Source organism: Biomphalaria glabrata, chromosome 15 (assembly GCF_947242115.1).
Source record: "Biomphalaria glabrata chromosome 15, xgBioGlab47.1, whole genome shotgun sequence".
Taxonomy (NCBI): domain Eukaryota; kingdom Metazoa; phylum Mollusca; class Gastropoda; family Planorbidae; genus Biomphalaria; species Biomphalaria glabrata.
The window spans coordinates 25,152,048-25,269,846 of NC_074725.1; the positions used below are offsets into that span (position 1 = coordinate 25,152,048).

General features: G+C 35.1%; 2 protein-coding genes across 5 annotated transcripts; one reads left to right on the forward strand and one right to left on the reverse strand.

Annotated features, from left to right (window-relative positions):
• Nucleotides 1-7,597: 7,597 nt before the first annotated feature.
• On the forward strand, nt 7,598-95,965 carry LOC106079985 (cilium assembly protein DZIP1L-like). 4 transcript variants are annotated; one of them, XM_056013167.1, is made up of 24 exons: nt 7,598-7,699; nt 12,672-12,920; nt 16,433-16,504; nt 21,053-21,118; nt 23,469-23,606; nt 45,475-45,711; nt 52,214-52,279; nt 53,268-53,385; nt 55,401-55,510; nt 57,501-57,608; nt 57,712-57,810; nt 58,918-58,986; nt 60,007-60,163; nt 60,680-60,743; nt 66,527-66,653; nt 77,431-77,532; nt 80,379-80,490; nt 83,151-83,168; nt 85,676-85,868; nt 87,377-87,619; nt 88,444-88,516; nt 90,655-90,726; nt 90,999-91,069; nt 93,167-95,965. In XM_056013167.1, the coding sequence occupies exons 2-24, from the start codon at nt 12,687-12,689 to the stop codon at nt 93,354-93,356; spliced, it is 2,739 nt and encodes a 912-aa protein (XP_055869142.1). In that variant the 5' UTR covers nt 7,598-7,699; nt 12,672-12,686; the 3' UTR covers nt 93,357-95,965. The 4 variants fall into 4 exon arrangements, with proteins under 4 accessions (XP_055869142.1, XP_055869144.1, XP_055869145.1 ...); XM_056013169.1 differs by lacking the exon at nt 77,431-77,532 and adding an exon at nt 78,063-78,140; XM_056013168.1 differs by having other exon boundaries at nt 7,673-7,812.
• Nucleotides 95,966-97,842: 1,877 nt separating this feature from the next.
• Nucleotides 97,843-98,760, reverse strand: LOC129923062 (general transcription factor II-I repeat domain-containing protein 2-like). The gene has a single exon (XM_056012014.1). It carries the CDS (start codon nt 98,758-98,760, stop codon nt 97,843-97,845), a length of 918 nt encoding a protein of 305 aa, XP_055867989.1.
• Nucleotides 98,761-117,799: the final 19,039 nt, after the last annotated feature.

Sequence of the window (117,799 nt, forward strand, 5' to 3'; positions counted from 1 at the left end):
AATTGGTGGCTTGAGCTGTCCGTAAACATGCAGAGACAGGCTGACACTGGTGACACACGCTCTTTCTATAAGTCGCTTCGTTGTGCCTATGGCCCAACTTACCAGACTACAGATCATCCGATGGTTCTACACTATTTACCAGCAAGATGGACATACTAAATCGCTGGACATAACACTACAGTATGCTGTTTGGTGATAAAAGGCACGTATCGGAGGAATCGCTGGCAAATGTCCCTCAGAAAACTATCAGAGAGGAGCTCGACGACCGACAGACATCTGAAGAAATTGAGACAGCAATATCTAAACTCAAAAAAAAACAACACAAGGCACCTGGCTCTGGTGGACTTCCCGCTGAAATATTTAAAATGGGTGGTGTCGCCCTGACCGAGAGGCTAAAAGACTTGTTCACTCTATGCTGGGAGAAGTGCGTGGTCCCACCTGAACTTCGAGATTCCGTAATCATATCCCTATACCAAAAGGGTGACAAGTCTAACTGCTCCAACTATTGAGGCATTACACTTTTGTCAGTAGCAGGAAAGATCTTTGCTCGAGTGTTGCTCGACCGACTAAACCAGTCTTTAGTGGACGAGATCTTATCTGAAAGCCAACGTGGTTTCAGAGCCGGCAGAGGTATATCTGAAATGATATTTGTTCTGGTACAACTACAAGAAAAATGCAAAGAGCAGAACCTAAACCTGGACGCTGCCTTTGTGGACCTTACCAAGGCTTTCGACACGGTCAGTCGCGATGGTTTGTGGAGGATTTTGGCTAGGCTGGCATGCCAACCTACGTTCCTATCCATTCTCAAGCAGTTTCACGTGGGACAAAGAGGCCAGATCAGACACAATGGTGCCCTTTCTGATTACTTCCCAATAGATGTCTATAGATCTCTATAAGTGACTCCTAAAAAATCCGTCTTAGCCATCTTTGTTGAGCCACATTTAGTCTTTTTCAATTTCGGCAGATGACTATCCACTGCACTTTATAAATGGAGTCCAGCCACTGGTAGAAATTTTTGTAACCTCTCTTGGCTACGCTCTTGGAATTAGGTGACTGTAGTTTGCTTTAGATTTTATATCGAAAATGGAGGTTTTATCGTCAAAATCATCTGTTGTGGGGTTTTAAACTAAAATATCTCTGGAGTTGTTTTTTTTAACCCTATTTAGCTGCGCTCACAGAATTTGGTGAGTGTAGTTTTCTTTAGAATAATATTGAAGAGGGGGCTTTCAACCTCATTAAACTCAAAAACATCTGGAGTGGTTTTAAACTAAAAAAAGCCATCTGGAAGAGAGGGTTTAAACTCAAAACTCCTCTTTAGCTTGGCTAAGCTCAAAGAATTTTATTGTGTAATTTACATATTTTTTTTATATTGAAGAGGTATTTTTTTAGCATCAAACCCCGATGAAGGGGGGTTTAAACTCAAAACCCTCTTTGACTACGCTCATAGCATTTTGAGTGTGTAATTTGCTTTTTTTTTTTAAAGAAGAGGTACTTTTTCGCTTCAAACCCTGCTGAAGAGGGGTTTAAACGTAAAACCCCTTTGGTTTCTCTCAAAGATTTTTTAGTGTGTAATTTTGCTTTTTTTTTAATATTGATGAAATATTTTTTTAGCTTCAAAACCCACTGGAGGGGGGTTAAATTTAAAACCCCTTTGGTTATGCTCATATCATTTTGAGTGTGTAATTTGCTTTTTTTTTTTTTATAGAAGAGGTATTTTTTCGCTTCAAACTCCACTGAAAAGGGATTTAAACTTAAAACCCTTTTTTGGCTACTCTCAAAGATTTTTGAGTGTGTAATTTACACACACCACTATTAAATTACCACCTGAACAAAATAAACTCCACTCAACTCCCCCTTTGCAGACACTGCGCCCACCCCTTTGAAACCGTAAACCATATCCTCTTTGAATGACCCTCCCTAATCCACCTTAGGCAGACCCCACTTCCACTACAGCCCAACATAACCAACACCCTGTACGGCAGTGCTGAACAACTGAAGAAATGCACACTAATTTTTTTCCTTGGCACAGTCTGCAAAAGAGCTCATAGCTCAGCAGCAATAAAGCTGGCTAAAAGAAGAAGAAGAAGAGTGTGTAATTTGCTTTTTTTATATTGATGAGGTATTTTTTTTAGCTTCAAACCCCACTGGGGGAGGGGGGGGGCAAATTTAAAACCCCTTTGTCTACCAGTGGCTGGGCTCCATTAATAAAGTGCAATGAAATTGAAAAGCACTAAATGTGGCTCTACAAAGATGGCTAAGACGGATTTTAAAAGACAGTTATAGAGATCGGGTCTAAACCAAGGAAATCCTATGCCGAAATGGGAGTCGATCCCTTAGTAATGTTGTGACAGAGCATCGCATGAGGTTTGCAGACATGTTCTCCGACAAAATGAATTACGCATAAGAGTAGCGATGACATCCTAGTACAACTTGGCACCACACTTTCATAGAGGTCCCCAGAGCAGGTGGGAAGAGGCTTCAGATATTGCCAGCGACAGAATTTTGTGGAAACAGCTTGCCAGCTAATGCGCCGAACGGCGCGAGAGGGTCTAAGTCAGTAAGAATAGCACATTACGTTTATGAAATAAAACTTTTTAATAGCTAAATAATGCACTGTAGGTACTTCGGAATATGCATTTAGTTGGCTTTCAATACCAGAAATAGTGCTTGGCGGCGGGGTTCCGCCCCGCGCTGGGGGAGCTCTCAGCGCTCCCCCAGACCCCTTGCTGGCAAGGACGAGGAGTCTACAATTTTTTCACTAACTCCAGGAAGAATTTAACCTATTCTAAGGCACAATAAACGTCTTCCAAAGGAATGAAGGGCCAGAATGTAATAGAGATTAATTATGTACACACACACATTTATCCATGCAAACATATAAATATATATAGGCCTATATAATTTTTTTCGGGGGGGGAGGGGAGAAAAAAATCCCCCCCCCCGAAAAAAATCCTGGCTACGCCCATGATACACTGGCGGACCCACTCGGCCGACCCGGACGGACGGACGAACTTTAGTATAGGATTCACACAATTTGTATACGAATTTATTACTTATGTTAAAAATATATACTAATTATTTATATTTCAACCTATTTTTAGATTATTTCGCCCCCCCCCTCTAGTATGTTGGCCGATTTGGTGGGGTCGGGAGGGGGCGATGGTATCAATCCCGCCCCCCCCCCCCTGTACAGGGGGGGGGCGGTCCAATTTATTGGTAGAAATCACAGCCTGCTAACAAAATCAATTAAATATCTTTATCCTTTTAACTTGTTATTGATATTTTAACCGATCTTTATATTATGTCGTTTTCTGTTTGCCGATTGTTGGGGGGAGGGGACGAATACCTCTTCTGCCCTTCCCACCTAAACCCTTTGAGTGGGGGGGGGGCGGTCCGTTTTTATTGAGAAATCATAGTTTGTGAACAAAATTAGTTGAATTAATATATAAATTTTATATTATGTCGCTCCCTTTCTGGTATTTTGGCCGATTCGGTGGGGTGAGGGGGGAGGCGATTGCAAGTACTGCCCTCCCCACTCTAGCCCTCTGAGTGCTGGGGGGGGGCGGTCCTATTTTTGTGGAGAATCATAGTTTGTGAATAAAATTAGTTGAATATCTATATAATATAAACTACGTATTGATATGTGACCCATTGTAACTATGTCGTACCACACTCTAATCTCAAATTATATCATTAGAAAATTTAAATGAAAAAGGGTTGTACCAGGTGGGAGGGGCGATACATGCAATCGCATTTCCCCCATCGGACAAATCAATACTTTTTCTTTTTGTATTATAGTTAAGAAATTACAAAATTTAAAAAAATCTGTCTCTAATATAATTTATATATACTATAAATTAAATTCTTATATCGAGTCGCCCCATACCTATTCTTTAATGCCAAATGCAATCTTTAGCAGAAATTAGTAAAGGAGCGAGGATTAATCGTTTTCACTCTACCGCCATTCCCATTTCCAGACAGAGTTTTTGTAATTTCACATGAAGTTATCATAAGTATTTTAAGAAAGACTTTGCATTGGAAAAGTTAGAATTCAAACGAAATTTTTCAGTATAAGAGTCATGATTGAGATGAGTTCTAGACTCAAATAACGTTTTCATAGTCGCCTTTTCCCAACCTTTACTCAATCTGATATTTTTCTAGCTAAATAAATTTGGGACTATAACTCACAATTTATGCTAGAGTTTTCTTGAATACTATTTATCGAATAAGTTTTTTTTCGGCGGCGATTCTCAAAGCAAAAATCTAAATACGTGGGGTATCCTATCTTTTCAAGGAACAAATCGGTTTTATTTGCAATGTATTATGGGTCTATAAATTCAAATTAGAATATTTTTCAAGTACAACATTATTCGAAAGGTCGTTTTTTAATAGTATGAATAATGAGCTTCAGGTCAGGGGAATGCGTTTCTGCAGTGAAGAATGCACGAAAACGCTTTTGGCGTCAAGGCTTCGCCCCGAACTTCTTTTATGGGTAATGAGTTGTAGATGTCAGGAGAATGCGTTTCTGCAATGAAGAATGCAAGAAAACGCTTTTGGCGTAGGGGCTTCGTCCCGAACTCCATTTATGAATAATGAGCTGTACTTGTCAGGAGAATGCGTTTCTGCAGTGAAAAAAGCAAGAAAACGCTTTTGGCGTCGGGGCTTCGCCCCGAACTACATTGTGAAGAATGAGCTGTACTTGTCAGGAGAATGCGTATCTGCAGTCAAAAAAGCAAGAAAACGCTTATGGCGTCGGGGCAAACTCCATTGATGAATAATGAGCTGTATTTGTTAGGAGAATGCGTTTCTGCAGTGAAAAAAGCAAGAAAACGCTTATGGCGTCGGGGCTTCGCCCCGAACTTCACCAGAGAACCTTATAGCGCTGCCCCAGTTGTTTTGGTTTTCGCCGAAGGTTGAGAAATGCTGCTTTTTTTATTCTCATATTTATATATATATATATATATATATATGCGTGTGCGTGTGTGTGTGCGTGTGTGTGTGCATGCACGTTTATGCGTAGGATTAGGGTTTACTGGGCGTTAGGGTTAGGGTTTGGAAAAAAATCGCCCCCCCCCACTCCAAAGTTCTGGATCCGCTAGTGCCATGATATATATATATATATATATATATATATATATATATATATATATATATATATATATATATATATATATATATATACGAGTGCCGCGTCATCGGCAAACAGCAGCTCCCTTATCAAGATACGACGCCTTTTCGTTTTGGCTTTAAGACGTGCCAGGTTAAAGAGCCTTCCATCGGATCTGCTATGGATGTATATTCCGTCTTCCAGGGATTTAAAAGCACTGGATAGTACGACTGAGAAGAAGATGCCAAATAGTGTAGGGGCCAGTACACATCCTTGTTTTACACCGCTCTTAATGGAGAATGGCCTGGAGGAAGAACTTTCAAACTGAACGGTGCCCTGCATGTTTTCGTGAAAGGCTGACACTAGTTTTCTTAACTTATTTGGGCAGCCGATTCTCTCTAGTACAGCAAACAGACCGCTTCTGCTAACAAGGTCAAAGGCCTCTTGGTCAAATCAATAAAAGCTATGAAGAGGGGCTGCTTTTGTTCTCTGCTCTTCTCCTGTAGCTGCCACAGAGAGAAAATCATATCTGTTGTAGATCTACCTGCCCTAAAGCCACACTGCGACTCTGGATAAACACGATCATCCAGGATCTGTAATCGCTTTAGTAGTACTCTAGCAAAAGCCTTTCCGACTATGCTAAGCAGTGAGATACCTCTGTAATTGTTACAATCAGAGCGGTCACCTTTATTTTTATAAATTGTAACAATGTTGGAGTCTTTCAATTCCTGGGGGACCATTCCTTGTTCCCAGCACAAGCTTAGCAGTTCATGGAGTGGTTTGATTAGGGCATGTTTTCCAGCCTGAATTACTTCAGCAGGAATGCCATCTCCTCCGGGTGTTTTCCCATAAGCATGTCAATGGCAATGCTCAGCTCCTTTACTGAGGGCGTTTCGTCTAATTCCGTCAAAACTGGAAGTGATGGGAAGTTGGAAACAGCGGCACTCGTATCTCACTCACAAGGAGGTCTACAGAAGCTAGTGAACGCCTTAGCAGCTGCTTGTCAAGAATTTAGCCTTACTATAAGTCTCTCCAAGACCGAAATCCTGGCACAAGACGTCGCAGAAATACCTATAATACAAATTGGGAACCACACCCTTTCAGTGGTGCAGGAATTTACCTACTTGGGTTCAACAATTGTCAGTAACCTAGACTTAGACATCGAGCTGACAAAAAGGATAGGAAAAGCTACCACAGCATTGGCAAAACTCTCCAAGCGCGTCTGGGAAAATGGTAAATTGACCACAGCGACCAAAATCCTAGTCTACAACGCCTGTGTTGTGAGCACTCTCCTTTATGGCAGTGAAAGCTGGTCAACATACATGTACCAAGAGCACAGATTGAATAGTTTCCTCTTGCGCTGCCTGAGACGCATAATGGGCATCTCTTGGAGGGACCATGTCTCCAATCAGGAAGTTTTGAGATTGGCCAATATGAACAGCATGTATGCTCTCCTGACACAAAGAAGATTACGCTGGCTCGGACATGTCACCCGCATGCCAGATGGTAGAATCCCGAAAGATATCTTATATGCTGAGCTTGTGGAAGGAGTCAGACCCAAGGGCCGCCCAAGACTAACATATAGAGATGTCTGCAAGCGAGACATGAGAGCCTCAGGCATCAGTGAAAGTATGTGGGAAAACATAGCCAAAGACCGGAGTGCATGGAGACAGACTGTGCGTGCTGGGACAACCCTTGCTGAGAACAAAAGAATTGAAGCGGCTTTAATCAAGAGGGAAAAAAAGAAAGCTGCCCTGTCTGCTAGCCCTAAATCAGAGGCATACACATGTACGAATTGTGGCAAAGTCTGCCGTTCTAGAATTGGCTTGATTAGCCACACCAGATTCTGCCCCGTCTCAAGATTAAGCCAAAACCAGTGACTCACTTGGGCGCATCCATATATATATATATAGAGCGGGGGTCGGGAAAAAATCCCATCCCCGAATTTTTTTTTGGCTACGCCCATGGATATATAACTAACTAATGTTAACAGCCTAACATTTCTGCAAACTGGATCTCTACCCCCCCCTTTTTTTTTTCGAAAATTAAGGGTCGGTGGTGGTGCAGAATTGATGCAATTTTCCCACATACAAAAGCCGCGGGATAGGCCCAAAGAAAATCGGGAAGTTTTACCAGAAATCTACTGTCGAGGACAGAAACAGGCAGCAAAAAAGAGAATCTAAATCCACCACGGAAAATGGTTATTATGTCTTCACTAGATGTGATGTACGTCGTAACCTTGGTATGCGTTACAACTGCATTGAAGAAAAGCCTTATTATTATGATTAAAAAGGGGCCGCAGTTCTCTTATTAGGCTTATATTTAAGAACCGCCCGTCTAAATTCTAGATCTAGAATTGAATATAGATCTAGAACCTATATTATATTGAAATAATTTTATTTAATAAAATTTGAAAATAAAACTGATAAGACTATTGATTAAATTAATGCTATCCATACAAGAATGTAAAAAACAAACCCAGGATCTAGATCTAGAATATATCTAGAATCTAGATATCTAGTTCTATCGTGAGAATTGTAAGCTCAGGCATTCAAGATGGCAGCCGTTTAGGTTGACAACGGAGTCAGAAAGGTTCAGATTCTACTAGAATGTCTAGATCTATATTAACTAGACTTATAAATCTATATATGAGTCTATAAACTCTATATATGAGATCTACTTAATATGTTATTATGTTATAGTCTGTATGTATAGCCAGTATAAGTATAGGATTAGGAGTATGACTAAAACTATACATATAGACATAGACTTAACTAATATTAAACTATACTATAATTTTTATAAGTAGTATGTGAATGTGTATATTATAAGTAGTATATAATATATATATATATATATATATATAATAAGTTATTTCACCTCCCTATTAGCCCTATTGACTATTGGACCCTATATAGAGTCTAACTATAAATACACTACACTGTGACTAGTGTGACTGTACTGTAGTTACTAGATCTAGTAGCCTAGCCTGCCTATATACTATAATATAGGATTATAGGTATAGGATAGGCCATACATACTAGTTAGTAATACTACATTTATTATATAATAATCGAGGCGCGGTGGCCGAGCGGTAAAGCGCTTGACTTCCGAACCGGGGACCGGGGTTCGAATCCTGGTGAAGACTGGGATTTTTAATTTCGGGATCTTCGGGCGCCTCTGAGTCCACCCAGCTCTAATGGGTACCTGACATTAGTTAGGGAAAAGTAAAGGCGGTTGGTCGTTGTGCTGGCCACATGACACCCTCGTTAACCGTAGGCCACAGAAACAGATGACCTTTACATCATCTGCCCTATAGACCACAAGGTCTGAAAGGGGAACTTTACTTTACTTTACTATTATATAATAGGCCGAAATTTCAAAGTTTGACTTTGACAGCGCATTATTTGAATTTGATAATCATAATGGTTTGACATAGAAAGAAAATGAAGTGTATCAAAATCTTCTTTAGTTTAAAAAGCCAGTTTAACCCTTACCAGTCATTTTTATTTTTTGAGGAGTTTGCAGCCAGGTCTGAATTAAATTCTAGCTGATTCATAGTATTTTACAAGAAATTAGAAAAATAAAATAAAACAGACATCCAGTTGGTGTTTTTTAAAAATATTTTATTTATAACAACGAAAAATGTTCCAAACATGATGTCTGAATGTTTAGTTTTGAAAATTTATTTGTGTATGGTACATTTTGAAGCACTCCCGATGGTGCACTCCAGGGTGACGTAACTGACCAACTGAGAGTAAGTTTCACACTAGAATACTGTCTACACCCACTGCCTGGTGTTTTTCTGTTACTGCAAACAATGCAGTCTTTAGTCTTTCTGTTTTGAAAGTTAGTTATGAAATATTGGAATTTTTTTTAGTCTCTGGTCAGACCCCCCCCCCTGCGCACCGCCTTTGATGCTGTGAAAAACGATCTTGGTCAAGCTATTTTATTTATTTTTTAGAATAATTTCACGATTATCATTTACTTTTTACTTTATAAAATAGTAATTTAAAATTTAGGAATCAGGAAGTGGAACAAAAAGTTTGATATTTAACTTAAATTCGAGCCAAATTATTATGGCCCACTGGGTGAGACATTCGACCAGAACAGGAAAAAAAATGTCCCACCCAGTGGGACATTTGACCGGAAAGGGTTAAGGAAAATAAGGATGACTACTTTAGTAGAACTTATATTTGTACCCCTAATCTATATTATAATTTGTTATTATATTTAAGGTCAATGAGGCCATTCATGTGTTTTCATTTGTAATCATTTAATTCAAACAAATTTGACACACAATGACACATTATTTGATTCCAGACACCATAATTTCAGACAGTCTATATATATTTGGCATCAATAAACTCAGATTTTAATTCTATATTGATATTAAGTAAATTTTAAGATCCCCAGGCATAGCCCCTCACATAAAATCATTAGAAGATTAAGATGTTTTCAAATTATGCATGAAATACCCAAAAAAAAAAAATATGAACACACTTATTCTAACAAAATTAGGTCACTGGGATAGTGACTTCTACACAGACTTTTACTAACTTTTAGACTTAAATTTTATGTTTGCATGATTAGATGTGTGTTGAATGTTTCTATTTTTGTTTATTCTTTTAATAAATTTCTAATACAGATGATCTTTTGTAGTATAGTACAGGCTAGGATGGACATTTTTGCCTAAATAGCTGAATCCTCTATATTCTCTTTATATAAATCTAGATCTATCTAGAATCTAGTAGGTCTAGATCTAGGCATTTAACTTCATTCAATGTATCAAGCTCACTCCCAACATTTGCCCATTTATTATCTATAAAAAAAAACAACAACAAACAAACAAATATTTTTATAATATAAGATCATTAACATTGATGTCCAAAACTGGCTGTATGGAATCAAACAACTTGGCTTATGAATCAAATAAATCAGCTCCAAAAACAGAATAAATATAGCTGGCTCATTAGCATAGACTTAGGCAACCACAAAATATAGTCTTAACCCTAGGAAGAGGTTAAGTCATCCTGGTAACATAGGAAAAAACAACCTGACTTACAAATTTGAAAATCTTTTTCTTACATTAAAAGACAGCTAAATTGAAGTAAATTGGGTCAGAATTATTGGAAAATGGACAAGCATATTTTATTATACAGCTTGTTAGTTTCATATTAACTATCAAAATAAAGATGTAATGACCACAAAAAACAGCGAGTGTTCAAATTCATGTAATGTCTGTCTGTGTTACTGGTTTACCATGAATAAGATAAGTGGAATTAATTAGTTTTAGTTTTTTTTGTTACTCTTAATAACTGACATTTTTCTGGGTGGAAATTTCTGTAATTCATCTAATTCTCTTTGTAAAATTTCTGTATCTTGTGTTGTTTTTATTGTACTATATATTATGCAATCGTCTGCAAATAATCTGACTTTTGTTCCTGAACTAATGCAATTTGGTAAATCATTTATATATAAATGTAAATTAAAAATAGTAGTGGACCTAAGATTGTTCCTTGAGGTACACCTGATTACCTAATTACATTGATGATGTGTGGTCCAAACTGCTCAAGGGTCACTGGCTCCTATTTTTTCCTCAGAGTTAATTATCCCCCCCCCCCCCCCTCGAAAATTCTGTAGCTATGTTGCCAGTGCAGCTATAACTACAGAATATTGTGTTATTCATTTTCACCTATTTTCTTCAGTAAATTGGCCAAGCTCACTTGCTCTAAACTGGCTTAGAATGGTCTATATCTCAGAGCAAAAAATATATGGTTTTCCATTGTGACCTTTCCATTTTTCTTTTGTGGATCCTAACAGTTCTTGCAAGGTACTGGGTGTTTTGGTTTTCTCATAATATTTCATACTGTCAGAATTCACCATAACTGGAGGGCATTCACCTATATGTCTTTTGGAGAGGCACTTGACAACTCCACATGAGCCATTGTGACTATACTCTTTACATATTAATCTTATCTTATATAATACAGACGTTACTTCAAAAAAGAAGATGATTACGTCCTACGCGTCATGCATTTAGTCATGCATATTAACCAATGACTTAAATTCTGCCAAGTCACTGGTTTTCCTGGCTAGCTCAGGCAACCCATTCCATGCTCTAATAGCACTAGGGAAGAAGGAGTATTTGTACAAATTTGTCCTAGCATATGGGACGAGGAATGTGCCTTTATCTTTGTGTCTTTCAGAGTATTTTATTAAATTTTGTTTTTGTATTTGAAGATTATGGTTCAGTGTTTTATGTATGATTGCTACTTTACTTTTGAGCCTTCTGTCCTGAAGGCTTTCAAAATTTAGTGATTTTACTAAAGGTGTTACTCTAGTCAAATGTGAATATTCGTTTGTTATGAATCTCACTGCTCTATTTTGTGTCTGTTCCAGTTTCTTAATGTTTTCTTGAGTTGAGGGGTCCCAAACGGAGGATGCATATTCTATTATTGGCCTAACCAAGGTTAAATAACATTTTAGTTTTATGTTCTTATTTGATTTATAGAAATTTCTTTTAATAAATCCTAATGCTTTGATTTTTTTTGTAGTTTCATCAATATGTGGATTCCATGACAGTTTTTCATTTATTATAACACCTAGGTATTTTGCATTTTTAGTCTGTGTTACTGGTAAATTGGGTCAGAATTATTGGAAAATGGTCAATCTGTGTCTGTGTTACTGGTTTGCCATGAATAAGATAAGTGGAATTAATTTTAGTTTTTTTGTTACTCTTAACAACTGACATTTTTCTGGGTGGAAAGACATGCTCCAATTTGATTCCCATTTCTGTAATTCATCTAATTCTCTTTGTAAAATATCTGTGTCTTGTGTTGTTTTTATTGTTCTATATATTATGCAATCGTCTGCAAATAATCTGACTTTTGTTCCTGAAGTAATGCAATTTGGTAAATCATTTATGTAAATTAAAAATAGTAGTGGACCCAAGACTGTTCCTTGAGGTACACCTGAGTTTACTGTTATCGGTGTTGATTTAGAACCATTTATTATTACAGTTTGTTCTTCCCTATCAGAAAATCTTAAATCCACTGATGCAGTGGACCATTAATGCCGAAATATTTTAATTTTTTAAGCAAACTATGGTGGTGAACTTTGTCAAAAGCCTTAGAAAAATCTAGTAAGATAGCATCTATTTGTTCACTATTATTAATTTTTAAAAAAGCTCATCTACATATTAAAATGCTGTCTTAAAAAAGATGTGGACAGTCAATCTCTATACTTTTAGACCATCTTATTATATTATATATATACAATGAAAACAGTTGATTTCTGAATCACTCAGCTAACATATCTAAAAATATAAACAGAATTAGCAGTAAATTCCACTTATCGATCAAATGTTTTATAGCAAATGTGTATGCTTATTATCTTCATCAATTTATTAATTTAGATGTTTACAATAAGTTGAGTTTGAAGAACTCTTTCTTGCTAGTCAGTCATAGTTATTGCAAGCTATGCTCATTAAGTGAAAAAAATACATGCTATTTTTTTATCACTATATCATACCCATTAATTTTTTGTTGTTGTGTAAATATAGGTAACTATCCTTAAGATGACTACTCAATTTATGTCCCCTACAACATACACGGCAGGAACTCCATTTACAGGGTATAATGGATATCTAAATAACAGGAATGGAGGATTCTCTTTTCGCAAAAGAGTTGAAAGAGTGGACTGGAGAAAGATAGCTTCTGTAGACATTGACAACATTTCCAGGACTTTGGACTTCAACACCCTTCAAGATAATATCATGAATATAACATTTTGTAATCTTGAAGCTGAAATGGTGAATTTTTTAATTTTATTTTTCAAAGCTACCTTTATGAAATATTCTTTATGTTAAATTTTTAGAAATGTTTTTACATAACCATGTTGTCAAGCTTCTATGAAGTGGTCCATAATGGAGGAAATATGTTAATGAAATTGCTTTTTAGTTGTCATGTTTTTAACAAGTAGTTTTTGCACTAGTTTATCTAAGCATTTTTTAAGCCTATAGAGTAAAAGAAATTTATCTGCAAAAAGTAGAGTTATCTAATACAGATTAATGTCTTGACAGATAGTAAGTGAAATCAGATAAACCTCACTATTCAGCTCCAAAGTAACAGTAACAATTTAAATCAAATACATTACAAACACTGTACAGTTGACAATAACATTACACTGACTGTCCAAAAACCTAGCCTTGCTCCGAACTGACTTCACACACCGTGCAGGTTCTGACTTCGTCTCATACTTGTCACATTGCGAGGTAACGTGAAGTGTCTTGACTCTAACACTCTTGCTCTTATATAGGGTCCCTACAGGCCTTCTAGAATTGGATGGAACTTTGCTTGACTACTGGTCACATCCGCTGTGACTTGCGTGCGTAATATTTATGACACAGGTCCTTGCCGAACTGGCGTGTACTGTCACTTGTCACGGTTGACTGCTTGTCTTGTGCTGGCCTGGGACGATTTGCGTTGGCTAAAAAATACACACAGCACAACCCCCATCTGTGTCACCACCAGGTTTATAACAATATGTTTTTAAAAAAAATTAATTTGAGTTTTAATCAATTTTCAAACAATATTATAAGACTTCAAAAAAGCTATGGATTTTTCTAAGAGGCCACTAAAACATATCCTGCTTTGCTGTTTTTTGTTTTTAATATTGTTTTAATAGAGTAGATGTTTATAATAGTTCATGAACATAATTGTTCATTAATATTCTTAAATTATTTTTGGATATTGCTATATTTTTGTGAAGCCGACTTGGTTTCATAACCTAATCTGAAAATGCAGTCAATCAAAGTAGAACATACTTTTTATCTAGTGGCAATTTACTAAAACTCTTAATAATATTTCATTACATACCAGTGAGTTTTCATAACAACACTTTTATTAATGTTTTTTGTTTAAAAAAAGGTTAAATTATTCTATTTGAATGTCATCTTTAAAGTTTTTTTCAATTAACATTTACATATCAATATTTTAACATAAAATAAACTATAATCTAAATGGCGCATTACCTAGTTTGTTTATCAAATCTTAAACGTTTATGCGTGCAAGATCTAAGGACACTAGATACCCTCCGATTACAGCAAAAGAGTAAGAATTTTAAAATAGAAAATGGGATTCTCAAACTCAATTTCTAACGTTGTTTCTGTTCTTATATAATTTGTCTATAGTTAGTTTGCCAACTTTAATTTTGAAGAATTTTTAGATTTGTTTTGTTTCAGTGCACCTTTAGTTTCTTTTTTTCCCCTTTATACCCAGTGCCCCATTACCGCCCCCTTTTGTGCTCAGCACCCCCCTACTGCCCCTTCGGCTCCCAGCGCCCCCCAAAATATAGAAAACGCCCAAGTTCTAATGAGACCATAGACCAGCGCAAATGACATACAATTACAAAAGGAAGAATTACCTTAGCACATAAAAATAAAATATTTAGTGAATAAAATGTAAAAGGAAGGGATCACAATAGTGGAGAGAGTAGTTTTGCCAAAGTTGAACCAAAGGTCCTAGACTCTTGACCAATCTTAAAAACCTCTTACTGAGCTCAGGAATGAGAAATATGTTCCTTTTCAAATCCTCATTTTATATATAGGAAAGTAGAAATGTGGTTGTTGGTTGTTTGTAATTCCTAACATCTGATATTCCTGCTGAAAATATTCAAACTTTCATTTTTCGGTTCGTGATGTTTTGGCAAAGCCATTTTAGCACGACCTATTTGGCGTGAGCCATTTTGGTGCAAGGTGTTTTGACTATAATTTAAGAAACATGTAGCTTTTATATTAAAGTTTATTTAACTTCTTTATATTATTGTTTATATAGTATGAATTCTACCCTCCAACCACCAGAATGTTTTTTGATAAAGTTTTTGATTATTTTATGTATATTTTATATATGTTATAGTTTGTTTGCTGATTTGATGGGATTTGGGGCAGTTGCATCAATCTTGCCCCTTCGAGCCTAGCCCTTCGAGGTGGAGGGGGTCCAATTTTTTTGTAGAAATCACAGTTTGTTAACAGATTTAGTTACATTTCTATGTAATATAAAATATCAGTATGATATAAGCTACTTAATAATATTTTAATCAATATTTATATCATGTCCCCCCCTACTTTTCTAGTACATTGGTCATTTCATTGGGGTGGCAAAGGGGGGGGGGGCAGTGGCACTACATCTACTACTCTCCCCATCCAAAACCTTTGAGTGGGGGGGGGGGGCAGTCCAATTTTTATGAAGAAATCATAGTTTATGAATGTAATTAGTTGAATATCTACACAGTGTAAGCTACTTATTGATATTTGAACCCATTTCTTTATTATGTAGCACCACATTCTAATCTCAAATTAAATCATTAATAAATCATTAATAAATGGGACCTTGTGAGGGGTGATAGATGCAATCCTCTGCCCTTTCCCCCTGGACAGACCAATACTTTTTCAGATTTCTACCTGGTACCTGGTACCTGGTATATTGACATGCTACCCCCGGCCCCATATATTATACGTAAGGTGGACAAAACACACATTCATCAGTTTTCCATGCTTTTTTTTTTTAATTAGAGGTATTATAAATTAAACAAATCATTTTCGTTTGCACTTAAAATTGCATCAATTTTTCTATTGTTAGGTTTTTATTAGGACACTATTAAAACTCATGTTATAGTGTTCATGATTTGACAATAATTACAAAACAAACTTATGTACCAAAAATATCTTTTGTTCTATACATGAAAAATATGTTAGACACAAACACACATACAAAACATAGATTGTATCATTCTTTTTTAAAGAAAAAATAGTGACCAAAGTATTTCACGCCAAAAACAACCATCGTGGCTAAACAGTCATGTCAAAATGGCAGCACTAAAATGTCCTGCTTGGTTCCTTTTTACCAGCCTGTTTATCAGACATGAAACCTGCCTCCAAATGTGTGAAAACACCTTTATAATCTTGTTTTATTCTTATTCTTAGTTGGGAAGCCAATTATTAGAAAACATTATCTGACAGTTTTTCTTTTAGTGTTTCATCATTGAAGAATCTATATTAGTGTATATTTATCAAGAATGATCTTCATAAGCTTAAGTATTGATGTTACATGGTTATTTATGAACTTTTGCATGTGGTGAAAAACAACAACTTAATACTAAAAACTTAGAAATTTATATCCCATCATTTCCAAGTAATTTAGGAAATAATTAATTCTTTGCTTAATTTAAAGTATATTTTCTTGATATACATTATTATTATAATATATTTAAGACAATCTGTTAGATGTTGGCAAACATTGGACATTTCAAAATCATTTTCTACAGGATATAAGATCAGTGGATCCCAATTTTGTGAAGGTGTTCAAGCTATCACAGTTGACTATTGAATACCTTTTGGTAAAGCCTTTTAAATGATTTTTCAACCAATATAAGATTACTTAAAACATTTATTGCTGTATTATTGAATTTATAGATTTACATTTTTTTTAAAATTCCTTTTTTTATTTTACATCTAATTATACAATTATTGCCAACATTGTTTTTTTCTTATAGAAAGCATATATGTAATCCTGCAGCAGGTACTACCCCATGGCTCTGCCCTATTATACATCATTTTCATGGCCTACGTCATGGGCTTTTGTTTCATTAGAGCTAACTCTTACTAGATTGTGAGTTAATTGTGAAAATTTCTGAAATATCTTGACATTATGCTTGGTAGAAAATTGACAATACTTTTGAAAATTCAACAAGTGAATGCCCAAGGCTCCCAGGTGGAGATGTGTCTTAGAGCTGTTATGTCTACAATATATCCAATATTAGAAAACCAATTGCTTTGTCTCTCACAATACTAAAATAGAGACAAAAATAATCCTCTCCATAACAAAATAAAAAAAAAAATAACTTCTCTACCCTCTTCTTCACTCACAAAAAATCACCAGCTGACCCACTACAAATTTCAGTCCATTCAAACCCCCTCTCAAAACAACATTTACTTTTCAACCTCCCACTTAAATGCCCCCTCCTCCTCCAAAGATAACAGGAGACACAGACTGACCACAACTCATTCCTGACACCAGGCTTTGCTCACTGTACTTAGGGCAAGGGGCTGACTGATTGCAAATAGTTATCATGCCCATGCAAGCCAACAAAAGATGGTTCAGACTAAAATTTATTTTCGGCACCTCAGAACAATAGTGTGATCCAGAAAAAGTGTGCAATAATTCTTTTCTCCACCATTGGAAAGAGATCGTACTAGCCTACAAGCTGTTTATATGTATATTAGTGTTGCATGGTGGTATGCTTAAGGTGCATTATTTAGCAGGTTGAATAAAACAAGGAAAACAAACCTTGAATTGTTATTCTAAACACATTAGATACATTAAAATACAGGCAAAAAAAAACAGGAACGCTTTTAGAAAAAATTAATTAATTAGTATTGTATATTGTCATCGACTATGAATAATTATGCACAATTTCAACTTGATCCAAGAATGGAAAATAGAAGAAATAACTTGTCAAAAAGTAATAATGAGAGTAAATCCATATATATATGTAAATATACATTTTCCCTGCCTATACATACACATCTCATTAAGTAGCAGTTATTCCCCTTATTTTGATATCAAACAAAATAATTAATAATAAATAAATTAGCTAATCAACTAAATGTTAAATTTTTTAATTCGATTCTTGTGTTGTCAGGTAAAAGAAATAATTGTGCAAAATTTGAGCTTAATCAGAGATTGGGTGTGGGAGAAATAATGTGTACAAATTTTTTACCCGGCAGACAGACAGAGTGAGTTGATATAAGTTTTGTAAAAAATATATGTTAAAATACTAATAATGAATTCACCTGAAATATATTTGTAGTAACTAGTAGCATTACTTAATTGAACAGAATGAATCCATTCAGCTTTGACGCTAATCTCATGTCTGGGTGCCTAGTGCCTTTTAGTGACATCACAAAATTTTTATGACTTAACTAGTCGACCGGCGGTTTAGCATACTCTGCTATTTTGCAGGACCGGTCTTAGGCCATTGCAACCTATGCAATGATCTGCACTTTCATGGGACCTGCGCTAATTCAATGTGTATAAATTAAACCATTTTTAGCGGCCCCCGAAAGGGGAAAAGACGCTATTCGTTTTGTGCGAAATGTCTTTCCGTCCGTTCCGTTTAGATCTCGTAAACTAGAAAAGATATTGAAAATCCGACATCACAATATTTTAAACCATTCTAAGTTCTGTTGCAACAGCTACTTTTTTTTTTCTGAAAGCGAAAAATCTAATTGTTAAAATCAGTTATGCAAGCAGTTTTTTAAAGGGAAAAAGCTAATTAGTATGCATTATAAGTTAGACCTAAATTAAAACGAATAGTAATCTTGTAAACTTCATTTTCGTGAACTTTTTTTTTATTGCGATTTTTTTTTTTTTTTTTTTTTTTTTTTTGAGCATTCGTATTAGAGATCGACCCTTTTCAAAACAATTACATCAATTATAAGACTTCAGTTAGGCCAGGAGAGGCACAGTAGCTGAGCGGTAAAGCGCTTGGCTTCCGAACCGGAGGCCCCTGGTTTGAATCCTGGTGAAGACTGGGATTTTCAACTTCGGAATCCTTAGGCGCCTCTGAGTCCACCCAGCTCCAATGGGTAACTGATATTAGTTGGGGAAAAGTAAAGGTGCTTGGTCGTTGTGCTGGCTACATGACACCCTCGTTAACCATAGGCCACAAAAACAGATGAACTTTACATCATCTGCCCTATAGACCACAAAGTCTGAAAGGGGAACTAGTTAGGCCAGGTTCACATCTAAATTTACATTCACTTGCACCTATCCTTTGATCTGCGGGACCGTTGGGGCACTACACAAGATCTGTCAACCTTCTTTCTCCATTCTTATCTCTCATTTGTCTTTGATATAATTTCATTTGGATGTTCTTTCTGAAAATATTGAAGCCTGCCTGGGTGGACCACTTTGGGGCCGATTTTAAGTTTATGTTTCCACACAAACTGTCTTTGTAATCTTGTATAACTTAAAACAGATTTTCCGAGCCCTCCTGTCAATTTACCAGGAGCTCCTGGAACTCTCCCGAAATTGCAAAATCTACGAAAAAATTCCTTAAAATATACACAAAAAAAAAATATAGAAAAAAAAAGTCATTTTGGGTTCAATGCGGAAAACGCCAATCTTATGCGCGATAAATAAAAACGGCATTATGCATTAGAAGTAATTGTGTAATCAGGTGAAAGAAGCTTCTCGCGCCTCAAACTAATGAAGAATTACTTGAGGTCAACAATTCTCAAAGATAGATTGCAACATTTGGTAATTCTTGCTATTGAGCGGGATCTATGTAGGAAACAGAATTGTTATGATATACTGTATGACTTTGCTACACGCAAGGCTCGTAAAGTAATTCTGTAAGTAGTAAAGAATGAATAAAATGCAAATACAAATTTATTTTCTAATACAAACTCTTAAATGTCACTTATTATCCGCTTCCCTACCCAAACTTGGCCCTGCGAAATCCGTTTCGCATTGGGCCCTACAATGGTTAAGTCCGGCCCTTCTATTTACATATATATATATATACATAGTAGATTACTTAGATTAGTACCTAGTCCAAACCTCCCTCAGGACAAAGGGGATGGGAATGGGCAGGGTTTGATAAATTTAAATGACATTCAAGCGTGCAGTGAGTCATCCGTAGTGTGAATGCTACTCTTGTTTTTTTTCGTGGACTATCCACAGAAATAAGAGAGTGATCTTTCCTTTACTTCTTGTCTAAACTCTTGAGGGAAGAAGAGAATTATATATATAGATCATAACTGTACTAGTCATTACTTAAACACATAAATAAATTTTCATACATTCACCCTTCTTAGCAATGCTAAAAACACCAGTTCTAGTTGCAGTTATTATTTTAAGTAATGTTTGAGGTTAAACAACTAGGCTGTAGTCCTGGCTTGTAATAATTAGTAAGGCAGTGGAGAGGAAGCCCAAAACTAATTTGAAGTCTTTTATGCACTTTTAAACAAATTTTAGGTGAGCAGCAGAGCTCTACTCTACCAGAGTACCAACTAGAAGGATAGGTTTTTTCCACTATGCTCCTAATTTTTTGATGAAAGCATATTCACTTTAAAATCCTTCCCATCCGTTTCCATATTTTCCATATGGATGAATAATTAAAAAAAAATAAATTTAATACCCAGATCAACTGTTGGGAACCCATGCCCTTGATGCATGTAGCTTTAATGTTTTGAGTAGATATGGCTTAAATGCTATAAGGTTCCTACTTAGTTTAGGGATGCACCATAGATGATGGACTTTGAACCCAACAGTGATAGTGACAGCATATAACCATACATAGTGTAAATTCTTTTAGCTTATAGAGTTGGCATATAGCTTCTACGGCAACAACATCATTATGTGACAGAGTATGGACTGTGTCCCATTCTGTATTAACTGTTGAAGCTTTGTGGACTTAGTCATTTCCAGTTTATTTGTAACTTATTCATTTATGTGTCAGATTGGCAACAGACTTTGAAATACACTCGTACAATTATGTGCATGCATCTGGCTTCAAGGTCTAAAGATAGTAATACATAAATCACACAACAAGAAACAAACCACTGATTACCATGTATAGAAAAGAAACTGATGCAACAATAGTGGTGATGTTCACTGACTACTGCTCTATCCTTTAACCCATCAGTGACTCTAGGGAGATCTTTATTGCTAGAATAGGGCTACCTGACAGCAAATAACATCTACTTGTTATTTGGAGCTGTTTTTATTCAGTGGACCCCTTTGCATTGAGAGAAGAGCTTATGGGTAATATGTCAATGCGAGCCTTGTTGAGCTCACAAAGAGTATTTCTTGCCTCAGTCAAAGCTCATTCATTCTTACTTTTTATAGTTTAAAGTCATTATATTTTTTTTTTTTAAAGCACAGTCAAGAGTATTTAGCTGGACTTTGTGCAACACTGGAAGCAAAATGCCAAGAATCAGACCAGGTACATTTTCATTCAATTGTATTGATAATTATTATAGATATATCAATATGAATACTAGGATAGAAATAGTAAAAGATATAAGGTTTTATATATAAAAAACATATTTCTATAAACCCAATTATTATTTTTATTGACTTGGTGAAATCTTTGAAATTGTTAATATCCAAATTTTCAAAATTTATTGATTTCAGCTTTCTTTCTCTTACTACTTAAGTTCTGTTAACATCTTGAGTTTTGTCTCTTACAAATTTAGCACATTCAGTCCTGAATAATCAGGAGCTTGTAAACAACAACAAAAATGTGTGATTAGAAAGCTTATAAAGCTTATATCAACTCTGTCTGTCTGATAAAAGTTTGGACACATTATTTCCAGCACACCCAATCTCAGATCAAGCTGAAATTTTGCACAATTATTTCTGGAGTAATATATTCTTTGAAGTATTTCCAGTACTAAAACAAGTTTAATAAATACTGGTTTCTCTCACCACACTATAAAGCAGTGGTCTTCAACCTTTTTTGGCCTACTGCCCCTTTTCGTATTTTTTCTTTAAAATGAATGTAGTCATGTGATTTAGAGTGGTCAAGCGACGTTCTGTCCGATTCTAGAAGGACCCTATATAAAGTGTGGAGGTGTCACAGTCAAGACGGTTCACTACAGCCCGGTTCACTGCAGTCCAGTTGACTACAGCACAGTTCAGTGAGGTTCAGCGATGTGTTTCTGTACGGCGCACTACGGCGGTTCAGCGCGGAGTACTGTCAAGTACAGTCAAGACGAACGACGTCTTGGTCTGCGATCGAGTCCGACACAACAAGCCTAGTGTGTGAAGTCAGTCCTGAACAGTTGAACCCAGCGCAAGCCCGAAACGAGACTGAGAGGCCAGTGCAAGAGTTGATAGGGAGAAATATTTGTACAGCCTGTGTTACATGTTGCCAATTGTACAGTATTGGCTGTAATTTATCGAACATTAAACTGTTATGTTACTTTGGAGCCCTGAGTTGTCAAGTTCTTTAAGTTGGTGGTATATGGTGCAGTTTGCAGAGAGCCAGGATAGGGAGATTGGTTACAATATTAAAATAAATTTAAATATATATATAAATATATAAACCTAAAAACAGTAGTCCTTAATATTCAATAATTTAAAAAGGGACTATTCTTAGGATTCTAAAGAAAATCATGACAAAGGGATTAATATTTGTGTGTAATCACTGCAAATTATTTGACATAATTTTTGTATAATGATAATAATGGCAATGTCTTCGATTCTGAAGAATAAGTCTGAGTGCAGTGTTTCACATAATTACGCAAACCCAGTTGCAACCTGCATATTTTCCCTAATTTTGTGCCAACAATGCCCTTGTCCGCTGAGGTCTTTTTAAGTTCTCTTTCTGTCTTATGCACTTGTCTTCAATAATGGCTTTTCTTTGAGTCTCAAATGTTTGTCTGGCAGCTTTTGTAAGAGCTCTCCAACTATTTCTCTCAGAGGCCATCCATGCCAGTGAGGACGAAATGGCGCTTGAGTGGATCTTTATAGCGCTTACAGGGGGGGGGGGGGGTTACCTCTGTAACGCCGTCCTCCTCTAAGCTCACAAAAGAAGATCGCCTTTGGTATGCGGTCGTCTCCCATGCGGGATAAGTGTTATTGATAGCAGAAAAATTAATAAATAAATGACATTTTGTTCAAATTTGCTTTCTCATGCTTTTTTAAAGTGTTTTTCTTAGAAGGAGATCCACTCTGATGCAACCCTAATAGACATTAACAGAATGATAGCATAACATTTTGAAAAAAATCAGCTGTTATGAAGTGAGAAAGATGGATACAATCATGTTGGCGAAGACAAAATAGAATGTCTACTTCAAATGAGAAATGTTCTGACATAAGAAATTTGAAAAATTGCATTTTGAAATGTCTTCTTTATAAATTTTTAAGTCAATATGTTGCAGACACTTTGCAAAAATGGTATACATTGCAAGAGGTCTTACTTAGAAGATGAAACAATGTCTTTTACTTGAAATATATTTTTTTAAACATTGCCATTTTGATTAGTTAATATTCAAAGCTGGATTTATAGCTAGGATAAAAATTCAACATTTATTCATCCCTTTTAATGTAAATAGACCTTGTTTTTAATGATTTAATGTATGGAATTTAGCTCTTGTAAAGGAGAGTAATCCTTGAAGGATTACGGGCACAACATGGCCTAAATTGTGCCAAAAACTAAAAACTCAAACTTAACTTGAAAAATTTTATTCCAGATAAAAATATTTTCACTTACTAAATATATTTCAGTTAGTAGTTATATTTAGATTACACACCCTAAAGTATAATTGTAATTTTTTTTACTCTGGCAGAAAGTTGCAATGGCCAAAAAGGATATTGATGACCTGCAGAAAGAATTAGCTGAAGTTAAAAAGGAAAGTCATAGAAGAAAAAAACTATTGATAGCTCAGCAGCAACTAATGTATGCTGGCAATGAAAGCTACAATAAGGTAAAACAAATCTTTATAGAAAAATTATCTTGCTGGACAATGGAAGGTTTGATAAACAAAAAATGAACCATCTCTTTGACCTCTAAGATCTTGAAGTAGAGTTCACCAATTTATGTAACTAAGAAGAACAAGGTTACAAAGACAGTTTTTGTGGAAACACAAACTCAAAATCGGCCCCTGAAATGGTCCACCTAGTGCAGGTATGCAACCTTTTTCTTTCAAGGCCGCATAAAAAAAAATTGGGGAATGGGGGGCCGCATGTACTTACAAAATAGAAAAATCACTAGCTAACTGTGTATAATGTCTTTTAATTCACATTTATACTGTATTATGCATTTACATTTCATTTTTTTACACTAGCAATAGAGGAATTGCAACAAGAGTTAACAATATCTAAAACTCATTTTACGAATATTTTTATTTTATTTTATTTTATCTTTGTCTTTTTACATCAAAACAATTCACCACAAATCTACAGTTAGTTGTACTTAATGTAAAGTAATTAACTGTTTACACTCTGCAAAACGTTTTGAAACTGTTGAACTAGCTTACTAGTTGTTATCATTTTGATGTTGATTGCATCCACCTGTTCTTACACTTGTTTATTTTCAAACAAGAAAAAATGCTGTTTCACAGATGTATGTGCACCCAAATATTGTGAAAGTTTAGCAGTAAAGTTTTTTTAAAGTGTGGAAATACAGCTTCGGGTATCCAAAAAGCCCCTGTGGAAGAAATGACTGACCCTAACTTCTCTTACAGGTCATAATTTGCTTTGAGGTATGTCTTCTGGAGCTGAATTAGCTTCTGCATTAAATGCTAAGCTGAGGGGATTGAAAACTGGATCCAAATTTTTGACGTTTTTGACATTCCAAAATCAAGGAACCCAAAATAAGTCTTATATATTTTAGCCATTTCACGAGAAATAGTGTCACCGGTTTGATTTTATATGTTATGAATGTGGCTGTGGTTATCAATGTAGGCGTGGTGGTGACATTGGGTTCTTGTTACAGATCTCAGAATAATGAAATGACGCTGGGTGTAGCAGACACAATAAGTTTAATATAACACCACATAGTGAATACACCATACAATTCGACCCAGGAATGGTCAGTATTAATCCAACAGTAATATACGAATATCACAACTTAGTACTTATTCTATAACCAACTACTTTAAACATCTAACTCTACTGCTTATATCTTAAGTGACTCAATACAAGTGCTTGCTACAAGATCTCTATGTGGACTGACTGCCTTTAACTCTCTGGTTCACCTAAGGTCAAAAGTGTTCACCTTAGTGCAACATGGGTTGTGAATAAGATTCACAATATGGAATTAACATATACAATACAGAATTAGGGTTTCTACTCTATGGCACCAACTTTGAGGTGGTGACATTACCTATCACCCCCCTTTTGAAAAAAATTTTGAAGAAATTTTTTTCAGCTTGACGACATAATTATCATAAGTAGGATCAATTGGAATTCTTGGGGTCTATGAAATGTACAATTGCTGAGTTCAAATATAACTACAAACTTGCAATAAAATATATATAATATGACAGTGTTACACAAAATATTTGCTGAATCAAAAAAAATTCATGCAAGGGCGAAATTCTCTAATTCATCATATTCTTGTAAGGCAATTCAAATAATTCTCTGAGTCAAATACTTAACATCCCAAATAATTCTTTACATCTGGTTCTAATATATACATCAATGTTCAAATGTGTTCAATATTTACAAGTCTTTTCATAATAATATGTGCAAAGTGTGACAAAAATTTCAATGACAATCTCCTATGTCACAATGTGAAAAATTAATACAAGTTTTTTATTCACAATATCTATTTATAAAAAAATCTTTGACACTATAGAAATGTTAGAAGTCTGGTTTTTTTTTTTTTTAACACCAATAGTACAATATGTACAAATCATGTAGAAAATGTTACAAGTAAGTCTCAATATGTAAGTGATAAGTATAGAAAAATTCAAAATATGTGTCAAAATTCAAGATCAAATTGATTAATGATCATTGTTACAAATTCAATGTATCTGTTTACTTCAATATGAGGTTTGATATCTCCATAAAAAATTGTTGTGCATTAATATTACACAAGTAAATATGTGTAATTCAAGTATCAAAATATTGGATCAAAAGTATGAACATCAAATCAAAATAAATAAATATCCTTCATAGTGTTTTTACATGCATCTTATGTTTCAATTAAGTATTTCTCCATATGCCAGTTCAAATAATTTGTAGCTAGTAATGGCAAAAGTTTAATGTTACATTGTTTATCAAATAATTATTGTGTACAAAGTTCAAAAAACTCTTTTGTCAAAAGAAATTCAACTGAGAAAATGTGTCAGTTGTGATACAATCTTTGAGTTTACATTAATTTGTTCAAGCATATATATACAAGCATAACATCATAATGGTTTAGTTGTATTTATTTTAATCTGTTGTGAAAAAAAAAATGCAAGTCCAATTTAAAAAATACTATCAAGTGTCTCTTTCAGTACTTGAAATATCAAAAAGTTTGTATAACAATCTTCTTGTTTACATCAATGATTGTTACAAAAAATATAGTCCATACGAATAGTTTGACAAAAATGTTTTCAAAAAAATACAAGTGTATGTCAATATTTGATTACACTAATTGACATTAAATAAATAAGTTACATTATGAATCAATCTCCTTTTTTCAATAGTATTGAAAAATGTGACTAAGTTATATAATTGTGATAAATGACATAGTAAAAAAATTCCAATCTTGTTTACAATAGCTGTAGAAAAAAAAATTTGTCACAGTTGTTCTCAATACAATGAGAAAAATAATGTTTACATTGTATGGAAAAAAAATTAAGCTAGGTACTGAATAAGTTGGAAAAAATTCAATGTTTGTTTACATTGTTGAGTACAAAAATGTTATTCTTGTTGACAAAAGAATGTGAAAAAAAAATTGTTGGTTACAATGTAGTAATCAAATTCCAAAGTTTGTTTACAAATAGAGTTTTTTTTTAAAAAAATGAAGTCTTAGTTCTAGTTCAATGTTTACAAATAGTACTCAATGTTTACAAAATAATGCTCAATATTTACAAAATAATGCTCAATGTTTACAGAATAATGCTCAATGTTTACCAGATGCGATGTATTAAGTCAACAACACTGATGTTAATTGTGAGTCCCTTAATTGGTGTTCCGTATATTTTATGTAATAACTCTTTGTAATGGCCAAAGTTTTTTATTTGTACCCACATTGACTCTCCAAGTTCTGGATGTTTCCAAACTTTTTTATATCCAAAATCACAAGTTATATCTTGTACTATTTGAAAAATTTCTTTCTGAAAATCAGAATCAGACAGGTCATAAAACCATATTGTTTTATGTATTACTGGCTTTTGATGCACTTTAACTTTTGGATAAGATCCAATAATTACTGGACTGATAATATTTTCAAGTACTACAACTTTTATTTTCCCTTTTATAAATGGTGATTTGATTTCAGCAATGGCAGTTTTACATTCTATCTTTCTAGAGTTTGGTAAGGTTACAATGGCTATATCATTCAAATAATCTTCTTTTTCTACTAAATTGGGCTCTACAAAAGTGATTGTGGATTCTTCATCAACTATGCATACAACATCCTGATAATTGACTTCTAGATCATATACTTCTATCTGTTTGCTGTTTTTAAATGTCAAGGCTAATATTTCTTCTGTTATTATTACTTTAGGTGAGCTAGTGTTAATGTCATTTTGTATTTCTTGTTTTTCAGCTTTATCTTTATCATCTATTTGTATTTCATCTGTTTGTATTTCACTATCATTTGTTTGTGTGTTAATTGTTTGGCAATCTTTATTTAGTTTAGATGCTTCTGTTAGCAAATGAGTTTGACATTCTACATCTATTTTATTTGTAATTGACTGATTATCTTTAGTTCCTTCATGTATACTGACATTGTTGTACTCATGTGAATTAGTAGTTGATGCTAACTCAATGTTTTCTTGATTTACACTATTGGCCCATTTTACTAAGGCTTCTTCTGATAGTTCAACTATATTCTCTATGTTCCCTATAATTAGTTCTTCAGCTGGGTTGTTCATTACTATGGCTTTGTATTGACCAGTGAACCATGGTGATTCAATGAAAACTAATGCTGTTTCACATACTTCCCATAAGTCTTTATTTGCATAAGTCAGTGTGACCTTGTCTTCAAGTATCTGTTCAGGTTTTACTAGTGATTTCTTCACAATGATTGAGGTGCAGCCGCTGTCACGTAATGCATATACCTTAATGCCATCCACATAGGCAGGATACACTTTTAATTTGGCTACCTTTGTCTGTATATATGCTACTGTTTCATATTCTATTGGTCTTTCAGTTGCTACAGCTGCCATGTTTTGTCTGGTATGATTGTTATTGTGGTAAGTATGTTGTCTATCTTGAAATTGATCTCTTCTAGACATTCTGTTGTTTTGCCATCTTCTGTTTGTTTGATGTGATCTACTGTTAGTTGGACTGTAGCTTTGCCATGTTCTTCTGTTATATTGTTGTTGATAGGATCTATTATAGTTAGGACTGAAGCTCTGGAAGGTTCTGTTATCTCTTCCATATTTATGGTTTCTATTTACATATTGCTGTTTTTCTGATGCCATTCTCTTTCTGCACTCTGCTTTGGTGTGACCCAATATGCCACAGAAAAAACATTGTATGCTCTTGGCATATTTAAATTTATTTGTAGTTCTTGGATGGTTTTCTGTCACTGTTGCAGCTACATTGTACAATTCCCTTTTGTCAATGGTGATGTTTGGGTGGGAGTCCTTGTATGTTGTTAAGTTTGATATCAATTCAGCTTCATTTTTTATTTTTCTCTCCTTCAGGAATGAGAATGCTGCATCTGTAACATTTATTAACACATTCTCAATGAGAAAAAAATCTAAGATCTGTTTGGGGTCATCTAAGTTACAGTTTGCGAGTTGTAGCCACTTTGTCATGTTCTGGCGCATGTCATGTATTGTTCTTTTTAAATCTGTATTCTTTGCTAGTTTTATTTCCCTAAAAAGTTTTCGATAGTGCTCCTCCGTTTTGCCAAAATGTTCAATTAGTCTTTGTTTTACTGTGTTGTAGTCTTTTCTTTGCTCCCTAGTTAGTGTGTCGATGATGTTTAGTGGTTCACCTCTTAGGTTAGCTAGAAGTTGTTGAGCCATTTGTGCACTATTCATATTTGCTGTTTGACAGATGTATTCAAATTGAATAATGAAATTTTCCAATGTGTCTTCTTTTGGGTCAAAGTTCCTAAATTTGCTGTGATACTGATGATGAGATGAAGTTTGACTTGCTGAATTGTCTTTATTTTCTTTTGCTAGTTTTGCCATTTTTTCTTCATGTTCTTTTAATTTTATTTCATGCTGGCGTTCTTTTTCTTTCTCTAAGTTTTCTTGTTCTTTCTCTCTCAGTCTTCTTTCATGTAGCCTTTCTTCCCGTTGCTTGTCTTTTTCTACTCTAATTCTATCTATTTCAATTTTAATGAATGCAGCTCTATCATCTTCTTTTAACTTTAGTTTTTCCACTATCTCTATTAGTTTTTCATACTCAGCCATTTTCAAAGATTCAAATTAGTAATATAGTTAATTAATAGATATGTGTACTAGATATTTGTAAATGAAATATTGTACAATAAATACTTATTATTGCTCAAATAGTAATTACAGGTAATAGTAGATATATATTTTGTGCGAAACAATTGAGGTTATGAGGTATCTTAAGTTATTCTTGGTACTTTGTCTAGTTCATAATGTAATACTTTACTGATCAATTATGTGATTATGTATTTTTAGTATCTCCACTTGCAATGTAAAAGTTTATTGCAACAAGTAATTCACAATTATGTGAGCCTTATTAGTCTGATAAATAGTGATCAATGTATCAATAGTATCAAAATAGTTGAATGTGTTTGAAGAGTATATACAATATAAATCTTGTCAATCTCAAATCAAAATATATCACATAGTGTATCAAGTGTGTAGTGTAGTGTTGATAATAATAAAAAATAGGTTGAAATAAGAAGTAAAATAAATATATATATTAATAAGTAATTAGACAAATATAAATACACTATAGATACTAAACAGTCTGCTTTAAAGAGACATTACAAGATAGTAGAAATAGTAGACAAAAGAATTACAATGAGTAAGTAAGTAACAATGACGCAAAAAGAAATTCAACAAATGTAAACAAGACAATATCAATACAAGAGTTTAACAATATGATAGATACTTGACGAAATACAAACTTAACTAATACAGCTATACGATCAAGTATTTACTTTATCTAAAGAGTCCCTACCAATACCTGGATGCTTACTTGAAAAAAAATATAAATGCTCAGACTCAATAGATAATTAAATTTAGTCCCTAAAGTCAAATGTATATATAAATACAAATGTAAACAATGAAAAAAAATTGTGGTGTAGTTCAAAGAGAACTAATCAATATTCATTAATACTAAAGGGTAATTAAAGTTACTTCCCTTAAATATTCACTTGATGCTTGACTTGTACATAAAGTTCCGGTGATGCTCCACATAAAATATGTCCACGGTACAGTTCGTAAGTAATCCACTTGCTAAATCCGCAGCACAACGGTACAGTTCATAAGTAATTCACTTGCTAAATCCACAGCACAATGGTACAGTTCATAAGTAATCCACTTGTTAAATTCACAGTACAATGTTAAATGATACGGTACTCAAGTTCTTGAACAATAGTAATCCAATAGATACTTCATATGTTTGACAGATAATCCATTAAACAATTCATATAGTTGACAAGTAATCCAATAAATAATTCATGTGCTTGATAGGTAATCCACTGTTTCGTACAGTTGCTGAAACAAATATACATAACTAAAAATGACCTTAGGTAGTGACGACAAGAGAGGTCTAAGAGTAAGAGCGCTCTCTTATTAAATGTGCTGTTAGACAGCGACAATAGGAATGTGTCATTAGAATTATGACGAGCACTCGATGTAGATGATTCTTGAATATGTCAGCTACTTCGACTGACCATATATCAGCTGTCTTCAAACGATGACTTGAATGACTTGTAGTACTAGATTTTCACCCACACCGGTTGTAGTATCACGGTTGTCTAGTTTCACCCACACAGGTTGTAAGATCAGGGTTGTCTAGTTTCATCCACGCAGGTTGTCTCAGCATATCATGTTAAAGTGACTTTGAACAATGCTGTCATAAATGTCGTTTTCGGCCGCTTCTGACACCATAAATGTCACTGGTTTATTTTATATGTTATGAATGTGGCTGTGGTTATCAATGTAGGCTTGGTGGTGACATTGGGTTCTTGTTACAGATCTCAGAATAATGAAATGACGCTGGGTGTAGCAGACACAATAAGTTTAATATAACACCACATAGTGAATACACCATACAATTTGACCCAGGAATGGTCAGTATTAATCCAACAGTAATATACGAATATCACAACTTAGTACTTATTCTATAACCAACTACTTTAAACATCTAACTCTACTGCTTATATCTTAAGTGACTCAATACAAGTGCTTGCTACAAGATCTCTATGTGGACTGACTGCCTTTAACTCTCTGGTTCACCTAAGGTCAAAAGTGTTCACCTTAGTGCAACATGGGTTGTGAATAAGATTCACAATATGGAATTAACATATACAATACAGAATTAGGGTTTCTACTCTATGGCACCAACTTTGAGGAATCAAGGAACCCAAAATAAGTCTTATATATTTTAGCCATTTCACGAGAAATAGTTTCACCTTTCAGCAAAAGAAAATGACAAAACCCGTTTTCCCTTGCTTGCTTTGAGAGATGTGAAAGCTCTGGTTGAAATGATTTAACATGCACATACATTTCAAGTGAAAACAAACCATTGGAACACTTCCGATGTAAAACGAGAAGTCTGTCTTCCTATTTCATTAGAAATATTAGTAACGAAGTCACAGTCCATGTTCTTCAAGGAACATAACAATTTCTTTCTTGAGATTCCATATTCTTCTCAACACCCTGTTCGTGTTAAAACAGCGGATACTAATGTGGTACCAAACATTGAAATTTTTTTGTTTCCAAATCTTTAAGTATTTCCCTGCACTGGTTAAGACCTCTAACTCTGATAAGTTTGATCACTGAGATAATTGGGTCAATACTATGTTTGATATTCAATGCAGTTTAGTTTATGATTGCCATATTGTTCTTTAATTAATTTTTTCTCAGTCAAAACACTGACTCCATCAGTTGTTACACTTGCCGTTTTGTTCCATGCTAACTTAACACATTCAACACAATTCTTCATAATATTAATAAATAAGTTTGTATCTTTGACTAAATTTTTTGAAATAAAAATATTGGGTTACTTTAAACTTTTTAGAATGACTTGTAGGGACAATGTTTCTTTAGCCTCTTCATCAGGAGTGATAAAAGTCACAAGTTTCAATAATTTATATAGATATTTATAAATATTTATTTCTAATATATTATGCATTTGCATAATCCGTGAGTACACCTGATTTTTGTAGGTGTTCGCAGGCCGCATAAAACACTCCGGCAGGCTGTATGTGGCCAGCAGGCCGCATGTGGCCAGCGTCACGTAATTTGCCCACCCCTGACCTAGAGTCTTCACCAGGATTCGAACACGGGACTTCTGGTTCCTAGTGCTTTACCCCTCAGTCACAGCATCTCCTTATATTCATTTAGTCTACATTTATATTTTTTAAACTAATAATTATTAACCTAGCCATACATTCAGAATTAATAACATGTTTCATGTAATAAAGAGAAACTAAAAAAGATTTATTCTTCTAACAAAATTAGATGAATTGGCAGCACGAAAAAAAAAAAAGACTTTCCCCTCGCAAATAAAAATTAATATCTCCATTGTCATTTGTCATACAAACTAGACATAGATCTAGCTAGATTAGCTAGATTAGTAGATCTAGATCTAGTTTTAGATCTAAATTTAGATTCTAGATCTAAGCCTTGATCTAGAAATAGTTCAAATAGATCTAAATTATTCATTCTAAATCTAAGTCTAGATTCTAGATCTAGGTCTAGAGTAGATCTAATTATTCTAATAAAATCTAATTCTATATCTAGATCTTAACTAGATCTATATTTATATCTAGATCTAGAACTAGATATAGAATCTTGATATATCATATAGAGTCTATAGAATCTACTATATCTAGAGTAATCTAGACTTTAGACCAGAACTCGCATGAATTTACATGTTAATCTTTAAATTACTAGACCTAGCCCTAGGGCAATGTTATGATCATGAATAGTACAAAGTACAATAGTAGGCCTTTTGTTATGCTGGGTAATGGTGTAGGCTGTTTGTATCCGAGTCATTTCTTAATGTGATACTATTGTTTACATAATAAAAAATAAATCTGCACCCCTAAGCTGTCAGAAGATAGGCCTAAGTTATTGCCTTAATAATTAAAATTTTGTTCAAATTATCAATACATTTATAATATATATATTATATATTATAAATATATCTAGATCTGGGCTCTATTTAGTCTTATTTAGACTGTCAAGTGTATGCCCCTATAATGAGGATATGTCAAAAGTGCGTGCTATAAAAGTAGTTAGTTATTTTTGAAACTTAATTATAACTAAAACGAAGTTCGGATCAAAATTCTTTTTTAAAAAACTTTTATAATGATCCATTGACAGTTTTACCATTGTGACCTTAGATGCGAAATTTGTGTACCAATGCTCGTATCTATGAATGAAGCTTGATTTATTAATGAAGAAATCCATGACCTTTTAGAAAAAGTTTTTCATTGAAAAGTGATGTAATTTTTAAAAAAATCTGCTTGCATATATAATTTAAAAAATTAGATGGTTCACTTTCGGAAAAGAAAAAATTAGCAGTTGCATCAGAACTTTGAATGATCTTAAATATCATGATGTCCGATTTTCATTTTCTCTTCTAGTTTCTGAGATCTAAACGGGACGGACGGACGGACAGATAGGCCACACAAAACTAATAGCGTCTTTTTCCCTTTCGGGGGACGTTAAAAATTGACAATCTACCATTACATCACGTAATCACTGTTTACTGCCTATACAATGCTGTGGAGGTTCACTGTTCTGGAAAAAAAAAGTAATTCCTCATAATTAAACTGTTTTTTTTACCACCAACCATTCATCTAAATTTAACAAAAAAATTATTTATAAATTATTTTATTCAAATGCGAGATGTAATAATAAATTATGGGTGCATTTTATGAATAAAAACTTATAAAAATGTTTTGTGGTGTCAGCATAGGTGGGTCAGCTAAGAGCCATTTTACATAATAGACTGTTGGATGACTTTTGTGATTTTTTTTTTCTGTCTCCATTGTTTAACGATGTTAGATTCACATTTAAAAACTTAAAATTTTTTTGGGGGAAATTATTACATATATCTTATTTATTTGAGCTGAGACAGAAAATAATAATAATTATATAACGCTTCTATATTGTTATAAACCTGGTGGTGGCACAGATGGGGGTAGTGGTGTGAGTGTAGTCAGCCGACGCAAATCGCCCCAAGCCATCGCTAGATGAGCTGTCAACCGTGAAGAGTTACCATGGTCAGCCGAGACGAGTGTTAACACGACGGTTCGGGAAAGATCGATGTCGGGAACAGAGCTCAGGAGCGTCACGAGAGTAGTAGTCATCTGACCACCCAGAATGGTCCAGCGACGTTCTGCCCGGTTCTATAAGGCCAGCAGGGACCCTATATAAAGAGCGGAGGTCTCACAGTCAAGACGGTTCAGAGCCCGGTTCACTACAGTCCGGTTGACTACAGCACAGTTCAGCAGTGTGGTTCTGTACGGAGCATTACGACGGTTCAGTGCGGAGTACTGTCAAGTACAGTTGAGACGACTGGCGTCTTGATCTTGGTCTGTGATCGAGTCCGACACAACGAGCCTAATGTGTGAAGTCAGTCCTGAACTGTTGAACCCAGTGCAAGCCCGGAACGAGACGGAGAGGCCAGTGCCAGAGTTAATACGGCGGTACAGTTGATACGGAGAGATATTTGTACAGCCTGTGTTACATGTTGCCAATTGTACAGTATTGGCTGTTATTTATGGACATTAAACCTTTACGTTACTTTGGAGCCCTGAGTTGTCAAGTTCTTTAAGTTGGTGGTGTATGGTGCAGTTTGCAGAGAGCCTGGATAGTGAGATTCGTAACAATATATATAATTCTCTTCTTTGCTCAACAATTTTGGATGAGCAAGTAGTAAAGGAAAGATCACTCTCTTATTTCTGTGGATAGTCACCCCATGAAAAAACAAGAGGGGGGGGGGGAGAGAACAAGCGGGTATTCATACATCGCAACGGATGGCTGCACGCTGGACTGTCAAACCCTGCCCGCTACCACCATCCCCTTTGTCCTGCGGGAAGTTTGGACTAAGAAGTAAACTATCTTCAACTCTGAAGGAACATCCGAAACATGTAAAACATTTTACAAACAAACATTTTACAAACACTAAATAGCAGTGCTGAACTTAACCATTGTTACCAAGAAGTCATGGAAAGAGAACAAGTAATCTTCTATGTATATTCACCCGTCACTAAATAGCTGGGACGGACTTAAGCATTGTGGGGCCCTATGCGAAACAGATTTCGCGATGCCAAGTTTGGGTAGGGAAGCGGACAATAAGTGAAATTTATTAGTTTGTATTAGAAAATAAATTCATATTTGCATTTTATTTATTCTTTACTACGTACAGAATTACTTTACGAGCCTTGCGTGTAGCAAAGTCATACAGTATATCTTAAAAATTCTGTTTCCTACATAGATCCCACTCAATAGCAAGAATTACCAAATGTTTCAATCTATCTTTGAGAATTGTTGACCGTAGGTAATTCTTCATTAGTTTGATGCACGAGAAGCTTCTTTCACTAGATTACACAATTACGTATATGCTTAATGCCGTTTTTATTTATCCCACATTGGATTGGTGTTTTCCATATTGAGTGATACCCCAAAATTACAACTTTTGTTTATATATTTCTGTATATTTTAAGGACTTTTTCGTATATTTTGCAATTTCTGGAGATTTCCAGGAGCTCCTGGTAAATCGACAGGGCGCGGGAAATCTGTTTAAAGTTATAAAATGGTTTAATTTAAGAATTTATACACCTTGAATTAGCGCGGGTCCTTTGAAAGTGCGGTTGCATAGGTTGCAGTGGCCTATTAAGTTATGCAATTACAAAAGAAGAAAAGCTGATATTAGTTTTGTGTGGTATGTCTGTCTAGCCTTAACAATGGACCTCATTCACCAATCGTTAATCAAACAACATTTAGCCATGAGATAATATTTATAAAACAATGAAAATTACTTATCACGTGATAGCCTTTATGGATTGCATAATTTGTATAGAAGATATAGAGAACCACGTGGCAAAATGGTGAATGAGGTCCATTAGATGGCTGCCTGGTCGTGCGGTTTGCGCGCTGGACTGTCGTTCAGATTTATCGATGGTCCAGGGTTCAAACCCTGCCCGCTCCCATCCCCCGTCGTCCTGCGGGAGGTTTGGACTAGGAAGTGATTATCTTCAACTCTGAAGGAACATCCGAAACATGTAAAACAAACAAAACAAGATGTTAAAAAAAAAACTAGAAAAGTAACTGGTTACTTTTGTCATCTTAAAGTGAATCGCTTTGTTTCTTAAAATTAAATATGTATACCATTTTTTCACTAAAAATCTCCATTTTTTAAATAATATTTCGAAACTATGTAGTATTTACTATTAATAGGTAACATTGGGTGAGGCTTAGTAAAGAAGGAAAATAGTTATTATATATTTACGTGCGTGTGTGTGTGTATGTGCGTGTGTAATTGATCTTTTTTACAATCCAACCCTTCATTCTTTTGGATGTTTATTGTACCCTAGAATAGGTTTTTCCTGGAATTAGCGGAAAGACTAGACACTGTAGCCACCCCGCCCTTGCCAGCCAGGGGGTCTGGGTGGGGGAGCCCTGTGAGCTTCCCCTACTAGCGGGATGCGCCAAGCATTATTTCTGGTGTTTTAAATGAAAAAAAAGCATATTTTGTTGTTTGCTTTAGATAGAATAATACTGAACCCTCTAGAGGGGGGTTTTAAACTCAAAACGATCTGGAGGGTTTTTTAAACAAAAAAAAAAAACAGCCTCTGGGGGGGGGTAAACTCAAAACACCCCTTGTTTATGCTCATAGAATTTTGTGACTGTAGTTTGCCTTAATTTTATATTGAAGAGGTGGTTTTTAGTTTCAAACGCAGCTTGAGGGAGTTTTTAAACTCAAAACCCCTCTTGGCTACGCTCATGGAATTTGGTGACTGTTGTTTACATTATTTTTTGCAGTATAGAAGATAATCTCAAACCCCCTTTGGTTGTGTTGGGGCAAGGGATAGTCTAACATTAAAATCTCACCTAAAATAAACAAAATGTAAGCAAAAAATCAGTCATAAAATTCCACTGGGGGGGGGGGTTGTCATTTTTTAAAATGGGGGGGGGGGTACTCTCCTCATGATATATATTGTAATGACCATGTTCTGTAGTGACTCTATGGTTGCGCACCAGCGCACGAGGATGGACTAAATGAACGGGGAGAGAGGAAGAGGAAGTGCGAGAAGATTGAGATTGGAACGGTTCTTGTTTTTTTTAGTGATCTATGTTGATTAAACTTTGTATTATCTTTGTTCCCATACCTCGTTGAGTTGCCTCCTTTAAATGTTGTAACATTGGTATCAGAAGTGGGATTATAGGCGACTCAACGAACGGGAGGTAAGTTAGTAATGGCTTCCCCTATTATGAAACAACTAGACCAACTCTTGATTAAAGAACTAAAACAAGAACTTCGGTATCGAGGTCTAAAGCTTGGTGGTAGCAAGGAGACACTTACAGCTCGTCTCCGGCAGGCCCTGATTGAGGAAGAAGAAGACCCGGACAGTTATCAATTCGAAGTAGGGCCAGATATGACTGAACTCCTAGGTAAGATGCAGGAAAAGATGGAACTCCTAGGTAAGATGCAGGAAAAGATGGATACACTTGATATAGGGATTAGAACCATGCAGGACAAAATAGACACACTCGATTCAGGTATCAGGACTGAATTGGTATCGGTTAACCAGAAAATAACCACGATGGAGGTCACGATGAACCAGAGAGTCGATGTGGTAGAAAAAGACATAGAAGAACTGAAAGTTCAAGTTAGAGAAGGGCTCAGCAAGGCGCCGGTGAGTAATACAGGATCAATGTTACCCGAAGGGCTTGTAAAGATGAATACAGGATCAATGTTACCCGAAGGGCTTGTAAAGATGAAACCCCCTGTGTTTGATGGGTCCGTCTCCTGGTCAGTCTACAGAAGACAGTTTGAGGCAGCTGCTAAGGTCAACAAATGGGGCAGCGAGGAGGAAAAAGCGACCGCTCTAGTACTGGCCCTTAGAGGAAAGGCTTCCGAAGTACTCCAATCCATTCCAAACCAGCAGGATTATGCTGCTCTCGTCCAGGCTATGGAGCTTCGATACGGGGACGAGCACTTACAGGAAGTTTATAGAGTCCAGCTGAAGACCAGACAACAGCGGGTCAGTGAAACTCTACAAGAGCTAAAGACGGACATTGAACGACTTGCCCATCTGGCATACCCCACAGCAGCACAGGAGTTCCTCGAAGTAATCGTCACTGATGCCTTCATCGATGCCGTTCGAGATCCAGAGCTAAAAAAGGTTATTAGAGTTAGTGGCAAGCGTAAGGCCAGCGAAGCCCTTGTGTTCGCTCTGTCCTATGAAGCCGCTAAGAACGCATCCATCAACAGTCATCATGGTCGGAGACTGGAAGTTCAGGAAGAAGATTTAACACAAGTACTCAGACGGATGACGGAGGTTCTTGAAGAGTATAAGCCAAGCCGGTCACAGGGAGCTCATCGTGCGACCAGGGTCCGTTGCTGGAACTGTGGTGAATCTGGGCATATACAAAGGATGTGTAGAAGAACACCTAATCAGCAAGAAGCGACTCAGCACAGATCAGAAACGGGTGCATGGCTTGGAGCCAATGGCTATCAGGAAAACTAACAATCGTCGGCTTCAAGGGGCAGAAACCGGCGATCCAGGAAATGGGAGCCCCTGTCAATGTCACTCCAATAGCTGTGCTGGGACAGAGTAGGAGTCTTATGGTAGAAGGAAGGATTGGAATTCGGAAGTATCGGTTTCTCATAGACACTGGTGCTTCACGTTCAGTCATTCGGCCAAATGTCGCAAACAGCCTTACAAATGTGAGCCTTTTCTCCCTGAAAACAGCCAGTGGAGAACTGATGCCCATAAAAGGACTGGCGGACTTAGAGTTTGAGCTTGGGTGTCAGTCATTCGTGCATGAATTTTTGATAGCAAACATAACTGATGATTGCATTTTAGGTCTAGATTTTCTACAGAAATTTGGATTTTCCATTAACATTAGCGGAGGAACTTTGTTGTATGGAAATGTGGAGATTCCTTTGTTAGGTGATAGTGAAGAAGGAAACAATCGAATGATGAAAATACTATTGACAGAGGATACAAATCTGCCTGCACAGTCTGAATCAATTATTTGGGGAAACTTAGAGAACGGACATGAAAAGTTGAGAACGGCGCTAATCGAAGGAACAGAAGACAATTACGACGGAGTGGTTGTAGGGAAAACGCTGGTCATGATCGGTAAAGATCATCAGAGAGTACCTGTCAGAATCATGAACCTTGGTTTGAGGGAGAAGCATCTACGAAAGGATAGTTACATTGCTAAATGCCACACAATTGACCTAATTAAGAATTGCAACATTAACAATGTTTCTTTTACGCCCACTGAATCGGTTAACCCTCAAATTACCAGGCTTTTGACAGAAACCAAGGAGAACCTATCTGAAGAGCAGTATAGCAAAGCCAAAGAGTTGATAATGAAATTTGCAGACATCTTTCCATCTGATGAGTCAGAATGCGGAAGAACAGACATGGTACAACATAGGATTGATACTGGAATAAATAGACCGATTCGGCAGCCACCACGCCGCCTTCCTCTCGCAAAACAACAGGAGGCTACAGACCTGATAGAACAAATGAGACAGCAAGGGGTCATAGAGCCCTCTAATGGCCCTTGGTGTTCACCAATTGTCCTAGTAAAAAAAAAAAGATGGATCCATGCGATTTTGTGTAGACTACAGAGCACTTAATGAAGTCACGCATAAAGATAGCTATCCACTCCCAAGAATAGACGATACCTTGGATACGCTTGCTGGATCACAGATTTTTTCTACTCTTGATCTAAAGAGCGGATACTGGCAGGTGGGAATGCATCCTGAGGATAAAGAGAAAACGGCTTTCTCTGCTGGCAACAGTCTTTGGCAGTTCACTGTGATGCCTTTTGGTCTCTGTAATGCTCCCGCCACTTTTGAAAGATTGATGGAGCGCGTTTTACAGGGACTTCATTGGAACACGTGTCTTGTATACCTGGATGACATTATAGTCACTGGTAGGATGTTTGAAGAGCATCTGGCAAATCTACATGAAGTTTTTGGACGGATCAGGAATGCGGGTATGAAAATCAATCCAAAGAAGTGCTCGTTTTTCAGGAAGAGTGTCAAATATCTTGGCCACATAGTATCAGGGGACGGCATCAGCACTGATCCTGACAAGACTGAGGTAGTAAAACGTTGGCCTACACCATCCAATATTCGAGAACTAAGAAGTTTTTTAGGACTCTGTACGTACTATAGACGGTTTGTGCCAAATTTCTCCAATATATGTGCACCCCTTCATCGATTGACAGAACAAAAGAGGTCATTCAACTGGACACAGGAGTGTCAGGAGTCCTTTGAAATGTTAAAAGACACACTTGTCTCATCCTCCATACTTGCCTATCCGATACCAGGCATGACGTTCATTTTGGATACGGATGCAAGCAATACAGGAATAGGCGCCGTCCTTTCCCAAAAGATTGATGGAACGGAACGAGTCATCGCTTACTTCAGTCGAAGTTTGTCAAAAGCTGAAAGGAACTACTGTGTCACAAGACGTGAACTCCTGGCCGCCGTCGATGCAATAAAACATTTTCATAAGTACCTTTATGGGCAGAAATTTATTTTAAGGACAGATCACGCAGCAATACAATGGCTTCTTTCTTTTAAGTGCCCTGAAGGTCAGGTCGCTAGGTGGATCGAACGTCTGCAAACCTATGAATTTGAAATTCACCATCGAAAAGGACTAATTCACCAGAATGCTGATGCGCTATCTCGACGACCTTGCAAAACAGAATGCAAACATTGTAAGAAAGCTGAGGAAAAGGAAGAGATAATCGATTGTCAACGTTTGGACCTGAATGTTTTAGGACCTTGGTCTGATGAGAATATCCGAGAAGATCAGCTGAAAGATAAGGATCTGGCAATCGTTCTTGTTTGGAAGGAGAAGGGACAACGGCCAGATTGGCAACACATTGCTGAAAAAGGGGCTGCCATGAAGGCGTACTGGGCACAATGGGACTCAATGGTAGTGGAAAACGGTGTTCTTAAGCGAATGTGGGAATCTACTGATGGGACATCAACACGATTACAAATAGTTCTCCCAAAAGTTAGAATCTAAGAAGTACTCCAAGAGTTGCACAATGGTTCCACGGGTGGTCACTTGGGTATTAACAAGACGTTGAACAAAGTGAGACAAAGGTTTTATTGGTGTCGGTACAAGGAAGACGTAGAGGATTGGTGCAGAAGATGTGATCGATGTGCAGCAACCAAAGGCCCGCAACATCGGACAAGGGGACCCCTACAACAGTACAACGTAGGTGTTCCATTCGAAAGAATCGCACTGGATATAGCTGGCCCGTTTCCTGAGACACTAAAAGGCAACAGATATATTCTAGTAATAATGGACTATTTTAGTAAATGGCCTGAGGCTTTCGCGATACCAAACCAAGAAACCACAACAATAGTCGATATTTTAGTGGAACACTGGATTAGCCGCTTTGGTGTACCTATGGAACTACATTCAGATCAAGGACGCAACTTTGAATCCAAGCTATTCCAAGAGATTTGTAAAATCTTAAAAATTGAAAAGACTCGAACAACGCCACTTCGCCCTCAGTCAGACGGGATGGTGGAACGCTTTAATCGCACATTGATACAACACTTGGCTAAGATGACAATAGAACAGCAAAACGATTGGGATGACTACATTCCTCTATTCCTCATGTCTTATAGAGGAGCCGTTCATGCAACCACTGGTTATACGCCAGCCAAATTATTATTCGGTTGGGAACTTCGGCTGCCAGCAGACCTCTTATTCGGCTTGCCAGGAGAAAAACAAACGACAGCTAGCGAATACGTAACAGAACTTAGGGGGAGACTTGAGAGGGTTCATGCACTTGCACGGAGTAGGATAAAAGACAGTAGCGACCTCATGAAGACCAGATATGATAGAAGAGCCAATTCTACGGGGTTTGTAGAGCATGATCTCGTTTGGCTGTACAACCCAAAGAGAAGGAAGGGAAGATCGCCTAAATTACAAAAGGATTGGGAAGGTCCGTATCGGATTGTGAAGAGAATCAACGACGTGGTATACCGTATCCAGAGGGGTCCTCGAACTAAATGCAAGGTGGTACACGTCGATCGGTTGTATCGGTATTGTGGAGAGGAGAGAGGAACAGAGTCAGTTCGGGACGAACAGACATAAGAAGGGGGCAGTGTAATGACCATGTTCTGTAGTGACTCTATGGTTGCGCACCAGCGCACGAGGATGGACTAAATGAACGGGGAGAGAGGAAGAGGAAGTGCGAGAAGATTGAGATTGGAACGGTTCTTGTTTTTTTTAGTGATCTATGTTGATTAAACTTTGTATTATCTTTGTTCCCATACCTCGTTGAGTTGCCTCCTTTAAATGTTGTAACAATATATTCCTTTTATATTCTGATTCCAAATCTGCAGTGAAAGCTTTATGGCAAATAAAGAGAGACATCCTATTGTTACATAAAAGCTTAAAGCCCCCAGTGCAAATAACATCTGACCATAAGAATGTCACCTTCATTTGGGTCCCCTCCCATATGGGTCCCCTCCCCATATGGGTATAGAACAGTGGTTCCCAAACTTTTTTGTCTCGTAGACCCCTTGCCATGTTTTCCAGTTTTCGGTAGACCCACTGAATTTTTTTTGAAACTTCAAATGTGTTTTTCTGGCAGATTCTAGGCCATGTTTATACATTTATGATATTAAAATTAAAATGAAACAAAAAATATAATATGCATGAATGAAGTGACTAATAAAAAAACAACATATTAGTGGAAATATTTGATAATAAAATTTTCAAATTGAGCTTCAATTTAGGTTAAATGTTGTATCTTCTCGATTATATGATGTTTGACAAAGTTAAATTTGGAAAATTAAAAAAAAATCCTTGTTAAAAAAAATTCTTGCTGTCCAATTCATGCTACATTCATTTAATTCTCACAAGAAACACTGAGATTATGACTTCGTTTTGACAAAATTTAGGTTATCACCTTAAAGCAGCAATTTAACCACATTAAATTATGAAACAAGTCTGTTAAATAGACTGTCTGTTTCGCGCTTATTTTTTTTGGTTTTAAACTTGGATCTTTAGCACCCAAGAACTCAAAATAGTCACACCGTTTAAGTCACACATAAGCATTTCGACAATTATCATACTTCAGTGGGATGGAGCCATTGATCAAAAAGTTTTTCTTTATGATTTCTTGATTCATAACGAAACGAAAAACATGATAGTAATAACACACTATATTATCGGGCAAAGTTAACTAGTCCAGCTTTTTTTTTTTTTTTTAGAAGTAAGTCATTTGCAAGCAATTACATAACAACCTTCCAGCGCCTTAACTCATCTTACCATTACACATTTGAACTGTACTGTTGCTTAGAGGAATTTTTATCATGATATCAAATATAGGCAGGGCTTTTTTGTGACAATATGCACCGGTACGGCGTACTGGCACCTTTTTTAAAAAAAAAATTTATTTTTCTCGTATTTTAACGTATATTATTAATTTTTAGTAGTTTAAAGTTAGGCAATCAATTACTGAGTATCGGCACCTAATCACTAAGTACCGGCACCTACTTTTTGTTTTTTACAAAAAAAAAGCACCGGATATAGGATTGTGTATAACCTCTTCAATGGCTGGCAAAGTCTATTTTTTACCTACTGTGTGCAGTTTTCTAGAGTTTGACAAAGTAAAGTATTGTAAAATGTTCACAAATCTTTTGTGATATTCAATCAAACATTTCAAATCTCAATCTATTATATCATGTTGGTGTTGCCTCAAATGATGTTCCAGATTTAATGGTTTCATAGTGACATAACTTTAAACTTTATTGCATAAAAAGCACAAATGCATTAGCTTGTTTCACAAGTACAAAAGGAAGCCAAATTTCTAATAACCAATGGAGTTTCTACAATTCTTTTCAGACTCGGTCATGTACAAGATTAGGTACTTTCTATAAAAAAAAATTAAGCTAATTAAAATAAGATGTTAAAATTGTAAAAATAAAATCATTCGACTTACAGGGCTAAAATTCAGAGGATTAACTAAGGTACACATTTTTAATAGAAAATGAAATTTAAAGTTTAGACATGCTTAAATGAGATCCACTATCATAGACCCCCATTTACAGGTCATAGACCCCCAATTAATTTTTTCACCCCCCGTAGACCCCTTGGAAGTCCTCGTAGACCCCTGGGGGTCTATATAGACCACTTTGGGAATCACTGGTATAGAAGGAAATGATATAGAAGACAGAGGCAAAAAGAGCCTGTCATGATGTAGTGTCAGGAACCCAAATTCTCGTCTTGGACCTGATATAGTGTATAATTTTTTTCTGTCACCTACTGAGAGTGGCAGGATCGATCAAACTGAGGATCACAATAAACTAAAACAAATTGTGGCAGTTTTCAGGCAGCGGTCCACATATCAAGGTCTGAGACGTGGAAGCACGACCATGTCCAGACTTAGGATTGGCCACACCTACATCACACACTTCTTTGTACTGAGAAGAGAAGAGGGTTGTGTTATTCTGTTATAATTGTAACTGTAACCTCACTGTAGAACACATCCTCCTTGACTGCCTCAGATACCAGGATATTAGAAGAAAATATTTTAATTCAAACAATATTAAAACTATTAAAACTGTTTCACATCGTAGATTCTGGGAAAGTACTGGGACTAACTGACTGCTAAAATTTCAAAGAATTGATTTAGGGCAAAGACCATATATATATATATATATATATATATATATATATATATATATATATATACACTCAACAGATTCTCATTAACTTGTTAACAAAAAAAAAATTAATACATGAATTACAGACTTCTTTTAATACTTGTTGGTGTCACAAAATATGTAGGTCACAGCTGGGGCTGTGTAGCCATGGGAAATACTGCATTCCTCATTAGTCTTTGTTCGTCTCCCGTATGAATAGAGGAAAGAATCCTTGAAAAACTAAAGGCACAACATGGCCTAAATCTAAATCCAAATTGTAGTAGGAAGGTAGGATTGTGGTTGTTGATTGTTCTTAGTTAAAAGTTTTTGATATTGATGCTGATAATCTTGTAACCTGTGTTTTTACCTGCATTACTTACCAAACTGTTGTCCCAATGGTTGGTCCATTTGGGTGCCGGCTCTGAGTTTGTTATACCAACTCACTCTGTCTGTCTGATAAAAAAGTTTGTACACATTATTTCTCCCGCATCCAATCTTAGATTAAGCTGAAATTTTGTTTAATTATTTCTTTTATCTGAAAAAACAAGAATCAATAAAAGTATTTTTTTTTTTTTTTTTCTCTGACAGTGTCCATTTTGTGCCAAAGCTTTCCTCAACACCAATTTCCTTCAGTCCCATATCAACAGAAGACATACTAGTTTATATAAGGATGGCTCCACTTCTGTTAGTCCTGACTTGGGAGTGGGCTCAGAAAGTGCAAGGATTCACTTAGAGGCAGAGCTAAGCCAAATCAAAGAGCAGATGTTGAAACAGCAAGTTGAGTTGGAAGAAGAGAAGAAAGCTCTTAAGTCTCTGAAAAACAAAGTGAGTCATTTGAATTGAAATTAATAAAAAAGCAACACTTTTTTTTAGCATTTTCATTGAAATTGCACAATAGGTCATACCAGTCAGGATTATCCACCCCTGCAATATATCACTATGATTTTTTAAAGAATTTTTATGGAATGGTAACACAATTTTGTTATTAGCCTTTTGTTTTGAGCCTGAACAATCTTAATGGTACTTGTTAATTTTGGACAGTCTATATGTAAACTGACATTTTAGTAACATTGCAAACAATAATACAAACTATATAAAAAAAAGGGAATTTTTGACAATTGACAATACTATTTTATTAGTCATTACTTTTTTTTTTGGTCATTACTAGATCTAGTACTGATTGATGCCTTTTTTTGCGTGACACTTGATTAACCATTCGCCTTACTAAGATTTGAGCAAAACATGTTCCTTTGGGTCATGAATGTTAGTTCTACCCAATATTTTTAAAAATATATTTTGCTTATTTCTTGCTGATAATAATAATAAGAAGAATAAAGAAACTCGACCCTGGCAGCGCAGAGAATGAATTCTCGTTTCTAACATAATAATGATAATAATAATAATAACATGGCTCAAAGCAGGTCTTCTCTACCCTGAAACAAAAAGCTTCATTACAGCAATACAATACAGAGTAATTAGGACAAAAAAATACGAGAAGCATATCCTAAAACTCAATATTGTTGACAAATGCCAAAAATATGGAAATGTCATTTGATCACTTAATGGCAGCATGTTCAGCCCTATCAGAATCTGCCTACCTAGGTTGCCATAACCAAGCTGCAAATGTTAATACACCAACACTTGGCTATGACACATAATTTGATCGGTAAGGATACTCCTCCTTATTACAAATACTCACTACAAGAGGTTCTCCAGTCTACTGATCATCTGCTGTACTGGGATAGGCCTATTCTGACTGACAAAACGGTAGATTTCAATCGTCCTGATCTGCTGTTCATTGATAAAAAATATAAAAAACTCTACCATTATTGACATCCCCGTACCACTGTCTCATAAGTTAAGAAAAACTGAAATGGAAAAAACAACGACAATATGGGAACTTAGGCTTGGAGATTCCTTCCTTTTCGTTTTGATGCTCTTGTTTTCCAGTTGTTCATGCCTTTATTCTCTCTTCTTTCCTTGATCTTCTGAAGAGTTCCTGCTGAACTCCACTCCTTGTGGTGTAAGACTTGGGACCCAGTACTTCTTGGCATGTGAAGGTTACTGTTTTTTTCACTTTCTGCCATGTCTGTTCTACTCTTCTAGCAGCTCAACCCAACCCAATAGGCCAACATACAAGAAGAAGAATGATTGGTTAAAATATCAAAAAGAAGCTTTTATCATATAACTAATCATGTAACTAATTCTGTTAACAAACTGTGATTTCTAAAAAAAAAATTGGACCTCTCCCCCCCTCACTCGAAAGTTTAGGGTTGATGCAATTGCAATGTAATGTAAAAATAGGTTAAAATATAAATAATTAGTATATATTATTAACATAAGTAAAGAATTCGTATAGAAATTGTGTGATTTCTTTACTAAAATGCTCCCTGACTGATACCAATATGCAGGCCTCTAAGGCCTGAAAAACTCCCTGTATAAAAGAACTCAAGACAGCTCTTGTAAACCTCAACAACAACAGCAAGGAAACTGGTCTACAAAGGATCCCAACACACAATGAATTAGAAGGCAGTGAAAAAGCAGACATATTGGCCAAAGATGGGAGAATGAATAAATTTAAAAAAAGTCCGTCTCTACCCGGAAGAAATAAAAAAAAAAAATGAGTATAATAAATTAGAAATGGACCAGCTCTCACCCAGATTTAATATTAATAATAATAATTATAGCTTTTATGTAGCGCTTCTTTTATGCTTATAGCATACTCAGAGCACTATGGTCCAATCTCATTTGTGGAACAGTGGGAGGGGGGTATCTGGTAGAAGATTTTCCATGCTCCCTTTAGGCGTTCAGATTTCAAGAAAGGCCCGAACAAGACACTGGTCCCAAAACTCATAGAAAAAATACTATATGGAGAGCTGCAAGATCTGGAAACTACTGCGCAGTTCATGGCAAATATTGGACTACTCGTCCTTCCAACACATACATGATTATAAGAGGGAATAACTTCTTCAATTGAACCGTAAAATCCTGTATGGATTGACTCTTAACACGTCTTAAAATTGGTCAGACTTTTCAATGCAGTCAAGTGCTTTTCCAAAACCTTCAAAAGTATATCATCCCCACTCTCCTACTTTTAAGATCTGACTTCTAGTTGCTCAGGCACCTGCCTATTTTGTGTTTTTTTAAGAAAAGCACTTCGGCCATTCCTCTTTTATTTTCTTTGAGGTCAGCAATAATATCCAAGCGTATGCAGGAGATTCATTTAATGGTATAAAATTAAAACCAATTTACTTTAGATAAAATCCTCAAACATGAATTTATTATAAATAAGCACACATATTAAGTATTAAGTAACAATATAGATCAAAATAATTAATTCAGAGAGATGCAATAAAGCACAATAAATTAAAAGGACCCTGAATTTCACTTTTGCTCCTTTTTGCACTCTGCAACCAAAGAAAACTTTTAGAAATACCTGGATTCTTGTTACTGTGAATTTTCTCTTTTAACTTACCCGGGCTTTTATGAGCTATTTGTAGCTCTTTCATTAGTTAACACTGATTTGGAAATTGAAACTTAGACTTAGACTTTGTTTCTCCCATGCCTTTCAGCGCATTGGGCGACAAGCTGTCTCCATAGAGATCTGTCATTGGCAATGTCTGAAGCTTCCTCCCACCTGATGTCCACAGTTCTGAGGTCCTTTGTCACAACCTCACTAAGTGTTCAACTCCCAGTTCGGCATAGGATTTCCTTGTTTAACACCCGATGTGTGTATTTGACTCCCAAAATCCGTCTCAGCCATTTTTGTTGAGCCACATTTAGTCTTTTCTCAATTTTGACAAATGACTTCCATGTCTCACATGCATATGTTGCAGTTGGAATGACGATTGTGTTGAGAAGGTGTATTTTTGTCTTTTTTGTCTTATGGTAGGCATACTACATCATGGTAGGCATCCCCATCATTTATTATGATGCTGCCAAGGTACGTGAACTTGTCCAGCTCTTCAAGCTTTGACTCGCCAAGTCTGAATAAATCAATCAGTAACAGAGTTTAATACAATAAGGTATATAAAAGGAAAAAAAATTATACCAACCAATATAGGCATGTTATTTAACAGTTTCGTAAAATGTTCAGCAACACAAGCTATTTACAAGACACTTAGGTATCCGGCTCCGGCAGAATATCAAATTTTACTATCCGGTCATATCTGGCTCCAGCCGAATATCAAAAAGTACTATCCGGTGCAAGCTTTGGGACGGATGAAGACTGACATTCCATTGGTACAAAGAACCTAAATCTTTTGGACCAAATAACAGCTGACCATAGGGATGTCACCTTCATCTGGAACCGCTGACAGAGAAGCAAAGAGCCCTAAATCAAGCGGTGGACCTGAGACAAAGTATTGCCTCTGCCACCTATCGAGAGTGGCAGTATCGGTGGGAGACTGACTCACAACAAACTCAGGCAGATTGTGGCGGATGTCAGGTGGCAGCCCACATCTAAGTGTCTGACAAGGCGTGGTAGCACGAACATGTCCAGACTTAGGATTGGGCACACCTACATCACGCATTCCTTTGTGCTGAAGAAAGATGGATCATATCCTCATTGATTGTCCCAGATACCAGGATGTTAGGGAAAAATTTATTTTTTAGAGCGCACAACTTAAAAACACTATTCGACAATGTCGACCCAGGGAAGATACTGGGCTTTGTCCGGGAGGTGGGATTGACTATGAAGATCTGATTTGTGAAATTGTGACCCTATAATATTTACATAAGATTTTTACTAATTATTAAATTTTTACTATATTTACTATTTTAACTGTGAATAGACCTTGTTTTTAATGATTTAACTGTATGGAATTTAGCTCTCTTGTAAAGGAGAGTAATCCTTGAAGGATTATGGGCACGACATGGCCTAAATTGTGCCAATGTGCCAAAAACTCAAAACTTAAACTCAAAACTCACGCTGACTGCAGAGCTAGAGAGGATGATCCTAGCAATGGAATTGAGATGCTACAGATTGATCCTTGGCCGCATCACAAACCAAGAGATTAGAGACAGGGTTACTGCAGCAATAGGACCCCATGATGACCTGCTAACTATAGTGAAAAAATGGAAGCTCAAAATCTATGGGTATTACAAGATCTGCGGGGCTCACAAAGACCTTCCTTCAGGGAACAGTACCAGGAAAAAGAAGAAGAGGCAGACAGAGAAAGCGATGGGAGGACAACATAAAAGAATGGACGGGTCTGCCATTGAAAGAGGTTCTAAACAGGGCAAAGGACAGGGAGGAATGGAGAAAGATGGTCGATGAGTCTTGCTTGGTGCCTCAACGGTCCAACAGGCTAAGGGAAAGGTAAAGGTAAATACTGAACACAAAACCGGACAGCATGGAGACGACTATGCGTGTTTGTATGAATCTCACAGAGAGCAAAGAGGTGCAAACTCTGACGCTTGATTAGTCACACCAGATTCTCCCCCATCTCAAGAAGAAACCAAAACCAGTGACTCAAATGGTCTCATCAATTGCCTTCTGAGACAGAAGGAGCTGTACATATATATATATATATATATATATATGAATTCACTTATTGTAGATGACTTTGAATTCCTTGCTATGCATATATTTGAATTTTTTCTAAGTATCTGCAATCTCTAAATAAATGTTATTTTGTCTATATTGTTTCTCCTACTTCAGCTGGTATTTTAGTAAAGTAAGCAGGAATGCCTCAGAGGAGTGGCTCCTGGCTCCAGACTATCCTAAGGGATAGACCCAAAACCACTAAATCCACCAGATCTAAATGTAGCAACACTAGACATAAACATGGAAGAAGTAACAAAAAAGAAATAAGGAATGCGCTCAAACAAATGAAGACAGGTAAAGCTGCTGGAATTGACAACATACCACCCGAAGTCCTAAAAGAAGGAGGAAGTGAAATAGTTGACCAACTGCACAAACTATTCAACAAAATTTGGTTAACAGAAACACCTCCCGGTGAGTGGAAAAAGGCCTTGCTAATAAAACTACAAAAGAGTGGAGATCTATCACAATGTGAGAAATGGCGAGGCATCACTTTGTTGTCAGTGCCAAGCAAGATTTTCAGCAGAATCCTACTAAACAGAATGAAGGGAGCATGCGATGAACACCTAAGGGAAGAACAGGCCGGATTCAGAAAAGGGAGATCTGGTGCTGACCAAATAGCAACACTCAGAATAATTATAGAACAATGTGTCAAATGGCAAACTCCTCTCTATGCAACATTTGTCGACTTTGAAAAAGCCTTTGATAGTATCGACAGAGAATCTATCTGGACTGTAATGAGACATTACGGGATCCCAAATAAAATAATAACCATAATCACCTGCCAAGTAATGCACTGTGGCAAGCTGTCAGAGGAATTTCCAGTCACAACAGGAGTCAAATAGGAATGTCTTCTTTCACCACTCCTGTTTCTTCTAGTATTGGATTGGGTCACAAAAGAAGCCTACTCTAACTCAGGGAAAGGAATCCAATGGACTCTCACAAAAAAGCTGGAAGATCTGGAATTCGCTGATGACATAGCCTTATTATCACACAATCTACAGGATATGCAAGAAAGGTCACAGCTTTAAACAAAATAGAAAAAGAGTAGGCCTCAAAATGAACCACCAAAAAACAAAAGTACTTAAAGTAAACAACTAACAAATTGGAGACATAGAACTGGATTCTCAGACTATAGACCAAGTAGAAAATTTTATATACCTTGGTAATGTAGTCAGTGTATCAGGTGGAACAGATGAAGACATTAAACGTCGAATAAATCTAGCACGTCAGACATTTACACAGCTAAAACCAACCTGGAAATCTACTCACATCTCAAACAAGACTAAACTAAGAATGTTTAACTCTAATGTCAAGGCTGTCCTACTATATGGTTCTGAAACATGGAGAACAACTGAAGCGACAACAAAAGAAAGTACAGACCTTCATCAACAGATGCCTGAGAAATATCCTAAAAATACACTGGTACGACAAAGTAGAAAACACCAAACTGTGGGAGATGAGTGGGCAGAAAAATATAGAGGTACAGATCTTAGAGAGGATAACAGCAACAGAGCTAGACAGGCCTTAGAGTGGAATCCCCAGGGAACAAGACGTAGAGGAAGACCAAAAAGAACATGGTGACACAGTATACTAGAGAAAGCCGAGAGGACCGGAAAGAGCTGGGAAGCCATCAAAAACTAGCAAGAGACCGTGGAGAGTGGCATGTTTTTGTCGAGGCCTTATGTTCCATGAGGAACCCAAAGGAATGATGATGATGATGAGATGACTTTTTGGGACAATACCATTTCATGATGATTCATTTTTATCTCTTATACACAGGAAGCAGACCATATAGAAGTTCAGCTCAAGCAGAGTGCAGCTGTATCCAGTGAACTCATATGTGAGGTAAATGTTCCATTCACCAAATTGGACAAGCAAAATAAAAAAATAAATACTTTAAAAAAAAACAATGTTTATACTAAATCTATCAATTAGTTTGGATCAGTCATGTAATTAAATTTGTAATCGATATAGACTACCAATAATAAATTTGTGCAATTAGAAATAATTTTTTTACCAATTTTTTTTGTTTAGCACAATTTCATGCTTTTAGCTTTCTCAATACGCTATGATCTTATTACTTGCCTGCACCAGTTGGAAAGGGGTAAAGGAAGAAAAAACGGGGTATCTGGGTGATCGCTTTTAATGAATTTTTTTTAAAAAAAAAAAAAGGGAACGGCCTGAATTTGAACTTTTGGGTTAAAGCCTTCTCAGGGTTCTTAAACCAATGTTGTATCAATTCTACTAGAGAAGAGTCTATGAACATGGAAGATTGTATAGTTAGGTATCTATTGTTTCTATTTCATGTTTGTGTTCAATAAGCATAAGATGACAATCTATAAAGGGGCCTGATTTAGTTTATACCACCACTTCAGTCAATTACAATTTCTTTCCCTTGTTTGAGATACCAAACAACATAATTTATTACCAATAGTAAATTAACTAATTGGTTAATTTTTAATTGATTCTTGTGTAGAAAAGAAATAATTGTGCAAAATTTTAGCTTGATTCCACCCTGATAGGGTGTCTGAGAAATAACGTGTGCAAACTTTTGTTTTCATCTGTCTTTCTGTTTAAGAAAGGATTAGGGTTGCAATACTAAAAATGGTTTGCTAAGATAAGGGTAAATTTAACACTTTGGACAACTATCATTTCAATCATCGATATATATCAGTGGAATTTTGACTTCGCTGACCACATTGCCTCCAGTTAAAATTAACATTGTATGCCTCATTTAATTATTTTCGTAATTGAAATCTATTAAGTTAGACCTTTTTTGTATTCATCAATTACTTATGTCATGTGTTTAATTTGAAAAAAAAAATATTCTTAGCAACAAGAAGAAGGTGAAACTAAAATGAGTCTTGCTCTCATGAAAGAAATCAAAGAGCTGACAGCTAAATACCAGTCTTCTCAGAAAGCTTTACTGGAACTTGAAGCTAGAACAGGAAGTAATTATTTATTAATTCTTAAATTGAACATTTTAAAACTATTGATAATGACAAGTGATAATGTTTTCTGCTCTATAATCTATCTCTATAAAATTATGTCAGGTAAATGCATAAATAATAAATAGTAATTCTTTGCTACTTAACACAACATGCTGTTCTGTTTAAAAAGTTCGTATATGTTGTTTATTTTGATCAGAAATCCCCCACTCCCTTTTTTAAAAATCTTTCATTGGAACAGCCCACATTATAACACACTTCTCCCTAAACCAGATAATTTTTATCTGGTGAATTCTAGTAGCCTTTATTTTTTTGCATATATTGATGGGTTAGCATCTAGAAGAGCAGGCTATGGAATCTACATTGAGTTTCCTGACTCTGACTCAGTGAAAATAGGTGGTTCATGTGGTAGTGTTTATAGTTTCATTGTGCCATGGTAAACTGTGTATCAATATGGACTATGTGATCATGGACACACGCTATAAGCCAACTCTATGTTACCCTGGTAATAATGCAGTGGGTACAGAATAACAGAGGTGTGTCTGGCAACACTAATGAAAACTCATTTGCCAATCAGGGAGGGCTAATACCAACTAGTGAGCAGCATGTAAGTTTTCATCATGCTTTAGCAACAATCCAAATGATAGAAATGGAAAGATGGTGCTGGGACAACTCACAAAAAGCCTGCTGAGTCTGTGATCACATGAGGCTCTCTGACCACACATTCCATGGTGGAGGCAGCCTATGTCTAAACAATTTTTGTATAGCACAGTGTGGGACAGGCCACTTTCTCATTAGTTTTGTTAGTTGATATTTTGGACTTTGATTTATGGTGTCCCACTGCTGGAGGGAAGAGGAAACCATCTCATTCTTTTTGACTGCCACAGACTTGCTGATTTCAATGTTGACATTTCTGTGAAACCACAAATTCTTGACATACATGCATTAGGCACACATGCAGAGTTTCTGTCCAGGGACTTTGCAAATAAGGATTTGAGCCTCTCAGGTTTTAACTCAAATTGACTTTGATAATGATGAATAGCCTTTTAAGAAGAAAACACCTTTGCTTTGCCACTTTTATAAGACAGTCCAAAAAGGGGTACCTCTTTCCACAATTTTGTTTTCCCATTTGTTGTAGCTGATTAGAATAAAATATCTTTACTTTATTTCTTCCAAGGGAACGGTCTGATACCCAGATACCCTTTTTGAACAATTTAGTCTTCCCCCCTTTAGGTACATGCACTTTGACATTTCTTTTGCTTATTATCAGTATTTGATCTAAATTCTAGTTTCAAATCTTTATGTATATTATACACACTCCTTCTTAGCTTCCATGCTCATCTTAAACACATAACACAACCACTGCACCTAAAATAGCAACAAAAAAAACACACACACATAGATAGGCTACATACACACTCTTGGGAGGTGCAGTGGCTGAATGGTTAAGCACTTGGTTTCCAAATTAATAAAAGAAAATGGAGAAATGAAAAAGATTTATTCTGATTAGCGAGCAAAAATTTAAACTTTAAAGAAGTACATGAAAGGGGAGAACTAAATTTTGAAGGTGGTGTCCCTTTTTGACAGATGCAATAGAGTACTCTTTTAGAACTGAAAGATAAAAAAAATAGCTGGAAAGATAAACAAAGTCCCCCAATAATACAACATATTATTTCTGTTAAAGAAGTTATTTTCATGAGGACATATTTCTCTTTTTCAAAAGTTAAACAATAAGCAAAGGTGTTATATCTCTTAGGGCTACATCAAACAAGCTAATTAAATGTGTATAAAAAGGTGCTAAGCTAAACTGTGTAAAAGGTTATCCTTCTACAATTGTTCCATATGTTTAGGCAAAGTAAAGGTATTTTTTCCTTAAAGACATCTAGAACTTATGAGACAAAGTAGAAGTGCCTATTTAAATTAATGACTTGGCGAAAACTTTAGCATTGTTAAAATGATATAAAATTTTATATGTAGCAAAAGTAACCTCTATGCTGTATACATAATCCTGTGTGTAGATAAAAGATCATATCTGGGCATAATGGAAGATGATACAGACTTTGATAGACAAGAAGTCAAAGAACAGAAAATGGAAATAGCTTCAATGAAAGAACAACTTCAACAACAGGTGAATAAAGATATTTTTTTTTCCTTTTTCAATATATATAGAGTTTGTCCATCGTGGTTCAATGATGAGGGCTTTGCAGTGGGGTTCTGTGCCTCCTCATTTGGCTGGTGACACCTATGTGAGCCCAGAGTGTTTGACTGTACACTGGGCAGGTTATTCCATCTGGAACTGGTGTCATTGTTTTCTCGTGGACTATACGCAGAAATAAGAGAGTGATCTTTCCTTTACTTCTTGTTTAAACTCTTGAGGGAAGAAGAGAATTATATATATATATAAATAGATGATCAATTTCTATTATTACTTGTTACAACAAGATGAACACTTATGACATTTCAAATAACACAGTAGATTGGGATATTTAAATCAGCATAGATTTGTTGAGCAATTGGTAGTGTAATTGCATTGGTCAGTGATTGTAGAGACGCGATTATACAAAGTATGTATAAGAACTTACATTTTGTTGGCTAGTGTTTGTAAACATAATTATGCCAGCTTAATATATATTAAACAGCCATTATGGTAACTTTTTGATAGTTCAGTATGACATGTAGAATACTATACAAACACTAGCGATGGTATGCAAAATTTTGGTGCAGCCATTTTGGCTCTGGCCATTTTTGCACTCAAATTATTGATCATAACTTTTAACAAGAAAAACATTAAAAAAATACATTTTTTAAAAAGACAATACCTCCATTATTAAACTTAAAATATTATAAAATAATTTTAAAAAAAATTAAAATAATATTTGGTTCAAACTGGAGATTGAACCTGTGACACCTTCAGCTGCTTGAATGTACGATGCTTCTGGATTGGCCATCTGCAATATATACTTGTGCAATTATTTATTATTATTTTTATTTATTATTCTCAGGACTAAATTTCAAATCTTTCATTCACTCACTCAATGAGAGATTTTCCTCATGCTTTAAGCATAAATTAAGCACAAATTTTTAGGTGACTCAAAAGTTTTAAGATGTCACAATGAGGTCCTAACAAGGTTCTGACATCTAAGTTATTTCCCTTATTGGGGTTGACATCAAACAAAATAATTAATTACAAATAATTAATTGACTAATTGGTTAATTTTGTTTGTTTGTTTATGTTTCATTAGGTAGAATAAATAATTGTTTAAATTTTCAACTTGATCCAAGATTAGGTGTGCAAGAAACAACATGTACAAATATCTATTTAGTGATATCCGTAAATACTTAGGGATTAATTTCCTTGTTGGTATCAAACAAAATAATTAATTGCCAGTTATTGATAGACTAATTGTTTGATTTTTTTAATTGATTTATTGTATTGACTATGTTAAATTCTATTGGGTTGACTTACTAAGATCCTCGCACACCCTTTGGGGGATTGGGTGGCAAGCTGTCTCCATAAAGATCTGTAGTTGGCAATGTCTGATGCCTTTTCCCACATGGTGTCCTCTGGGATGAATTAAAAGATATTGTTATAACTGCACTGGCGATACAGATAGTCACCAGCTGACTCTAATAACACATTCCAGAATACTGGGGATGGTCAACCGTGATGAGGGATGGCCTTTCAGGAAACTACTGGTGTTAACACTTTATATTAAAATTGCCAGTTATATGGTCATGTGATCATCAGGTAAGGACTGACAGCAAGTCCTTGACATTTCTGTCAATTTTGAAAAGAACTTTGAATTGCAAAGTCCATTACAGCTATTCCAGAGTGAAGTCAGTTCAGTCCATGAGTCCAGATTGAAGTTGTTCCAGTACAGTAGATTCCAGTACAGCAGTACAGTTATCTACAGTGAAGCAATTGTACAGTCAGTGTTTCGTGTTACCAGTTGAACAGAATTTAGCTTTTAATTTATTAAATAAACAATGGTCAAAGGCTTATGATTGAGACATTTTAAAAATCTACCAGAAATGACCAATCACATTTTTAGTTCTACTTTATAACTGAACAGTCAACACTTCTATTAAGACTTAGTGGTGACTTTTTTTTTTCTTAGCTGGACCATATGAGAGAACTGATGGAGACTAAACTTGAGAAACAAGAAAGAAAATGGCAGAAGAAAATGCATGCAGTAACCAGACAGCATGCTCAAGAAACAAAAAAGGTAAGTTGAGATGGTAAAAAAAAAACAACGGAATGGGCTGTAAATAAACTACCTTGTATGAAGGGAAGGTTCCATAATTCTCTTTATAATACTTGTATTTCAGTTAAACAATGCTCTAGATTCAACAGCTTACTCTCAAGAAAATATCAGTATATCCCAGCCAGCAATTAGTCAAAGGCAGGAAGTAGAGCAAATTTTAAAGGTAAATTTTGAACTTATCACTTACCAACATTTTCTGAATTATGTTTGAAAGATCTACACATTTACATATTTATCTATTATAAAATTCAAACTAGGCTGACTTTTTGTTATAAGACTTAATGTATATTGAATATTGTTATCTGTATTGTAGTCCTTTGATATCCTTGTCCAGATTTTACTAATACAAATTATGAGAGTTCTAAAACAAACCACTCATAGATGATATACTGGATAAATATATTCTGCTACTATGCTCTTGCGCACGCTCCATTGGCTTCCTGTGAAAGGGAGAAACGATTACAAGGTGGCCACACTTTGTCATCAGTGTATACATAACAATGAGATGCCCTTGTAACTTAGCGAACTGATCACTCCATATGTCCCCCAGAGAGCCCTGCGCTCAATGGACGTGTTTCTCGTCATGTTTTGAAGATTGATAATTGTAAATGTTGGTCTTTGAATTTTTGTTCTTTGTTAAATTTGAAAAAAAAAAAGTTCAACTTATAAATTATTTTTTGTTTTAGGTAGGGACATAAGTAGAGTAAGTGTCAGTATTTTGAAGCTAAATAGATATAAACATTCTCTTTGAATGTACTAGTTTTATAATTTATTTTGTCAGCTGTCACCCCCCTCCCTTCCCCATTTAGTAACATGACAAGATAATTGTAATTTAACAATAGACTAATTTATTAATTATTATTTTCCCAATAACATTTTTTATCTATAAAAATTATGACTTCTTTTTGTGTTTCGATAACTTATTCACTTGTTTTTTTCTTGATACTGTACATATACATCATGCGGCTGTAGGAAAACCTGTGATGTTCCTTAAAACAAATTGTGAAGTATATTTTTCCATTAATATTTTTTGAAAACCTGTGGTATTCAGTGAAAAATGAATCCACAAAAGTCAAGAGAGTCAAGGGACCACTGTACCTGTTATTTCATTTGAATATTCTTTTTTTTTTTATCAAACAAAACTTCAGATTATGTACAAATTGATTTTTGATGTGAGGTAACATAACTTTAATACTTCTTTATTAACAGACATAGGGCTTTTGCATTAATACTTTTTTGCTTTTTCGCCTGGATTTTTTTTTTTGGATAGCAATCTAGAGAGAGAGAAAAAGCCTTGGAGGTTGAAGTACATCAAATAGAGCAAGAGCTACTTCATTCGGTATTCATTTTATTATAAAAAAAATTTTTTTACTTAGTATTAAAACTTGCTGTATCCTCCAGAATTGTCAAATTTTTAAAAAAGTAATCTTTTTTTTTTCAGTAAGTTAAACAATAATATAAAAGCTAGCTTCCATTTTTTATATTCATCATACTATTATTCCTTTTTCTAAAATGATAAAATATATATAACTATTAGGCAATATATGTCATTAACAAGCTTTGTAGAAGAAAATGGATGATCTTTTTTTTTAAACAAAAGGGGGCCTGCTATATTTAAACTACACTTGGTACATTTTGAGCATGATTGTTAGGCGCTTTCGTGGTATATAATAGAAATAAACCAAACAGAGTTAACACTCAATGAAACCCAATAAATATTCACATGTGATTAGAGTAACACCAATAGTAAAATCACTAAATTTCGATACACTATAGGACAAAAGACTAAAAAAGTAAAGTTGCAATAATATATAAAGCAATGAACAATAACTTACAAATACAAAAACACAACCTAATAAAATACTCAGATAAAAAGATAAAGGCACATTTCTTATTCCATTTGCTAGGACATTTTGTAGCTTCTTTCCTAGCCCCATTAGAGTATAGAACAGGTTGCCTGAATCAGCCAGGAAAGCCAATCATTTAGTAGGATTTAAGTCTCTGGTTAACACGCATGACTAGATTGACACATGGATATGCATAGGAAGTAATTGTCTGAGTTTAGAAAAGGTCGATGCAGCCTTCCCAGTGAAGATGGAGGGTGGGCAGTCCCATAATGTTTGTTTTCTTCGTGCTAATGGTTAGCCCATACTCTTTACAGGCCTGAGAGAAGTGGGACATTAGTGACTACTGCTGCATCATCGAGGAATATCACACACGAGGGTGGTTCTGCTCTTGCTTATTTATTTTGTTCAATATCACTTATGAAACCTAAATTATTTAATCATATTTTTAAAACACCTGAACCATACATAGGATTTATACATATTTTCATTATTTCTTTGACCTCAACCCTTAGACAGAAGTGAAAGAGATGAAGTTGCAACAAAGTAAAAGTCCAAAGGTGAAATCCCAACAGAACAGAAACATTGGTCAAGAACTACCTATTAGGTTTAGCAGGGAGGAAAAGGTATCAGGGCAAAGCTTTATGTGCCCCTCAGATGATGAAAGTGCTGGTAAGACAACCTCTGACTTTCAATTATTTAGAGAGGGCTTACTTTCAAAGCATTTAATTTGTTGTCATTGAAATTCTAGTGTAAGGCTTCATTTAGCTTAATTTGACATTGATTTATTAATATATTTCTTAATGAAAATTCCATTAAGTTTTGTTTCCTGAAGTTCTTAGTTTCTCATGAATTAGACATTCATGATAATACAAGGCTGAGCTTTCTCATATGAGCACCTACTTAAAAATTTTACCTTTATTCCCAAAGTCTTAAGAAAAAAATCACCTTTTTATGTAAAATAATAGTGAATTATTTTTAAATGTTACTTTTTCAGTCAGACTTTGTTTACTTTGTTGTTACTTTTCAGTGGTAAAATTGTAAGCTGAATGTTATGTTAAATGATTGATTGATAAATTACTTCTGCTACTACAAATAAAATTGCCATTAATAACCAAACAAGGAATTTAAAACTTTTGCTTTTTCCCTTCTTGATTTTTAAAAATCTTTGTTTTTTTGTATTCTAAGGATTTGGAACAGGGACAAGCAGTCTGCGAACTATTGGACATGAAACACCAATCTCTACTTTAAAGTAAGTAATCTCACACTTTTAGCAGGGAAAGTTACTATCTGTTTGTGTGGTCTGTCCAACTTAAAAGTCTTATATAGTTAAATCAAAGCTATATATGTTTCTTTAAGTGCATCAACTGCTTATGGTTTACATGCACTTTGAAACATAAACAATTTTTATGCATATTATAACATTATATTTATACACATTTTTGCGATAAGGTTAATAGGTATTGTTTTGAAATAATTATACAAGTGCTACTATTTTCAGTTGGAGGCTTGGTGGCTAAGTGATAAAGCACTTGGCTTCCGAACATGGTGTCCCGGGTTTGATTCCTTGTGAAGAATGGGATTTTTACTTTTGGGATCTTTAGGGCATCTTTGAGTCCACCCAGCTCTAATGGGTATCTGACATTAGAAGGGGAAAAGTAAATGTGGTTGATCGTTGTGCTGGCCACATGACACCCTCTTTAACCATGGCTCTTTAACCATTTACCACAGAAACATGACCTTTACATCATCTGCCCTTTAGATCACAAGGTCTCAAAGGGGAACTTTACTTTTTTTTTTTTCTTTTTACTATTTCAATGTGCTAATAGGTTACAAGCAAAAAATTTTAATCATTTTAAAAAAAGTGAATAAAAAAAAACAACCAATAAGTAAAATAATTATTGGAAATTTGTTATTTTGTTTGATATTGAAAAAGGGAAATGACATTTACATTATTGAGAGAAATATGTTGTAAATACTGAGTTCTTCCCCTTAGATTACCTTTTTTTAAAGGATTTATTTTTACACTGTTATTATGCTTATTTAGTTAAATCAAGGATGTCATTTGTGACCTATGGTTCAATTTTCTTTCCCTCTTACCCTAAGCCATTAGAGCACATCTCCTAAAATATTGAGGCTGACTCATGTAATACTGTTCTTTATTGTATCCTTGAGTTTATGTCCTTGTGTATTTGGTTGAGAGATGCAAATTTCCCCCCTCAAACATTTCAACAATGTTAAATGTTTGTCTTTGGATATTTCAGTGTCGTATTTAAGCATAGGTTGTAGGCTTGCAATTCTTTTAATTTTTATTTCACAGTTATCAAGTTTTATTATCTGGTGTGTGTCACTTAGTTGTTCTGGATTGTTTTGTGTGTCATTAGCTACAGAGAGTTTATAGCTGAGCTGCTGGCGAACTCCAAGAGCTTTATTTCTTCTATCATTTGTTCTCCTAATCCAAAACATCCAGTGGTTCCTGCCCACTGCCCAAATACAAACTTTCCTATCCTGGCATTCTAGTCCCCCATAATAATGAGGATATCCTTTTTCAGAACTTCTTTGATGCAGCTATATTTTCATTGTAAAAGCTCTTGTCATCATAATCAGACATTTGGGCATACACATGAATAATTGTTATATTGAGAGGTCTAGCCCAATATCCAATTCATCATTTAATCAAAGCTCTACACCAAAATGCAAATAGTTCACTTCTAAACAACCATAGGAGTGCGGCAAGGACCCATTCTCTCTCTATCTCTTTTTAAATATATTTCTGGAGCATATTATCTAGAAGGATTTACTCCTAGAATGACCATAAATGGGCAGCCTATATCCAATCTCAGATTTGCAGATGATATAGAAAATGCAGACTACAAGATCTTCCAACAAAACTTGATTTTGCAGCTAGAGCAGTTGGCATTGAAATCAATGCTGAAAAATAGCAAAACACTAGTTTGTGGTGAAGATACCAGTAGTACGAGATGTTGCATACAGTTGAATAGCCAAATATTAGAAGAAGTTGACATAAGCAAAATTTGGAAAATCTGGAGGAGTAACATCATCTTCCAAGTAAAATTAAAACATGCATTATCCACCAGTGGTCCCTGTAGTCTTATATGGTATTGAAATTAGGACACTGAACACTGAAAAATTCAATTCTTTGAAACTAAATGTTACAGGAAAATGCTGGGTATTAGTGGTGTAGATGATGTAAAGGTCATCTGTTTCTGTGGCCTACAGTTAACTAGGCTATCATGTAGCTAGCACAACAACCAACTGCCTTTACCTTTCTCAAGACTCAGAGGCACCCTAACTTATTACATTGGGTGGCAAGCTGTCTCCATAGAGATCTGTCATTGGCAATGTCATTTTCTTTGCGTTGAAGGGCTTGCCATGTATTGGGCATTGGACACCGAGTTGGGTTTGATCCAACACTGTCATCGGGGGTTGGCCGCCCTCGCCGCATGTATAATTTTCTTTATGTGTCAAGTTTGCCATTTCTGTAGCAATTGTGGTTTTACAGGGTGGGGACGCTAGCCCAATGCCAAACCCTCCTCTTTTCTCACCCAGGCTTGGGACCGCAGATGGCGGAGTTGAGGCACCCTAAAGATACCGAATTTAAAAATCCCAGTCTTCACCAGGATTTGAAGCCAATTCTGAAGCCAAGTGGTTTACCACTCACACAGCGCCTCCACGGCTGTCTTGAGCTGGCTGTGTCCGTGACACATTGCATTGTGGGTTGTAACATATGTGCCAAGCCATTCAACATGTGTGCATTCGTGATAATGGAGAGATGAACAAATGAAAAGTTGTCTAAATGTATGAAATACCCGGTACAAGGAAAGTGGACAGATCTTTATTTATTTATTTTGTGGAACATGATAACAAGCCAACGTATTTGATCTGAAAAAAAAATTAAAGTATTGCCAGCTATCAAGCTGCTCACATTTTAAATTTTCCGATTTTGATTCTGTAAATGCAAGCAGTGAGAAATTTGTTGTGAAAAGAAGAATGCAACCAAAGCTTTTAGCCTTTCTCAAGTGTTAAGCTGAGGAATGTTACTAAAACACTTGTTGTTACTGGGATATGAAATTTAAATTTTTATGACAAAGAAATCAAAGCAAGTGCTTCAGATGAACTTCTTCTCCAGTTGTGGGAATTGGCTATTTTATGCGATATCATGTTACAACTGAATAAAAAAGACAAGCTGATTTCACGTGCTGACATCCTTTTTTTAGCTGGCAAAATGGTGCACATCCTGTACCTGTACCACTTTACAACATGATAAGCACCTTTTTCAAAAGAGAGCTCCAACTTCTGATGCTCTTAAAGGCTAATTGCAGTGAAAGGGATGTATTTTTATGCTTTGAACAATGAAATACATCTTTTTGAAAATCCATTTTGACCAATGTGACACAGCCAGACCTGCTACTGGAACTCATGGACTTGCAAAGTCATTCATCCATGCTTGACCAATTTCAAGTGATGTACCAGTAAACAAACAACTTATACACTCTATAGCCTGCAGAAACTTTTCCATATCTTTAAAAATAAGTCTTAAAAATATGATCACAACGTTTGTGTGAACAAACTTTTTTGATGATGAAACAGGCCATACCCATGTTACGCCTCATGATTACTTTCAGTGCTTGAACTTGATGACTCATCTATGCTGCCAAATATTCTAAAGTTGGTTTCCCATTTACTTCAAACGTCCCATTAATTGATCCAAATAGCCTACTATATCTAGTTCCAAGTTTTTTAAAATATTAAATCATTTCTGTGCTATTTAGTTTTCATTTCTTTTAATCCTTATGTTACTTTTTTGTTACTAATATTGGTCATTGAATCATTCTGTGAGTTCCATTGACTTTCAGACATTCATTCAGTAAAATCAAGACCAACATTCTAGCATACTAGGACACCATCTGTGCAGACATCACTAATATTTTTTTAAAGAGATTTTATACTTTTTGACAAAAGAACCATCTTTCTCTTATATGATTCAAGAAGTTTGTTAAAAGAGATACTGATCTTTAAAATCGCTATTATTTATATACCTAATCTTACCTCTAAAGTAATGAGTATCTTTTTCAGCAAAATTTAGATGTTTGTTATCAAAATGATGATACAGTTATTTCAGCTTCATAGAATCGATTAATAGAACTTCTTTACAAATGACACTTTTTCGTTAAGAAGTTAATGTGATAATATGCTTCTAATGAGCACCCATGTTACATAATAATATGATTACTGTGACCTGTATAGCCAAAAGTTGTCAGTGAGATGTATCATCAATAACAGTCCCCATACGACCTATTGTTGATGACCAGTTCCCATTTGACAGTACCTAGAATTAGGTTATTAAGATCAACAGATCAATGTTTTAAGGTGTGCTGGCATGTTTGTCCAGTTATATACTGGTTTCTACTTATATTTCCTAGGCTATTAACTATAGCCTCTAGATATATATCTATACTAATGTATGCAAAATTAGACTTAACACTATATAGCTATACTAATGTATGCAAAATAAGACTTAGCAAATTCCTATGTAAACATGTCTTTGAGTTTATTTACAATAAGAGTCAAATAAAGGTATTAAAAACTGTCCATATGCTCATAAGTTTTCTCAACCAAACAAATAAATAATCTTTAAATTATGATGATTCAAGACTGTTACGGTCATAGTGCAGCATGGTGTGAATGAAAATGGTGCGAATTTGGATATTGAATGGAAGGGAGATTAAAAAGAGGAAGCTGGGGGAAATATGAACATGAAGCCTGTGAAACTATTATGTTTACGTAATTTGTAATATTAAAGTATTTCTAAATTAGAACCTGAGAGTATCTGTGTATTTTTGATCTACTATTTTTCAAGAGTCTTGTGTCGTAACAAAGACTAAGTTGAGCTCATCACAGATATAAGACTAGAAAATACATGTGTTGTTTAGGGAAAAGCAACACATTTAACCCTGAATGAAAATCATCAGGGTCAAAATATACTGCCTGTAAATCATTTGAGACTATGTTTACTTTATAATCAGTTATATATAAAATACAATAATGATTAAAGGTATATTTAGCCAGAAGATCTCCAGAGCAGGGCACACCTCTACCGAGGACCGTAAGACGCACAACCATGACTAACTGGGAAAATATCAACAGTTTACACAGCACTCAGCAAGGTCCAGTGGTCAAGCTGGTAACTTTGGGGGAAGTGGCAGACTAACACAGTTTACACAGCTTTATATACCCTTCTTAAGGAGAATCACTCCTCCCATTACAATAAGTCAAAAATAGTTAACTTTCCTTTTGTCACATTAGACTATTGAAGTAAAATCCAAAAATCATTATGTTTTCCTTTCTTTTGTTTGAAATTGATTTTCATGGTTGTTTCATAATGTAAATACTACCTTCAATGACTTGGACTATAAAACTATGGAATTTAAACATTTTCAATTATGTCACTACTTCACCATTGACAAAATATCTATGATTCCACCATAGCGTTGCATTATGCATTAATTTACATTGGTTTAAATTGTTACAAATATTTATAATGTTGCACTGTGACAATTAAAATGATTGAAATCATTCTGATTTAGTTGACTTTCCTTGAAAAACAATTCAAAAAAAAAAGAACTTCCAATGGAATACACACAAAAAAAATCATTTATATTTTCAATTAACTTAGATGACCCCCCTCCATACCTTACAAGAAGAAAGCCAATAATGTCATCTTATTTGTATGGGGCCCTAGGCTTTTATGATAAGCTCATACATTCCTGTTATGCAACTTAACTACATAGCAAAGAACTGAATAATTTGATAGAGGTCTTGCCAGAGGGCCCATTTGTAAGCAAGTTCTCACAATTCTTTGAATACTATTAGTTTTTTAGTGCTTGAAGGTTGCTTAGGGTATGCTCTTTATAAAATTTTTACCTTTCTTGACTCTAGTTTATTTCATTTTTTTTTTAACTATCTAATCAAGCTTGTTTTAATTATTGCAAAATTATTTGTTTATTTTTTTAGCCAAACAGGAACTCTTCATACACAAGAATTTCTAGATGGCCTACGTAAAAACCCTACTCTTGCCTTAATTAGAGAACAATTGACAGAGGTCTTATTGGATCAAATTGAGAAAAATGGCATTCCTAAGGTAAGATCTGGTCATTTCCTTTAAAATTATGAAGTGATTGTAATTATAATTAGGTTGGGGGACTTCATTGCCCAAGTAGGGAATGGCAAGGCACACATAGAGACTGACACCATTAAGAATTTAAAATCCTCAACTTTAGTTAACTAGCATGGCGAAAATACTGACTAACTAGACCTGATCTCTATTTAGTGACAAATAGGTTTGTCGCTAAGGCATCTGCAAAATAGTTTAATCTGAACTTGACTTTTCAACATTTGATGAAGTTGAGATAGCAAAAATAAAGCTAAAAAAAAACAACAACCTCAAAATACTTAAAATACCTGACTGAAGATCAGCATTGCCCTAACAGAAAAGCTAATATTATGGTGTGGAAAATGGTCTATTCTGCAAAAGCTTTGTGATGCCATCATCATGCCCCTGTACACAAAAATATGAATCTGATTGCTCCCACTCCTTTGTCATTTTGCTGCTATTATTAGCTGGAAAGATTTTTGACTGACAAGATTCATAGATAGTGAGGTGCTATTGAAAACCAATGTTATGTTAGAGCTTGCTGAAGTAAATCGCTCATTTTATTTGCTATGCAACAAATGCAAAAATAAGCAGGTAATTGAACTTTGTCCTTTAAGCTGCTGGTGTTGACCTTATTAAAGCTTTTATTAAATTGATTTAGGATGGTTAATGGATGATTCCAAAATTCCTTCCTTCTTCAAGCAGAGGGACAAAACGGTGCAAATGGTGAATTGTTTGTGAATTTCTCTAAAGTTTGAAGCAGGAATGCCTAATTGCTTTGATTCTTTTTGATTTGTTTGGAGATATGCTAAGTGAAATGAGGGAGTATTTGAAAAAAAGCATCTATATTCTTCAATTCCCTTATGTCAAATTCTTAAACTTAAGAAATTAGGTCACAGAGCTTTTTCTTGTTAATGATTGTGCTCTTTTTTTTTAGGAAGAGTCAATGAATCTCTCTTAATATGGTAAACACTTCACTTTCCAGAAAAATAAATAACTGGCTGGCTAAATCTAGCAATATTTTGATTCTACTGTAAAGCATGGGTGATCTCTTCATTGCCAACAAATCATCTATAACTTATCTACCAATCAATAGTTCTCACAACTTTTTGGAAGGCACTGAGACCTGGTGCTATATAGAAAGCATTTAAGGTCTCTTAAGCATTCCCAGCTTATGCCTATGCTCTACAAAAAACTGGTGAATATCAGTGTGAACAGTGTAGAGGCACTGTCAGGTGGGTTTAGTCGCTTAGATAGGGTATGATATTACGGTCCCGGAATCCCACCCTGAACAGTGTAATGCAAGACCTAACAGGTAATACCATACAGGAATACAAGCACCAAATAAACGTTAGTCAACTAAACGGTAGTAACTAAAAGGCAATTGTTCAACACGAACACTATGAATGTCAACAATAAGTGAACTGACAAACTAGTTAACAACCCAAGCTGAACTTTAACAATTTAATGAACAGATAACATAGTATGATAAAAATGATGAAGTCTTAATGGTAGTTACAACAGTACGTACAGATAATAAAACTATTTACAATAGCTACAGTACACCTTAAAATACGGTGCCCCAGTCAAAAAGGGTTCGCAACACCCTACAGACTAACAACTTCCTACATCTCATCAACGATATCTAGGATCGGCTCCAAGGGCGGAAAGGCGACAATCTTTTCCATAGTCCAAGCCTAACACAATGAAATGAAAAGAAAACCTAGACCTAGCGATGCCGCTACACCAAAGACTTTTCAATAGCGACACTCGCACTGAAAGATCAGCCTGCTTAAAACTATGTACTTATGTACTCTTACAACGGGGAACCAACAAAACCAGCTACCCAGCTAACAAAAGAAGCTCTCTCTCTCTTGCGGGAACTAAGGATGACGTAAACACACACACACACAATATTCTGGACAACAAAACGCACTTAAAAGAACTACTTCCTATATGCTAAAACACCAATATTAAATACAAAGAAAACTTCACGTGCGCACGACAGGCACTACTTATTGTTTGATACCTGCATTGGCACCTCTCTCAAATGTGTGATGACGGTTGTGGTTAACAAATGAAAGGACTACAAAGCATCTTGACAAACGTGCATACATTCTTATCATCATGGTATGTTGATGTAGATAAGTAATGTGATCGTCAGATTGACTAATCATTTTGCAACTTGAAGAAGGTAGATGCTGCAACTAAATATCCTGCCCAAGAACTTCACTTACTATAATCTGGTACTTAATATATAAATAAGTATAAATAAATAAGCCAATGTGGCTTGAGAGATGGTAGAGGTACATCTGACATAATATTTGTTCTGCGACAATTACAAGAAAAATGCAAAGATCAGAACCTAAACCTTTACTCTACCTTTGTGAACCCCACCAAGGCTTTCTGCTTGGTCAGTCGCAATGGTTTATAGAGGATTTGGCCAGCCTCGGATGCTCACCTACATTCCTGTCCATTCTCAAGCAGTTTTATGTGGGACAAAATATTTGTTCTGCAACAATTACAAGAAAAATGCAAAGATCAGAACCTAAACCTTTACGCTACCTTTGTGAACCCCACCCAGGCTTTCTGCTTGGTCAGTCGCAATGGTTTATAGAGGATTTGGCCAGCCTCGGATGCTCACCTACATTCCTGTCCATTGTGAACCCCACAAAGGCTTTCTGCTTGGTCAGTCGCAATGGTTTATAGAGGATTTGGCCAGCCTCGGATGCTCACCTACATTCCTGTCAAGCAGTTTCATGTGGGACAAAAAGGCCAGAATAGACATAATGGTGACCTGTCTGACCACTTCCCAATAGAAAATGGCATGAAGCAGGGCTGTTTACTTGATCCTACACTATTCGCTATCTTCTTTGGCCTAATGCTGGGTCAAATGAGGCAGCAATAGCACGAAGGTATCTATGTCAGGTTTCGTTCAGATGGCAATGCATTCAGTCTTCGATATCTACTGTCCCATACAAAAATAAAAGAAATGGCCTTAACAGAGCTTCTCAATGCTGATAGTTGTGCCCTGCTAGCTCACAATGAACATGATCTCCAGATCGCAGTCAATGAATTTGCACAGTTTTAGCATTCATAATCTCTTACTAGCCTATTATACAATACCATTAGCCGGTAGAATCTTTATTTAATAATGTAAATAGATATAATTTACTCTAATATTTTAACTACTTTGTATATAGATCTAATTAAATTTTGTACAAATTTGTCCTAGCATATGGGACGAGGAATGTGCCTTTATCTTTGTGTCTTTCAGAGTATTTTATTAAATTTTGTTTTTGTATTTGAAGATTATGGTTCAGTGTTTTATGTATGATTGCTACTTTACTTTTGAGCCTTCTGTCCTGAAGGCTTTCTAAATTTAGTGATTTTACTAAAGGTGTTACTCTAGTCAAATGTGAATATTCGTTTGTTATGAATCTCACTGCTCTATTTTGTGTCTGTTCCAGTTTCTTAATGTTTTCTTGAGTTGAGGGGTCCCAATCGGAGGATGCATATTCTATTATTGGCCTAACCAAGGTTAAATAACATTTTAGTTTTATGTTCTTATTTGATTTATAGAAATTTCTTTTAATCTAAGCCAGGGGTAGTGTTGTGATTGTTGTGAACTTGTAGCCTATGACTTTGACATGTATACATTACGTATGCAATACTTCAAGAACACCAGGGATGCGTTAGAAATAAGAAATATTTAATAAAGAAATAAGAATAAATTATAACTGTAGATAACGCCAACAAAAGCTGAACTCCTAAATATACATTAACTATCAAACTGCCTTATAATGGCTCCTACTACGCTATCACAAAACTCCGGTCCTCTGTCAACAATAACAAAACTTCAAGCGCTGTCACTCTGTCCCAACCAATGAACCAATAAAATAATAGTAAAATTAATAAATAAACATAGAATTCTTTCAGTCTTACAACCAAGGTTCTATGACGTACCGTTTACAATACTACGTACAAAACACAATCACCACATTCCCCCCTTACCAAAATAAGCTATTAATATAACTTATTAATAGCGTACAAAGTTACTAGCTTAAATTCCGGTATCAGGTAAAGAAAGAGTGCACACACAAAAATACAGATACACTCTACACTCGATAGCATTGAACTCAAAACCAAATTGGAAAAAAGAAAAAATGACAGAATCACACAAAATTACTAGTTAACACATCTACATTCCCCAATTAACTCTCCTTGTTCACAATTTCAACCAATTTCTTTACAACATCCAGAATTAACTTGTATTGGAGAAAAAAAAAACGCTAACTATACATCATCCGTTTAGACTAATCAAAACTGGTCATCAAGTACTCATGTCCAATACAAATAGGAGACTTGCTTCACTACATTGTGACTTTGTTTAAAAGGAAATACATCTCAACTGATATCAGCATTTATATTAGGTGTTTGGTAATGCAGGCCTTGGTCACTCATCACGGTGATTCGTGTACCTTCGTATCTGGTCAACATTGGCTGAAAACTATCTGTCAAACTGTGCACATAGAATGCAGTCAAAATGGGTTGTCGACATATAATAAGATAAGAGTAAGAATAAGAAAAAATGTCCTGAGGATTTGGGGGTATGGAGCTATAATTAGTCATACATCCTGCGAATGTAGGCATTAAAACACCATGAATGGAGTCACTTGTTCTGAGGGTGTTATGGTGGAAAGCTGCCCCACCAAAAGACTTGTACTGTCAGACGTCACCTTGTTTCACTATTCACTTGTTACACATAGTCTCATACGCCGAGGTTTCAAAACGTTCTTCCCACACCAAGAAGATTAAAGGTAGTGGTGTAAAGATATGTTGACAACGCTCTGCAGTCTGACCAAACGTGGTGGAGTCACATTACTGGGGGGTGGAGAGGAACTGCACTGTTGCAGTGCTGTTTTCAAACTTGTTGCACATCGTCTGAATCAAGTCTGAGTCAAGTCTGAATCAAGAGTGACTCAAAGGCGATACGAGAAAGTACTGCCAGTTGTTGAGGGAAACAATGTCTCTATACACAGCAAACCTGTGACTGGTACAGACAGTTTCGCATTGTCTCATACTAACACGCAGTTGTTTCCTTCTGGTCGCTAGATCAAAGGTCACTAAGTCAAATATTCTGCCTAATACTTCGACACAGGTATTATGTTCACGTTGTTGTTTTTTTTTTTCCCCCAGTCACAGGAACTGAAAGTAGTCTCCACACACACAAACCGTCAGCTACAGTATGGCTGTAACTCTGTATTTGACCTTGACCTTGAGGAAATTTAGTCCAAACTATACTAGTAGCTCTGCACATGTGTAGCTTCAAAATACATGCACATTCTAGAAGCAGGTCAGCCTTGAATTTCGCCACCGCTGTCAATCAAAAAAAACATTCATCACTATACTGGAGTGTGCATTTCCCTCAGAACATAGTAGTGAAACGTTTCTCTCTGTGGTCTCCAGTAAGCGGACACGTTCCCATTTCGTCCTCTTTGCTGTCTTAACGGTATCTTGAGGGTGTCATTGCTTACTTCAGTTCTTAGATTCTGACGTCATGGTCGTTTCTTCCTTTTCCACGTCCATAACCAGCTCGATCAAATTCTCTTCGTCGCCATGGACCTTCCCATCTGTCTCGCTTATCATAATATCTGTTGACTGGTGGGCTGCCGTAGTTGCGTCTGTAACAAGGTCTACGTCCTTGATAGCCTTGGTATCTTTGAGGCTGGACTTCTCCTCGGTCCTCTGGGTACTGCCGCCTTCCTCCCTTGCCATTTTCTCTGTACCATAGATACCATCCACTCGTCCTAGAGCTACTTCGGTCAGCAGAATCTTTACTGCCCTGCACATTAGAACCACCTGGACCAGATACGTTTGCTGTTTCTTTTCGTTTCACTTGTTCGACGACGTCAAATTCCGTTTTTCCGCCTTCTGTAACACTTGTAGGGTATTTTCTTGGGTTGCTTTTAACTATGGCTGTCTGGTGCACAAATAAATCTTCCTTATTTTCGTTACTGTTAACATCATCATAACTATCTTGTTCTGTTTTTAAATTTTGTTGTCTGCCTTCAACTTCAGTCGTTGCTGATTGGTCGATGTCATCAGCTTCTTGTGTTGGCTCCCAGTTAAAAAATTGTTTCCATCTGTCGATCTGAGCCTCACTGGGACACTCTATATTTGGTACATTCCCTATCACCACTTCGAATGGACCATTCTCAACAACTATAGCTTCAACCTTTTTATTGAAATACGGAGAGTTAATGTGTACTATAGCTGTTGGGTAGCTCTTTATTTGTCCTCCGAAACCTTGTACTTTGCATTGTCTCTTAGTGTACTGGTGAGGTCTCACAAGTTTAGCTAAGAGTACACATTTGGTGGCCCCAGTATCGCGTAGGGCGTGGGTATGATAGCCATTTGCTATAGCTGGACATACGTAAGGTGAAAGGCTATCCGCCAAGCCTCCAACATGGGCTACAACATCGTTCTTGTAGTATTCTGTTCTCCGGGCATCTCGACAATACTTCGCTATGTGCCCCATTCTCCCACAGTTGTAGCATCTCACTTGACTTCTCTGGGCCGGTGACTGGGCCGGTGACTGATTTAGTCTATAATCATTTCGTTCTCTTTGTATATCTCTGTTTTGTGGTGGACTTTGTTGTTGTGCTGTTTCTTCCTTTGTAAATCGTGCTGTTGTAGAGATTGCTGCGGCGGCAAATTCGATTTCTTCACTGTTTTCAACCTTTTGTAGTATTTCGCCCGGATGTGCCGCTACATAAGTTTGACACAGTTCCATAACGGTCTCCACACTTCTCGGTTTTCTTTCCTGTAGGAAGGCAAACAGATTCCTCCCAGAAGTTGATACGATTTTGTCCACGATGATAAACTGCTTTAGACTCTCGAAGGATTCTTCAATTCCAGATGCTTGAACCCATTTTTCGAACGTTATTTTCACATCAGAAACGAATTGCTTCATGTTGCCGTCTGATGGTGGTTTTAGCTCATGGAACTTCTGTCGGTAGTCGTCCTCGCTATATTGATAGAAATCAAGCAATGTTTTCTTGAGGATGGCATAGTTTGCTACCTCGTCATCGCTTAGGACTTGTAGTGCATCGAGGGCCTTTCCTCCGACCAAACTGAGAAGTTGTATGGCCCATTCGTGTTGTGGTTCTTTTTCAAGTTTCATCAGCATTTCAAATCTGTTGATAAATGCATCCATCTTATCCGTGCCTTCCACGAATTTTTGTCTCTTTGTTTGGGGCGTATTTCTTTTCCTCGTGTTCCTATTTTCCTGCTCCTCTACCTCCTTTGCTTTACTCTCTTTTTCGATTGCGGCAATTTTGGCCTTCGATTCCTCGTCGTCTCTTTTTATTTTGGCCACTACTTGGTCCTCTTCTAGTTTCCATTTAAATCTCATCTCTTCTTCCAGCATTGCCATCTTCCGTTCTTCTATTTTCGCCTTTTCTTTCCTTTCTTCTTCTTCTACTTTCGCCCTTTGTTTCCTTTCTTCTTCTACTTTCGCCCTTTGTTTCCTTTCTTCCTCTTCTACTTTCGCCCTTTGTTTCCGTTCTTCCTCTTCTACTTTCGCCTTTTCTTCTTCTACTTTCGCCCTTTGTTTCCGTTCTTCCTCTTCTACTTTCGCCTTTTCTTCTTCTACTTTCGCCCTTTGTTTCCGTTCTTCCTCTTCTACTTTCGCCTTTTCTTTCCTCTCTTCCATTCTAGTATCTCTCTCCTCATTCTGTCTTATGATTTTAGCAACCCACTCGTCCAATTCTTCTCTCTGGTAGCCAAGACTCTTCCCCGTTTCATATAGTTTTAGTAGGTCACCGTATACTTTCTCGGCCATTTTATGGACGTAGGTTTGTTCTTATACTTTAGGACAAGCCTTTTAGTCCCTGAGTTAATTGATTTTCTAGCCCTATATTTGAAGTCAGTAGGGATAACTGCTGACCAGAAGATAATAGATAACAACTATAAGGATGAATTAGTTCACCTGTCAACTTGTTGACACACTTGCTGCTCCACCATTGTTGTGATTGTTGTGAACTTGTAGCCTATGACTTTGACATGTATACATTACGTATGCAATACTTCAAGAACACCAGGGATGCGTTAGAAATAAGAAATATTTAATAAAGAAATAAGAATAAATTATAACTGTAGATAACGCCAACAAAAGCTGAACTCCTAAATATACATTAACTATCAAACTGCCTTATAATGGCTCCTACTACGCTATCACAAAACTCCGGTCCTCTGTCAACAATAACAAAACTTCAAGCGCTGTCACTCTGTCCCAACCAATGAACCAATAAAATAATAGTAAAATTAATAAATAAACATAGAATTCTTTCAGTCTTACAACCAAGGTTCTATGACGTACCGTTTACAATACTACGTACAAAACACAATCACCACAGGTAGGCAACCTTTTTCTATCGAGGGCCGCATTAAAAAAATTGGAAGGGGGAGGGGGGTGTGCCTTTAAATGTATACAACTTAGAAAAATACGTTAGCTAGCTGTGTATAATGTACTATACATTTAAATTTAATTTTTACTCTCTCAATTGAGGAATTGCAAAAGTTAGCCATTTCTGAAACTAATTTTAGGAATATTTTTTTAAAAATTCTGTTATTGTCTGTTTTGCTTCACAGCATTACACCACAAATGTTTAGTTGTACTTAATGTGAAGTATTTAACTGTTTACACTTGTGCATGATGTTCTGGAACTGTGGCTCTAGCTTACTAATTGTTATCCTTGTGACACTTGTCAAATTACAGTCATTCAGTTCTTACATTTGTTTATTTTCAAACAAAATACAATGCTTCACAAATATTGTGAAATTTTAGCAGCAAAGTTTTTTTTGATTGTGGAAATACAGCTTCAACACCCTTAAAACTCTTATAATTTGCTTTGAAGCTGAATAAACGTCCGGACTAAACAGTGAGCTGAGAGTATTTAAAACTGGTTCCAAGCTCTTGAGGTCTTAAAAAATGCTTTCAAATTTCACAGTCAAGAAACAAGAAATAAAAATAAGTCTTGTACTTTTCAACAATTTCACTAGAAATAGTTTCACCTTTCAGCAAAGAAAAATGACAAAAGCTGTTTTCACATGCTTGCCTTGAGAAATGGGAAAGCTTTGTTTGAAAAGATTAACATGCACGTACATCTCAAAATAACCCATCGTAACATGAAGTCTGTTTTCCAATCTTCATTAGAAATATTGGTTACAAGGTTGCAGTCAATGTCTTTCGAGGGTCAAAACAGTGTATTCCTTGAGATCCAATAATCTTCTCAATGCCTTGCCCACGCTAAGCCAGTAGATTCTACTGTGGTACAAACATCGGAATGTTTTGTTTCCAAATCTTTAAGTAGGGTCCTACCTTTGGAACTACCTTTGGTGTTTAAGACCCCTAGCTCTGATAAATTTGATCACTGAGTTAATTGGGTCAATAATATGTTTTATATTCAATGCAGCTAAAAGCAGACTTTTCCTTATAGAGTTTATGGTTGGAATATTGTTCTTTAATTTATTTTTAAAAAACTGTTTTTCTCAGTTGAAGATCGGGCTCCATTAGTTGTTACACTTGCCATATTGTTTCAAGCCAAAAAAACAACGCAATTCTTCATAGCATTGAATAAATACTGGCTTGAGTTTGTGTCTTTAACTGAATGTTTCGAAATATTGTCAAAAGAATAATCTTGGTTTCGTAAACATTTTAGAATGACATGTAGAAGCAATGTTTCTTTATACTCTTCATCATAAGTGATAAGAATCAGAAGTTTCCATAATATACCGGTATATAAGAAATATTTAAAATTATTATATTTTAAAAATATATTTGCATTTTTTATATGTATAATCTGTGGGCACACCTGATTTCTGAAGGTGTCCGCGGCTCGCATAAAATACTACAGAAGGCAGCATAAAATACTCCTGCAGGTCGCAATTTGCCCACCCCTGATCTAAGCTATGAACAATTCTAATGTCATCTTAGTTTTAAACTAACTTGCAAACAATTTTCAATTAAGACCTTGTTGCTCTATAACTTATGTTCTTGAATACATCAGTGACAAACAAAACAAGTTTATTTTAAAACACATGACCTTGACCTGTATATTTTATGACATTTATTACACTTAAAATTATTTATTAAACATGTTTATACATCATTTTTTTTTTTTCAACTAATTGGTAACAATTGTATATATTATTAAATGGCTTAAAATAACCTTTCTAATGTTAACATTTTTATTGTAATTGGATATATATACTTTGAGATATGGTAGGATGAAAAATGTCAAAAAATTAGAAATTGGATTAGTCTGCATCGGATGTGGTAAAATATATAGTTCACAGCCTTGTAAATACTGCACTCTTTCTTAGACCTTGGGCTTGAAAGACAAGCTTTTATCAATAAACATTACTAAGCAAACAGCTTAAAACATAAAAAAGTTTTTATGTTTCATGGTACATAATCTCTAAGTTTCTGGCAAGGCATTCATAAAAAGAGAAAGTTCTCAACCCATGTCTTTTTTGTTAGTATGAGGATTATAAAAGAGAGAGTTGATTATCATATGTTTTATGGTAATTACTAAAGGAACTTTACTTACTTTACTACTAAGGATTAGTTTTACATCATCTGTTTCATGGATTGCAGGGTCTGAAATGAAAACTTTACTTTTACATATGCCATAATAGAAACAAAAGTCAAATTTACACAACAAAATTCACAAATTTTTGTTTGATTTACAACTTCTAGACATGGCATCAAGATAAAAACTGGCACAACATTCATCAGCCACATTGCCGCCATTTTATACCCAAACTGATGCATTCTTCTTCCTGTAAAAAAAAGAATTTGGTAACCAGAAATTATTTTGGTTGCTTTTGAAGTTGCATATTTTTTATCCCATTATCCTCTGCTTTCAAAGCATTATTTGAATTTGTAAGAGACATTTCTTTATGGATAATAAAGATTATTATTATTATTTTTATTGTATGTGGAAGATTTCTAGATAATAAATTAATTTGCAATAATATTCTTTATTTTCTAATTAACAAAAATTACTTCCAAAGTATAGAGCTTATAATTTAATAGATTTCCTTATCACAAAGACATTTCAAACTTTGTCATTCTCATGTTAAATCTACACATGCTAATAAAAAAAATGCAATGGCAAATTTACTTAAGATCTTATAATTATAGACTGATATTTTGTATTGCTTCTACAATTAAACATAAGTTTAGTAATTCCTGACAAATGTTTAGCAAAAGTAGATTTGTTAAACTTTCTTACGTTTTTCTGTTGAGTTTTTATGTGTTTTTATTTTATTTTGTTATTTAAATTTATTTCTTACTTGTTAAACAAAATATTTTGTTGGTACATGCAGAGCCAAATTGGCATCACAGACCAAGTTCTGGAGAACAAATTAAATTTGTTACAAACACAGAGGCAGGCCCACTTACAGGTTTTTATTATTTTTTTAAAATCTGATTATACTTGATGCTGTTTAATAATATTTATATAATAGAAAATTGCATCTAATCAATGTTGTGATGGCTCTTGAATCAGTATCAACTTTAGAATTTTTTATTATGCCTATATAAATGTAAATATGTGTATCATTGGACTTCTACATATCACTTAATGGTTACATTATTTCTGAAGATCTATGTATTTCTGGCATCTGCACAAAAATTAAAACTGGTATTGCATCAACTCCCAAAACATTCTTCCTTTAAAAATGTTCACTTGCTATCTACAAGTGAAAGAATTCTATCCATATATTAAAATATCATGTTCACATGGGAGGAGTTTTAGGGGGAAAACTATTTCCAACATAAAGTGAAATTTAATTATAATTTTAGAATTAACTTTTCTAATAAAAAAAAGATTTAGATTTGCTTTATTATTAAAAATCACTGTAACTGTAACTACCGGTACATTTGTTAATTTATTTAGTTAGCTTTTGAATACACTTTTCACTCCTATGTCCATAAGAGAGCCTTGTGCTTTATGTACTCAATGCTTCTAGTTGTGCCATGTTTCTCCTTCAAAACTTACAGTTTGCAGGCTTTTTTCAGTGTACAGACCAAAGGTTTTGAACTCTGCCCCATTTAGCTCAAACAAGCAACATGCTTCACTACATTCAAGAAGGACATTAAGAGCGTTCTGTTTTTAGATTTTTTAGATTAGTTTTGTGCTTTTTAACTTTCGCGTTTGTGTTATGTTATCATAATGCCTTGAGCATAAATTATGTTTTTTAACAGCACAATATAAATTTAATTATTGCCATCATTATAATATGAAACAAAATATTGTTAATCTTTGGAATCTTTAAGAAAAAAAAAGAGATCTTATTTTAGCATTATTAAAGCCTACTTTCTCATTCACATATTAGATTTAATGTTTTTTTATTTCATGTTTTCCTGTTGTTTGAAATTATTATTTACATTTAGATTGATACAAATATGTCCATAAATTTTATTAGTGTTTGGATTGGGGCTACCCAATTCATTCTTGTGTCTGCAAACATGCACTGACCCTGCTGTCTTTTGTCTGGAATGTTAAAAAGATGAACCTTAACTAGAAAGTGGTTTAAATAATTAGTTTACATTAAAGGAAAATGTTGTTGTTTTTTTTTTGTTTTTGCTTACTTCCCTTCATTTGCCTCACTAACTTCCCTTCATTTGCTCTCACTTACTTCCCTTCATTTGCTCTCACTAACTTCCCTTCATTTGCTCTCACTTACTTCCCTTCATTTGCTCTCACTAACTTCCCTTCATTTACTCTCACTTACTTCCCTTCATTTACTCTCACTAACTTCCCTTCATTTGCTCTCACTTACTTCCCTTCATTTACTCTCACTTACTTCCCTTCATTTGCTCTCACTTACTTCCCTTCATTTGCTCTAACTTACTTCCCTTCATTTACTCTCACTTACTTCCCTTCATTTGCTCTCACTTACCTTCCTTCATTTGCTCTCACTAACTTCCCTTCATTTGCTCTCACTTATTTCCCTTCATTTACTCTCACTTACTTCCCTTCATTTGCTCTCACTAACTTCCCTTCATTTGCTCTCACTTACTTCCCTTCATTTGCTGTCACTTACTTCCCTTCATTTGCTCTCACTTACTTCCCTTCATTTACTCTCACTAACTTCCCTTCATTTGCTCTCACTTACTTCCCTTCATTTACTCTCACTAACTTCCCTTCATTTGCTCTCACTTATTTCCCTTCATTTACTCTCACTTACTTCCCTTCATTTGCTCTCACTAACTTCCCTTCATTTGCTCTCACTTACTTCCCTTCATTTGCTGTCACTTACTTCCCTTCATTTGCTCTCACTTACTTCCCTTCATTTACTCTCACTAACTTCCCTTCATTTGCTCTCACTTACTTCCCTTCATTTACTCTCACTTACTTTCCTTCATTTACTCTCACTAACTTCCCTTCATTTGCTCTCACTTACTTCCCTTCATTTACTCTCACTTACTTTCCTTCATTTACTCTCACTAACTTCCCTTCATTTGCTCTCACTTACTTCCCTTCATTTGCTCTCACTTACTTCCCTTCATTTGATCTCACTAACTTCCCTTCATTTGCTCTCACTTACTTCCCTTCATTTGCTTTCACTTACTTCTCTGTACCAACAAGGAAAATGTGTAATATCTGAATAATATTTAATTTTATTTTTCAAACACAGAGATATCCAAACTTTTTTGAGTTAAGAGAGTTGTATAATAAAAGAGCAACAGATGAAGCCAGGAAACAGTTGAAGATGCAGATGAAATCACCTCGTGGTCCACCTCCTGCTGGTAAGCAATTTTTTACACACCATATTAATTTATCTATGCTTCTGCCTCTTTTGGTTTAACTATAAATCTTGGGAAAACATAAGCCATGCTCCAGAGGTCATCCAATAAAATGTACTCAGCCCCAAAAATCACTGTGAATCGACACCCCCTTAACATGGTAGACTACTTCACAAATCTGAAAAGCTTAGTATCAAATGACACAGCACTTTTGAGTTGATAACCATCTGGCCAGGATAGGGCCAGTTTTTCTTTTGGACACTTCCAAGCAAGAGTGTGGCAGAATAAATTGCTCTGCCTGCCTACAAAAATCAGTGGTTCCTCAACCCTTTGATATGGATCTGCAACATAGGTGCTGTACAGAAACCAACTAAGACTTTTTGAAGGCATTGACCAGAGATGTTTGACTTAAGTGTTAGGACATACTACAAACAGTGTTGTTCTTGGGAATACTAGTATGGATTTCTTATAGTCTGATAATCACGCTGGGTAGGGCGCTTCTCTGGTATGGCAACAAGCATATGCCAAAGGCAGCCTTTTTTATTGAGCTGAAAGGTGTTTCACCTTATAGAGGTGCACCATGGAAATGCTTTAATGACCAGATTAGGCTCCAACTTTCTTTAATTCACATTGACTACAGGCAGCTTTGGAATGAGACAGGTAGGATTACAAATGCTGTGGAATACATATTTGAGACCAAAAGAAAATCCATTGCCGAGAGCAGATGTAGATGACAAAATATAATCTAAATGGAATACCAGTGGATTATGGTTATGCCTGTGCTGGATGTGGATGTAGCCATGTGAAATACTGCACTTCTTATTCATCTTCAGAAAACAAGCTTTATCACTTGCAGCCTGGATAGTGTCACTCAGGCAAATGTTTTGCCAACTATGCTAAGGAGAAAGATACCCCTATAATTGTTGCAATCACTCTGATCTTCTTTGCTCTTATATATTGTGATAATATGCATTACTCATGTCCTGTCCTGTCCTGATCCGATTCCCAGCAGCTGCACAGGAGATTATATAGTTCTGGGAGCAGGTGTGTTTGGTTGGCTATAACTACTTCTATTGGAATGTCATCACTCCCTGGAGATTTTTCTATTTTCCATGCTATTTATTGCTTTTTTTAAGATCATCAAGGCTTCTAGGCATTCCAATACTAGAAGATCTAGTATAGAACCAGGGAAACCTAGTCTAGTGTATTGTGTGTGGCATAGATATTAAGGTAGTGTTCTGTCCATCATTTTATGAGCTTCGTTTGATCTGTAGTTGTTTTCCTCAGACTTTGTTAGAAGGAGGTCAGGTTTAGACGTTGTAGGACCCAGGGTTACTTTTACGCCATCAAACAGAGCTGTACTATTTCCTAAGATCAGATTTCATTGAATTCTGCTGAAGGTATCCCTCCAAAAGTTGTTTGCACACTGTCTATAGTCATTCATTTTACCTCTTTATTAGCAATTTTCAAAGCATGTAGAGATTTTGGACTATGGCTTGCAATGTGAGTGAGGTGTGCAGATCTCTTTTTCTCCCTGCAAGCTCCTATCGGTGAAAGATTCACCTCAAACCAGTCTAAATTTTTGTGTTTTTGAGGACCAGAGGCATTAAGTGCTGAGCTGTAGATTGCATCTCTTAGTTTTTCACATCTGGTAGAGATGTCTTCTAGATCACTTATTGAGGGTATTAAACTGTTCAGGAGATCCCAAAGAGTGCTGATTTCTCTGGGTCAACAACCATCTAGGAAGCTCAGTATCCAATCTCACATCACTTTTGAAAGAAGTAGATAGTTTCAGGCTATGGCTAGTAGCGCTATTGGACACCTTCAAGCAAGAGTGTAACTACACTTAGCAGGGCACCTATCCTGTATGGGGGACAATTGTATGCTGAAGGCTTTTTTTGTTGAGGTGCAAGGTAGATGGTGTAACAGAAATTCCCCCTCCCCCAAAAACCAACTGGCATAAAGGAGAGTACTAGAAATCAGGCAGCTTCCAACGAGCTGGAGATATCTCTTAAAAGCCATGGGATACTTATTTGAGATCAAAAGAAAATCTTCAGCCGGAGAAATTATATTGATCTCCTGATGTCTGCAGATTTGGCAAGATATGTAGATCACAGCTCGGACTGCTTAGCCATATGAAAGTCTTTCAATCATTTCATCTTTAAAAAACATAGCATACACATTTCTTTTCCATTCATCTAAGAAAAATACCTTGCTGTAATGTATTTAAAATTTTTTAAAAATTACTTCATCATTGTAGGACCTAGTTGTTAAATTATATCCTTCATTCTTATTAATAATACTAGACCTAGATCTAACTAGTTAACTTAGATTATAACATTTTTAACAATATAATACAAATACAAGTTTCAATTAAAACTATTATTCAGTATTGTTTATGGCATGTTTATTTCATGATGTAAACTGATGTAAATCATCTAATTAAATCCTCTCAATCCACTGTGATATATAGTCTTACTTCCTTAGATTAAAGTGACATTGACTATTTTTATCAGGTATAGAATGTCATCCTTATTAACATTCTGTCATATAAGGGAAAATCAACATTTAATTTTCTGTGATTTAAACCTATTCATTCTATTACTTATTTTTGTTATGCACTTTTCTATTTTTATATTTCATTTTTTTTCTCGTTTGAACAGGGCCAAGAAGAAAATTAGGTATTTTTTTCTTTTCTTTTAGTATTACTGTATTTATCCCTTTGAGATATTAATACTAAAATAAATACTATCAAAATGAGACAGGATAGCATTATGGAATGTTAAAAATTGGGTACAGAACATACCACAAACAAACAATTCAGTGGAGGAATGGCACCATGCATTTCAGCTATAGTCTCTTTTATTCTGTAATTTAGTTTCTATTTCATTTATTGTCTTTTCTTGGGTTGGTGGGTGACAATGTGATTTCAATGAACTGTTATTGCTTTGAAACCAAAAATGTAACTTTTTCTGAGTTAAGCTCTGTTTTTTCAAGTCTTGAAATTTCAGTCTTTTATTTCATGATATATACAAAATGAAATACATGTTTAGTACTTTGACCTTTCTATGTCAGAACAATACAATGTTTCCTCTTAAATTGGTATGTGATAATATCCTAATGAAAGATAAGTTTGCTTTTGTCATTTTTTTAATACCACAATTGAAGCTGTGTTAGGCGATTTAGTATGTTGGATGTAATTGTTTTAGTAAATGTGCAATTTTGTCACTTAATATTTTCATGTTGTATAATTGTAGTTTTGCCAGGAACATCAGTTAATATTTCTGAATTATCCTTTACTCTAAACTGTTTGCCTGGGGAGGCAATGTCTTGTTTGGACTTCTTGATAAAGTTTGCAGCTTGTGCTTCTTTAGAATGAAAAAAAAGAGTCCTTGTAATCACAGCAAATTTACATATGGATCAATAAAGTAATCTTAGTCTTAGTCTTAAAGGATATGCTCAGCATTCTCTGTAACACTCCACTAATGCATGTTTCACTAGTTCCAAATTTATCATCCAAAACATATGCTGCTTTATTTTTTTATGAAGGAGGTGAAAAATTATATGCTTATAGTGTTAGGATAGCTTATGTTAAGCATAATTTTCCACAAATCTTGGCTGAGTACTGGCCCATCTTTCTATAATTTTTTTTTTTTTACTCTTCTGGATAAAGTGATATTTTTCACTGCCTCTTCATTCTCTCTATATTTGACCAGTTTGTCATGTGTATTGGTGTCACTGGGTTATTTTATATGTTATGAATGTGGCTGTGGTTATCAATGTAGGCGTGGTGGTGACATTGGGTTCTTGTTACAAATCACAGAATAATGAAATGACGCTGGGTGTAGCAGACACAATAAGTTTAATATAACACCACATAGTGAATACACCATACAATCCGACCCAGGAATGGTCAGTATTAATCCAACAGTAATATACGAATATCACAACTTAGTACTTATTCTATAACCAACTACTTTAAACATCTAACTCTACTGCTTATATCTTAAGTGACTCAATACAAGTGCTTGCTACAAGATCTCTTTGTGGACTGACTGTCTTTAACTCTCTGGTTCATCTAAGGTCAAAAGTGTTCACCTTAGTGCAACATGGGTTGTGAATAAGATTCACAATATGGAATTAACATATACAATACAGAATTAGGGTTTCTACTCTATGGCACCAACTTTGAGGTGGTGACAATTGGCATATGCTTGTAAGTTTATAAGTGCTTTCCTGAAAGGTTTGATAGAGGAGACATGACTTTTCTGTATATTTAAAGGACTGTTAGACATTAGTGTTAAGACAATATGACTATGTGCCATTAATCAACATAAGTACTAGAGCCATGGTTTTATGCCATGAATTAATGTAATTAACCACGGGTTTCTAATCAAATAGTTTCAAGTCAATTTAATTTTGTTTTTTTACCTTTTGTGGCCACGAGTGTAGGAAATAAAATGGCCCACAGGTTGAATTAGGTTGGGCATCACTGGTTTAACCAGTTTGTGCTTATAGATGTCATCTGTAGAAAGCTTTGTAAAATGTATTTAACTTTAAAGACATATCAGCTTATAACTAAAAAACAAAAAATGGCAACTTAACTTATCTCTAATGTTTATTGATCACAGTTTGATTTCTTAAAGTTAATATTTTATTAGGCACTTATAAAATGATTTATTAAATTTTCTTTCAACAGCTTTAAATTTTCCCTCCTGTCCTGTCCACTCACACATTTTCAATATTTTTTTTTTTCTTTTTGAATCAATATATTTAGTCAAATTCATCAAGAAATGGTCCATTACATTATGAATAGTCCTTTCTGAGCATTAATTTTTAAATCAATGATGAAAATGATGTCAGAATTTGTATTACTTATCTCCCTTTTCCTTGTCATGGTTGATGAAGAGTTTTATAAGAAAATGTCTAATTTAACAAATGTACAATAACACAGAGGAATATTTGCTCTATCTACTTCTTGAAAAGAAAACAGATATTTAGACTAACACTAAATCCAATCAAGAGATGTATGTTTTCAAAATGTTGATCAAATATTTTAGCTTCAGCTGTTTATGCCATCTTTAACATCTGTTTTCATTGCCTTTTGTGTTACGAACATTGATTAGTTGTTTTTTTTTAATAAGAATTTTTTTTTGAATTAAAAAAATTTGTTTCTTTTCTTTTCTAGAGCTTTCCCCTCGCACACCCCATCAGCATCAGCCCTTTTCTAGCGGACCTCAGTCTGGTCCACCACACCCACAACAGAATGTGTCAGTTAAGAGAACCACTCCACGCAGCTCTAGTGGACCCCCTATCTCCAGCACTAAACCTTATCCACAACCAAGAGCAGCATCAGCTCAGAGAACACCACTTTCCACAGGGTAAATATTTAAAAAGAAGCTGAATTTCCTCATGATAATTGTATCTTTCAAAACTTGTTCTTTTCAGAAAGGTTCTAATAGAGACTCAGAGAGGGTAAATAGTTTAAAGGAAGTTCAATTTCTTCATGCTAAGAGTACCTTTAAAAACTTGTTTCCTTTAGATATTGTTATATTTGACATAGAAACACAATGTGATCATCTAGAAAGGACTGGTGTTTCTGTCATTTCTTAAAAGGCCTTCAGGGGCACTATATGGTGGGAAGCGTGGTCGAGAGGCCAAGTTCGCTTGAACATGGCTTGGCTTGGCTACCTAGAAGGGGGCTTGAGGTTCGACACCCGACTCGGGCAGAGTTGTGTTTACTGAGCGCCTAAAAGCAGCACAGAAAACCAACTCTTAGATATCTAAACCTTATCCACAACCAAGAGCAGCATCAGCTCAGAGAACACCACTTTCCACAGGGTAAATATTTAAAAAGAAGCTGAATTTCCTCATGATAATTGTATCTTTCAAAACTTGTTCTTTTCAGAAAGGTTCTAATAGAGACTCAGAGAGGGTAAATAGTTTAAAGGAAGTTCAATTTCTTCATGCTAAGAGTACCTTTAAAAACTTGTTTCCTTTAGATATTGTTATATTTGACATAGAAACACAATGTGATCATCTAGAAAGGACTGGTGTTCTGTGTTGCTTATTGTGCTATTGTTTAGTATTTGACTATTATTATTATTATAACTCTCATTAAAGTATCACATACGGAGTTGTTGAATTAGTTGTGTCATTTTGTCTTTCTCTTTTTTTCTCTTAACCTTGCCTTTCCAAATGCAATTGCACAAAGTGACCACTTGTTCTAAATGTTTCTTCAGAAAGGAAGATGATCCCAATCCTTGCCCAAACGTCCAACAGGATGTCGTGGGGCTTGAATTTAGGACCATTGGAATGACCATCCAAAGCACATATCACATCAGAGAGGAGTCTGGGACAAGTATTTGAAGATGCCTTAGCCATGCTAATTGATGCGGCAGTGGCCTGTATTGCACTGGGCTCTAATATCTTATTCAGCCTTTTACACAGGAAGGCTCTTGTTAAAAGCCCCATGAGCTCCCAACTCTTTCTGACTTTTTGGAAATATCCATATACTTGAATTCTTCTTTATATCCTCTGATCGCAGAATATCTGAGCATTTCCTGAATACTTTTTACTGTGATGTCTACAAATTATTTTTTTTCCCTTTGGCCTATCTTTAACTCTACAGTGACTTCTGGAGTAATAAAAAATGCAAACATATAGTCATTCAGGCAACCTTGACATTTTAGGTGATAATATTTTAGAAAGACATGTCAGCTCATAATCACCTTAGTCATTTAGTAGGGAGACTAGAGAGTAATGAAATGTAATTTCAAAGACATAAAAAGAAGTAATAATTTGTTAAATGTTATTACTTATTATTATAGAATCAAGCTAAAAAAGACACATCTATAAATGCTTATTAATGTAAATCTTTCTGTCACAGGTCAACCACAGAATGGACAAGTACCAATTTTGATTCTGATGAGTCAGATGAGAACAGTGCTGTTTCTGGCAGATCTTTGATGACTGCTTCTAAAGGCAGACTGTTACAGTCAGGTCCAGCTAAAGTTCCCAGCCCTAGTCCTCGTACACAAGTTCCCAAAACACGACTAATCCAGTCCAGACCTTTGAACAACAACGCAGATGATGACTTAAATGATGTTGATGATATCCTTAACTCAGATAGGTTGTTAGAGAATGTCTTCCTGATATTATTTTTTTTTATCATTTATAGTGATATGTTCTAGGAATACAGGTAGTCCTTGCTGTTTAACAATGACTCAACAAGATAAGTATTTCATCCAGTGGTGGATTCAATGAATTGTGGAGGTTATTACCGAAAATTGAAAACCATGAGAGCTCACATTCAGTCACCACTTGCTTGGAAGGAGTTTGAAGTTTGTCTGTGATTAGGAAGGAAATAATATTGACAGCAAAGCTCAAGATTTAATCTTGGACATCATTCATTTTCTCTAAAAGCAGAATCTGGCATTTCGTTGACATTTCAAATGAGTTGAAGAAGAATTGGAAGGAGAGAATTGAGGCTTTACCAACCTCTGTCCAAGATCCCTCAGAAACTAGAAGATCATATCCATTTTGCAGGGTCATAACTCTTTCAGCCACTAACTGGTTTCCCCTGCACTGGTGAGGCCGGAGGATCAAACCTTCCTATTCCTACAATTTACTTTTAAAATAATGGTGAGAAAACCCTGACCAAAATGTTCAACTCCCTAGAGGAATGGCACTGCAGCCTTTGTCCAATGTAGTAGGTACTGTGGAAGCCCACTGGAAGTTAAGAGTCCTTTTACCTTTTTGCTTATCCATCTTCCCATGAACAGAGTTGTTTTTTTTAAATTGTCTTTAGATTCTTAGTGATACCTTAAATTTCCAATTTGTTTTTAATCTTTATGGCACCTTTTTTTTATTTAATCTTTATCTTTATGGCACATTTATTTGGTCAAAGATGGATGATAATTATTTTATTTAATTCTGTTTATATATACCATTCAGGCAACCAACAAGACAAAACTCAACAGTTGGGAAAGTTGCTGCACTGACCAAAGAAATAGAAAAACAACTTGAGGTGAACATTTAGAATCAAATATATATATATATAAATCTTTCAAAGAATCTTTTGGCAACTATTTCATATCAAAGACTTTAGGAATCATTGATAATGTTTAATGTAGCTTTGAATTTATTGTTTAGGTAACCATAGATTTCCATTTCATATTTAGCCAAATGAAGATTAATTTTTCAGACAATTAAAACTCACTGTCACAGTGTCTTTTATAAAATATGAAAAAAATATTTTGAGGTATGTGTTAATTGACAATATGTATGAAAATAGTCATACTCAAAATTAGAGTAAAGCAGTTTCTGCAAAAAACAATATACATTTTATAAATATCATCAAGTCCTGCTGTATGCTTCTTCCACATAATCATTCAAAATGTGTTAACCATGAGCTGCTGTTAAAGCAGAAATCAAATGTAAATTTCTACATGTGGTAGTAAATTAATTTGGGAAGCAACCACCCAATGAAATGAGCTAAGTGTCAAGCGACATCTCTACTTTTTTATTGAAAATGTAGTTCACCATTGGGTCTGACTTGACCTTTCAGACTCTTATGCAGCTGCTTAAGAATGACTAAAAAATTAGGTGTCCAAGCCAAACTATCTTAATTCTCTGTAGTATCAAAAGCCTTCCTTTGATTGATAAAGACATTGTACAATTCCAGGTACTGTTTCATGTATTTATCTTACATTTCTTGCACAACATAAAATCAAAATAATTATTGTTATTTATAGTAGGCTAATGCCACATTAGTTGGAAAAAATGTAATTGTCACCTGTTTTATACAAATGAAATTGTGAAAATACAGATGACAATATTACAAACGTAATATCGATTAGCACATTTGTTCCAACCAAGTGAAAAAAGGTTCCTTAGTTGTTTTTTTAAAAGAACACCACCACACATTTTGAAGAATTCAGCTGGAGATCGTTAGACCCTGTCGCCTTTTGTGTTTGGCTAACTACAACCTCTTCAAGTGTTTTAAAGTCATCAAGTTCTACTTAAGTGTTTTCTAAATTTAAATATCAAACCTTTTCTTACTAAATTCCAATCTACAATTATAAGACAAATATTCTTAAGGACAATAAAGATTATTATTAGTATTATCAAAATAGTGACATTAGTAACAGGGGCATTAAAAATAATTCAGTTATCTAAGTACACACGTTAATAATATGGTAACTTTGAACAGATGCTCATTGGATCAGAAGTCAGAATGTATGAAAGAGAGACTTGAGTTCTGATTTTAGTATTACTATGTGTTAGTACTGAGTCCTTCAAGCTAGAATGATGTACTAAGAGATATTGTTTTTAGTCCTGAGGAGTAGAACAAAATAATTGGTTAACAAGTGAAATTTATCTTACTGTCAGATATTGCATTCATATTAATTATAATAATAGAAATAATTATAATATATTATTTATCTTGAGAAAATTTGTCTTACAATTTTTGTGATTGGTGTCTTGTATATTCTCTGGGATGGTAAAATGGCAAATTCTGGCCTTACGGTTTTATCACTGGCAGAGCATTGAGCGTGTGTGGGGGGTACTCACAAAAGTTTTGTACAAAATTATTTCTTATGTTAAATATCTATTAGCGAGAAGATACCCGTGCTGTGCTAAAATGTTCTTCTAATGTATTTGACCTTTCTATAGTCATTGCATAATTTTGTTTGCATCCTTCAAGAGAAAGCCCTCGTTTACAACCATGAACTTTTAGGCTGCCCCACTTCTTTTTCATCTCTCAATTAAAAGGCCATTAAAGTAAAGAAGTTCCCCTTTCAGACCATGTGATCTATAGGGCAGATGATGTAAAGGTCATCTGTTTCTAGTGAGGGTGTCAATGACCAACCGCCTTTACTTTTCTACAACTAATGGTTTAGTTTAGTTAAGTTTTGACTTTTTGGCACATAGGCACAGTGCAGGCCATGTCATAGCCCCACCCCCCGCTAATGTCAGGTACCCATTAGAACCCAAAGATCCCAAAATTTAAAAATGCCAGTCTTCACTAGGATTTGAACACAGGTCCCCCAGTTCGGAAGCGAAGCACTCAGCCACTATGCCTCTGAAAGGCCATTAAAGCACATTTTAAAAAGGAACACCCTACCTTGAATTCAGTGTATAATTCTTTTTGATAATCTGCAGGCCCGACCAGTAGGTGTACAACCAGTAGGAGGAGTTAATACAGTCACATCTAGTAAAAAAGTTGTTGATGTGGTCAGTAGATTCTAAAGTTTATAGATTGCTAATGATTAATGTTTTTAATGTTATTTGTCATTTCTATCAACACTCTTAAATCCCTATTTATCCATTTACCAGATACTCCAATAGTTCCTTTTGTAATTATGCTCATGTGTCAGATGTTGTTTTTTTTGCTATATATTTTAGTGATGAATGTAATTAACAAGTATAAACTTATAGGCATAGCTAAATTGTTTGCTTGTTCATATTTTGTCTTCATACATGCAATTAAGGTATTTTATTTCTAGGGAGATTTTGAAGAGGAGAGTGATTGGGACAGTACCACAGTACAGAATGACCCAATACCATTGCCTCAGAAGTATGTATAGCAGTTTATTTTTGTGTATAATCTGTTGCGACTTGTTATTTGAGCAATACATTAGTAGTTGTGATGAGGTATGGGGGAGTTTAACATATTTGTATAAAATATACAAGAAATAGGCTGCAAGCACACACTGACAAACAAGGAAAAAGAAATGACATGAATGTAAATTTTAAAAAATTATTTATTACATTAATGAAAAAAAAAAAGAGGGGTGGCTCAGTGTATCTTTACAGGTAACCTTTAATAATGTAATTATTACAGAATTAGGTCAAGAGAAATTTTCATCACTAATTGTGGGGGTGTAAATGAGTGTCACTATTGTCTCTGATTGTCTTGAGAGCTATCTGGTATAGGGGTGGCGGGTATTTTGGGGCTCTTAACTATAGGTTGAAGCAGGTTGACTCTCAAAAAGAGACATCTGCGATTATACCAGACCGCAAAAAAAAAAGGAAGAAAAATTAAACTATCATATAGTCATTGCTTTCATATGATATCCATTGGAACAAAATGTATCCAGGGCATAGAATAACTCTAACATAATTATCCTAATAAATAAGCAATTAAAAGATTTACATTGCTAATAAGGGAAGTACCCACAAAAATCAAATGGATGGATACTAATAGTGTAAAAAATAGTAATACCTAATGGCTGACATGGGAGACAATAGTGCCAATTGCTTTTATGTCATTCATGAGTTGCATATATTAAAACTGTTCATAACATAATTCTATTCATAGACCTGTTTCACTTACTTCCATTGTGTCTAAATGTTTAGAAAAATTGGTTAAAATGTTTCTTCTGAATGATCTTTGTAATAAGTTAGACCCTTTACAATTTGCTTACCAAAAGGGTAAAGGTGTAGACGATGCCATCCTAAATATTTTAAATAGTGTCTACAAACATCTGGACTTACCAAACACTTATGTAAGATTGTTCTTTATTGATTTCTCATCAGCTTTTAACACTATACAACTTCATTTACTCATTGAAAAGATGAAAGCGTTGAAGATTAGTCCATACATAATACTATGGGCTAATGAATTTTTGACCCAGAGATCTCAGAGGGTTAGGGTAAACAATGTTATATCAAATGCACGCATAGTTAACACAGGGTCGCCCCAGGGGGCTGTGACATCGCCATTGTGGTTGATTTTGTACACCAATGATTTTCAATCCGATAGTCCTTTTTGCTCCTTCACAAAATTCGCTGATGATGCGGCTCTTCTTGCCCTGCTCTCAGAGAGCTCAGACGTAAATGAGTATTTCAAAGAAATAGAACACATTGAAAAATATTGTAAAGAAAATTTTTTATTATTAAATGTAAAAAAAAACAAAGAAATGATAATCGATTTTCGTAGGGAAAAGAAGGAAAATGATATTGTTTCTGTAGCTGGAGAGACTATTGAAATTGTGCAAACCTTTAAATACCTTGGTACTATCCTAGACAATAAACTAAATTTTACTGCAAATACTGATTATATCAACAAAAAAGGGCAGCAAAGATTATGATTACTAAGAAAACCGTCCTCATTTAATGTTAGCGAAAAGGCCTTGGCTATGTTTTATCACGCTCATATCTGCAATATTTTAAGTTTCAATATCACTGCCTGGTACGGCAATCTGAGCATTAAAAATAAAAATAAACTTTATAGAATCCTAAATGCTGCTGGTAAAATCATTGGCAAAAAACAAACCCCATTTGGGCAGTTGTTTGAGATAAACATCTATAAAAAAGCTAACAAGATCCTCGAAATAAAGAATCACCCTTTGTGTCAGGATTTTGTGATTTTACCATCACAAAAGAGATACAAGACACCGATAGCAAAAACAAACAGACACAAACACTCTTTTGTTCCCTTGGCAATCAAATCATGAAATAAGAACAATCTGATATAAACTGTCACATGTAAATTATGAGTGAGTCTGGTGTGAATGTACATTTTGGTTTCTTATAATTATAATGTTTTTTGTTTGGTGTAATGCACACATTGTAAGACAAATTTCCATATGGACAATAAAGATTATTATTATTATTTTAAAATCTGTTGTTACATAAGTTAATAAAATTTAATTTTGTTTCCACTACCCAGAAGGATTCCAGTCAATAGGGCAAGTACTGATGGCATGTCAACCAATACATATGCATCCAGTGCCTGGGGTTCAACAGGAAATGCTGCCAGTACAGCTAAGGAAAAGGAAAGGCGATCAACATCTCGGAGTTCCCACTTTAGCATTACATCTGTCAGTTCTGATGAGGACATGAATGTAGACAATATTTAATTACATATTGTTTCATTGCTAATTCATCACATATATTATTTAGAATATGAAAAAGAGTGTTAGTACTTGTTTTAAATCATAAGTCCATTTTATTGTTAAAACTGTATTATTATATTTTTTTAAAAAGTTGATTGAAACAGTTGTTTTCCTTAGAATAATGAAGTATATGTTTAATTCTTTTTTCAAATTTTGAGTATATGCATAATCCCTTGCGATATAAAGTTGTGAATTCTTTTTGAAGTATTTAACATTCTGGCAATTGAATTATGGGACATAATTCATGAGCTGTGTAGATAAGTTCTAATTTTCCTTATATCTTCTATTCATTAACAAACACAGTTTTAAATATTTGTTTTATTAAGAAATCTACAAAAGTAGTTAAAAACTTTCTCTTATTATCTTATTATGTATTTCTTTTGTAATTCTTATTTATATACATTGTAGGAAAAGCTGATATTGATTTTCAAAACAGCATAAAAAGTCTTATTAACAAAGAAACATTCATGTTAATCCACAACTTTGTGTGAATTTATGTGCATGGTAATGTCTTAGTACCACTGAACTTTAGAATAGGGATTCCCCTCCTTTTAAGGTCTTTTACAACTTTGAAGTGGAAAAATACATTGTAAATTATACATAACAATATTATATACAATTATATATAATATTGTTAACTATTATTTGAAACAAAAACCTACTATTAAAAAAAACAACAACTAAAACAAGTGAGTTTAAAAAAGAAATATTAATTCATTACAAAAATTGTGTTTTGATGACTAATGCTGCATTGCTCTCTTCCTTGTATGAGAGAAATTAAATTGTGATATACTGATACTCAGACAGTCCAATGTTACAAATTAAACAGTATCTGTGATATTCACAACAAACATCATCTGATCAAGAAATGTGCTACTTTCAAATACCAGCTATAATGGGACATTCAGTTACAAATTTAATGTTATAGAGATCAAAATTATTTTTTCTCATATTCATTTGATTTTGCTACCCTATTATATGAGATATTTTTAAAATGACATCAACCCCTACATTTGTTTATGTTCTAAAACATTTTTACATTCATATGATTTTTTATTGGTTAAAAAAAATCTGCAAAATATTATTGATGTATTGCCTTTTCTCTTAGAAATGTAATGATTTTTACCACCAAAAAATGCACTAAAATTTTTTTTTTAATTATCAGAGACATTTTCGAACAATAGAGTGACATAAGCTGATATTTTTTTATATAGAAGTGGATTTGAGCAATGGCTTTGGAAGATATTAAATGCTACATCTCCCACCATAATATTAAATACAAGTTTTTAGACTTGATCAGATCATTCTATACAAATGACAGCTTATAATGGACTAATTTTGTTTTCATTGTTGTCTAGCAATGTGGAAAAAAACAACTTTTTTTCATTAAATGAGATTGCATTACTACTTTATTTTTTATCCGTCCAACAGGAACATGTCTGATATTTGTTACCTTGTTGTTGTTTTTTAACAACTTGACAGAAGTCAGTGAGAATCTCATTGGAACCAAATTTTATTTCAAGTTGTGATGAACCTTTCATTCATTCAATTATGTATTCTAAGCCCTAAACATTTATTTAGAAATACTTTGTGATCACTGTAATACTCATACAAAACAGCATAGAGATTTGATTTGAAAATTATGACTTTCTAGCAGAAATTATACAATTGAGATAATGTGGTAATCAATCCCAAGGTGTGTGTATTGCTTCCAATGTACTTACATACATATTTATTTATACTCTGTGTTTTTTTTTTATAATATGTTTATTTCTGGTAAGTATCATACTTTGTAATCCAATTGTAAAGCTTTTTTTTTCAATTCCCTTCCATATTATTATTATTAATATAAACTGTATTTATATATTCTTTGAATTTTAATGAAAAAACAACTACTTAACTTATAAATAATAGACATTACTTCAAAAGTGAAGATAATTATCAATCAATGACATTACATTTTAAAAATATTGCTGTGTCAATATCCAAGATTTGAACAAATGAATTACTATCCTTTAAAATTCATTTTTTTTTATTAATTTTCTAAAAACAAGGTATCATAATACTTCATTGAAACATATGGTCAAAATAATTCATGATGTGAACAAAGATGTTATAAATGAGTTGTAATAATCTTTGATTACAAACTAGTTGTTTACATTTGAAGAAGTAATTTGCTAAAGAGAGAAAGAACAATTGTTTTTCTCTGTATATTAGATGAATTTATTAAATAGTGTTTCTATCTCATAACTATTTTTCTGAATATACCTATACTTACCAAATGGATGTCATTTGATTCATTCTGATCTGCATAATATTGTAGCATTGAGTTACCAGTAAAGTCTATGTTTGACTATCTCAATATTTTTTAGTCATTATCTTGTTACAGAAATATAACGATTTTAAATTTGACTTTTAGTTTGTTTCAATAGTCATATTTTTACAATTTTTGTTACCTGCATAATATTTTAAATATGATGACTTTGAACCAATATATTTCCAATAGACAAATGTATGTAGTGTACACCCAACATTTGGAGATAATTCATATTAAAAAGACCTTGATTTGTATAGACCATGCTTTATGTTTCTGTTTAGTTGTGGGGAAATTGTAGAAATTCTAAAAGCTGACAATGTGATGCTGATGGGGATCATTAAGTGGAGGGGGGGGGATGCACATTGTGCAGTTTAAACATGTTCATCTGTATCATTTAGTTCAAGTATTAGAAATCTAAATATTGTGATTAAATAGTAATTCTGGTCATAGAGATGGTAATTAATTACTTATAGTTATGGTTAGGAAGACTGTTTAAAGTACCGCTATCTAATTTTTAAATTTTCCAATTCTTAGAAATACAAATTAGCTTAACATAATAGGATGTATTCAATTGGAAATATTTTAATTTATTCATGACATAATCATTTAATCGTTCTAAGAATGGGAAATCAGTTCGTTTTTTTTGGTGTTTTTTTTTTATTGATTTTTTTTTTTATTTACTTATGTGAAGTGTCTACTCTATATTTGAAGTGTCTACTCTATATGTGAAGTGTCTACTCTATATATGAAGTGTCTTCTCTATATGTGAAGTGTCTACTCTATATATGAAGTGTCTTCTCTATATGTGAAGTGTCTACTAAATATGAGAAGTGTCTACTACATATTAGAAGTGTCTACTCTATATGTGAAGTGTCTACTACATATTTGAAGTGTCTACTCTATATGTAAAGTGTCTACTAAATATGTGAAGTGTCTACTACATATTAGAAGTGTCTACTACATATTAGAAGTGTCTTCTACATATGTGAAGTGTCTTCTACATATGTGAAGTGTCTACTCTATATTTGAAGTGTCTGCTCTGTATGTGAAGTGTCTACTACATATGTGAAATGTATACTACATATTAGAAGTGTCTACTCTTTATGTGAAGTGTCTACTACATATGTGAAGTGTCTACTACATATTTGAAGTGTCTACTACATATGTAAAGTGTCTACAACATATTAGAAGAATCTACTCTATATGTGAAGTGTCTACTACATATTTGAAGTGTCTACTCTATATGTGAAGTGTCTACTACATATTTGAAGTGTCTACTCTATATGTGAAGTGTCTACTACATATTTGAAGTGTCTACTCTATATGTGAAGTGTCTACTACATATTAGAAGTGTCTACTCTTTATGTGAAGTGTCTACTACATATGTGAAGTGTCTACTACATATTTGAAGTGTCTACTACATATGTAAAGTGTCTACAACATATTAGAAGTGTCTACTCTATATGTGAAGTGTCTACTACATATTTGAAGTGTCTACTCTATATGTGAAGTGTCTACACGGGCGCCCTCAGGGGGTTTCAATTAAATTTTCCAAAGTTTCCAAATTCTAGCCATTTTTTTCTCACCATCAAATCAATTAAATTCTAAGTAGCAACTGAACAAATAGTGCTTCCACTGGTTAATGTAGTAGTAGAAATAAGTAGATTAATCTAGGCGTATGGAATGGATGGCCAACCATAATGGAATACATCTTTCAGATCTGTTTTTTTTTTATTACGTAGATGTAGATTTAGTCAGAACCCAGGGGGGTGCAAGTGCACCACCATGTAACTCCCTGCGGGTGCCCATGCATTATTGATTCAAGAGTTTACTTAATTAATGTTCAAGAAAATTGTGCACATCGTCTTTTTAGTCTAAATCTAAAGGACTATCATTAGAATAGTATAAAGCAGGGCTGGCGAACTTTTTTCAGTCCGAGTGCCAATTAATTTCAATTTAAAAACAATGAAGATTGTTGCTTGCCCAGTAGGTCTACTAGTGACGCCGCTATATAGAAGAAGTGCTACAACCAGTAATTCAACTGCATGTATAAAAACAGCTTAGTAACAATATTACTTGTTTATTCAATTTTATTATCCTGACCTACAGATTTGAAGTCTTAGGGCAGGTCAATCAGTGCGACTTCTGCTGTTGTGTGGTAGACGATAACAGTTTGATATCTGGTGTATACCGTGTATTCTTCAAAGTTACACACGCCGCACTTAGTTCATCGGTCAAGCAACTTCTGGCATCTGATTTAATATAATTCATTGTAGAAAATAAAGATTCGCATGAGTAAGTAGACGAGAAAATTGACAGAATGGATGTTGCTACTTTTATCAGAGAATTGAAAGTTTTAGGCAGGTCATTCCAAACTTGAAGGATCTCATTTTCTGCTAATATCTGAGGTTCTAATGATCCATTTAACCGTTCACGTTCAATTAATTCAAGTCGTATTCGTAAGTCAATAAATTTCTGTCTCCAAATTGCGCTGGACTGAAACTCAACAAGTTGCATTTCAAAGTCGTGTAATCCCATCCAAGAAAACATGGTCAAATCCAGAGTTTCAAAATCTACTGTATCTGGATATTTTATAAATTTGGAGGTGTACTCGAATTTTCGAAATTGTTCAAAACGCAGTGAAAATTGTTCAGCAGTTGTGTCAATTATCTCTAAAAACAATCTTTTCTGAAAATCTTTGCCGGCAGTATCGTGAACTTTTAAATCATCATAGAATTTCTTCAGTTTGTTAAAATATTTTAATTCTTCCTTCTCTATGTCACGTTTGTAAATCTTCAACTTTTTCTCAAATGCTGTCAAGACGTCAAATGCCTGATCGACAGATTTTCCGAAACCTTGCAACTTCGTATTAAGCTCATTTAAATGGGATGAAAAATCGGTAAAAAATATTAGCCTGATAAGCCAGTCAACATTTGTCAATTCTGAGCAATTTTGTTTGTTATCATCCATAAAGATTCGAATTTCATCAAGGCATTCCACAAACCGTTCCAGAACGTGACCTCGGCTTAGCCAACGTACGTTGTTGTACATTAATAAGCCAGAGTAACTGGACTGAACTTCATTTAGCACAGTGATCCCAAAGTGGTCTATATAGACCCCCAGGGGTCTACGAAGACTTCCAAGGGGTCTACAAAAGGGAAAACAAAAATTGGGGGTCTATGAGATGTCCACGGGGGTCTACGATACTAGATTTCTTTTAAACTGATCGTGACTTTAACTTAACATCAAGTTAATGTAATTCTTTCATACACCAATAAATGATTTGTACCTTTAAATATTTATCATGCTATTCAAACGAAACATTGTTGTATCTAATTTAAATATTTATTTAAATAGCTAAAACATGTGTCACCACCTCAAAGTTGGTGCCATAGAGTAGAAACCCTAATTCTGTATTGTATATGTTAATTCCATATTGTGAATCTTATTCACAACCCATGTTGCACTAAGGTGAACACTTTTGACCTTAGGTGAACCAGAGAGTTAAAGGCAGTCAGTCCACATAGAGATCTTGTAGCAAGCACTTGTATTGAGTCACTTAAGATATAAGCAGTAGAGTTAGATGTTTAAAGTAGTTGGTTATAGAATAAGTACTAAGTTGTGATATTCGTATATTACTGTTGGATTAATACTGACCATTCCTGGGTCGAATTGTATGGTGTATTCACTATGTGGTGTTATATTAAACTTATTGTATCTGCTACACCCAGCGTCATTTCATTATCCAGTGATTTGTAACAAGAACCCAATGTCACCACCACGCCTACATTGATAACCACAGCCACATTCATAACATATAAAACAACACGGTGACATTTTGGTGTCAGAAGTGTCCAAAGTGCAAGTCATTTATTGTCAGAAAACGACATTTAATAGTGTCAGAAGTGTCAGCAAACGATATTTTATGATGTCAGAAGTCAGAACTGCTAACTTAAAGGATTTATGAGCACCAGAGGAACAAGTCAAGAATTTTTTTCTATTGCTGTCAGAAGTATTTTAATACTACAGTTACTTACAGTAACATTTATACGGATATTTTTGAAGTTGGCAAGTGAACTATTTAGTTAACACATGAAAAAGTAACTCTAAAAATTTTTTTTTACACAAATCATGACGCCACTCAACGAGCAAGAAAGCTAAAACCTGATTATTATAGACTCTACTATTTTTCTCATTTGGTCGTTCAGCGACACATTCAACATTATAGAGATGACCTAGATCTACATTTATTGAGACCAGCACACAATTTTTCAAGTGAGATTCACGTGATCCAAGAGTGACATTATTCATTATTATTATCTTCAGCTAGTCTAACACTACTAACAGAAAACAGAGCTGAAATTGAAAGTTAACTGTGCCTACTATTTTAACTTGTACTTCAAGATTGAACTTTACATGAATTGCAACTAATCCAGAATTTATTAAATTTTTTGACTACACACTTGGTATCTAGAGCTACTACTACATGTCACATTGACCTGCCATGACACAGTTACCGTTAGCGAGCTATTTTTTTTCATCTGTGATGAACTGAACAATTTGAACTGTTCCTGTGTGAGCTGTATTTTCAACTTTTCCAGTTGACTACTGTCCTAAGTGTCATTTATCTGGAAGCCTGATTTATGGGGTTGTACTTTTTTTTTACACCAGTTGAGATAGCTTTAGGAGCACAGCATTGTTCAAAGTTACTTTTTAACATCCTAAGCGAAAGAGATCAAACATGATATGCTGAGACAACCTGGATACTACAGCCTGTGTGGGTGAAACTAGACAACCGTGATACTACAACCGGTGTGGGTGAAAATCTAGTACTACAAGTCATCGTTTGAAGACAGCTGATATATCGTCAGTCGAAGTAGCTGACATATTCAAGAATCATCTACATCGAGTGCTCGTCATAATTCTAATGACACACTCATATTGTCGCTGTCTAACAGCACAGTTAATAAGAGAGCGCTCTCACTCTTAGACCTCTCTTGTCGTCACTACTTATGGTCATTTTTAGTTATTTATATTTGTTTCAGCAACTGTACGAAACAGTGGATTACCTATCAAGCACATGAATTATTTATTGGATTACTTGTCAACTATATGAATTGTTTAATGGATTACCTGTCAAACATCTGAAGTATTTAGTGGATTACTTATGAACTGTGGATTTAACAAGTGGATTACTTATGAACTGTACCATTGTGCTGTGGATTTAACAAGTGGATTACTTATGAACTGTACCATTGTGCTGCGGATTTAGCAAGTGGATTATTTATGAACTGTACTGTGGACATAATTTATGTGGAGCATCACCGGAACTTTATGTACAAGTCAAGCATCAAGTGAATATTTAAGGGAAGTAACTTTAATTACCCTTAGTATTATCAGTATTGATTAGTTCTCTTGAACTACACCACAATTTTTTTTTGTTTACATTTGTATTTATATATACATTTGACTTTAGGGACTAAATTTAATTATCTATTGAGTCTGAACATTTATTTTTTTTTTCAAGTAAGCATCCAGGTATTGGTAGGGACTCTTTAGATAAAGTAAATACTTGATCGTATAGCTGTATTAGTCAAGTTTGTATTTCGTTAAGTATCTATCATATTGTTAAACTCTTGTATTGTCTTGTTTACATTTGTTGAATTTCTTTTTGCGTCATTGTTATTACTCATTGTAATTCTTTTGTCTACTATTTCTACTATCTTGTAATGTCTCTTTAAAGCAGACTGTTTAGTATCTATAGTGTATTTATGTTTGTCTAATTAATTACTTATTAATATAGATATTTATTTTACTTCTTATTTCAACCTATTTTTTATTATCAACACTACACTACACACTTGATACACTATGGGATATATTTTGATTTGAGATTGTGACAAGATTGATTGTATATAATATATACTTTGAGCACATTGTACTATTTTGATACTATTGATACATTGATCACTATTTATCAGACTAATAAGGCTCACATAATTGTGAATTATTTGTTGCAATAAACTTTTACATTGCAAGTGGAGATACTAGAAATACATAATCACATAATTGATCAGTAAAGCATTACATTACGAACTAGACAAAGTACCAAGAATAACTTAAGATACCTCATAACCTCAATTGTTTCGCACAAAATATATATCTACTATTACCTGCAATTACTATTTGAGCTATAATAATTATTTATCGTACAATATTCATTTACAACTACCTAGTGTACACATATCTATTAATTAACTATATTACTAATTTGAATCTTTGAAAATGGCTGAGTATGAGAAACTAATAGAGATAGTGGATAAACTAAAGTTAAAAGAAGATGATAGAGCTGCATTCATTAAAATGGAAATAGATAGAATTAGAGTAGAAAAAGACAAGCAACGGGAAGAAAGGCTACATGAAAGAAGACTGAGAGAGAAAGAACAAGAAAACTTAGAGAAAGAAAAAGAACGCCAGCATGAAATAAAATTAAAAGAACATGAAGAAAAAATGGCCAAGCTAGCAAAAGAAAATAAAGACAATTCAGCAAGTCAAACTTCATCTCATCATCAGTATCATAGCAAATTTAGGAACTTTGACCCAAAAGAAGACACATTGGAAAATTTCATTATTCAATTTGAATACATCTGTCAAACAGCAAATATGAATAGTGCACAAATGGCTCAACAACTTCTAGCTAACCTAAGAGGTGAACCACTAAACATCATCGACACACTAACTATGGAGCAAAGAAAAGACTACAACACAGTAAAGCAAAGACTTATTGAACATTTTGGCAAAACGGAGGAGCACTATCGAAAACTTTTTAGGGAAATAAAACTAGCCAAGAATGCAGATTTAAAAAGAACAATACATGACATGCGCCAGAACATGACAAAGTGGCTACAACTCGCAAACTGCAACTTAGATGACCCCAAACAGATCTTAGATTTCTTTCTCATTGAGAATGTGCTAATTAATGTTACAGATGCAGCATTCTCATTCCTGAAGGAGAGAAAAATAAAAAATGAAGCTGAATTGATATCAAACTTAACAACATACAAAGACTCACACCCAAACATCACCATTGACAAAAGGGAATTGTACAATGTAGCTGCAACAGTGACAGAAAACCATCCAAGAACTACAAATAAATTTAAATATGCCAGGAGCATACAATGTTTTTTCTGTGGCATATTGGGTCACACCAAAGCAGAGTGCAGAAAGAGAATGGCATCAGAAAAACAGCAATATGTAAATAGAAACCATAGATATGGAAGAGATAACAGAACTTTCCAGAGCTTCAGTCCTAACTACAATAGATCCTATCAACAACAATATAACAGAAGAACATGGCAAAGCTACAGTCCAACTAACAGTAGATCACATCAAACAAACAGAAGATGGCAAAACAACAGAATGTCTAGAAGAGATCAATTTCAAGATAGACAACATACTTACCACAATAACAATCATACCAGACAAAACATAGCAGCTGTAGCAACTGAAAGACCAATAGAATATGAAACAGTAGCATATATACAGACAAAGGTAGCCAAATTAAAAGTGTATCCTGCATATGTGGATGGCATTAAGGTATATGCATTACGTGACAGCGGCTGCACCTCAATCATTGTAAAGAAATCACTAGTAAAACCTGAACAGATCCTAAAAGACAAGGTCACACTGACTTATGCAAATAAAGACTTATGGGAAGTATGTGAAACAGCATTAGTTTTCATTGAATCACCATGGTTCACTGGTCAATACAAAGCCATAGTAATGAACAACCCAGCTGAAGAACTAATTATAGGGAACATAGAGAATATAGTTGAACTATCAGAAGAAGCCTTAGTAAAATGGGCTAATAGTGTGAATCAAGAAAACATTGAGTTAGCATCAACTACTAATTCACATGATTACAACAATGTCAGTATACATGAAGCAACTAAACATAATCAGTCAATTGCAGATACAAATAAAGTAGATGTAGAATGTCAAACAGATTCTAGCACAACACTAAAAGTAACTAGTGAGATACAAACAGAGGAAGTATGCTCCTATACAAATGCTCATAGAGATGAATTCAGACCTCAATACAGAACTACTAATGAGAAAATGGCCTTAACATTTAAAAATAGTAAACAACTAGAACTCTATAGTGCATCAGTTAATGAACGTGATGTTAAGTGCATAATAGATGAAGAATCTACCACAACCTTTGTAGATAAATATTTAGTGAAGCAAGAGAATTATCTAAATGACATAGCTATTGTTACTATGCCCAATAGTAAAATCATACACTGTAAAACTGCTATGGTAGATATTACATCACCATGGATAAATGGGAAATTTAAGGTTGTTGTTCTAGAAAACACTATCTGTTCAATAATTATTGGAGCATATCCAAATTTGGTCAAACCTTGGGAAAAGCCACAAATTAGAACTAATCTATGTCTATACAAATTGCCTGGTAATTGTTCATTGGATGATATCTTATCTAGTGTTGAAAATGTATCTAGTAATTGTACCTATAGTAGTATTGAAGAGCATCCAAAATATGGCTATTTTATGTGGTTAGATAATAAAGATTTTGAGGAATACAAGAAGATTTTGCATGAGATGTATGAAAACACTATTCAAGGTCAAAGAATTAAAGTCACCATTGTAAATTTCAAAGATTTAAGATTCACACCTTAAAGTAAAAAATTATTTTTACAACCAGCTATGATGTCATTTTGTAAACATTGAGCATTATTTTGTAAACATTGAGTACTATTTGTAAACATTGAACTAGAACTAAGACTTCATTTTTTTAAAAAACTCTATTTGTAAACAAACTTTGGAATTTGATTACTTCATTGTAAACTACATTTTTTTCACATTCTTTTGTCAACAAGAATAACATTTTTGTACTCAACAATGTAAACAAACATTGAATTTTTTTCCCAACTTATTCAGTACCTAGCTTAATTTTTTTTCCATACAATGTAAACATTATTTTTCCCATTGTATTGAGAACAACTGTGACAAATTTTTTTCCACAGCTATTGTAAACAAGATTGGAATTTTTTTACTATGTCATTTATCACAATTATATAACTTAGTCACATTTTTCAATACTATTGAAAAAAGGAGATTGATTCATAATGTAACTTATTTATTTAATGTCAATTAGTGTAATCAAATATTGACATACACTTGTATTTTTTTGAAAACATTTTTGTCAAACTATTCGTATGGACTATAGTTTTTGTAACAATCATTGATGTAAACAAGAAGATTGTTATACAAACTTTTTGATATTTCAAGTACTGAAAGAGACACTTGATAGTATTTTTTAAATTGGACTTGCATTTTTTTTTCACAACAGATTAAAATAAATACTACTAAACCATTATGATGTTATGCTTGTATATATATGCTTGAACAAATTAATGTAAACTCAAAGATTGTATCACAACTGACACATTTTCTCAGTTGAATTTCTTTTGACAAAAGAGTTTTTTGAACTTTGTACACAATAATTATTTGATAAACAATGTAACATTAAACTTTTGCCATTACTAGCTACAAATTATTTGAACTAGCATATAGAGAAATACTTAATTGAAACATAAGGTGCATGTAAAAGCACTATGAAGGATACTTATGATTTTGATTTCATGTTGATACTTTTGATCCAATATTTTGATACTTGAATTATACACATTTACTTGTGTAATATTAATGCACAACAATTTTTTATGGAGATGTCAAACCTCATATTGAAGTAAACAGATACATTGAATTGGTAACAATGATCATTAAACAATATGATGTTGAATTTTGACACATATTTTGAATTTTTCTATACTTATCACTTACATATTGAGACTTACTTGTAACATTTTCTACATGATTTGTACATATTGTACTATTGGTGTTAAAAAAAAACAACAGACTTCTAACATTTCTATAGTGTCAAAGATTTTTTTATAAATAGATATTGTGAATAAAAACTTGTATTAATTTTTCACATTGTGACATAGGAGATTGTCATTGAAATTTTCGTCACACTTTGCACATATTATTATGAAAAGACTTGTAAATATTGAACACATTTGAACATTGATGTATATATTAGAACCAGATGTAAAGAATTATTTGGGATGTTAAGTATTTGACTCAGAGAATTATTTGAATTGCCTTACAAGAATATGATGAATTAGAGAATTTCGCCCTTGCATGAATTTTTTTTTGATTCAGCAAATATTTTGTGTAACACTGTCATATTATATATATTTTATTGCAAGTTTGTAGTTATATTTGAACTCAGCAATTGTACATTTCATAGACCCCAAGAATTCCAATTGATCCTACTTATGATAATTATGTCGTCAAGCTGAAAAAAATTTCTTCAAAATTTTTTTCAAAAGGGGGGTGATAGGTAATGTCACCACCTCAAAGTTGGTGCCATAGAGTAGAAACCCTAATTCTGTATTGTATATGTTAATTCCATATTGTGAATCTTATTCACAACCCATGTTGCACTAAGGTGAACACTTTTGACCTTAGGTGAACCAGAGAGTTAAAGGCAGTCAGTCCACATAGAGATCTTGTAGCAAGCACTTGTATTGAGTCACTTAAGATATAAGCAGTAGAGTTAGATGTTTAAAGTAGTTGGTTATAGAATAAGTACTAAGTTGTGATATTCGTATATTACTGTTGGATTAATACTGACCATTCCTGGGTCGAATTGTATGGTGTATTCACTATGTGGTGTTATATTAAACTTATTGTATCTGCTACACCCAGCGTCATTTCATTATCCAGTGATTTGTAACAAGAACCCAATGTCACCACCACGCCTACATTGATAACCACAGCCACATTCATAACATATAAAATAAAACGGTGACAACATGTAACTGTTTAATAAAAGAATGTAGACTGTACAGAGTTGATTATTTGAAATTGAGATTTATTCTTTCCTTGTCAAACACGCGGTTGCCTAAGTGATTTTTTAAAGATGATATGTAACCAATTACGCTGGAGGATCACTTGAGACAATGTCACCCTGACAATAAAGAAAAAGATTTGAAAATCTTTCGAACACTCAAAGATAAAGTTCAGAATAGACCTACAAAATCTCTCTTCCTCATCATATAGAGAAGATGATGGTTTGTGAGAGTCTTACAATATCTCTTTACTTATACAAAAATACGGTAAACACTATAGGTAAAACATTGATTTTACCAGCCGTTGTAGTTTTAAAAACTGTTTTACACACACCTACTTCTGATATTATTAAACGAATTTCTTTAAGCAACAATACAGTTTAATGTCATATCTGTGGCATAAGTTATGAAATTAAAAGCTTCTTATGTAATTCCTTGCAAACGACATATATACAATTTGGGGTCAGCATCGTCGCAGGCTCTGACAAGGTATAGCGCTGTGTGCTGCAAACTGCCTAAGGGTCGCCTGCTCCTTATTTTTAACCCACGAGACCTTTCCCATGTTTGGGTGTAGCTGCAAGGCAGTACAGTTTGAATTCTGTTTTCCTTCTGCTAGGTGGGCTGCAAGCCAATTCTAATGAGCCCTTCCTACCGAAAGCTTACTGGTTTAGGTACTCATTAGGTACTCACCTTCACCCCTGTTAGTGAAAACAGTTCTCCATACCCAATATTTGAGCCACACGTGAAAGATCAAGACATATACGAGAAACTGCTCTTTGCGAAAACTTTTACAATCATACATAAGACTAATTAATTAATTGATTGATTAATATTTAATGTTTGAAGACTACTTCATAGAACAACAAATTCCTATATGAAAAATGTATCCGTAGCAATGGATAATAGATGTGCAAAAAACAAAACAAAACATTTCCAGTGTGTTAGGTGATTCCAGTAATAAATATAAATTGTTATTTTAATTAGTTTAAATTTGAATTTTATCAATAAAAAAATAGATCTCTATAACTTCATGTGTAGCTTTAAATTACTTTTGCACTCTTTAACTCATTACAGGTAGAAATTTGTTTTAAAAATTATTTGATGAATTTGCAAAAGTTAAGTAGGGGTCTACCGAAAACCAGAAAACATGGCAAGGGGTCTACGAGACAAAAAAGTTTGGGAACCACTGATTTAGCAGCTGTTCAAATTTTCTCTTATTCAAAGCACGGGCAGTAATGAAGTTTACGGTTTTTGTTACACATTTCATAATGTCTTCAAGTTCCTTTAAGCCGTTTTTTGAACATAGGGCTTGTTGGTGCACAATGCAGTGAAAAGTTATTAGTGGGTGTCCAACATGTCCTGTAAACAAAGTAACGAAACCTGTATCTTTTCCAGTCATACTTGGAGCACCATCAGTTGTAATAGAAACAATTTTTTTGAGATCTACACCTGCATTTCTGAGTTCAGTCACAACAGTTTGACATATATCTGCACCTGTTGTTGTCGTTGGTAAAGTTGCTAATTTTATTAGTTCTTCGTGTATTTCATTTCCTTTGCTATATTTGGCAATGATGGCAAGTCTAGCGGACGATATCACATCAGTACTTTCATCAAGGCAAATAGAATAGGCTTGACATGCATTAATATCCTTCTTTACTTGTTCTAGAATTTAAACGTGCAATTTCATAACTCTCGCTTTAACCGTGTTTCGGCTTATTGGCAAATACTTTATTCTCTGAATGACTTTATCCTTGTTTTGAAAGTCTTCAAACAAATAAGACGCACATTCTAACATTGCTTCCTTGATATAATCACCGTCACTTAAAGGTTTTCCATGCTTTGCTATAATTTTTGAAACTTCAAAACTTGCAGCCACTAAGTTAGAAGAACTTTTAACAAAGTTTACAAAAGAACTGGATTGTGAAATCGCTTTTTTTAACTCACGCGATAGATGTTCTTTTTGCTCATCCTCGCTTTTGCCTAAAAGCCAGCTGTGATTGGACTCATAATGACGTTTTACTGATGATGTCCGACAAACAACACTTTCCAAACACATGGCACATAAGGCCTTGTTTTCTCTGTGAATCATTCCATATCTTTCAGTCCACCACTCTTCAAAAGGTCTGCCACTTCCTTCTTCTTCATTAAGTTTTCTTTTTTTTCTTTTTGAGAATGACATGTTATGGTAATTATTCTGATAAAAATTTATTGATGGTAACGCTAGCAATCGATGTAAGACCGACACATTTTCAATATCAACAAAATGGCGGAAGCTAAGGAGATCTCGTTCAAATACGAGATTTGTCTTGAAAAAAATTTATTATGCCCTATGCTTCCCAAATGAAACACAGTCATATGAAAATAATTATATGGGATATGATCCACTAGCGCTTCTTCCATATTATTTACAGTTCTCGGAAATAATTGAACGTTATTAATTATGGTAATTTGAGATATCCGTGTTTTTTCAAAAAAAACACATTTCTTAATATCATCGTCGTCGCGTGACACACAAAATCGTTTCGCGTGCCACCTTGGGCACGCGTTCCATAGGTTCGCCAGCCCTGGTATAAAGTGTAGTATCTTAACAAGTAGTGCTTCCACGGAAGTACAGTTGTAAAGATTTGCTATTATTGTAACTAGAATAGGTTCATGTCCTACCATGTACGATTTATTCTAGGCTTGCCATTCTTTACTCTATAAAGGGTGTCACACATTCTATAGTATGTTAGTCGTGACGATTTGTTTATTTTTGCACATAGCTATAGTTAGTATGAATGCCACAAGGTCGACAAGACATTCTGTATGGTGATTTAACAGAAGGCAGGAGATTCTCTGGTCGTCCACTTCTAAGGTATACTAATGTATGCAAACGCGACAAAAAGCTCTTCAAAATCGGCACTAACAGCTGGGGAAAAAGTGGCACTGGAAAGATCCACATGAAGAGCGAACATTAAAGGTAGTCCTGGATTGCAGATGCCATACACAATAGTTGTAGAAAGAAGGGTGAAAGTACAAAGGATTGGCCTCTTTAGTCACAAGAAGTTGCGAAGGAAAAAAATCGCCTCGATACGTAAAATGCCACAATTATTTTTTTTATAATCTTTATTAAGGTCTAGAATATTATTATTATTTTTTTTTTTTGCTAGTTATCTTTCGATGTGATAAATGTTATATTTTCTTTTAACAAAAGTAAAGAGTAAGCGCTCGATAAAACTGCAGGTTAAACACGTCCACCAGTTTACAATAGAAGAGATACAAGAAAGTTCTTCACATGACATCATTATTATTATAGCTTTTATATAGCACTACTTTCATGCTTAAAGCATGCTCAGAGCACTTTGGTCCAATCTCATTTGTGGACCATTTGGAAAGGGGGGGGGGGGGTATCTAGGAGTTGGTTTTCCATGCTGCCTTTAGGCGCTCAGTAAACACAACTCTGCCCGAGTCGGGTGTCGAACCTCGAGCCCCCTTCTAGGTAGCCAAGACAAGCCAAGTTCAAGCGCACTTAGCCTCTCGACCACATTCGAGTCTAAACGTTGATTTGGACCAACGGAGCACTGGCAGCAGCAAGAACCCAAAAAATACGAGCTGCAGCATCATGAATTAACTGCATTTGTTGGGTATTTTGGTGATGAAACTGCAGATATCTCAGGCACTGAGCAGATGTCTTTGAGTGTTTGGTTTGTTGTTTGCGATTGTATTCGACTTCATTGGTTTATTTCCTTGTATTTCAGAGAGACGCGCAGCATGTGTCTAACGCCATTGTATAGTCTAGACATGGACAAACTACTCTGCCAAGGCTGCCCCGTGATGACTAGCATTCTTTTTTTCCGTAACTGTCCCTAGCAATAGCGTTAGTGCTAAATTTACCTCTTTTGTATGTCTACTGAAAAATACGAATCCATTCAAGCTTTAAGTCTCAAATTAGAGATCTTGGCCTTTTTGGCGGATCTAAAAATAACGACTGCAAGTGAAACCAGACAAACTGCATACGTGTAGTAAATGTCTCCTCCTCTTGTGTTTCTGATTAGTCTTTTCATTGTCGTCAATTATTCCTCTGTTCTTGAACCAGTTTCCATGGTGTTTCAGTCTTTCCAACTTAACATAGTGGCCACTCAACAGAACATCAGCAGTTACATTAATGGCATAATCAAAAACCAAATTGACCATCCTGAGGAACACGTCAGAGGTGTCATCTTGAGGAAGGAGAGACTGCTGGCAGAAAAAAAATTGATACCAGATATTGAGTTGCGGCTGACGAGAATTCGCAGTCGACAGACACTAAGAATAAACACATGTTTGGATTACAGAACACGGCTTTACATTACATATCTTAATTCTTACGTTTTTTCATTATGTCTCGCTTTTCGAGCAATAATAATGGTAAGTTCAACTTGTTTTTTTTGTCTTCAACCTAAAACGATGCGAAAGCTGCAATGCAAAGAAGAATATCAGAACTGCGCGATAAGCGTTCATCGCCAGCTTGTCCATCGCGACGAAAAGCAATTCATTAGTAAAGTTATTGAGTTTCTTCAACCACAGTCAACATTTGCAGTTTTGTTTGATCGAACGTAAGCAAGCACTGGCCTCACGGATAAAGTTAACAATGTTGTACAGTAAATACTTTGTTCATGTGTTTAGTTTCTTATTTTTTTTATTACATGAAAAAAGGTTATTGTGCATTTAATATCGATTAGGTATGAGGGCCCGAATATAACAAGAAAGTACGATTTTGAGCTTTCACCCCCCTGCAAAAAATCCTGCGGGCGCCCATGAGTGTCTACTATATATTTGAAGTGTCTACTATATATTTGAAGTGTCTACTCTATATGTGAAGTGTATATATATGAAGTCTATATTTTCAAGGCACAGTGTCAGTTTTTCACTAAAAAAATTGCTTTTTTTTTTTAATGAACAGTTTAAATGTGAAAATACTGATCAAGTAATGTGCACTAGCGGAGTTGGGGGGGGGCGATTTTTTTCCAAACCCTAACCCTCACGCCCAGTAAACCCTAACCCTATGCATAAACGTGAGTACAGCATATATATATATATATATATATATATCATGGGCGTAGCCAGGATTTTTTTTCGGGGGGGGGGTTGTAGGAGAGGGGTTTAAACTCGAAACCCCCAATAGGCTTGGCAACGCTCAAATAAATTTAGTGTGTAATTTGCTTTTTTTTTATTGAAGAGTATTTTATTAGCATCAAACCCCTATGAAAGGGGGTTCAAACTCTAAAACCCTTTTGGCAACGCGCATAGTCTTTTGAGTGCGTAATTTGCTTTTTTTTTTTACATTGAAGATGTATTTTTTAGCTTTAAACCCCGCTGGCTTGGGGTTAAAACTCAAAACCCCTTTGACTACACTTTTGAGTGTTAATTTGCTTTTTTTAATATTAAAGAGGTATTTTTTACCTTCAAACCCCCTCAAGGGGGGTTTAAACTCAAAACTGAGTCAAAACCCATTTAACTTACGCTCATAACATATTGAGTGCGTAATTAGCTTTTTTTTATATTGAAGAGGTATTTTTTAGCTTCAAACCCTACTGAATTGGGGGGGGGGGGTAAACTCAAAACCCCTTTAAAATTTTGAGTGTTTAATTTGCTTTTTTATATTGAAGAGGGGGGTTATCGTAAATTTTGGAAGGGGTTTTAAAATCAAATTCTTCCTTAACTGTGCTCTTGGAATTTGGGGAATGACGTTTGCATTTTTTTTTTTGCTTTTGTTTTATAGAATAGGGGCATTTAACTGCAAAACCCCTTGGTAAGGGGTTTTAAACTCAAAACACACTGGTAAGGGGTTTTAAACTCAAAAACCATTGGCTGTGCTGGGGCAAGTGATTGTTTACTATTAAAATTTCACCTAAAATAAGCAAATTCAAAGGAAAAAATCTGTTACTAAATTCGATCCCCCCTGTGGGGGGGGGTGGATTTCATTTCGGGGAGGGGGACATGGGGTTGGCTACGCCCATGATATCTATATATATATATAATAATCTTTATTGTCCGTATGGAAATTTGTCTTACAATTTGTGCATTACACCAAACAAAACCTTGTAACTAGAAAAAAACAAAGTGTATATTCACACTAGATTCACTCATAATTGACATGTGACAAAGTTTATATCAAATTGTTTCTATTGAATGATTTGATTGCCAGGGGAACAAAAGTTTGTGTCGGTTTTTCGTTGCTATCGGTGTCTTGTATCTCTTTTGTGATGGTAAAATCACATGATATATATATATCATGGGCGTTGCCATAATTTTTTTAGTGAGGGGGGGGGTATTTCCCCCCTCCCCGCGCTATATATATATGTGTGTGTGTGTATCATTAATCTTTATTACATTCGGACTCTTCATTCTTTCGGAAGAAGTTTATTATACCCTAGAATAGGTTCTTCCCGGAGTTAGAAAATTGTAGACTCCCCGCCCTTGACAGCAATGGGGTCTGGGGGTGCGCTGTGAGTTCCCCCAGAGCGGTTTAAACTCAAAAGCCTCTTTGGCTACTCTCAAAGCATTTTGAGTGTGTAATTTGCTTTTTTTTTTTTTTAAAGATGAGGGCTTAATTTTAAAACCTCTTTGGTTACTCTCACAAAATTTTGAGTGTGTAATTTTTTTTTTTTTTATATTGATGAGGTATTTGTTTAGCTTCAAACTCCATTGAAAAGGGGGGGGGGGTAAATTTAAAAGCCCTTTGGTTACGCTCAAAGATTTTTTAGTGTGTAATTTGCTTTTTATATATATATATGTAGTGGAGTGGATATCTTTTTAGAAAAACACCGGCCACCCCGATATCCACGTGACCCTTCACCCTAGATGGCACCTTGTGTCCGCGCATGACAAGGCAGACCAACGTGGGCACTGTCCATTCGACCGGCATCTCGTATCGCTGTAATGTCCGTATGTTACTGGACCTAAGTCGTCTCCACTCCCTTTTGTGCTTGGTTCTACACCATGTGTTCACGTATGGCTGCAGGTCTTTAGTATATAATAAACAGTTTCGAATCGTCCTACGAGTTGCCTTCATCATTTAGTTTGTTCTGTGCCAAACCCACCACAGAAACTTGGTAGCACGAGTGGGGTCAGGAAGAGAGACAACACTGTTCGACCAGAAGTCGTCTCAGAATCTGCTTCCTGACAACCGAAACTAAGAAAGTGACAACCAGACGTAGATGTCAACAAGTAACAGTTAGTTTTTTCTCGTTTCTGTACTTTCAAATATTTTCTATTTTTTGTTTTCTTCTTTTTGTTTCAGGGTAGTTAGATTTAGTTTAGTTTATTTTAATATAATTTGCTTATATTTTCTTAATTGTGATTTTACTTAGCTTGAACATTGTTTCTGTTGAGATAGATTTAGTTATTAGGTTACTATTATTGTTAGAGTTTCTTAAGTCCTGCAGCCAGATGGAGGGAAGTATGGTGGAACCTAGTTCATTGAAGGGGAGAGACGTGGGTCCCGTGTGCAGTGGAGGAGAGCCGGAGGGATTGGAATGTGTCACTAAGGGGATGTTGACTCGACTACAAGCTGAACTTGAGGCATTGAAACTGGCCTGTCAGCGTTCTCATTACATCATAGAACCTGCTAGAAAAATGAGACATTTCAGTGGGGATGGCAGAAATGATGAAGTTTCAATTGAAGATTTCGTCAGAGAAATAAGAGATCTATGGGAACTTCGGCCTTACCTCTCGCCTCAAGAGAAGACAGCAACCATCATTGCGAATATAAGTGGTCCAGCAAGAGTAGGGGTAGATCTTCAGCCACCTCATATCAGAAGTGATCCAGAAGCTCTGCTTGATGCACTTACATCTGCTTTTGAAGTAATCATACCGGTGCGAGAGGCAGAGATTGCATTTCTGATGTCGCAGCAGAGAAGAAGTGAGTCGCTGCTTGAATTTTCTCACCGACTATTTAAGGAGTTTACAACGGCCATCAGACAAGAACAAAGAGAAGGCTTAGATTGCTTCAAGGAGGAAAGATTGAGGGACCAATATGCCTATGGAATCAGTGATCCTGACCTACGTAGAGAGCTGTTTAAGTTCATGACGCAACATCCCCAGACAAGCTTTCAAACGCTACGAAACTATGCGTTCAAGTTGGAGAACCAGAACAAAGATGCAGTTCGAGCCCAAGAACATTGGCCTGAAGTTCTCTTAGCACAGTTCGCCAAACTAGAGAAGCAACTTGAAGAGATAAAGGGGTCCGGGTATAACAGTCGGCTAAGTTCAAGGAACCCACTCTCTAGTCAACAGCATAGTCAACGCAGACCAACACAAAGACACATGGAACATAGCCATCAAAACAGAAGTCGACCAACAGCACCACCGGGTCTTTTGTGGACGAGGACCAAGAGAGGATTCTTCCCATACACTGATGATGGATCACCAGTCTGCACCCAGTGCTGGGAAGTTGGACATGTAAGGCGTCACTGTCAGCAATCACCACAACTCACAGCTGAGGTTCAATCTGTGTGCAATAGTGAACCCATTGTTTCACAGCCAACCCACCAAGTAGAACAACGAACCAATGAGCCACAAGCTGATGCAATGTACAATACAGATGCAAGTCACTCAATTCAAACATCGAGAAATAGAAACTTTAACACTGGGCAGCCAAACAAGAACAGGCATAACAGAGTCCGGAGGCCAGATAGACAAAGAAGAAACTACAGGCATTTTAACCAGCCACAAAGACGATTTCACTCACTGCTCCCTATCACACTTTCTACAGCTTCCCAGTCATTATGTTTAGAGAAAGACAGACCACTCTGTATGACCGATGGAACCAGCACGTTACAAACTGGAAAGATGCTTGTCGTTCCAGAAGACACTGACAAGAAACAGTTGTTTCAGTTTTCAGAAACCTACTAGGCTGAACGCCCCGGGACGGGTCGTTTCAAGCTAGGGGCTCTGTAGTGGAGTGGATATCTTTTTAGAAAAACACCGGCCACCCCGATATCCACGTGACCCTTCACCCTAGATGGCACCTTGTGTCCGCGCATGACAAGGCAGACCAACGTGGGCACTGTCCATTCGACCGGCATCTCGTATCGCTGTAATGTCCGTATGTTACTGGACCTAAGTCGTCTCCACTCCCTTTTGTGCTTGGTTCTACACCATGTGTTCACGTATGGCTGCAGGTCTTTAGTATATAATAAACAGTTTCGAATCGTCCTACGAGTTGCCTTCATCATTTAGTTTGTTCTGTGCCAAACCCACCACATATATATTGAAGAGGTATTTTTATTAGCTTCAAACTCCATTTTGGGGGGCGGGAGGGGTGTTAAACTCAAAACCCCCTTTGCCTACACTCATAGAATTTGGAGTGTGTAATTTGCTTTTTTTTTATATTGAAGAGGTATTTTTTAGCTCTGAACCCCGCTGAAAGGGGGGGGGGGTTCAACTCAAAACCCTATTCTCTACGCTCATAGCATTTTCAGTGTGTAATTTGCTTTTTTATATTGAAGAGGGGGTTTTATAGTAAATTTCGGAGGGGGGTTAAAATCAAAATCTTCCTTAGCTATGGTCTTGGAATTTGGAGATTGTCAATTGCATTATTTTTTGTTTGTTTTGTTTTATAGAAGAGGGGAATTTAACTGCAAAACCGCCTGGTAGGGGTTTTAAACTCACTCAATCAGTCACCAAAGTCCGTCACACCCCATTTCGAGGGAGGGGTTGAACCCCCCCCTCCCCGACTACGCCCATGATATATATAATATATAAAGTAGAATGTGAGGCGTATGTATGTCCCCGTATAGAAATCAAAACCGTTTGACCGATCTTGATAAAACTTGGCAGAAATGTTCCTTGGGTACTAACTTAGACCGTAGTGTATGTATTGTAGCCCTAAAACAAACTTAAGACCCTCAAAAAAAACACTCTATAAAAGTATTGTATCTTTTAAATTTAGACCATGTTTACATACTGTGTCTAAATGATGAGACCAGATCGAGAGGTCACGCATGCGCAGCAGAGATGAAAATCTCTAGATCTAAATTAACTATCATTCAAGAAAACATAATTTTGTTATTTTGCACATGAACATACAAATACGTGTCTATTCATTTCATTATTTGATGCACATTAACCTTCAAATTTGAGTTTACATTTTTTACATAAAATCGTTCGCTCTAAATGTAACATACTTTTCCGTAACCATTTTTACATTCACGCATTCGCTTTACTTATAACATTATTATTTTGTTTAATTGTTTTTAATTATTATTATAGCTTTTATATAGCGCTACTTTCATGAGTATAGAATGCTCAGAGCGCTATAGTTCATTCACACATGTTTCCGTGCTGCCTTTAGGTGCTCAGTAAACACAGCTCAACTCGAGTCGGGTGTTGAGCCTCAAGCCCCCTTCATAGCTTCATAGGTAGTCAAGCCAAGCCAAGTTCAAGAGTACGCAGCCTCTTGACCACGCTTCCCACAAACTATTCTAATGTACTATGTCAGTGACACGCATATTGCTAGTATATATATATATGAGAATATAAAAAAACAAACGTGTTTCTCAATTTTCGGCGAAAAACAAACAGTCATGTTGAGGCCTTTCTCTTGCAAGCTTGTGGGTCTGGCGAAGCCCCGACGCCAAAAGTGTTTTTTTTTTTCATTTTTCACGCATTCTCCTGACCTAAAAGCTCATTATTCATCCTATTAAAAAAGGACTTTTTGAATAATGTTTTACTTGAAAAAATGCTAATATGAATTTGTAGGTCCTCAATACATTACAAATAAAACCGATTTGTTCTTTGAAAAGAAAAGATACCCCACATATTCAGATTAAGGCTATGAGCATCGCCGCCGAAAAAAAATAAAATTCGATAAATAATATTTAAAAAAAATGCTCATTTGTAAGTGATACATTTTGTTCAAAAAGCATGTTTTGTTACAAAACTATAATTCAAAGCTCTAAACAAAAAATTTCGGAAATGAGAGGAGAAATTAAGTGGACCATGGAACTATACTAATGGAACACCAGCTTCGAGATTTTATGATCAGAGTGCCGTCGCGCATCTTTTTTCGCGCACCATACCAATTTGAAAAATCGATGAGGATGCCAAAGAAGAAATTTACTCAGAGAGCCACTTGGATTGACCTTCATTGAGAGTAAAACTTCCCCACACTATATTTTATTAGATCT

Coding starts and splice junctions, on each gene's coding strand:
- LOC106079985 (XM_056013167.1), top strand. CDS start 12,687: ATGACTACTCAATTTATGTCCCCTACAACATACACGGCAGGAACTCCA. Junction 45,712..52,213: donor TTAAGTCTCTGAAAAACAAA/GTGAGTCATTTG, acceptor TCTTATACACAG/GAAGCAGACCATATAGAAGT. Junction 58,987..60,006: donor AGCAAGAGCTACTTCATTCG/GTATTCATTTTA, acceptor CTCAACCCTTAG/ACAGAAGTGAAAGAGATGAA.
- LOC129923062 (XM_056012014.1), bottom strand. CDS start 98,760: ATGTACAACAACGTACGTTGGCTAAGCCGAGGTCACGTTCTGGAACGG.